Source organism: Cygnus atratus, chromosome 5 (assembly GCF_013377495.2).
Source record: "Cygnus atratus isolate AKBS03 ecotype Queensland, Australia chromosome 5, CAtr_DNAZoo_HiC_assembly, whole genome shotgun sequence".
NCBI lineage: Eukaryota > Metazoa > Chordata > Aves > Anseriformes > Anatidae > Cygnus > Cygnus atratus.
Window position 1 is genome coordinate 1 of NC_066366.1, and position 143,328 is coordinate 143,328.

The 143,328-nt window shown below is 39.5% G+C and overlaps 2 protein-coding genes and 2 long non-coding RNA genes across 4 annotated transcripts; 1 reads left to right on the forward strand and 3 right to left on the reverse strand.

Moving 5' to 3' along the window:
• Positions 1-882: 882 nt before the first annotated feature.
• LOC118249752 (uncharacterized) lies at positions 883-6,400 on the reverse strand. Its single transcript, XR_004779201.2, has 5 exons — positions 6,265-6,400; positions 5,861-6,088; positions 4,194-4,341; positions 2,914-3,001; positions 883-1,043 (listed from the first exon to the last, which is right to left on the reverse strand). It is a non-coding gene; the product is annotated as an uncharacterized LOC118249752 (long non-coding RNA).
• Positions 6,401-7,192: 792 nt separating this feature from the next.
• LOC118249751 (uncharacterized) lies at positions 7,193-30,112 on the forward strand. Its single transcript, XR_004779199.2, has 4 exons — positions 7,193-7,264; positions 10,461-10,551; positions 28,287-28,384; positions 29,033-30,112. It is a non-coding gene; the product is annotated as an uncharacterized LOC118249751 (long non-coding RNA).
• A 12,364-nt stretch (positions 30,113-42,476) lies between these two features.
• LOC118249749 (ovochymase-2) lies at positions 42,477-74,791 on the reverse strand. Its single transcript, XM_050710832.1, has 23 exons — positions 74,710-74,791; positions 72,944-73,054; positions 59,362-59,461; positions 58,557-58,666; positions 57,798-57,889; positions 56,464-56,636; positions 56,182-56,277; positions 55,448-55,599; positions 54,594-54,789; positions 53,351-53,374; positions 51,886-51,976; positions 51,650-51,783; positions 51,070-51,210; positions 49,938-50,068; positions 49,445-49,538; positions 48,626-48,757; positions 48,145-48,225; positions 47,292-47,478; positions 45,758-45,830; positions 44,999-45,194; positions 44,429-44,580; positions 43,926-44,094; positions 42,477-43,496 (listed from the first exon to the last, which is right to left on the reverse strand). Exons 3-23 carry the CDS (start codon positions 59,450-59,452, stop codon positions 43,474-43,476), a joined length of 2,538 nt encoding a protein of 845 aa, XP_050566789.1. The 5' UTR covers positions 59,453-59,461; positions 72,944-73,054; positions 74,710-74,791; the 3' UTR covers positions 42,477-43,473.
• A 5,863-nt stretch (positions 74,792-80,654) lies between these two features.
• Positions 80,655-118,538, reverse strand: FAR1 (fatty acyl-CoA reductase 1). The gene is given in 13 exon segments (XM_035550025.2): positions 80,655-83,595; positions 83,597-83,630; positions 85,719-85,846; positions 87,561-87,690; positions 95,293-95,464; positions 96,961-97,028; positions 97,608-97,726; positions 97,815-97,859; positions 98,877-99,054; positions 100,090-100,269; positions 102,850-103,025; positions 106,141-106,335; positions 118,400-118,538. Coding segments are annotated over 12 exon segments (1,548 nt in total). The 5' UTR covers positions 106,330-106,335; positions 118,400-118,538; the 3' UTR covers positions 80,655-83,466.
• Between the last annotated feature and the right edge of the window lie 24,790 nt (positions 118,539-143,328).

The following is a 143,328-nucleotide window of genomic DNA, read 5'->3' on the forward strand; positions in this document are numbered from 1 at the left end:
CCCTTTCGCCAGCAGGAGGGAGCAGAGAGCGACGCGTCTCTGCAGCGCCTCTTCGCCTACAGCACCGCTCGCTGTTCGGCCACCAGGTGGCACCAGGCGCCGCCGCGCCAGCCTGCTCCGTGCATGGGCAGAAGCAGAACGGCAGGCACAGCTTCCCAGGCCGTCTGCTCGTTAAGGGAAGCGGTGGGAGCCGCGTGGAACACCACACGAAAACGGCAAGAAAAGGCACCCCGCTCCACTGGCGCGGAGGAAGTAACTGCCCATCCTAAATGGCCCTGTGCCGAGCGGCAACGTGAAACTACAGTTCCCAGCGTGCTCTGGAAACCAACATGGCCGACCGGAAGCCCGGCGCCCAAAGACCACAACTCCCGGCATGCTCTGGGGCAAGATGCTCCTAGCCATTGCCCCAGAGCCAAATCTGTGCTTTCTGACCTGCCGCCTACCCCCCGCAGCTTTCCCTACCCCAGCCGCCGATCCCGCAGGACCCAGCCTCCCCAACACCCTTCCCTCCCCCTCACCAGGGACCCCAGTCCCTCCCTCACCTGCTCCTCCGCAGCAGCCGCAACCCAGGTCACGCTCACCAATCACTCCCTCCGAGCCGACCAGCCCCAGCACACCTGGCCCAGGGAGCAAAGACAGCACAGGCCTCCCCCCACCATTGCTGCCCTTACTCCCCCCCCAGCCTGCAGCCTCCCCAGCAGGGTGGCCCCCACACCCAGATCGCTTGTCTGTATCCATCAGCTCCCCCACGGACAACGAACACGGGGCCAACCCCCCCCAGCCCCTGCCCCCTCCACACCCAGGAACCTGCACCCGGCAACACGGCCACTTACAGTGGCCACAAACACAGAGGGCAGCACAAGCCAGAAAGCGAACTTTATTAAACTCTTGCGCAGGACTCCTGGCAGGGAGACTGCGGTGGAACTCCCTGCCCGGACGTTCTCCCCTTCCCCTGGGGGCTGCAGGGCTCAGGCATCGAGCAGGTCTGTCCATCCCTCTCAGCGTTCATCCCATGGGGAACGGTTGCCTCCTGCGGAAATGGGCTGTGATGCACAGAAGGAGGAAGAAAAACAAAGGAAAAGGGCACAAGCGGGACACAAGCAGCAAGAGGGGACCTGGGTGGACGGACAGCCAGCGGGGCAGAGGGACAGAAGAACCACCCAGGGGCACGGAGCAGGACAGGGGTGATTGACAGGATTGGACAGAGAGCCCAACAGAGGCACAACTGTGACAGCCAGGATGACCAAGAGTAATAGCAATTTTACTCTTACTGACATCAGAGAGTGTTGGTTTGGGATGAAATCAGAGTTTTGGTTTTTGGATCAGAGATGACTCTGTTGAACAGTCTCTGCCTTTCCAGTGTGCGAAAGGAAAAGCCACAAGGATAAGCACAGAAGTATGAAGCTATTATTACCGACAGAGATGCTGGAAGTAGGCTTCTCAATATCGCTTTTGGTAGTTGTGGAATAATTGCCTGAAGTAACTAGGCAAATTAAACTAATATTCACATTTTAAAGAAAATGTACAGCATTGAAGAAGCTTTCAGGGTGGAGGGTAGCTGCGCTACCTAAGCATTCCCTAGGCCTCCAACTTTACATGCTATCGCACTAGGGGAGCTTGGTGTGCCGACTCTAAGGAACAGTACAGAGCATAGAGCGGAGTGGAGACATCACGGATAGGCCCTGTGACGAGATGGGGACTCGATGCTCTTGTGCACACCGAGACCGATAAGCTGCACGTTTGCTACCCTGAGCCAACGACCTGTCATGGTTTTGACAAAACGCTGTACTCTACTGAACTTTTGCTCATTATATCATCATTATAATACCAAAACACACCTCCATCCCAAAAGCTCCATGCCTCCAAGGTGCGACCACCCCTCACTGAGCACGCGCTCTGAATTTCTCCTTTAAGCAAAAGCGAGATAACTTTTTACCAATCATAACCAAGATATGCCTGACTAGAGTCACTCAAGCTCCACCTAAAAGGACAGAAAATAGTCATAGAATATCCTGAGCTGGAAGGGACCCATAAGGATCATCAAGTCCAACTCCTGGAACCGCACAGGTCAACCCAAAAATTCAGACCTTGTGACTAAGTGCACAGTCCAAACGCTTCTTGAACTCCTGACAGGCTTGGTGCAGCGACTACCTGCCCTGGGGAGACTGTTCCAGTGCACGACAACCCTCTCAGTGAAAGAGCCTCTTCCTGATGTCTAGCCTGAACCTCTCCTGCCGCAGCTTGACACCATTCCTGCAGGTCCTATCACTGGTCACTAAAGAGAACAGATCAGCGGACAATGTAAATTGGCTTAAGTGAGAGGGGATGTTAGGGAAGATACCATCACGAAGGATACCTTTCTGACTTCCGGGATCAGTCGACAGGGCTGAGCCTCTCTTCCCCCCGCATTGGGATGTCGTGGGGTAAGATTTGAACACTTGGTTGTAGCAGGTGTCTCCATGGAAACTTAGAAATCTCTAGAGCCTTTGTGCCTTTTAACGCATTAATAGCCAGGACGAGTACCTGTGTATTTCATGCGTGCTCGCATGCTTTTGCGGACAGTGAATTTATCTCCAGCAGCCCAAAGAACCTGTGTCCCTGTTGCTGTAATAAACTGCCCTTCATTGCATTGTTCCTAGCTGTGATAGTTCTCATTGAATGCGACTAGATCGAGGACGTGCTATGTTATTGGTGAATCTGTGACCGTCATAGTTCAGTAACCTGAATCCGACCAGACCCGTAACAGTTAGTCAGCTTAACATGACAGTATTTAACGCCCCTATTAACGCCCCTTAACATGACAGTATTTCATAGGGAAAAACAAAGCCTAAGCTTTCTCATCCCTGTGGCCTTGGGAGGCAGGCAGAGAAGGAACCCGAGACTCTTAGTGTCTCCTGAGAATTCGCAGCTTACAGTTACTCCATGTCTTCTGGTCTCACAGGATGAGGCAGAGGTATAATTAATTCCTTCTCCATCTCGCTGGAAAGAGCTTTTCTCCTCTCTGTGACAAAGGAAAAAAAAATGTTATGATCGTGGGAGTCATTATACAAAGCCACACTCAGTGAATTCACTATTACAGTTAAGATCGTTTTTAATCGAAAACACCTTGACAGCAATGTTACCACTGCAAACATAGCGCTGCAAAAAAAATCAACTCAAGATAAAGGAAAGGGCGAGCTAAAAGGACAAATAACGTGACCAAAGGCATCTGCAACAACCATCTGGTAGATGGTTGTCCACAGCCCTCGGATTTCATGGTCGTCCTTTCCTGACAAACGAATCCTGGAAGAACAGAAAAGATACACAACGTGTCCACAAAAACTTCTGGGGAGGCTACTGAAAAGGAAAACAAACAAAAAAAATAGAAACAGCAAGCGGCTAGTACGTCAGTTTTGTTAACATAGTAACATTAAAATACTAGAAATTTCCACGTTCTGTGTAGCCCCAAGGTGGTGCTGGGTACATCCACCGATATTAACGGGGTGGCACAATGTAAGAGATAGATAGTAGACCAGGTACACCTGAGGTGCACAGATTGCATATTCCAGGCAACCAAAAAGGCACAGCTTGGCACCCAGTTTGGATCAGCTTGCATATAGAGTCTGCTGATACATGAGTATATGCAACAAGCAGAGAAGTCTTTTACTCCACAGACTCAGTTTCATTATATATATACATACATATACATATGTATGTATATACATATTTATATAACAACCAAACATTTTAAACTTTATAACCACTTGAGTAACAATCATTAGCTACACCTACACGTAAAGCCAGGACTACACTTAAGCGATTAAGTAAACACGGAGCCTTATCTGTGAAACGCTGAGAATGCCCCATAACCGCTGGGCATCTTATGCACAGCGTACATAGTTTTTGCACAAACGTGCATCTTAATACACAAGAGGAGGGGCGAGGCAGGACAAAGGTTTTAGAGACGCTGTCAAGACCTAGAACAACCACTGGGCAATCGCTCAGACTGTGCAAAGCTCAGCTAAAACCTGCACAATTCCACTGAAGGAAGGAGGCTACCTACTTGTCTGCTTAAAAACAAGCTCACAAAGAACATACTTACAAAATCAAAAATGAAACCATCGTCCAGCAAAACAAACATCTGGAATACAAAGGGCTAAAACTGACAGCTGAGGTTTGATTCTTTAGCGATGTCAAAGGTCTTCAGATCCTACCTGACTTCTTATGGATGGTGGTGTTGCAGCACAGAAATGAGGGGATTGCAGGAAGATCAGAACAGGCCAAACGTGGCGCTGAGCTCCTAAAGGAGCTGGTGGGATAGCACTGATGAGAGTGAGACAGGCTGTCAGCCTTCTGCACGAGCTGAAGAAAAGGAGCGCAAGTGTCGGAAGAAGCTGTTTCTTCTCATACTTCATTTAATACATATCGTCTTTAAATCCGGGGCGTCTTCTTAGGGAACAGATAAAGAGGTAGAGTCAGCGGCTCCAAGGACACTTCAGGATCTTAGTTCGTTTTATAGTTAGCTGCTATCCATAAAACCAAACCAGTTAAAATGGAAAGTTACATTAAAAGTTCTGGATAATAACAGAAGTATGGGATTAAAAAAAAAAACAAACACCACACGCTTGCATGGAAAGGAGGTCAAATTATCTCATTCATTTCCCAATTCCCCTGCAAACTCCTATGCTCAGCTCCTCTTAACTCACTCACCTATCCAAACACAGGGCAGGATGCATCAGTTCTCATCATTCTTGGTAAAAAGACAACATTTTCACGCTTGCTCTCAAATATCATCTCTTTCCAGCACGCTTTCCTGCAAGCTATGCTAATTCCTCCAGGCTTTTTAATATATGCTAGAAACTTCACTGTTTTATCCTAATGACCATCTCGGTGGGAGTCACTGAGCTGCTATCTTTCATTCTGCTGTCTTCACAAATACAAATAAAACAGTACTTCAGCGATGCTCTATGACAAACTAGGCAATATGTTTATTTAGGCAATATAAACGTGTGGATTGTGCTGTCTGCAGTATTTTGTCCCACACGCTCCTGCCCCAGGACAGTTATTTAATCAGCTGGTGAGCCACGTGCCTCGAGCAAGCATCTTGCTGGGTAACCAGCTCTTAGCCTTGAGGGGACACGTGAGAACTTCCAACTTTGTTCCTGGTAATGTTTGAAGTAAAAGCAGTAGGGAAAATCCCTGGAAGAAAGTCCTTCCTTAAGCTGAAGACATGCAGTATCGCAAAACTGCTATGAAATATTACGAAAGGCAGAATGATGGCTCAGTCAGCCCACCCTGACCAAATGTCAGTGACCTCCCAAAGGTCTTCTGTTTGCAGGAGCCAGTTTTTGAGATACGTTTGTGCTGCTACCCTAGTGCATGCTGTGTGTTTCTCAGGCACCTAAAATTCCAGAAATGCAACAGTTCTGGTTAGCCCACCAGTCGTTTCCACACGTCAGTTTCAGTTTCCCAACAGTTCTGGTTTTCCCACCTATTTATTATAGTACCATTCTTTCAAGACAGTCAAAGAAGCAATTTATGTTTTTATTTGGTAGAGAGTGAAATCACTTCGCTATTATGCTGTCACCAAGTCAGCTGAAACTATTACAGAATGATAAATGAGAGAGAAATAATTTGTTCTTTCTTGGATAGCATTTGCTTCAAATACTCCTGCCAGGGCCAGGTTAAGGAATCCACGGATTCCAAGGGGGGAGGCTGCCAAAACAGATTCTGTCTTTCTGATAATTTCTCAATGGAGCATTTCTCCCTTCAGTATTACTGGTGTAAGGACAACGACTTGGATTTCAGAGAAGCAAGGTTTGCAAGGACAGGTAGTATCTTGAGATAGATGAGATTTCAGGGGTACAATCTCAATACCTACCAAAACCTAAATTCCACAATGCTGCTTCTGCAATCTGAGGGACAAACTCTTTGCCACAGACGGGCAGGGATATCGGACCAGGGCAGAGAGGATCGCTTCAGGAGTCAGCAGAAGTGGTAACGAGAGAGCTGCATCCCTCTGTAATAGATTCCTCGGTTTACCCGGTGCGCCACCTTCGCTCGGCAACAAAACCCACAGGGGTCCTAGCGGCGGGGAGCTGCTTCTGCCCTGGTGAACCGCAGAAAAAGGAGAGAACCGGTTGTCAGAACACAGGGAGAGGAAAACCTCCGAGTCGCAGTCCAACGATCAAGCGCAGCGAGGACCCGCGCCCGGCCGCCGCAGCCCCCACCCCTCCCGGCCCGACGCTCCGGGGAGGCACCCCCGAAGGCTCCCGCTCGCCTCACCGCCGGCAACCGCGCTCGCAGCCAGCAGCAACCTGCGCCTCCCGGCGCGCACAGCCCGGCCCCGGCTCGGGGAAAGACCGGCCGCGCGCCGCGGAGCCCACGTGGCCGCCCGGCACCACAGAACTACAGCTCCCAGCATGCCTCGGGACGGAGCAGTCCATCCAACCCAGAGCGGAGTCGGCCAAGCACACACAAACCGCCCCCCCCCCGCCCGCCCTTTCTCCCCTTCTCCCCGCCGCCTCCCACCGCTCCGCCCCGCTCTCCCCCAGCTCCCAAAGCCCCACCGCAGTGCAGACCCGGCAGCACGCCCGGTCCGGTCCGGTCCGGCGCCGCCCCGCCCCGCAGAAGGGCCTTTTCCGCAGAAGCCGCTGACCGCGTGGCGTCCCGACCACCCGCCACTCAAAAATGAGTGTTGTGGGCCTCAGAGTGTGCAAAGAGCATAAGGAGGGCTCCTGAGAGGACAGGGGAAACAAAGGGAAAGCTGCTTACCTCTGAGAAGTCGTCCTCGATCTTAGTGCCACGGACGTTTGTCTCGCACGCTCAGTACACGAGTTAAGGGGTCCCCGTACATTTGAAGGCTTCTTACCTCTGAGAAGTCCCCCTGGGCTTTCTTCCGCCAGACGATGGCTTTCCCAGGGACTCAGCACCATGCCACAGCTGCTCTCCCCACGTGTTTTGTTTTGTTTTTTTTTTTAATTTTAGTTTTAGTTTTGTTGCGTGTTCAAATTACAATACAATCAAAATCACACCCCACCTGTAGATAACCGCATCTGGTTTTCTACAATGCAGCACCAGTGGCTGTTTTTGGTCTGAAAATAACTCTCAGACCAGTGAAAAAAAAAGATTTAGAACAAAACAAGAAAGCAAGTACTTTCGGAGCATAAGCTCAGGTGGGGAGCTACCACCTATCAGAGCTTTCCAGCTGATTCTAATACTTTCTTCTCTCTAATTACAGCCTCTGTACCAGCCTTCCCTTTCGTTTCTGCAGTCAGTCAAGCAGGTGAGCTTCCATCACCATGACACAACTATTAGATTGCAGCATTTTGGGTGGTGCTTCATCAGCCTGCTATATATAGAAGCAAGCTCCCTGAGACTTTTTTTTTTTTTTTTTTTTTTTTTTTTTTTGAAGAGGGGACTGGTCCAGCTTAAGGTACGTTGGTGTCTTTGGGTAGTTTGTTTGTTAAGCTTTAAGAAGGAATGAAGTGCTGAATTTGTTGTCTTATGCTGCTGGAGTACACCTAAGAAAATTAGATGTGGCATTTTGTGCTTAGAATATAGGATGTATCCAGAGGAGTGGATGTCTTCCAGATCAATAGGTTCCTGTTTTTTTTGTCTGTTTGTTTTGTGGCAATCTACTTGCTGAAAGGAGTGGAAACAGTTGTGATAGTCTTGAAAGAAGCCAGAAGGAAAGGTTTGTTAGCAGTTATATTAATCTCCATGCATTTCAGGTGGTGCAGCAGCTACTATCTTGTTTTAATGGAATCTGGACAGGCAACCTCTGAAAAATAGGAATGGGACTTTTAACTATCATAGTTGAGGCTGTAGCATACTTTAAGTGTCTTGGCAATAGAGCGATGCCCGGGTGGGGCACAGAGAGGGTGGTTGGGAAGAACGGAAAAGAGCACGTTAAATGATGTTGGTATGGCAGTTACACTAAGATGATTTTCCCAAATGACTGAACGTGAGTGAGTCTTGAATTAAAAAAAAAAATATTCAAATTAAAAAAATAATAATAATAACGTCAGTTGTTTCTAGCTGCTTTGGAAATGATTATAACTTTTCTTTGCTGTGATTAGTCAAAATGCTCTACTTTGTCCTTCACATACATTTGCATGTCTGACAAAGTTTACTTTCTTTTCTGGTAATAATCTGCAAGCCAATTATGTAGAATACAAGTTCAACAGAACTAGAAACATCAATACACAAGTAAAAAGCTTTTGAGCCGTACAATGCTGCAGCCATTTAAACATGCAAGTGCTCTAAAACAGAGCTGCTCAGGTGAATGAGTTTTTGACATACCAAGTTTGATATCATTGAATGAATTACAGTATAGCTTAAAGTAAGGATATGCATATTGCAGAGGAAAGTGGAAGCAGTCTGTGAGGCAGGGTTCCTGGTGTGAATTCAAATGCTCTTGTCTCTGTACAAGTAATTCATGGTTGACTGTGCTAAATCATTAATAAATTGAAGTTCACATCCTATCCACCACTTTAATCTGTTTCCCATGGGAAATAAAGTTTAGAGATGGAATAACTTATTCTATTTTATAATCACTTTTTATACTGGAGAAGTTCATGCAAATGTTTTCCTTCTTGGGCTTAGGGTTGATGCAGGAAGATCGTGTTACTGGTGACAAGCAAATGAGCTGTACTGGTACGACTGGGGTGAGGTGGGGGATTCGGATGTTCTGAGAAGTTGAGTGGTTTTTCTTTTTCTCCTGTCATCATCTGCTAAGCACGTCGTATGTTTTAAGGTGGTCAAGAAAAATGAAAATGCACAGTATTAATACCTTGAAATGGTGAAATCTGAATGTAGATGACTTCTCTAAGTATGCATCTTGGTGTGTGCACTCATCAGGAGATGTCACTGAGGACCATAGATGGCTATTTTGACTGGAACACTTGTAATTTACAATGCTCTTTTGTGCCTCTGTACCGCTTTTAATCCAGAAAAAAAGTCTCGGACTTGTACTAAGTTACATTCTGAGGATATATTTATATTCTGTTCTGAGGCTTTATCAAACCTGACTCTGGACAGCACTGTAGCAGCGGCAATGTAGAGTTCAAAATACTGGTGAACTTTTTTAGCTGCGTTATGCTGAGCTACCACTGTTGCAGATTCACAGAATGGTTTGAGTTGGAAGGGACCTCAAAGATGATGTAATTCCAGCCCCCCTGCCAGGGACAGGAACACCTCCCACCAGACCAGGATCCTCAAAGCCTCATCCAGCCTGGCCTTAAATACTTTGAGGGATGGGGCATCCACGCCTTCTGGGAAACCTGTTCCAAGTGCCTCAGTGCCCTCTGAGTAAAGAGCTTCTTCCTGATGTGTAATCTAAACTTGCTGTCTTCTGGTTTAAAGTTATTCCCCCTTGTCCTATCGCTATTCCCCTTGGGGAGTTCCTCCCCACCTTTCCTGTAGGCCCCTGTTAGGTACTGAGAGGCTGCTATAAGGTCTCCCCACAGCCTTCTCTTCCGCAGGCTGAACAACCTCAACTCCCTAAATCCTGTCCTTGTAGGAGAGGGGCTCCAGCCCCTTGGTCATCTTTTTGGCCGTTCTCTGGACTCGTTCTAATAGGCCCATGTCCTTCTTGTGCTGGAAGCCCTAGAGCTGAACACAGTGCTCCAGGTGGGGTCTCAAAAGAAGTAAGACCTTGAAATCATTTTCTCCAGGCAGTAAGAAGTTTAAGTTTGCTCACACAGCAGCAGTGCTGCTCACCACAGCTGAATATATTCTCAACCCTGGGTGCTTGTAAGAGGCATGAGTACCTTATGCCAAATTCTAGCCAAAATTCTAACCAAGTGCAGGTGTGAGATTGTGATGCCTGTCCTGGCTTGTGCAGGTAGAAAGGTTAGATGATTAAGTCTAATTCTGTTGTGGCCTACATGGCCCCGCTTTTCCCCACACCTTTTAGACATGTGTGTTCCCAGCAGGGTCTACTGTGAGGAGTAGTTTTCAGTCAGTGGACAAATCATGGCTCACAGTAAAAGCTGTTGTTGACTCACTGGGAGTATATGCATTTTCCTCTTTCTGCAGCAAAAGAACTTATTGAGCTTTTTAGAGAGTTGAAGAGTTTCTTTCTCTATGCCTCTGCTAAACAGATTAACTATGGTTGATGCCATGAGAAAGCGTTTTGAGATTCTCCTGACTACAAGACAGCTGTTGTCCCCTGCCTCCCCTCTTGATGGGTTTCTGCAGCATACAGTGGGCTGCCTATACTTTTGACCGAATGTGGACAGGTGTTCTAGATAAAAGCACCTGTATTTCTTGCTTGCTGAGGAGTGCTGCAGAAACTTCCAAACCTTCATATATACGAATATGCATGGGACTTGTGTATTTTGCCAAGTCAGCTAATGCAATGAAAATATTCCAATTAATGAAAACCATAAGGGGAAATGGAAAACGTGTCCTAACATTTTATTTCCATGTTGATGCATTATAATGATTCCCTTGAAAAGTCTTGTCTTATTCTTTAGGGAAGCCTTATCTGATCTGCATATGATATTCAAAAAGGGCCTGCTGGAAGATCCAAGTCCGGTCTGCACTCGTGAAGCACCTGCTACGCAGGTAAGTTTGCAAAATAAATGTTTCTTTTAGTGGTCCTGCGAGATACAGATTGGAGAGAAAACTGAAAATAACAACCCCATTGCAGTGTCATAAAGTATATTTCTCATCTTCTCTAAGGATGAAACGTCTCAGTGATAAAATGCAAAAAGTTGATAGATGTCAGCTTTGTATGGAAATTGTATAGACTAGGATGTCAATTCCCACATTTATTCAAAGGGAACCTGCATGATGTTTCCATAATGTGATGTCTAGCTCACATATGCTGCGGGGTAGCAGTGACCTTCTTTCTGCTCTGGATTGCTAGTCTGGCTACAGTGGAAGGGCTTAGACAGAGGGTTGGAAGCGAGGGGGGCGCTGCAGCATGTAGTCCTGTGGTAGCCCTGTAGGACTGCACACTTGCTAACAGGATCCTCCACTCTCGTGTGACGTTCTTCCTGTTCCACAGCAAGGCAGACTTCATGTGGGGATTTGAAGGATGGAAGTTGACAGTGTAAAAAGTCAGTGCAAAACATGAGCCTTCAGCAATTAATAGGAATTTGGAATGGGCACCTCATCAAGGTCTTTTTTTTTTTTTAACCTTTTAGGTAGTATAGGCCTGTACTTTTTATATAAACCGGATCTGTTGGCCTTATTAAGGACAAAAGGGTGAAAGAGAAAGCTTGAGAAACTGAGCCAGGTGTTTCTCTCCAATTCCTTGGTGAAATTGCCTCTGCCCTGAGGTAACGGGCTCAAGTACAAGATTTTATTGAAATAATAAACAAGAAAGCAAGAGTGATTCTGTAATGATTAAATGTCCATGTCAGTATATCACTGCAACTTTGCGAGGCTGATGAAGAACAGATCAAATCAACTTCCTATCACAGTGTCAGTAGCTTGCCTAATTCAAATTGCTACTGTAAAAAAAAAAAAAAAAAAAAAAAAACCTCTACATGAAATCTGAAACTCTCTAAAATAGACATTTGTACTGGGTTATGAAGGAGACTGTTGCACTCATCCAAGGAACCTGTTCTCAGTTTCGCTATTTGCACTGACCTGTTTCCATGGTTTTTTTTTTTTTGATAACTTGATAAGTGGAAGAAATTAAGTTCCTGATGATGTCATGTGATATACCCATACCCTACCACAGGGAATGAGTATGTAAAATACATGGGGAGGAAGCAGTCTTTCTGCCGTGAAGAGATGATAAAGGGGTGATACGGAAGCCTTGATCAGCTCCTCCCTTGGCCCTGTTTAGCATCTGGAACAAGGGGGAGCTAAGTGGTGGATCCTGAGGGGAGTTGCAGGTGGGAGTTAGCAAATGAAATGTTAAAGAACCTGATGGGAAGAACTAGGACTGATGTGTCTAGGGAAGATAGCGCTGAATGCAATCTTAACTGCATTAAACCCACATTTCTTCAGTGTTAAAAAATCTGTTGTGAGTTATATATATATATATATTATTATTATTTAATCTTGCTTCATATCAAATCTGCTTCAGATTAGACAGGGAAATAGTACACATCCTTCAGATGAGAATTTCTTAGAGCTCCACGGTGGACCGCTTTTTCAGACTCCACAATGCTAATGCTAACGTGATTCACTTCCTCTGTGTAATGATGTCTGATTTACAGATTCATAACACAGTGAAATAATTGTTCTAGTGATCAGCAGAAAATCCCCTTGGCATGCAGCAAGATAATGCAACAAAGATGCGCTTCGTTGGGTTAAAAACTGGCAGGATAGCTGGGCCCAAAGAATTGTGGTGAATGGAGTCAAATCCAGTTGGAGGCCGGTCACTAGTGGAGTCCCCCAAGGGCTCAGTACTGGGGCCAGTCCTCTTTACTATCTTTATCGATGGTCTGGAGGAGGGGATTGAGTGCACCCTCAGTAAGTTTGCAGATGACACCAAGTTAGGTGTGTGTGTCGATCTGCTCGAGGGTAGGAAGGCTCTGCAGGAGGATCTGGATAGGCTGGACCTATGGGCTGAGGTCAACAGTATGAAGTTCAACAAGGCCAAGTGCCAGGTCTTGCACCTGGGGTGTAACAACCCCAAGCAGAGCTACAGGCTGGGAGATGAATGGTTGGAAAGCTGCCTGGCAGAGAAGGACCTGGGAGTACTGGTTGGTAGTCGGCTGAATATGAGCCAGCAGTGTGCTCAGGTGGTCAAGAAGGCCAACAGTATCCTGGCTTGTATAAGAAGCAGTGTGGCCAGCAGGTCTAGGGAAGTGATTGTCCCCCTGTACTCGGCTCTGGTGAGGCCGCACCTTGAGTACTGTGTTCAGCTTTGGGCCCCTCACTACAGGAAGGACATGGAGGTGCTCAAGAGAGTCCAGAGAAGGGCGATGAAGCTGGTGAGGCATCTGGAGAACAAGTCTTACGAGGAGCGGCTGAGGGAGCTGGGATTGTTCAGCCTGGAGAAGAGGAGGCTCAGGGGCGACCTTATCGCTCTCTATAGGTACCTTAAAGGAGGCTGTAGAGAGGTAGGGGTTGGTCTATTCTCCCACGTGCCCAGTGACAGGACGAGGGGGAATGGGCTAAAGTTGCGCCAGGGGAGGTTTAGGTTGGATATTAGGAAGAACTTCTTTACCAAAAGGGTTGTTAGGCATTGGAATGGGCTGCCCAGGGAAGTGGTTGAGTCACCATCCCTGGAGGTCTTTAAGAGACGTTTAGATGTTGAACTTACTAATATGGTTTAGTGGAGGACTTGTTAGTGTTAGGTTAGAGGTTGGACTAGGTGATCTTGGAGGTCTCTTCCAACCTAGATGATTCTGTGATTCTGTGATAATGGAGAGAGCACGTAAAATCAAATCAGGCTGAAACAGCTTGTAGTAATAGCGATATCTGTACCTTTAAAAATAGAAGTTGTAGTTGAAGGACGCAAGCAGAAAGTCTGTAGGTAGAAATAATATGATTTATTAAGACTTTATTTTATGTGAACAGGCGTAATCACAAAATGCATGTGCCAATATATGTAGATAGATTAATTTTAAAATGAAGTAAAATGATTTCTGAAAGCAAAAAGTGAAAAGCACCACTTTTATTATATTGATTGGCATTTAATTTTTTAAATGCCTAATGTGCATTTTGCTTTTGGATAATTAGTTGTCATTTTCCAAAAGCAATTACATTTTAAATGTTACTACAGTTTTTCAAAGGAAAACTTAGACTTTTGTTCGTGTGATTGAATTGGTATTCAGATCTAAGACTTGCATAAAATGTGTTTTCCTCAGAGGAATATGTATGGCAAACAGTGGTAATACATGGGCAGGGTTTATCTCTCTCTGAAAAAAGAAAAGATAAATAAGAATTTCTGATCAAGCTATCACATGCTTCTGTGCCAGGTACAAAGTGGTTCTTCTGACTAACCTCATACTACCTAAACACATTGTTTCTCCTATACCTGCGGAACTTCCCTCTCTGCTATATGGATGCAAATGGGGTTGCTTCAGTTCTTGTACAGCAGTTTCCCCCATGTGGCTTGAACTTGTGTCCCTCTGCCAATTATGTATTTACTTAAGTTATTCTACTTTCATCCTGGTTTTGTTCCTAGGGAAGATTACTCTTCAGTGCAGGTAACAGTTCAGCTAGAAGTTCTGAGCATAAATGAGGGAAGTTAAAACTATCATAGCAAAATTTAGATAATGATACGTATTTTTGCTGTGTAGAACACCTTGTAGGGATAGCTACTGTACGGTATGCGGGCCCAGTCAAAACACAAGTGAGCTGTTGACCCATTTAGAATTGCAGGGAAATTTCTGAAAATTTGCTCATAATAGCCTCAGAAAGGAACAAAGATGAAGTAGCACCACAAGCTTTGTGTTCCAATGCTTTCCCTTTCTGCAGAAGTAACTAAACCATGACTGCCCACTGAAGAGCACTTGGTGTACTGGTAGCAAGGGAGTGCAGAGTGCTCAAATGCACCCAGCTCCCAGGAATGGGAAAATGCAATGTCAGGGCTGCTACACATGTAAATGCAGCATTCAGTCTATTGTCTCACAAAGTCACGTATGGGAACCATTTTCCACTTGTGGCATCTTTCCTGAAGTCTCATAAGTTGTTCTGTGCCAAAGTGGGATGAAATTAAGACTTCTCTAAGCTGTGTGTGAAATGAGGAGAGAATACCTTCCAGTAAAGACGTTCACTTGCAATGTCAGAAACCCAAGTCAAAGCCACATTCAAGCTGGACTTGAATTTGGCTTTTTTTTTTCTGCTTTTATCTATCCGCTTGGAGTTTTTCCATTTGCTGCAAATTGATATTCACTGGGCCAGAAAGCGCAAGTGCGATTGATAAGAGCACTTAGAGAATACGTGTAGTATGTTCAGTTCCTGCATTCTTAAGGCTCAGAAGATTTCAAGACGGTCCTAATAATCATATGTATTTTAGAGTACTTCAAAAAAGCAGCAGTTAAATAAGAAGGGGCTCTGTCTATTGTATTCTTTTTGCTTATCACAGAAATGGAGCTGAGGGCAGTAGCTTTTACACGTCCTGCTGTGCTGCAGAACGGAACGTGGAAGTTTGCCAGTTAAGATTGTTTTGGTTTTGATGAATAAACTACACAACAAGCATTCAGCCAGGCTGCTGCTGGCTGGACAAAATGCAGTGACATTCTTCATGTCCAGATTTGTTAAGACTTTGTGTTTCTTTCTCATTGGAAAGGTGACAGCATTAGCACAGTACGCAATTGGCAAAGTGCTGAAGGATGAATGGCTGTTTTGTTACCCCTAGATCTTTCTTGGAAGTATGTTCCCTAAGGACCTGGTCATACAGTTGAATCTTTCTTGGGCAGAGTGCAGGGCTTCCTTCTGAAGTGTATGCCTCAAATCTAAAATGAAGCTTCATGCTTAGATTTTGTAGCAAGACTGTTGTTCTCTCCTTCTTTCTTATGACATCTATAAGGGAAGATTACAGGAAAGCAGGCAGACATCTAAACTGTTCTTAATTGCTATTTATACTGCCTTGGCCATGATGATTCTAGCTACATTCCCACTTTATAAATGACATATGTAATTGGGTTAAACAGAATCACACGCAACATTTGTTGGTCGATTACCTCTTAAATTATGTATGTTTTCTAGTTTGGAAATGCAATTTTTCTTCCACACATAAAGCTCTTTTCTAAATATGTACTTAGTATATCTGAATTGATTACTTGTATTTGTACACAGAAGCTAAATTGAATAGAGTTTTTCTATTATGTGTATACGTTTCTATAATCAGGAAGACACCTTTATTTCTGTATGTATGGGGTGTTCTCTGAACAATGGACAAAGAAATCAATGTGTGTGCAATTCTTAGACAAGGAAAATCTGAAAACCAAATGCGTTCAGTCAATACGTTCATATTTATTAAAGTTAATATTATCCTAAGGCTCAATTATTTGAATTTACTAGAATTCCAGTAAGAATGTTTGTCTAGGTAAATGCGTTCTTGCGTGATACCTTTAAACACATGTAATGTGAAATCTCATTTTACAAAAATAACTGATCTCCACCATGAAAACAGAAACTAAAGATGTTAATAGTTTTACATTTGCTCTCTCAACAAAACAAGGTCAAAACTAATCTTACAAAAACATGCATGATATGTATGGTCACTATCTGTTTCACAAACCTTCACTTTGGAAATATCCTTGAAGAAGTTTGTGTAAATGTCTGGTTTCTTTGCTTCTTTAAATTGATGTTCCTCCACTAACACTACTGTGTCTATGCTGATTTGTACAAAATAATTTAGTATTGGATTCTTACTGTAAACAGTACCGTTCACCCTACAGAGAACAGCATTTAAACATGCTCAACGTATTTAATTTTCCCAAATTCAGATTTAGGCATGAGCCATAATAAACAGTAGTATGAACTAAGAAACATTTTTACTTAAACGCTATTTTTTCCATAATATCAATTTATGATATGAGATTACTTGAGTTAGAAATTTCAATGTCTGAGCTTTTGAAGAAATATTATTTTTGTATGTCAGTGCAACCTATCAGTTTACCAGACTCGATGACGTGTCTGCATTACTATATGGGACAGAGGATCCCCAAGAACAGGGAAGCTTGTAAATTGTGTTGTACAAGCAGGATTCTGAAAATAAATAAAATGTAATTTGTTATTACAGGTTGACTCTTTGCTAAGAACAGAAGTGGTACATAGTGCCATAAAAATATAGTTATCAGCATTGTAATTTTCTACTACATAAAATGCTGGAAAAGCTACAGGATGGAGCTGATAACAGATCATGCAAGCATTATGCTAGCTTAGTTTTTTGAGATGCACGGGGAGTTTCTGACATACAGTTTATATTCACATCTATCAATGTGCTGTCTAATGAATGCTTTTGTTTAGGGTCACTCAAAACTGTGCTCCCCTTGGTCTCTTAATGGCTTGCAATAGCAAGTGCATGTCATCTGGAGAAAAATTCCTTCGTGTGTAGTTTGCTCAGAAATTTCTGCACTGTATTTCCGTGTTTTTTTCATTGTTTTCCTCATACCCCTTTTTCCTCAGCAGCTTTGATGAACATAGCAGCGTTCATCCATTTTAGAGGTTGTGAAGAGGAGAATACTGTCTTACGTGTTTGATTGCCAGCTGTTTTAAAACAGTCTTATTGAGTTGTTATGCAGTTTCATTATCTCATTATCTTTCCTCTATAGTGTATTAAGTTTTTATATAGTGTATTAAGTTTTTATGGAGGCAAAAAAGAAAGCACAATTAATTAGTTTTAGCAGTCAAACTCTTTATATTTAAGTGCAAATTAAAATTTATTTAATTGTAGTGCTGTAGGTAGGTCTTGTGTCTTCAAGTCGCAATGTCTTGACAGTTATTTCAGTGAAACCAATATCTGAGTGGTCTAACTTTGATTATTTTTACACAGGGGAAACATGCTTAAGTTGCAAGGAACTACCAACACATTCTTTCTTAATGTAAACCTGAAAAGCCACTATATAAATGTAAAGTATTTGGATTAATTTTCTTTTTATCTTCTCTTGCCTTTGCTGCTGGCTTCCTTTCTGTACCATGTATTTTGCTTCCAGCATGGGTGATATGGTCATTCTACCACAGCTACCAATTTCTCTTGTAGACAGAAGATTGTTGTGCTAAATCTGCCCTGAGTTTACTTCTACCCTGCTGATTGCTTAACCTTTTAATTAGATTTCTATTTTCCTCTTTTTAAAAGCAATCTGTTCTCAGGGACTCCCATACCACTCTTTGCTGGAAGGCTGTGTCATCATCTGACTATATCAAAAATTAAAACTTCTAATTTCTTGTTGCATTTTATTCACAATTGTTCCGTACCTGTCTACATTTGTACCGATAGAAATAAATTTAGGCAAGTAATGATGTTAACTGTCAGCCTTCTCTTTTTTTTTTTTTTTTTTTTAATTGACTAATCAAGTCAGTCATTTTAGGTTCTGCTTCAAAACAAACTTTCAGTTTCTCTCCCCATCTGAGCAGGACTTTATACTTGTTTCAGTTCAGTTTATCTATTTGTAAAGCTATATTCTAGGTGAAATTTCGTAAGTGCTTCAGTCGTACTAATGTTTCCAGTGCTAGTGTAAGGTATCTTCTTCACTGTAGATTGCTACCAGTGCTGTAAAAGTAACAAAGGACATGCAATTTTAAAGGGATACTACCTTTTCAGTTTTTACAGCCACCTCTGTGTTTCTTGGTAACTTTTGATTTTTTAAGTCAATCTCATCCTTAGTCATTTCAGATTGAGTTCCCAATTTGTAAAAAGTTTGGGCATTTTGCCCAGAAGTTGATCTTGCGCAGCGTATATTTGAACTTCATTCCTTTTCTATTTCAGAGTTTTACAGCATGATATATTAATTCTCTCGAAGATTGGCAATACCTCTTACCTGCTCATTGTCTGCAAATCCTGTTAGAAGATTCCTACTTTTTGTTTCAGGACCATGAATGAAAATTTAGAGTCTTACAAATCCAATACTTAAGGTTTTCAATTGTAGCCTGATGTTCCCTTTTGAGCTCTCCTCAGTGCATTTCATCTTGTTTATTTTCTGTTTGATTTCTAATCCGTATCACGTCCAACTTTGTGTGGCATTGTGAAATAGTGGTCTGGACAACTATGGTGTCATTTGTCTGACCTCAACGAAATGCAAGAATTTAAAGCAGATCTTGAAGGAAGAGATAATGAGAGCAGTTAGAGGGTTGTTACAATTGCTGTGGTCTAAGGGTATGTAATTAAAGAAACAAAGAAAAAAGGGTACAAAATGAACCAAAGATAAATTGTCTGAATAATCAAATGGCTGTAAGTATGCCAACTGATTTTTGAAGAAATGCAGCAGATTTAATCTATCTGAACTTCAAAAGTTTTGTGACTCCTCTTTCTAGAAAATCAGTTGTCATTTTGAAGTCTGTGGCTGTGAAACACACAAAGCAAAGAGCTGCTTCTGTCTTCTACTGGGACTCAGGACTCATAGAAGAAGAAAATGACTCTAGTTTCTGGCCTGCTTTTTCTGGGGAGGAAGGGCATGTTACTTACCATTGCCACTGTTGACGCATATAGGGCCCAGAATCGATGGCAGTGGTTTCTGCGTATGATTGTGCTTTCACTATTCCAGAGTGGTTACTGTAAATGCTTTGGGGGTAATAAATATAACAAATAATATTAATAACTAACTTAGTAGATAATGTATTTGTTCAAGGCATTTATTCATTTTCGTGACAGAGAGGATCTTCTTTGTAATGAAAGTAGGAACTCCCGTTTCTCCACATTCGTGCTGTTGTCCTATTCTCTTCTTCTTTCTGTGTTAGCCCTCTTTCTTCTGCTCAAGGAAGCAACGCTTTGCATACCTTATGTTCCAAGAACAAATGAGTGACCTCATTTGAAATGTTCCTATTATTGAGTCATAAGCAAAGAAAAAGTAACTGAGAAAGGACTACAGGAAGCTAACTACTCCCTATTTAGCTGTAGATAAACTATTCCTGGCTGTTTATCTAGTCTGTTTTTCTCAGCTTGCAGTAGAAGACTTCATTTTAGTACATAAGCCAAGTGTCTGCTTCAATTTACACCCATTGGTTGGTGTTGGTGTTTTTTTTTGTTTGTTTGTTTGTTTCATTGTCAAATTAAATAATGGAGAATATTTTATTACCTTCCTCTTTGTGTCAGCATTTTAATAGCTGGTGCCATCCCGTCAGTTGTCTACAGTCTACGCTTTATTGTATTTCCTCTTTTCCCTTGAGTACATTTTCTAGAATTTTGATTATACTTGGTGCTCGTGGATGAATTTTCTTAAATGGGTTCCCATGTCTTTTCAAGTGGGATGTCCCAGTGTTGACCCAGGACTTCAGGTTAGGTTTATCAGTGTTGTGTAGAGCAGAAGAGCTACTGGGGCTGTTTCATAATGCTACTTTTATGCCTTGTCAGAAGAATTACACGTTTCTCAGGGACAATACTGGCTGAAAATAAGTAAATAAAAGATAGCTTGCTTACTGTGTGACTGTCCCAAGTTTTTACAAAGATTTACAAATACCATGCCAGCAAAAATGACTAACATATAATTGCATAGCTCAGATCCTTCAGATTTAGCCAAGACCCTAACCCTGTTGATACATACTATTTACACAGCCCTAGCAATTTGTTACTGATAACGAAACCATAGAGACACACAATATTGTGTCAGAACTCAGTAGGCTGAAGTAAGATTAGTTGGCTCAACATTTCCCTACCTGCCAAATCCTTGCTCAACATTGCTATCACTAATTCATTTACCGGCATTAAAATGCAAAATGTGAACTATCATGATGATATAGCATTAACTTCCCGCTAGCAAATACAAGTAAACACAAGTAAATTTTATTACACGAAAATAAAAAAGCTAATACAGATGTGATGGGAAAGTGAAATACATTGTTTTGCAGAAGGTCTTAACTAAATATTTCTTCTGCTTTCACTCTGTTTACCATCTCATCTCCCTGTTGTGATGGCTGAAGATGTAGTAATAAGTAGAAATTTTCTTGATGGATGGTTTATTAGCAGAAACAAAGGAAAAAAAATCCATTTAAGAAAAGTTAGTACTTTCTAGATAGCATATCAAAGCTTATGAAAATCTTGTACGTACTATCAGAAGTTAAAAGTTATACTGTGAGCAGTTGTAGATTTTCCTTGTAATGTCAAGACTAGGAGCAGTTGTAAATTTTCCTTGTACTGTCAGGTACCATTCTTGCATAAGAGGAGAATTTCTCCAAATTCAAGTTTTATTTTAACAAATTTCATATTTGTACTAACCACACAACTCTTGCAAGTTAGAATTTCTTCCTTTCTGTTTTATCCTTTCACAAATTCTCCTACTTTAGAGAATTCAGTGGTTCACCTGACTGTCAGGTGCATTACAGCTTGTATGGCTCTACGGTTCTTCTGTAGACAATTCCCATCTGTGCTTAGAGGCATTATTATCTTTCCAACAGAAACCAGGGTAAGTGGTAAAGTCAAGGACTGTCAAGAGAAATGTGACAGACAGATGAGTTTCTGCTCAGGAGTTTGCCCCCCTTTTTTTTTCCAGTCAGTTTGAGTGAAAAAAAAAAAAGATCTGAGCAAAAAAACTGGCTGGAGGATTTGGACCCGCAGGAAGCCAGCATATCCCTCTAGAGCTTCTTTGTTAAGCTCTTGGGCCTTATTAAATTTATCCTCTTTACAGAAACAATGGTGTTAATGTGGGGGAACTTAACAGAATTTCTAAGAAATTATATCCACACATTTCACCAAAATGTCTCTGATTGACCTCCATGACCCTTCCAAAAAGTCCCCCATCTGCAGGTTTCCAACTTAAGCAGCAATAACCCTAGATAGAGAGGACTTGCAGGATCGTTTATCTTAGGTGGCTCTCCCCCACCATTTCCTGGAACTGCAGGTGGCACTGGGGACAGAATTCCTTTACAGGGAAAAGATAACAGTAGGTTTTATCCTTTCAAACAATAACTGAGCCTCCAAGAAAGGAACACTTTGCATTTGTAATATAAATCTGGAGAGGGAAAGGAAAGCAATAAATTAAATCCTCCTCTTCTCCAGCAAAGAATACTGCTTTTGTCTTACTGAACATCCTTTAACATTCAGATACGCTGCAGCAGCACTCAGCTATGCCAAACATCTACTCAAAGGGAATTCCTTTTGATTTTCCTTTTTATTCCATACCTCATAAAATGTTCCAAGACAGCAATCATTATCTAAATGATTATTCAGCTGGATAGTCCAGCCATTATCTTAATTGTTCATCCAACCTTGCTCCAGTTCTTCAACCAGTACTGCTTATTTCAAAACTCCGTTTTCAGCTCCTGGGTGGAAATAAAAAGATTTAACCTTGGGGTAGAAACAACGAAGGAAAAATCTTATATGAAGTATTTTAATGGATATTGAAAAGAGTGGAGAGAATAGGGAGGAGCAGACGATGTGGATATTAGTAAACATCTTCAATCAATTTTAACACTGAATGAACAGATACTGGAGGCTGCTGACACGTCTGCATATTATCAAGTTCAGAAACATTCATCTGAGATCTTTAACTGTTGTAGGAAAGGATGTTTCTTTTCTATATGTGTACTCTATATATTTGATTGTGGTTATTGCTGATGGTTTTAAATGCATCTTTTAGGAAAGGATCATCTATTAAAAAGGCTGTAGCACTCCTGGCAACATTTTAGTTGTGAGTTAGCTGCATAGATTAATTAAAAATCCCTCTGCAAGCACATCTGCACAAATTCGTAGAAAATCAAATTTGGAACAAATGAAAATCTAGGCAGAGACTGGACAATCTGCAGAAAGCTGGGACCATTAGGATTAGCTGATTAACAAATGTTGCTACTGTAACTATTTCTTATGAGGAAGTTAGGCATATCGTTGCTCATCATGCACAATATGCCGAAGGTACTACACTCTTTCAAATGTTGCCCTATATGCTGTTCCAGTTTATAGACTGCCTTTGGGAAGGGGCACAGGGGAGGTGACAGCAGCTTGAAGATCTCCTGAGAGTGTAATGTGGTGGGTACAGGACAGAGCTGTAGCCCCAGGCCACTTCGTTCTCACTGGTGAAGTGGACCCAGAAGCAGGGGTGTCTGGAGCAGCCTCACACCAACTGTATGACCCCTTAGGAAGCCGAGAGAGGTCAGGGAATCTGAGGCTGTTTTCTCTTACATCAGGTGATGGTTTACTCTTGAATAAGGAATGCTTGTGGGGAGAATGAAATCAACTCTGCATCCCAATCAAGTCACAGGCTGGGTGCTGAGCCAAGCATGAGGTCTATGACCAAACCACCCTATTAACAAGTGGGACAATTGCCAAGCTACCTTAATTATAATGCTTATGCAATTTTGGCATTGAAGTCTGTGCAAACAGTTTGCAAAATTGCTGTGGAGCACAGAACGTTATTTTGCTTATGTGATTCTATTTCTCTTCCTGGTTTATTTCAAGGATTTAACTGGCCAAAAATTGGGGTGTGATAAGCAAAATAACAGTGGTGACAGTGCAAATGAATCCTACGGGTCCCAGTAACAGGCTTAGAGATGCCATACACGTTGTCCCAGAGGTGTACTCTTACTTTCTCAGAAATTTGTCCAGGCAAAAAAAAAAAAAAAAAGAGAGAGAGAAAAGATTAACTTAATGATGTAACTAATCCTTCAGATTGCTTGGCAGCTCCCAGGAGAGAGTAGTTTTAACTGAGGATTGGAGAGAAATGCCGTTCCCTATACCCAGATCAGCTGTTCCATTGAACTGGACCTATGCGACAAGCCCATTAGGTTTGGGCTGGGAAATGTGCTTGATGCACTGTTGTTACCAAGTAGCATCGCTGTGTGTGGGTGCTAAGTCTAGTGCTTGGCAACTTATCACGCACGTGCTTAGCAGTGGTGATGCACATGTGCAGGCTTGGAAACACTGCGATTTGTGCCTGTATTTCTATCCAAGGTCTGACAAACAAAGAAACAGAACGGTGCAGATAAGTGGTTATGCACCCCAGCACCACAGGAAAACATCAATCTGGAGACAATTTACTCTTTAGTAAAGGAAGATTGCCTCTAAAATGGTGCAGTCTCATTTCTTCACCCCTTTTCCCAACTCACACTTGAGTTTCTGAACAACTCTATAGAAAATGATGACTTGAAAGAGGGTGGCATCTATGCATAACATTTTGTCATTTTCTCTAGTTTTCTGTATGTACTTTTCTAATCGCTGCCAATGCTGTCTTCAAGTCTCTGTTGCTCTATTTTTTGTCTAAGCCTACACAAACTATTTCTATGGTAGGCTTCTGTTCATTTTCCCATTATTTCTCAGCTAAAACTTTCGAATTATTTTGTCTTTAGTTAAAAGAGTTTGCTGCTTCAAATTCACCCTGGGCAGCTTCATTATTTTCCTTTCCAGCTATCTATCCTGTGTCAATTACAGGTCCATTTCTGCTATGTTACCAAAGCAATGATACTCCAGTTTTCTAATATAGTGATAATGACATTTGGCTCATTTTTTTTTTTCATAATTGTGCATGGATTTCAATCTAATATCTGAAATTCATTTGTATTTTAAATGTGGTGAAGTAGAAATGTAGTGATCTTTTAAATGGGTGGGGGACGTGAATACAGGCGCCATTGCCACCCTGTTAACTTTGCATTCTGGAAGAGCTACTGTAAAAACTGCGCAGTACAACTGCCTGATTTTTATTGATAAATGTACCTACTTGGTGGCATTCCTAAGGCACTTGACACCACTGAACCAAACAGTTGACCTTGAAGTAAGAGTACCGCATCTCATTACAGGGAGAATACTGAGAATAAACACCTATCTCATAGATGCCTATTTCTTACATTATTATGTAATCCTTTACATTTCCAGTGCATAAGTAATCATTAGAAGCACATCTGAACCAAAATAACAAATTCAGATATTTTGGAGATACTTAGGTCTGGACCTGAAAACAATATTTGCTTGTAGTAATTACCTCACTGATGAGTTAAACCTGAAGTTCAGCCCTAATTTACGTGAAACATAGAATTTTATTTATTTATTTATTTTTACTCTGGAACCCAAAGTAAGGTCACTGTTGTGACTCCCCTTGTCATTTTCATTGTGAGATGCTGGATGCAGTCGGATGAACCATGCTGACTCATTCCTAGGTCTGTGTGATGTATTGTAATTAAATTCACGTTTTTCTGTAAGAGACATTTATGGTGGCTAACAGGGTAGAGCAAAGCAGCATCTTTGGGAAAGGGGGACTTGGAGAGAGACCCAGACTGTGTTCCACAAGTGCAGAAGCTTTCCCATGAAGAGTAAGACAGAGGCATCCCAGTCATGGAAGATGCAGCTCTTATGGATAGATGTGACTTCCAGCTGCAGGATTTGTAAGCTACGGGATGGGGAGTGGGGCGAGGGAGTTGGAAGTCTGTATGAACTGAGCATTTAAAACATTACATTTTGTTATTATTATTATTATTTAAAAATTCAGAGATTACCTAAAAATGCTGCCAACACCTAATGTAAAGGCTGAGCATTTTTTCCTGTAAGTTATAGCTGTTTCTTCAACCTTCAGAAGGATAGATGAGCTATACTGTAACTCCTGTGCTATCAGTGCTATATTAAGGTAGCACGAAGTTGCAGGTGGCTGCTCTGTTTGCAGTTTGCTTCAGAGATCCTGTCTGGAACAAGCAGTGTTCAAAAGGGAGTTTATCCTAAGTGAAAGGAAAAACAAATTAAGGGAAAAGAGCTGCATCTCAGACCTTGTGACCCTGTTGTGCTGATACATGCCTAAAGCAGGAGAAGTATGGCCTTCAGTTTTCCTTGATGGCTCAAGCAGGTCTGACAATGCCAATTCCTCTCTGTCAGAAATTTCAAAACTTGCTTTGAGAGCATAATAACTTTATCTACAGCCCATGAAACCACAGAGGGGGGTTTGTTTCAAGCTGTTGGAGGTTTGGATTTGTACTAAAATACAAACAGGCCTTTGGTGGTGCATGCTGTTTGTAACGTACTGTGTGTTCTGCTGCTATTTAGTATGTGACAATTTTCAGATAATTGGAAAACACCAGCCAATCTGCAAATTAAATTTCAATGAAGTATGAATTATAACAGGTCCTGCCTGCCTTGCACCTCTTTGCTTCCTCTACAACATCTCTCTGTGAAATGATACATTCCAGCAGTATGTATTACTACTCAGGGCGAAATTTCAGTACTGCCAAACTGAGCTGATTAGGAGACAAGGTCTTTTACTTTTTTTTTTTTTTTTCAGTTCTTGTTTTTTATCTTCACTGAGTTGTATTAGTCACTGAATGCATCTGGCAAGGTCTGTTGTTTAGCTTAATAAAATAGTTTACTAGCATGCATCAGTTTTGTGCTTCATACAAGCTGCTGCTATTAATTTACATCAGGAAACAGTTTTGCTTCACAAATGTAAGATAAGAGAAAGTCATTGCTCAAAGTCATTGCATCCTATGTTGTGATGCAATAACCAACAAAACAGTCATGTTAAGAACTATTTAAGTAATAGTGAGCTCTCTGGAAAATAAGGAATTTCTTTTAAGTATTATTATCCTTTTGATATGAGTGACTAATGGGAGGATGCTTTATTTTGATTAAACGTAGCAAGTGGTGATAGCGCTAGACATCTTTGATGAATTATTATTCAGTCACAAGGACGGGCCGTTTCAAATGTGAGAGGGATACAACAACAGCTGTCTGCTCATGGCTGCAAACCTCTTCTCCAGCCAGACCACCAACCTTAAGGGTGGTTGTCGATTCTCTTGGAGGTGGTTATAGATACATACACTTGTATCTACATGCTCACAATCTTCTGAACGTGTTGAAGCTTTGCCTACCAACAGTCTTTCTGCTGATGGTTCACTGACTCCCTCCTCTCTCTCTTTTTCGCTGCAAATCAGTTTCAAGAAGGCTTAGCTCAGAATTTACCAAAGTTGCTATTATTATTTTAAATGGTCAGCAAGAGATAACTAGCCCATACTGAAAGAATGTCTCACTGAGAAACTTGGAATAATTTAGAGTTTAAGACTACATCCTTACTTGTATCCAGGGGCATTTGCATTTGAATAATGCCAATTAAAAGTGCCCTTAGAAACTGCTGAAATAAGAGTAATTTCTGAGGCCTGCCTTGCTTTCTAATTACAACTTGCTCAGAAGTTATACTTCCATGGCACTCAGCATTAACAGAAGTTAGAAATGGCACACACTTCTGAGATGACTTTCACTAAGTATTTCCTCTGTCTTGCACTGAATTTCTCATGTTTCCATAAGTCTGTGTTTGACTGTTCAGTCAATGGGCTGCCAACATTTCCTCTGGGAATTAATTCTATATAGTGATACATTTTTTTTTGTCAGGTTTTCTGCTATGAAACCAACCACGTCACTATTTTTAACATCATTCAGTAGTTTGTAAAATTCGTTCTCTGATGTTTGAATCCTTAGCTGCTGATGTCACATTTATTCCATTTTATCATTTAATAACTCCTGGCTCCCAACAAACTATTCAAAGGGTAGCAAAAACTACTCTAAACACCAAAGCTTGAGTAGTAGCTTTATTGATGCAGAGGTAGCAGGGAAGGATAACTAGCTGTTTTTCTAGTTGGAGATGCCATGGCATGCCTGAATTTTCCACTTATTAAAATAATGCTGGTAGATCTGAAAGGCATCCCACATGCATAAGAAATTTCTGAAGTCTTATCAAGGCAGGAAAGGGGAAGGGTGTTGTCACCACCAACTCTCATTCTCTGGGAACTGTTACCAGGTGGCAGAGTCCAGGGCAGCCTTTGGTGTGCTCTTTGACCACACCGAGACTGTAGCCCCATAGGGAAGGGAAACAGCTAGGGATGCAGGGACAGCATCAGCTCTCCTTCACTGCTTTCTGAGGAGGCAGCTGGTAGTTGCTCACTAGGAGAAAAATCTGGTTTGAATATTCCCACTTCAGTTAATCAATACTTTTAAGTAAGAAAGTTACGCTCCACTTCTTCAAGAAATGTTCTTCCATTCACATGGCTAAGTTGCTGTAAGTTTCCTAAAAGTAACACTACAAAGACCCACTGAATTCACTTATCGGTGTCTCTTCCGCTGCTGTTTATTTCCAGGCTTCTTCCTTCACCCTTGCAAGTTCAATGGGGCTTTTTTCCGAGGAACTCAGTTTAGGCCCCAGATCCTGCAAGCTGAGATATTTACACAGACTAAGCCCAGAGTCTCTGAGGAGCAACTAGGATTACCAAACTATTAAATTTCAGTAAGATGAGAATTCTCTAGATTCTGTGGATTTTACAGCAGAGTTGCAGACTGACAGGCACTGTCAGCTGGGAGCTAAGCGTGGCTTCTCGTTCCCTGCTACCAGGTAGGTGTTCACTTGCAGCTCCATCCTTTCACAAGTACATGGTTCTCCTGGATGTTTTATTGCCAAGTTCTAGGAAAAAATAAATATGAGTGAGATGTCAGAGAAAAACAGAATATCCTGTTGCTGAAGGATAAAAATGCCCTCAAATTTATTAACTCTAGTGATAATGTCTATTTAAAATGGTATTGAAAAGCAGTCTGCTATGTAACTAAACTATTAAATAAAGGCCCAAACAACATTTGTTTGGTCAACCAAACCAACACCTTTGGTATTACCTCGCTTGCCCACAGTTTAGCTGAGGACCTGGTATTTCACTTTCCTGGACATTGCTTTCTGAGTAAGTGTATGGCAAATTCATAAAGTTCATTAACACCATCTGATGCTCTGCTCTGACCACTGGTTTTGTTGAAGTCACAGCAGAATAAGTTTTTTTTCCAACAGGATGAGCAAACCTATTAAACACGGAATAGAGACTGAACCCAAAACTCGAAACTGATGGTGTTTTCCGAAATGGCCACGTACCAGCTGCAGTGCTGTTGGTATGTGTTCTGCTGTTGATCTGAAGGGAGCGGGATGTGACCTGTGGTACCTTTCATGGCACAAGGCATTGCAAGCATACTACCATTTAGGGATCTACTCATCCTCTAATACGCACCCTGAAAATGCTGCAACACTGTTTATTGTCTTCATTAAGGTTGTGCCCGGTTTATGCTAATTTTGATAGAGGAAAGACCATGTTCTGTATCACTTATGCACGTTTATGCGTAAGGCTATATTTTCAGCATGCATCAGGGCCCTAGGTGCCCCAAGAGGCTCCGATTGCCCTGAGCAGCCGTTGCTGGGGGTGGCACCTGGGCACCCTCTGCCCCTGGCCGGGCCCTGCATTTGCACCCCGGTGTTTGCCCTTCTACCTGAGTCGCACCGTGCCTGTGCTCGGCTAGCTGCACATCCCCGTCCCTGCCTTGGCCCCCGGCTGGACCTAAACCCTGCTCCCCACTGCAGCTGGGTCTGGGGGCCTAAGGGTCCTGGCCAGCCCTGGTTGCTGTCCCAGCCCTGCTTTTCTTGCCCGGTGGGTGCCCTCTGCTGCCCCAGCCCCCCTGCCCCACAGGACACCCCCCCACACACTCCCCCAGGACCCCTGAGGGTTTGCTGGATGCTTATGGGCTTGTTCTGTCTTTTCTCAACAGGTTCACACAGAATGGAAGAATCTGTATTTTGGTACCTGAATAGAAACTGGTCATCTTGGGCTTCTGAGTTTTTTGTTCCCTGTGTTATAAATAACTCTTAATCAGGACATGGCTTACAGAAAAGCAAGGAGTGAGAAGCTGGAAACAGAGCTCTTTTGGCTTCAGCTAGTGCTATTAAAAGCCTGGGTGTTTGGAAATGAACATTTGGACTGTGCATTGTATCATCGTTCTTCCTTGTAGCCAGTCTCTCTCCTCCCCTCTTGGAATAATTTACTTTTTGTTTTGTTTGTTTGTTTTTTTCATCCAGGCCCCTCACTTGAAGCAATGCTGAATCCCACTTTAAAGAACTCACAGGGGTCTCCAAGTGGTGGTGGGGGGGGGGGGCAGCTGCTTGTGAAAGGCACAGAGCCTCCAAGCAGATGTTGCTGCTTCTCCAGCAATATGCATTAATATCAGGAAATGTATTCCCTTCCTGGCTTCCTCCTTACAAGCAACTGTTAGTGAGTAAGATGCCTTTGCTTTGTGTTCTGGTCAGTTTGCTAATCTGAGCTGGTTAGATGACAAACACGTGCAGTACTGCATACAGGAGTAATATAACCCAGCTGGGTATGATGCACTTTTCAGCGAAGCATGGCTCAGTCTGAAACCTTATTTGTCTTGTATTTTAATGCGGTGTCACCAAGATAATTACAAAGCAGATAGTGTCCTGCTTGGCTTGAGGTGAGCGAACATTAACAGTTTTTATTAACCAAACCCAAGAGGTGAATGCTGACAGAATGGAAGCTGAATGGAGTCAATCAACACGCATGGAGAAGATGGGTGTGGCAGTGAGCGACATGCAGCCTGTTGCTGAAGGCCTGGATGAAATCAGCATCATTCAGGGGTTGATACTCTGCAAAAGCTTCATAGACTCTGTACAATATAAGGCGGCTGTGCAGATGGAAGTTGTTTTATATGTACCACATAATAATTTTCTTAGTAAAACAAGCAGCCTCTTGTTGTTCCTTCATGAAATAAAAATGGGCTGGTGCCTGTTTTCCATTTTTGACAACTCATAGTTTATCTGTACGTTCCTTGGAGGTAGTTAGCAGGGAAGATTGATGCAAGTCTCCCTTCTTTCTCATGACATGCTATACTCAAACGATCTTGCCTGAAAGCTTCATCCAGCTAGAGTGTGACAGCTGAAGCTGGAAAATACGATCTTAAAGTGGTTTCATCCCAGTCCAACATCTTAAAAGTGAAACCAGAGCACAGAAGATCTGAAATGACTCTGTGGGTATTGCAGGAAAACGCTGGAGGCCACTGCACTGCTGATGAGGCCCCAGATGACCACAGCAGGGGGGGTCATCAGAGAATACAAACAACCACAGAGGAGACAGTGGAGAAATCCAAGTAACCCAAACCCTCGGGGGGGGGGGGGAATCTGAAATTTTGGATATAGGTCATCTGAGGTCACTCAGTAAACTCGGAGGGTTACTAGGGGGTCAAGTGAAGCCTGACATTTCATCCAGGGGTCATTTGCGGTCACCAATTAGCCTGCGAGGTCATCTGAGGTCACCACTCCTCGATTCTTTCAGTTCTGGCATCATTTGAGGTCACCAATTGGCCCTGGGGTCATCTGAGGGCAGCTCTGCTAAGTTTTTTGGGTTCTGGTGTTATTTGAGGTCACCAATTGTCATCTGAGGTCACCCAATTAACTCATGGGGTTACTAGAGGTCACGTGAGGCCTGAGGTTTTGAGTAACATTTCTGGGTTCTTAACACCGTGTATTTGGCAGGGTGGGGTGGTGCCAGCTGAGCTCCGTGTTGCTGCCCTCTCGCTGCGACCCTCGCACGTCCTGCTTCCATTGGTGTGCATTACACATGGCTTCAGTTTGGGTCGCTGTGTTGTTTTGGCTTCAGTTTGGGTCGCTCCTGAGGTCCCTCTGTCCCAGTGCTGGGCAGGTTTGACAGAGAAGGTCAGCTCTCAACTGATATTTTGAGGGTGTCATCAGTGGTGGGGTTCATCGTCCCCAGGCCCAGTCCGTCTGCGCGCTCCCTCTCTGCCCTTATCTGCTGTGAGCACGGCAGAGGTTGGGGTACCACCCGGGGTGCTCCCCTTGGTACATCTTTGCTGCATTCCCTTTCCTCAACTGGTCTTCAGCTTTTCCGTTGGAAAACAGCACCGCAGCTGGGGCCACACACATCCTCGCCCCCCCCCATGGGCCTTTGCGCTCTGCTGTGCTCCCACAGTTCAGGATTTGTTTGCACACACACATCTTTTTCTTCCAGCTCCTTCCCTCGGTCTCCAATTGACTTGTGGGGACAGGGGTGCCACTGCAGCAGATGGTTTCTAAGCTCCCCTGCTGTGCTGCTCCCCTTCCTGCCTCCACCACCTTGTTAACCAGCCCCAGCCCTGCACCCACACCCCGCACGCTGCTTCTTGCACACCCTTTATGCAGCAGCACTCCAGTGCTTCCTCTCCTGTGCGTGGCTCCCCTTCTCTCACATTACAGTAGTTTGTTGTGCCTTTCTGTCTTTTGTTTTTTCCCCTTTCACGTCATCAAATTGCTTTTGCTTTCTGGCTTGAATTCCCAGCCATTATTTGGCTGACTACTTAAAATGCAAAGATAGTGGTGCTATGCCTGGGGAAAATAGAACAAAACCAACCCGGCTCAGCTGGCTCAGGCAGCTGCTGGCCTTTAGAGAAGCCTTAGTTTTCATTAATCTGCCTGCTCTGCACAAAACATTTCCTCTAAGAAACTGAGCTCACTGGCAAAAGGACAGTCAAGACCCCTTCCCAGCTGCAGTGATCTCTGATGGTGGTCAATTAAAAAACCATTATTGGTATTTTTTTCTTGCAATTCTACGTCAGCTTCAGAAATGTATGGCCTGAAACAGATTAATTTATAAAAATGAGAGTCTCTCTTGACTGTTATACAATGACATAAAACAGACTTGATAGTGGGGATTGTGTCAAACACAAAAGTATAAAAATAAAAATTTATTTTATTCCACTGTTATTTATTAAAAAAAAAAGGTCACAGACATATTCACTGTCTCTGAAGCTGCTCCCATCGATCGCTTTTATTAGACCTTATATGCCATTCATCCAACACTGTTTTAATGCTGTGGTGTTTTCAACTGCATTGTGGGATGACAGCAAATGCCTATCATTTTCTTAAGATACTGAGCGCTGGGGCAAGAAAAGCAGCTAAGATTTAGAACTGATAATTTTAGAAAGGATGATGTTTCCCAACTCTTCTGGACTGCGTAGTCTTCTGTATAAGCGAGCATGCAAATACTCATACAGGTGTCACAGTTTTACTCTAGACAGGAGAAACCATGGCAGTTAGTTGCAATATATGTGATACTGCATACACGCGTCCTGAAAAATCCAACTTAAAATTCAGTTTCATGAGTGGCAGAACCCACGCAGAGCCCATAGGGCACCACGAGTGTTACAGACTGTTCCTCATTTCCCTTGTACAAACTTACCCATCCGTAACCAAGGTCGTATGAGACTGCAGCAGTAGCCACCATTGCTGCTCAGAGACTCACTTTAGTGCTAGATCTCCTCTGTAGCACAGAAGTGAAACCACATTTTTCTACCACAAGAAGAAAACCAAACCCTGCTCCGTGGAGGCCTCCTTATCTTTAGGCAGGATTTAACTGATACTTTGGAGGTGACAGAGATTCCAGTAAAACACTGTGTTAGTGCAGGGACGCAGAGCAAACACAAGTCCTCTTCCCCCTCAAGGTGGCTATGGCTGCAGCAATGAGAAAAAAAGGTCTGGAAAAAAGATTTTGTTTTGTCAGCTCAGAAACCTTTTTTTGGGAGCCTAAAACTTGGAATGCAAGACACAAAACTATTTGTTTTGTTTTAGTCAGCCAAAACATGCTGAGTCTGACTTATTTTTTTAAAGAAATGACTAAGTTGTCAACACTGAGTCAGCCGAGTACTGCAACCGTAACACCTCCCACTTCAATTAGCCACAGCATGTTCATTACTGTCAGCTAAGACACAGCCGGGCATTCAGCCTACAAAGTGTAAATCCCGTAAGGAAGTACTGCTTAAGGTAGTTTAGTGCTGAACTAATTCATTGTAGGTAGTAAATAACTAATGAAGTTATGCAATTATTTATATCACATTTAAAACCACAGTACTCCTAACATATGTGGTCATATCATAGTATACACCAATTGAGTTGCATACACCAATTAATTGGTTCTGGATTCACAATCATTGGGGTAACTTGACTATTTAGATCATTATACTTTATTTGCCCACCCACACCCCTTTATGTGAAACCCTAGTGCACAAATGCAACGTGACATCCCAATTAGAATCCATCAGCTCAAAGAAACGCGGTCTTACTGCTCATCCAATAAATAAATCCTACTTTCCCTATGCATTGTTTCATCCACAGCTTTCCCTAATACCCACCTTCTTCCTGTGCTGTTCTCCAGCTTCTCTCCTTGACATTCAAGCTCCTCCACCCCCTTTTCTCTTCAGACCAGCATGTTTCCTATGGTGGGAGCAGGACTGTGCACTGAGACCACATGGGCTCTGCAGCCCTGAGCCGTGAAGAAAACAGCCCCCAAAGGAACAACCCAGTAGCTGGTGCTGTGCTAGTGAAGGACCTTGGCTGATATCACTGTAAATGCTTAAATAAGGCAGAAAAGGCGTGCAACCGTGTGCCCAAGGGAGCCGAGACCCTTTACAGAAACAAAGGAAGGGATGAGATGAATACGTGAGATTCAGACTGTTATTATGAGACATGATTTCACCTACAGGCCTTCCTCTTGCCTCCCAGCAATGGCTTTCTTTCACAGCACTTCATGCATTTCCAAGGGCCAGCAGCATAAAAGCAATCTAAAAAATATATTTAAGCCTGAAACCAAAGAGCAGCTGTTTCATTAACAACAAGAGAAGTGAAAGGAGAAAGAATTGTAGGACAGAGCTCCCCAAGTGTGCCAATTGACTTGTATTGCCAAACAACTTGTATGTTATATATTTAATGCTATCTTGCAGAAGTTCTTCTAGCATCTGACGCATTTCAGATGTGCAGTAGCTGACATAGGACCTGGCACGTGTGTGCTCTCTTCTCCTTCTTAAGAAGTAAATAACTGGGAAACGGTCCCAGGACATGGACACAGCACTCAGTATTAGACATCTTACAGGACCATCTTGCACTAGCACAGGGAGCTTGAAGAAGCTCAGGTGATGGCAGGAAAGATTTTCCTGCCATCTTCCCTTTCTATTGTGGAAAGATCCAGAAGGAAGAAAGACAATGCCCACTGGGAGTTGCACCACTGTCGTTCTTGTACACCAACAGCTGGACATGCACCCTGAACTCCGATTTATGAAGTGTCAGCTGCACAAGATGAATCCTCTGCATCCTGCAGGTCCTTGGACATCTACATTTCTCCTGTAGAGAACAAATCCCTTCTGTCCATATCAGTGTTTGTCCTTAATCCAAAGACTCTGCAGTTCATCAAAATGCTTACCCCAGCTTTCAATGAGCCTGTACAGGCCAAGTTCCTCAGCTCTCTTGGAACAACGGCCTGAAATCAGAGTGCAAAAAGGTGAGCAAAACAAAAGGGGATTCAGTGTGCTCAGTCCAGCCAGGATTCCTTATGTTAGCTGGGACAAGAGCAAGCAGAAACTCATCGTGTGTGTGTGTGTAGTGACAGTTTAGAGCAGGTATTGGATTCAGTAAGAATGAGTTTAGGGATGACAGCCCTCAGAGCTCATGATTGTGCCATCATTAGACAGCTGGTATGGACACAAAGGCCAAGAATGAGATCAGAGAAATAGCAAGTAGAGTGTTCAGCCACCGACAACTATGTGATATGAGAAGGGATGAGAAAAGATGAAGCTAAATCCTCCAGACAACAGAGCAAGGGAAGGAAGAGGTGCACCAACATTGAGGTTACAAGCAAGGCTTAGAAATGAGAATTTCCATCCTTCTTCTATCAGACACCTGAATTTATCAATAATGCCTCATTCCTCACTCTGCAAATAAACTACCACTAGTTTATATTCTCAGGTCCTCACCCCAAGAATGTCATTACAGAGACCACCACCGGGAGAGCCAGCATTGTGCTGCCAGCTGATTGTTCTAGCGCTTTGTGAGGCAGGCTACGGGAGCCAGCGGCTGCTCGTGGTGTGGAGCCTGCAGAGTCAGCAGGGAGCTTGTACAGCTCCCCACGCAGCCAGAGGCTCGGTGTTGTGCCACGTGTCAATTCCACCCATGGGGAAAATGGCATTGTCCCACGTCAGTTTCAGAAAGCTAAAGGAGGATGCCCTTGTTCCTATCGGTACGATAAGCTACGATACGATGGTGGCATGCAAGGCATGCTTCATCATTTCCATACTTCACTCCTGAGGATGTGCTTCGCTGCCTTTGTCTGGTCCCAGGCTGGCCCCTGCACAGGAACCGCCCCTGGGGAGTCCCTGTGGACCAGCCAAGCCCTTACCCAGCCTCCCCTCTTGCAGCCTCTTCTGCAGGGAGCGGCAGGGGTACAGGACACGAGCAGAGTATGCTGCTGCTGCTGGTCTCACTGGCTGCACTACAGAGGTGCAGCAGCTCTTTTTGCCCCTGTGCTGGGGAACCGCTCTGCTTAACTCCAGCAAAAGGTAAGGAAGGTAGCAGCCTCGGAGAAGCTGCAGAGAACCGTCAGTTTTGGCTGCATCGTGAGGGGTCAAGATGGAGGGCTGTGAGGAAAATGAGGGCAGGGATAGAGCAAGAGAGAGAAGGGTTTGTCCACAGGAAAGCAGATGTTTCAGAGAGAAAGCAACTGAAACTCTTCTTTTTCTCACCAGATAGATGGAGGTCGTACAGGTGGAGGAGACTGCATTGCTCCTAAACTAGGAGGACCAGTACCTTTCAGAGTACAAAATGACCATAGCCAACTCAAGTGTCTGGCTACCAACAATCACACCTAAAGAGATTTCACTATCTGGAAAAAAAAATTAAAAAATTCAAGCAAAGAGCAGCTTTCTGCCCTGCCTCTCTCTTTCTGGTTGTGTCCCGCTTCAGCCTTGAAAGTCAGCTGATGCTTTAAAGACCTTGGCACACAGGGGTAGAATTCAACGGAATAAATCAATTAACAGGTCCACATCTGAGCTACTTGGATTAGACACTCTTTAAAGTTAATGGATAAAGTACAATTCATCATGCACTAAAACAGAGAGCTAAAATATGCCAGGTGAGTCATGCCTAAAAATACCTAATCCTCTCCATTAACTAATAAGGGAAGCCTGGAGTGCCCAGCTCAGCTGTAGATTTCTGAGATACAAGAAGTGAATCCCAGCTCAGGTCACTCTCAGTAGCAGGAATGACCCCTTGATCCAGCTGATTCGACCCTCCTCTTCCAACAAGGTTGAAAGATCAGCCGGGAGAAGCACTTGTGTTGTGCTTCTCTGCCTTCCCCTGGCTGAACCCCAGTTACTCGAGTGCGAAGCCCGGGAACACACAGGGCAAGGCTGAGCTCCGCAGCACAGCTCCTGTCACTGCTCAGGTTTGTTTGAGCAGATCAGAGGACCCAAACCCAGAGATTTTCAGTCCCAATTCTAGCTGCACCTCCACAGAAGCTGGCAAGGCAGGGGAGAGGAGTGGTACTGAGAGAGATGGATGCCTTGCGATTACGTTCTAGGTAGGTGGAGGAGAAAAAGACGGTCCCTCTGTGCCAGGTCAGGAGGGATGAAAGATGAAACTGCTTTGCTGTGGCCTGCGGGGATTGTTACTGGCAGCAGACAGCCATCTCTGGGGCTGGGAATCACATAGCGCTCTTTGAAAGGAAAGCTCTCATAACTGAGAAGAAAAGACTTACCCTCACAGGGCCTGATGGTAGCAGTGGGAAGACTTGCGTAGTTTTGAAAGCTTAATTCACCCATGTTGCTAGCATCGCCTCCAGAGATGCTGGCGGGGGGAGAAGGGGGAGCAGATTCCTTCCATGCGGAGAGAATGGGAAAACCGTTTGGGCAGCACAGCCCTAACCAGGAGCCATACCTGACTTCTGTGTCAATTCCAAACGTAACGGGTTTTCATCAAGTTTTCTTCCCACATTCCTCTAATATCACAGCTTATTTCTCATGATCACTTCTCCTCCGCAACTGCACTGGTGAGCAGTGTCACCTAAGCTGCTTTCTCCATGGGAGACCATGGTCTCCAGGATCAGAATACACTGAGTGCTGCTGGAAAAGTGCTTGGTTCACACTCAGAGTGGCCCAGCTAACTCCTTGTCCTCAGGCCTGAGATGCACGATATCCTTGCTGTGCACCAGGATTTTATCTTGGACTATTATGACCACACCAGATGCCTTAGCTTTCCTTCTCACCGTTCCTAGAAAATTGGCTATGAAGGAATATTTATATGAATATTGACTGCTTGCCTTCCTTTCTGTCCACGTTTCCCTGCTCCCTGTCTCCAGACCATTCCTGTCGCCCAAGATGTGCTCTGTGGAACATCTCCCAGATTACTGCTGAACCCAGAAAGTGCTGATGGCTTGCCAGCAGTCCTCTACTAGCACGCACGAGTGAAGGAATGATGCTCACTGATCAGGCTTGCAAAGCAACAAGAGGTATTTCCACTTTCAAGAACCTGTTTGTACATATACCTAATACAAAGAGTTTAGTCAAAGCTCGCTTTGGAGTTATGAATAACTTGCCAGTGCAAAAACAGATGCTTTTTGTATGGCTACCCCAATGTCTGCTGCGCAGATTCTCAGTAATTAGCCCTACAAATACCATCATTAAACTCTGAACTACTATAAAAAAAATGTGCAACTGAGCATGCTAATAAAAGCACCAAATCATCTTCTTATACTGAATGTTTCTGTACAGATATTCTTTATAACACCTTTGGCACAAATGGGACCTTGCATAATTAAATTTGATTTCACATTCTTACAACTCTAAGCATAACTGGAGATTTCTAATTGGTTACAATAATTCTTTTCAGGAATACGTTCTGTTTAGAATAATCTTGTATTCATCTAGCCAAATGCCACATGTATTTATTATTATTATCTCCTATTGATAGCTTTTTAACTGAGACATTTTGACTGAGATAAATAACTGTATGCCTCCTAACCACAACTCTTTGTGTGGCATTTGCTTTGGGTGGTAAAATAGTATATTAAAAAAAAAAAGGAAAAAATTTTATAGAGATAAGATAATCAGTCTGCATTTTTATCTCTACTTAAAATAATAGAATGGGAAATGATCTTCAATATCTAACATATCCCACCCTCCTCTCCCCCTCCCCACCAGCACTCCTGATATATTGGCTCAGGAGAACTTCTACTCTTTTAAATGAAGCTTCTTCACCCAGTTGTGCTTCCCATCTGCTAGAAGACGGCGGACAAGTATGCTACACTTTTCTCTTCCAGGCTACAAGATGCCTATCTGGCTGACATGCCCATGAGCACTCCTCATGCCACTCAGTGAGAGAGGCAAGTATCCCAAGACCACTAGCATCCATGCCCAAGAAGCCCACCCCTGTATCAGTAAAAGACAGATATTGCAAATGCAACCCTGCTACCTGTGCTCCTGGACCCATGTGGTACCAATTGCAATAGCATTGAGGCAACAAATACCTCTAATTTTTCTGCACAAGTGTCCCCCAGGCTGCAAAAGCCCAGACGTGGTCTGTCACAGAGCATAGTCAAGCAGGATGCAGAGCTTGAACTACGAGTTAAAATGGAAATAGACAAAAAGTGATAAATTCCAGAACAAAACACTGGAACTTATTTACTTCCTACAAAATTAATGAACCTCATGAGCTCACAGGTTGCAAAGCAAATTAAATAAATGTCTTTCCCTTTTAACAGCTAGGTAATTACAGCAAGTGCAATTGACTTTATACTTGTTTTCCCTTTAAGTCAATACAGGTACCAATCTGGTGAAATAACGAAGAGAAATGGCAAGACAAACCCATATCAAAATGAGGTCGACATTAAATGCAGGAGTTGGAAGAGGTCAGGAAGTAGTGCCTATCTTCCTAACTTCCCTGGTTGGTTTCTTGCAGATGCACTGAACATACACATGCTGTTTTAGAGCATCTAGACAACTATTCTAGCACTGGTCTGGGGTGAAAACAAAGCACTACCCTCATATGGCTAAGTGGGGGAAGAACTGTGTGTGAAGTGGCTTAATGTTAATGAAACTGCCTTCACTCTAGCCAGGCTTTACTTGACCTGATCAGCTTGTCATGAGGGTGACACAGGACAGATTAGCCTTGATGTCTACCTCACAAGTGAGGAAAGGCTATAAGGATGCTCTTCCTGAGCAGTCCATCCTGTCAGCTGATCCAAAATTCACATCTGTCAGCTGCTGTGGTCAGCAAACTGCAGGTCCACGGCAGTGCCTGAAAAAGGCCTTGAGAGCACAGAAATGCTCACAGCTGGAAAAGGTGGAGAGGTGGTGAGGAGGGGAAGGCAAGAAGGAAGGACAAAATCTGAGTGCAGGGCAGTCCCATATCAAAATGCACTTTCTCAGGCTCATTCCAGATAACAGGACTCTCTCACTGAGGGCATAACTTCAACTATCTCTTATTGAGGACAGCCTCCCTTCTTATACCATTTGCTCTACAGCAGTACTTTTCCACTAAATGTTCATTGGTCAAAAAACTTTGCCCACCAACTGCAAACACACACAAACTTCCATGTCTTAACAACTGGAGAACAAGCAGTCCGAGATGGCAAGGCATCTCCTGAATAACCCTTCTTTGTTCCTTCTAAACACTTTACATTCCTCCTGGCCTCATCATTAAGAGTCTGATGTTATCACCAACCATGGGGCTTGTCGACCCCCATGGCCACACTCCAACACAACACACAACAGGACTCTGCACTTTCGCTCTTTCCAAACAACCCTAAACATAACCCTAAACGAAATACTAAGCCTAACCCTAATTAGGACCCTAAAAAAAACATGCGTCGCCAGTTTCTCCCATCAAAAAGTGCTCCCAATGGAAACCTTTGGGTGGACCTGAACTACCTTTGGTAGCCTTTATGCAATACGACACACAACAGCACTCTGCGTTTTCTCTTTCCAAACAACCCTAAACGTAATACTAAACCTAATCCTAATTAGGACCCCAACAAACACGTACATTGCCAGTTTCTCCCATCAAAAAGTGCTCGCAACAGAAACCTTTCGGTGGACCTGACCTACCCTGGGGAGCCTTTACGCAAGCCCACACACAACAGGACTCTGAGCTTTCTCTCTTTCTAAACAACCCTAAACGTAACCCTAACCCTAACACTAAGCCTACCCCTAATTAGGACCCTAAAAACATGTGTGTCGCCAGTTTCTCCCATCAAAAAGTGCTCCCAATGGAAATCTTTGGGTGGACCTGAACTACCTTCGGGAGCCTTTATACAACCCCACAGACAACAGGACTCTGCGCTTTATTTCTTTCCAAACAACCCTAAACATAACTCTAACCCTAACACTAAACATAACCCTAATTAGGGCCCTAAAAAACACGAACGTCGCCAGTTTCTCCCTAGCGATCCCGGGGTCTCCACCCCCATCCTGCTGACTCTTTGAACCCTTAATCCCCAGCTCTTCCTGACGTGCTGCTGTGGACTTTACCACCCACAGTTTACCACATGCCTTCACCTAGGATTAGGACAGAGTTGGGGTGTACTGCCAAGCACCTCACTTCACCGTGCTCGGGGTACCCTACACCTAAGGGCCCAAACCCCCGAGACTCTCTTTCGCTCGTCTATCTTTCGCTTCGTCCGTATCTGGCCGCGTCCCTCGCGGGACTACAGAACCGCAGATCGGGACTCCACACTCGCTTCACACTAAAAGTGCATCTCATTCACACTCCACACAAGAGTCTCCCCGAACCCACCCCAAGGCAATATACGGCAAAGTTTGCCTTACCTCGGTCCGTGCACGGACTTCCCGGTCCAGGTTATCAGCAGTAATCCCTGTGCCTGTATCGCGTCTGGGCTGTGCCTGTGATATGTCAGTGCTGGCCTCCCTTCTCCCCAGTGCTTCGCAGAGCTTGTCTTCAGATTAACTGTCTCAGTCCTTTTGCAGCCATACTGAGACAACCCACTACCCCTGACAGGACCGCTGAAATCAGCAGGGGTGCACCTTCCTGTCTGTGGTGGCAAGAACTCTTAGGTAGGCGATAAGATCCCGAATGAGCCAAAAATTGTGAGAAAAATTTCAATAATTTCCTTCAGAGAGGATCTTCGGTGAAGCTCTTTTATTTGCGATTGCAATGACAGGAGTCCTGCCAATTAGGAGTGCATTATTGCAACAAAAAACCCTAAACGTATCCCTAAACCTAACCCTAATTATGACCCTTAAAAATACGTACATAGCCATTTTCTCCCATCAAAAAGTGCTCCCAACGGAAGCCTTTGGGTGGACCTGAACTCCCTTTGGGAGCCTCTACGCAACCCCCCACACAGCAGGACTCTGCACTTTCTCTCTTTCCCCACACAGTTTACAAATCTAATTGGAGCTTGTCATCACATCTTTTTGTGCAAGCAGCCACTTGGGCATTAAACAAATTGCTATTTACAAGCAGACGTGCTCACTTAGAAGCGTGTGGATTACACAGTACCTCTTTGATTATATGGATAGATTAATTGGGACATTTGCAAGTTATTGCATGGTGCCAAAGGTTGTTGGCCTAGAACACCAGAGTTTTCAAACATTTCTATTTGAAGAACAAGCTGTTTGTTAAAATAGCAAATACTAGTTGCTGTTTTCAAAACTTAATGAATATATGAAATGCCCAACAGCTTGAAAAGCTGATGTTACTTTTTAATCAAAACATCAACTTTTCTTCAATCCAGAAAATTGCAACAGAGTTTGCAACCAGCAAGTGGTTTGATTCCAAAGACAATCCGATATCTAATGCTTTGTGAGCACATCTGTTAACTCTGATGACCATTGCTGAAGTCCTGAATACAAGTAATTGGAATCTCAGCCATTTTCATATTCCCTGCAGGCATAGCAACACCACACTACAAATATTGGACAAGTCATCAAGACTTCATTTAGACCTCAGTCTATATTTCCATTGCTAACCAAGATGAACCGACCTAAAATAATATACTTTACATAACTGATGTCAAACAGTCCAGTTAAATACAGACTTCACAAAAGTATAGTGAAAGCTTAAGCTAATGACTCAGATTCTCTTTTCTCTCAATCAATAAAAAAATATTGCAACCATGGAATTAAAGTGAGTGCATGGCTGATGCAAGGGAAACCTTTGATTAAGTATGAAAAGCATACCTCCAGCATCCCAGGTCGTAGAGATTATTGAAAAGTTGTGGGTAGTTGAGATCAGCATTTCCACCCAGCGCAGCCCTGACTTTGTAGAATTCCCTACATCCATAACAACTCATGTAATGTCTAGAAAATATCTTTCAGAGGAATTTTAATCTTAACAAGCCTTGAAAAATCTTGCAGAATACATGAGCTAATACATAGGGCTTCACACTAATGGACAATTCCACTGTGAAGGCAGACCAGAAAGTGGTGGTCGTGCAAGTCATCCTGGCTCACTGCTGATCCTACCTTATATCTCAAAAGCCTGAGTAGTTTTGGAGATGGTTATGCCTTCTCTGCATTTGGTAGCAGCTTTCTACAAGCACAGAAGTTCTTTTGATGCAGTTACATGTAGAAAAATTGTTACAACAATGGGCAATTGATGGAGTAAGCACATTCTAACTCCTCAAAACTGCATGACTTCTTTAAAAAAACGTTGCTTTTAAAAAGTAAAAATAATAGGTAAGAACCAGAAAAAAAATAGTATTTTACACTGTAATTCAGCTTCCTTGCTGGAGCAGCAGGTACCTTTATTACTGGTATGGCTGGCCAGGTTTTTCAGCTGAAAAGAGTATTTTAACACTCAAATTGGTCAGATCAGGCCTATAGGGACCTTCACTTCGGGCATATTAAAATGTCATTTTCACAGCAATTTGATTGACTCACATCACTAATCACTAGACAATGTTCTTCTGCTCCTCACAGATGCACTACTACTGCCACTGCCTAGGTCCTTTCAGAGCCAGAGGTAACACTCTAGTTGATCTTAATAGAAAGATAACTGACTACTCCTTCAGTTGTTTTACACAGGTGCTTATTTCATCTTCATTTTTGTTCTCTCCAGTGCTACATTCAAGGACATGCTTGACATCCAGTATATGGTGACTCATTTTCCCTATTGTTCCTTCTAATACAGACTGACAATGCCAGAAGCATGTGAGTAACTTTTGTATTTCCCAAGAACATACAGGTATGGTCAAAGTCTCTCTTAGATAAATAGGCAGTACAAGAATCAAGCTAAGTATCAGCTACTTTGTAATCTATTCACCAATCACAATCTAATATGCTTCACCAAATGTTGCTTCCAATGACATTTGCACTTTGGAAGTGTTTTACAATGTAGTCCATCAGAACTCCTCTTTTGACAGCTACACCATGAACATAGGAATATCTACAAGAAAGAAAAAAAAAAAAAACACCAGGTAAACTTTGCAAAGACCATCAAAGTCTGTCAGTAAACTCCTCGAAGTGGACTCAGCTGTCATCACGTGTCATTTCACACCACCCTACCTCCTCCAACCCTTAGAAATGAGGCAGCAAAGCAACAATAATAAAAAGCACTGTTCATCAGGAGGGGAAATGCAGTAAAGAGAGGAATAACAATACATCCTGAAGTAGTAAGATTTTCAGAATTGACTATTGATTTAGATTCACCAGCTTCTGGGCACTCAGCTAGTTGTATTTTAAACAGCCTAGATCTCAGAAAGTGCTAGACACCCAAGTATAAAAATGGCACCCTGGAAAAGGCCTCAAAAAGAGCCACTAGCAACAGCAAAAGGATTCATTTAATCAGTTTTTGCTTGCTTGCATTCATACATACCACTAGTATTAACACTCTGCTTGATCCAGTCCACAAAAACAGCAACATTTGTGTATACTCCTGGGTAGCTCTTCCTTCCGCAGCCCAAGCCCCAGCTAGTGATTCCATGAAGGGTATAAAATCCTGAGTCATCTTCTGAAGGACAAACTAATGGGCCACCAGAATCACCCTGCACAAGGACAAAGGAATCTTGTTACAATCCAAAAGCACTCCTTACATTTTTAAAAGATAACTTCAGCTACACAATAGGTTCAAGGCTGCTCATGTGTTTGAGTGTCTCTGTTTTTAAGGGCAGTGACAGAAATAACCTTTCGTCAAGGGATGTACCTTTTTATACAATATGAGTAATTAAAATCCTACTGTTAAGGTGTGTTTCACTGTAAATCACCTACAGCCTGTTTGCAAGAAAACAGCTCCTAGGGAGGTTTCAACACTCCCGTCTTTTCAGAACCCATCTGGCCATACCCCAAGTATTAGAAAGCAAGGTGATGTGTGCAACTTACCGCGCATGAGTCTTTGCCTTCTTCCGGAGGGAATCCAGCGCAGATCATCCTCTGAGTCACTTTACTGGGCAGATTTATGTAATAGGTCTGACATGTGTCAAGCACCAGGATAGGGACTTCCAGCTGATGCAGTTTTTTACTCTTTTCTCTGTCTTGAATAAAAAAAACATTTTAGAAACCAGCAGAGGTTTTAATTAATGATACATTGCCTGCCTCACCTGACATCACAAAGAATGAGAAACATCTCTGGGTCCCTTCAGCTTTTTCTTCCTCCAGAGCAGGACTGCTGTCCACAGTATATCTCTAGTGCTTTATACAGCCTGCTTATTTAAGGCTTCCAGAAAGCAGCTTTACTCTTCTCTTTTTCAAATAATCTAAATCTGTATTATCTGATTGCTTTACTCCTACTCAGATCCGCGCACGTCTAGCTGAGTTTACACAAGCAAAAACTTCTTAACAAATCAGTTCTCCAGGAACCCAAGTATAGATAGAATTAACATTACAACACAGAACAAACCATAAGAGACAGCCACAGCCTGATCAGCCCTCAAAAGGGCAAAGACTACATACCTTCTTCACGTGCTCCCCATCCTGTGACAATGCACACCCTTGAGGGCTGAACCACTTCTTCCTTCGCAGGGATACACACTGGCCGCACATAGTGGTTGAATTCTAAGGGCTCAGCCAGTCGCAGTAAAGCAATATCTGAGTCCATCGTGGTTTTGTTAAAGCTTGGATGTATAATATACTGCTTCACTGATCTTTTCTAGGAAAGCAAGGACATTGACATTTGCTGAGTGACTTGAGAATTTGAGTCTGGTTTTATAAATCTTCAGGACATTTGCACAATGTCTGAGGAGGAAGAAATATTTAAAAGCAGCTGCTGAAGTTACTGGCTTTCTTATATTAAGAAGTAAAGGTTATGCTTCTTGGACATGGATCAGGAAATGTGCAGGAAACTTCATCCACGAAATACAGGAAAAGGGTCTTGGAAAAACATTTGTCCAGTCTGAGCAAAGTGGAAAGCTGTGTCCTCATTATTTCTGGGAACTATTACCGAGCCAACTATTACCAAAATTTAGAAACAATACACTCCTCATTCAGACATCCTCCAGGATACTGAGCTTTACACTTCATTAATGGTGAAGGCACAGGTCTATGTTGATGCAAGTTCTCTGGCAGTCACATAAAAAATATTGTACAAATGCAGATTAAAACCAGCATTCAGGCTGTTAGATTGCTGCATCGTGAACAACTTGATGCATTTACACTAAAAATATATTTTGTAAGATTGATACGCTTTTTGTTATTAAGCAGAACTTATAGTACCTGTCTGTACCCTTCTTGTTCTGTAAGATCATGAAGTCCTGTGACCACCATCCATAGGTCTCTGTACAGTTCCCTGCCAAAAAAAAAAAAAAGATAAGCACGTTCTCAGGCTGGTATAACAGCATTCATAAAACTTGAGAATCTTATAGCCTCCCCCACCCAAAACAAATACTAGTGTCCTACATATTCCTGGACCAACACCACCTGAGGACCACACTACCATACAAATCTATGGAAATCTTCCCATTGACTTCAAGGAAGCATGAAACAATCTCATGATGAGGCCATGGCATATCTCAAACATGTAGTGAACTAACAGAAAGATAGGTTTTATAAAGACTAAGAGTGTCTGCTGCAGGACTCAAGGCCTGCATGGTCAATACCATCCAGGGATGGTGCTGGTCCCTATCTTAATGAGAAAATGGTAACCTATAAATCATAACTACTCATCAGATGATATGAAGAAATGTAACAGATACATTTCATTTCATCCTCTGTTATCTTAACCAAATCCTCTCAACCCCTTGAAAACCTGTCATAACTCCCTGATAAAATCACATTAAGCCATGTACACAAATTCTGATGTGATAGCAATGTGTGACAGAAAAATCCTCCTTATTGTGGCTCTTAGAGCAGTACTTTCAACACAGTACAACAATGCTCCAGACATAAAATCTTGCAAACTAATATTTAGAAACTTAAAAGCCAAAGTCCAAAATTCAAAACAGCATTTTCATTTCAGAGTCCAATAGAAAATATATATGTCTAAGCATCTTTGTCATTCTTGGCTTTTGAAAGCTTCCTCTCATTTTCAAGTAATTGCTACTTTATTTAAAGATCGGTCCAGAACATCTAGTTATCAGCAACCTTGGGAGGATTTTTATAAAATATTTTAATGACCCAAGACCAAAGGTATGTGAAGTTTAAATTAATCTACTTGTGATTCATTTGAAATTGGAAAACAGCCAGGTAGTTCAGCCTATGAGATGAATAATTAAAGTACATTTTTAAAATACTTTATAAGAGTCTGAAAGTCTCACAGACTGCCCTTTTGGCTTCTGTCAATAAAACCAGAAAGACATCCATGTAATCCGATTTAACAGATCAATAGCTTCCTAATAAGGGAATGGCACCAACTCTGTGCACAAAATCTTCCTTTACGTCCTCTTAGTCTATATAAATTTAGCAATTCTAAAACTTTTTGATAGGTTGATTCTACCTAGAGGAAATCATGCTCTGCAAATGACCCAGAGAGAAACTGCCTGAGATTAAGCGATGGATGACAAGATAACAATATCTTGTCATCTCTTCTGTAAACTGATCTGAAAGAAAACCAAGCCTACAGAATGAGGCTGCTGCCTAAGTAGCCACTGTAATGCTAATACATGTGTGTAGAGAAAAAGAATCCTGACTGAGTTGCAAGTACGTAGTAACCAAAACCATGCCAGCCTCCCTTGGCAGGACCACCACACTGCAGAGATGCACTGTGCAATTGCAGACATTCACAACAGAGGGTTCATCCCAGTGTACTTACTTAGAATTAAAGCAATGAGCAGCTGTGACAACCCATTCTTTGGAAAGGACAGCTCCTCCACAGATATGCTCATTTGAAATTTGTATGCTGACCTGCCAAGGCCATGAGTATGGTACTGCTTCTTCACCTCCAATTATCCTACTGAAGATGAACCTGGGCTGATTTGAAGGCACTCCACAAATATCATCTGAAACAGAAAAGACTCAAGAAGTATTTAGAAGTTAAGATTGGTAAAGAGCAGCCCATTTAAGAGCTACCCCTCAACTTCTCAGGCTCCCCTCCCAACACCTTTTTTGCTACATCTTTCAAATTTTCTCATTACAAATCATCTGCATGTTTAGAGATACCACGAGGAGATCTTTGCAAAAAACTGAGTTCACCAAGGTGAAAGCAACTGCTTATGAAAGGATTCTTAGATCCTATGCCACTTCAAAGGTTTTAGCCTCAGACCTACAACGAATATGGACACATTCCATTCTCCATAAACTGCTAGAGGTTAAAAAAAAAAAAAAGGAAGTTTTAGAACTCTGGTTATTAGTTTCAAAAACCCTGTACACCTTGCAATTATTTTCCAAGAAGCAGGGTGTAAAACTGACTGACAGGCTGTAAAAATGTCAGTGTATTGCTCTAAGTGACTTAAGAAAATGAAGGAAATAAGCAAAAAATACCTTCTATTATTCAAAAGCTAAAACATAGAAAGGTTACTATTCATCTTTTTATTTCCTCAACACATCTTAATGAAAAATCTTGGGACAACTCAGACTGCAGCCATTAAATATTTGGAGAAAACATCATTTAAGTCCTAGAGGTACTCCACATTCCCATGAAGAAAACATACCTCAGGTTGACATACCTGTTGTAACCTGTATTTCTTCTACAGTCATATCCATATCTTCAAAAACTTCTTCACTAGTTGAATTCAAAGTATCTAAATCTAGCAAATGAAAATAGCAAATGTGTTAGTGGGTTGTCTTGAATGATACTTTTATTTCTAAATTATTTTTATTTCCCTATTATCATTTCTGTAGAAGGAATAGATTTCTACAGCAGGGGCCTGTGTTATTACATCTTCACATGGTACTAAAGTACCATTCAAAATGTACCAAAATACTTTTACACAAAACAAAACCCTGAGGTTTGGGGCAGATCCATTGTTTCTCTTTACCTGCTCAATAAGTCCTTTGTTCAATGTCTCAATAGGTTCATAATATTTTTCACTGAAACTATGTATTATGCGAAAATCTCCTAGAACAAAATCATTCTGAATATCCAGATTCAGCACAGAGTCCTTTGTGCTGCCCCAATGAGGCAGTCTCCCAAGTTACTTCTATTACCTGTTACATGTACAAAAGAGATTGTAGCTTTGAATCCTTCAAAGGTCTCTGTTTCATCAGAGTGAAAGACAACAAGCATCAGAGCAGAGGAGCTTAAAACAGGTGCTGGTAGGTCAAATCCACAAGACTTAGCTAAAGATCAGAAAGCAAAGGTTCACAGCAGATTAGAAGGTAGTTTTTCATCCTTATCTCTTTCAACAGTCTGTGCATTCCAGCTGCTACGTAGGAAGGTGTTGCGCAAGATAATATTGCAACACTCATGCTCTTAGGTTGCCATTACATACAGAACACACTGGAAAATTGGTTTCCTTATTGCTGTTTCAGCACTAATATCTGCCAGTGCTAATCTAAGCAACAGCATCAATTAATGTTGAAAAGATTTGATTGGCACAGGTCTTCCTTTCTTTTGATATAAGCCAGGGGAATCTCCAGCAGGGTGGTAAGAATAACATGAATGCACATCTGGAGTGAAGAAAAACTGGACTCTGAAACCTGTGGGTTGCTTTCTGTTCCTGATCTGACCAACATAATTACTATAAAAACAAATTATTGTCTTAAATTCTTCTCTTCATTTACATGAATTCAGATTGCATTCCACATAGAACTTAAATACACCAAATAGTTATTAGAGGTCTTTGCCTCAACAAGTGGAACAGAAGAACCAATACATGTAAGTATTTTCAAGGTACTCAGACTGGTACCTACAACATCACCTGAGATTCTAATGTTGAACTTGATTTTACGGTGTAAAACAGGGCTACTGAAATTCATAGGACTAATAGTTCATCCCCAAAATATGTTGAAAATCAAAAGCCAAACCAATTTCCTCTTCTTTTCCCACATCTTCATACACAGTCACAGCATCATAAGAGCAATCTTCACTCTCTTCTACTTCAAAAGATTTGTATGTAAGCTTTACGTTAAAAAAAAAAAAAAAAAACTTGTTAAATTCACAAATTAAAATTCAATTATCTACAATAATGTCTTTAATAGTCTCAAAGATTCTTTTAGGGTCTGGTTTCTGTGGCATTCAGACCTCTCACAAGTGACACGTCATATTAAATTTGATAGAAAAATGTGTCAAAATAAAATGACACATGATAAACCAGAAAATCCTATTTTACTATTAACCTAAAGGAGAAATCAAAACCTTTCTGGCTTTTGGGATGGAAAGCAATTTCTTTTAACTGTATCCAGCAGCATTATTCAAGCTTATGTTGCTAGATCTTGTTTGTCCTTAGCTGCACATTTTCGTGTCAACTAAATGCTACCCACTTCCATTCTGTAGACACAAGAAGCACTCATATTATACCTTGATTACATGGTCCTCTGGCGCACAAATAATCCATTGACAGTCTGCCAGATTACTGTACTGTTCTGGATAGTGCATACTTTGTAACACTCCTTCTTCAAAAAGGACAGCTATGGACTCACAGCCAGAATCTGGAAATCCAGAGAAAAACAAAAATGGAGGCACCTCTTAAATCATTTGCAAAAAAATAAAAATAAAAATCGGAAAACCTCTCATGGCGCTTTCACACAATTGAGAAAGAAAACAGAAAAAGAGCAGCAAGCTAAATTTTTCTGCATGAAAAACATGCAAAGAAAATTTTTCATCTGTTCCCAGGTGGAACAGATTCAACCATGACAATAGCACTCCCCCTTTGCTACAGGCAGTGCACTGCAGACTGAGGTGCTTGTGTGCACTGCTCTCTGTGGGGAGAGAGGGACACAGGCATGTCAGAAGAACATTTGCTAGCTTTAGAAATGAAAGTGGAGATATAAAACACAACCATTGGACGTGTCTTCCCAATCCTTGCTACGCAGTGGCAAGGCCCCTCAGAGGGGATTTCTCCCTATACACTCCACAAAGGAGCCCTTACGCTACACAAAGGAAAGAAACTGGTTGGAAAAATTGTAGAAACAGAAACAGGTGTCTGTCTTTAATGGGATTGTCTAGACTCAGTAGATGGCCCTTGCACCTGCTCCCTAGCAACGGTAAACTGCTCTACACAGCAAACCTGAAAGCATTTTTTCACTACATATACCTAAGCATTAGCTGCCTCCCTCAGGGCCCCTACAGGAAAGCATGCTTGGAACTAGCAAAGCACCTTTCATCTGGAAATTTGCCACATTTTAAACTAGTTTTACTAAGTTTTAGAATATTCTGGAAGTAGGGAAGGAAATGAACTCTTACATGAAGTGGATGGAGAAGAGGCAAAGTAACATGAGGGCTTTTCTTAACAGCATCTATCCTCTCTCTTTCTGACATCCCAGTTTTTCCACAATGTCACACAGCTGCCTAAGCACACTTACCTCGTTCACTACACCATCCACTTTGAAAAAGTCAAAGGAACTCCCTCTGATTTATGTTCTCCTCCAGTTTATTTTTTCAGGGCACCACCCAAGAGCACAGACAGGTATATTACTAGACTTAGACTTACTAGGAAGTATATCTGGTGTAAGAGCTTTGTACATCAAAGAAAAACCAGTTCCATAATCCTTGCTGTCAGAAACAAACTTCAGCCTTATACTATTGGAGCCAATCAAAATAGGTAATGGAAGATCTCCTCCACAGAATTTCCCTGAAACAAGATATCTGAGAGTAATCACAGTTCAAAGTCTTTAGTCACTTGAGAAAACTTTGATGTACCATTTTTTGTACCTGGCTATAAAGAACTATAGATGAAAAGGAAATTGCCTATCCAATCCCCTCTATTCACTATTAATCCATTAGCCCAAATAAAAGAAAATAAAAATATTAAAAATAGAATTAAAATATTAAAAATTGAAAATCCTTGACACCATCAATTCACATGCTGACACAGCTCCCTAACAGGTATTCTTCCATTCTTTTCCTCTCACAACCTCTCATCGTTTAGTTTAGATCACGTCACAATGTGTTCGTTATGAAAACACAAGTAAAACATCATCAACTGCAATGTCCTCTCTAGGTTTAATTGCCTTTAGAATGAAAGGATATGCTAACAGATTATTTCAAAGAACAAGGGGACAGCAACTCACCAATAAGTCTGTTGTCTTTTGAATAGACTGATAAAGAATCATAGTCACAAAATGTTTCTGGCTCTATATCAAAGTGGGAAAAACGAAGCAATATATAATTTCCTTCCGGTACAAGTAGAGTCCATACACACAATCTGGAATGATAGATTTGTTCCTGTTGACAAAACTACAACGAAAAACAACCACACAGGTACCAGGAAGAGTTTCTGGACAAGGTTTCTGTATTGTCTACTCACTGGTGGTTTTGATAGAACTGTTTGAGACTTCCAGGAAAATGTAGTTCTCCTTCACTGTTTGGGAGCTTGCCATCTTGAACACCACAAAATGCTGCATTGCAGAGTAAAAACAAAATAGGAAGAATACATTTGCAATCATCTGAGAATATTGTGAGACTCAAGACTGCTCAGCAGTACCTTGTTACTGATGGCAGACTGTTGCTGGGTCTTTCCTGTCTTCTCTCTTTTATTTAAAATTACAGCAAGCCATTTTTAAAGCACAGAATTTGGAGGCAAAAACCAAGCACTGCTGGAGCCCTATCATATTTTACTGTAAAAATGGCAGTGTCTGCTTTTTACCTTGAATAAACTATTTGCTAAATTAAGATTTTGGTAAAAGTATTTTTCAGGTACAAAAAATACATATCATAAGACATTCATTGCTGTCCATTTATAATAATGTTCTTAGCTATATTACAGCAGGATACTTCTGTAACAGTACAACATGGTATTGGAAGAAGCAAAAGCTTTTCTGTTGAGATAGCTACTGCTAGAAACTACAACTACTTACAAAAATTGCCTCCTCTTGCCTTTCTTTCTCCTTGCCAAGGTAAGCTAGTAAGACATTTATCAACAATTTGCAGGAAAAAAAAATAATGAGTCATGTACTTTAAAGATTATCTTACCTAAATTGTCCTAGGAAGACCAGTAAAAATTTTCAGAAAGACACAGACAGCACTTAGACACCCAATGCTCATTGGTCTAAACAAGTCTATTGCAAACTGACTGCATGCCTAAGCACATTTGTCATCTGAGAAATTTCTAGATAGTAAAAACTGAAATTCTAAGATCTAGTTCACAGGAGTTACTATTATCCTTATGTGAAGTTGTATCTAGTTGAACTGTGCCCAAAAAGAACATAAACATGACAGAATCAAAACAAAACTTCAATTGTAAAACAAATTATATTCATATATGCTGGTTTTAGTTATTTTTGGTTTTGATTTTTTTTTTTTTACATTTCATTCACAGAAATGGACATCAGATAAGTAGATTCATCATAAACTGCTCAGAAGTACTATCAATGTATCTCATACTTCCTGTTTAGAATCTATATTGTTATACAGAATCAACCTCACTAACTGGATTTCTTGCATTGCTTGAGGCTCTGTTCTATATTTTTCCCATTAATCCTATTTACATTTCAATAAAAATATTGCTTTTCATATGTAGCTGTCTTCAGGGAAATTCCCTTTTGAAGTCACCAGCACGTAAGTAGTATCCTACATAAGTTTTTTTTTTTTTTTTTTACTGACCCAGAAGAAAAAAGTGTTTTTAAAGTATGCATTTATGCATTTTAAAGTGCATTGATGAGTCATGCTATAAATATGTTTCCTCCTTCACGGATTATATATCAGACTATTCAGGGAGAAGGCTAGTTATGCTCTAACATAGATAAAAGATTCTGAAAAAATATTGTACTCACGTGTAGAACTTTTCATTTTCAGGTCTAATAAGGGAGGAAGGGGGTGAAAAAAAGAATATATTACTGTAGTTTTGTATTCACAACATACACACTATTTTTAACAGTGTGAAATAGTAAGTTTATACAGCTAGCACTGACGCAAATTTGAATGCTTCCTGGGGACATAGCGCCTACAGTAAACTAGGCTTGGAACTAAAATAAAATTGCAAGTTCAGGCAATGCTAATTTCAGAATAAACAATTCTAGAGCAACCACTGCTAGAATTAACCACACATTGATAGGCCACTGCTCAATCTGAGCAGCACTCTCTCTGTACTTATGGGTTGAGTAGATATGATACATTTCAGGGAAGGATAGCAGAATCCAACTGCTTCCATCACATCAGGGACACAGAGACATTGAACCTGACAGCAGTTACAGTCCAGATTCTTTGCACCAGTGGAACAGTGTAAAAGAGTGGCAAGTGAAGCTAGGAAATTGTTATTTTTTTCCTCACCATTTTTTTTAAACCATTGACTAACAAAACCTCTCAAAACACACCTCCTCAGTTTTCCAATTCTCCACATACATTTTAATACAATCTCCTTTATCTTTTAAAGAACATAGCTCAAAATGGAAGAAAATATTAATTCAGACTCTTAATGCTCTGAGTGAAGTTAACACCTAGACATAATGTTATTTATATCTCCAGCTGCATGACTTTGGAAGTGATTGATAACTTTCATGCTGCTCTGCTGTACAGAGGACATGTAGCCTTTTGGGCAGAGTAAGCAGAAATGCTTCTGAGACCACGACTTTTGCCCATACAGTCAAATGCCCAATAAACACATTTTAGCAGAGGAAAATGATAAGCAACTTCAAAGAGGTGCATATGGAATTTCAGACATTTTCAACTGGTTAAATTTCCACTTAAAACCAAAAATACCAGGCTAACTGGCTAGCTGGATAAAAGGACCATCCTTAAAGGTAATATACAAATAAGTAATAATAAATAAATAAATACATATATCATCCAGTTAGAAGACAAAGTGGAAGAGAAACAATCGTTTACAATAATCTCAATTTGGTTTTGGCAATTACCAATCAGAACCATCTACTTAAAGGCATTGTGAAAATCTATGATACTTTGACAGGAATAATGGGATAATATTAGTACTGTATCTTGAAAAAGATAAATGAAATGTTGTTATGAGACAGAAGAGTTGTCACAAGTGAGAGAGAAATTACTGTGGAGACTTAATACCAGCACTCATATTTTCTTGAATCCAGGAAAGCACCGCACTGAGGTCTGTGAATATTCCTGGTGATCCTCTTTCATAATATTTCTTCTTCTCATTACCTATCCAGCCACGAGCACATCCCATCCCCCAGGAGATCACACCAGCGAGAATCCAGGCACCGTGCTTACGTCGGCACAAAAGAGGGCCCCCTGAGTCTCCCTGTAAGAACCCCCAGAACCCACAGCTTACAAAAGTGCATGCATACCAACCACTGAGCAAGCCTGTAAGAGTTTATTGAGTTGCCTTTTTTTTTATCACAGTAATAAACCTGCCACAAAACAGAATAGTCATTTAAAAAAAAAAAGGCAAAAAAAGAAAAAAAGACATCATATTTAGTCAGGATTTTGAGAGGGGGAGAGATTAATTCACTCTGAAATGCACATCTGCTGTGTTTCAGCATGAAAAAGGGAGTGAAGAGCTTTTCTTTTTCTTTTTTTCTAATTTTACATGACAAGCAACAATCAATTTTATCTCACTTCCTTCCAAGGCAAAACTTTCTAACTTCCTCCATACTATGTTAGCAGCATTCACTAATCAATGTTTATCAAGTTTTCTAAAGTTAGAAAGCTCTATGCATTACTGCACTGGGATACACTGTGAAATTGCTGTCAGACACTTATCATGCAATTCGCACAATAATTAAAATAGTCATATAATTAATTGCATTCCTCCATACAGAACTTTTCCAAGAATTCACACATCAAAATAAATATACCCCAAATATCACAATGTGCAGTGTATTTATTCACTTAGGTGCACAGAGCCTTGAGCTTCAGAGAAATACTTGTAAGTAGACAAGGCCCTCTGTTCAGCTGACCTGACAGGCATCTTTTCCTCCATCTGGAAATCCAGCACACATTATAGTGTCCCCTTGGATAGGTTTCTTTAAAGATGACAAAGCTCTTGAACATTCCTTCCTATTCAGAATTGGTAGATTGACTTCATATAAAACTTGAGGGAGTACTCCATCTTAAACAAGAAAAAAATGTTCATAAGAAATGCTGAGAGATGAACTTAATGTCACTGCTAATACACAAAGAAAAACACATTGGAAACTTGCTCTGGGCCATTTTATGTTTACAAGCATGTTTTGATAAACATCCAGTTTTGCATACATAAGCAATTTTACTTGAATAAACTTCAAAGTGTCTCCAACATGAAATACGGGTCTGTGTACTCTAGTGATCCATCTTGAGGTAATTCACAAGTAGACATAAAAGCTAGCAAAGATCCCATTTTGAGATTACAATTCTTATGACCAGTTTATCATTTCTTCTGGGCTGTCTATAGCCTATGCAAAGAAGCTCTTAGCTTCAGAAATAAGCTAACACTGCATGTTGGGACAGACATACTTCTCAAGTAAATATCTGAAACCAAACAATATGGTAAGAGAATGTTTGCTCATCTGAAAATAACTACCTGCTACACAGATACAAAGTTGCTATACAAGTCCTTGCCCATTGGCAAGAGAAGGATGAACAAAGGAAGCAAAGACTGACACAGCCAGTGTCAATGAAACTAGAATGTCTAAGAACAATTCCAGTGACTTACTCTCATTTAAACGTCCCCAGCCGCAAGTAGTACAGATATATCCTGCTTCAAACTTTTCACCTGGATCAGGAAGACATGCTGGCAAAACTGATGAACCTGCCACATATGGACATGAAGTTTCTTGATAAATATTTGAAAAAGGAACAACAAAAAAGTACTTTATTTTTCATCTAGTTCTTTAAAACTAATTATTTTTGTGGTGTCTGAAATATTAATCAGGCATTTGACAATTTATCCTTGCTTTTTCTTCTTCACATTTCCCATATTTAACTATGGTCTTACTGAAGCTGAAGGCTCCATCTAGCTTCAGAAGGGCAACGTCGTAGTTCATCGGCCTTCTGGGGTCAAAGTTTGGATGCTTAATGACATATTTAACGGGGAGTGTCTGCTCTCCACTCTCCCAGATCCTCAAATCATGCTCTCCTGCAGTGACATTCAAATACTCGAGTATGTTCCTGCAGAAGAGCAAAATAAAAATTCAACTATAGAATCTTCAAAACGAAAGTAAAAATGTAGTTATTTTTAAACAGAGAAGTTATTACTACTGATACTTAATACCTTTCATCTTCAGATTTTAAAGCATTTAAGATCTACAGTCAATATGCATGCCCTACAGTAGAAATTGAGAGATAAAACAACCGAGAGAAATACATTTTGCTACATTCCTGATTGTGTTTAAGAGGTTCGCTAAAGAACCAGCTCCTATTCTTGTGCTTAAAAATGTTTGATCACACTGCATTTTCAGAGGATGGAAAATTCGAGTATAGGGAAGTACAAAAAAAAAATAATACCACTTTTCTAGCATTCTCTGTTTATGTCTTAAAACGTAGTGAATCCTGCTTCGGGGTTCCTAGTACCAAATCAAAATGTACAGCAAGGAAACAAACAAACAAAAAAACAATCATGATGAACTTGCTATTCTGCTTCAGATTTATTCACCAACTTGATGAATTACTTTTGTGTCAGGAGGCTTTATGCTGATTCAGGTACTGCCAGTCCTTCTGTAATTAATAAAAACTCTCCAGTTATTATTGGCTAATTTAACCAAGATGTGGTCATATACTATTTCTGATACAGATCAAATGTAAAATTCTAAGTGATCTGTTAGTACAAAGATTCAGTATTAACTGCCAGGGAATTAGAATGTAGAATCTCAGAATCTCTGTGAAGCCACAACAGAATCAGGACTGAAACCTTGTGTTTTGTTTTTGTTTTTCAACTAATGCTGAATGTCATTAATGTCATCAGCATGCAAGAAATCAGTACTGTGTCCATTCACCATTTAATTGCACCTATGGTGCTAGATGCTACCTGTGAAAAAAAAATATTGCAATCACCTGATAATTATAATTAGGTTATATCTATACTAGATTTTTACCTACTCTTCCAAAATCAGTCTTCATCTCACTGTGTAAGGCTATCTTATTCTTAGTTTTGAAACATTCAAAGGTGGTTTTTTTTTTCCTCCTTTCTTGTTAAAACATGGAAAATATTGGTTACACATGAAAGAGCAGTACCTGGAAGTAATCTCCAAAGAAAGATGCTAAAGCACACACACTTTCATAATCAATGTTTTTCTGCACCTGCAATCTGCTCCTGAAATATCACATCCATACCTGTCTAAGATACAGTGAGCTGCTGTGACCACCCACTGAGCAGAAACAATGGTGCCTCCACAGAAATGCTTCTGCCTTCGTTTCAAGGAAACCTGTGTCACATAAAGAAGACTTTGCAGATTCACATAGCTAAGGTACATGCTGCACTTCAAGCAAAGATGCTTTCACAGTACTCCTACTTTCCTTGAGACTAAGAGATGCTAAACCTTGCTGTTTTCGTTGTCTATGACTTGACATCCAGATAAAAGCATCATACATAAATGCCAATTCACTGACTTATTCAACATGCTGTAAAGGCTACTGGCTAGTCGATAACTTTTCCTTTGTAGGTCACTGGGAGCACTGCAGAGCCCTTGACATCTATTCCAAAACCTTTATTCAGTTTGTAAGCTTAAATCACCAAGCACCATGAGGTACCCTATCTTCCGAAGTGCAAATCCATGATGCCTGACAATGGTTATGGGTGTTGGGGTATCCCATTTCTGAGCAGTTTCGCCCATGCATCTTTACATAGACTAATCTAAAGATGCTCTTTCAGAATTAATGATAAACAATATGCAAAGGTTTCTTAGAGAGCAGGACAGATTCATGTCCTCTCAGCCTGCTTCACTGCTTTTCACAAATGCAGGGTGGAGCTCAACAATATGTCATTAAGTGTCAATAAGCACAAAGTATACCAGTTTTCTTTTGTCATTTCTATGAATATGAAGAAAGCAAGGACTTTGTTCTGAAGATAAAACCTCATTTGCTTGTGCAAACCTGCCATGGATGTGAGCCTTGTTTCACCTGGCTCCCCCCAACAATCCGAGTGAAAAGGTTAAGGTAACTCCACGGATTTGTCTCATGAACTTTCTGCCCACACTTAGGATCTGAGGGATAGAAGGAGAAAAAGAAGGAATGATTTATTTTGGGTTGATGCTTTTCTACTTTTTAGCAGCATGAAGTTGGAAGGCATAGCCTAGCACAGAGGCACTAATGTACAATGTGTACATTTTGTACACAAATGTACAATTGTACACTAATGTACATTTGTGTACAATTACACAAATTAGTAAATCTTAATGAAGGAAATGGAACAACTGCAATCATTAATTGTGCCAAAAAGAAGTATGCTCTGGATTGTAAGATATAAGACAATGGAAGAGAAGACTCACTGTATTTTGTTTGCAGCCCATGGGTAACATGCTAAACCAGGACCTTCATTAACTTACTGCTAATTTGAGAGTATTTAATTTTATTTACTTAGTTATAAATCACATTTATTTAATTTTATTCATTCTGAATCATCAAGGAATCTGACAAAAGTTGCATAAGAATTACTTATTAAAAGTTAACTTTCAGTTACAGACTTGGATCTGGACAAAAGCAAACAATCAAAACCAGACAAGTTAGTCTAATGCTACCTTGTGCCTAGATCTACAAGCTCTCAGGGTTAAAACCCCACTGGGTGAAACTAACGCAGCTTCTTTATTTCAGCATTAACTCCTTTGCTTTTCACTGCGTATGAACAAAAGCTTTAGTACTTAGAAAACTCTTAAAGTTAGATGTGAAATTTTGATCCTACCTTTCTGAAGAACGAATGGTACAGCATGAAACTCTGTAATACAAACTATCCCCATCAGGAATAACGGCAGCTTACCAGGGGCAATGTGCATCTTGAGGTGCTAAGTGATGAAGTGAAAACAAGAAGAGTTTTTATAGAGAAAAAGAAGCCCAACTATTACACCGCAGGAGAACAACAATTAATTGAAGTAGAAGTTACTCATTAATCTAGACATAGGGCACTTAACTGGACAAATAAGTTTTCCAGATTTACCAGAGCATGATTCTTTTATAATTCAATACTGGTATTTGCTGTAAAATAGTAGCTGAAATCCCCCCAGAACTTGTTTTTTTCAAGCAAAATGACAGAACCAGAAGTTACCATTGCACGCTCTTCTATCAACACTTACCCAGGCTAATTTGCACACAGAACACACCTGAATAAAATATCAGTTGCTATTTGCACTGACGATTTCTACAGCTCTTGAACAGGCAATACTTTGTATTTCCTGTATATTTTATATTTAGCCAGTTTCAAAGACCTCAGAAACATACCAAGAGATTTTCACTTTGTTGACAGTATGCTGTGTTGTATGAGACAAAGATAGCTCCCTGTGTCAAAGCATCATTTTTCCAAAGGACTGGTGTTTACATCCCATTTTTAAAAGCAATCAAGGAGGACAGGGCTCAGCTTTTTAAAAATATTTCAGCTTTACTGCAGTCAGCAGCACCAGTCACTTTGATGACTAAGCTCCATTTTTAAAAGCAATTTAAGTGTGAGTCTCTTAGAAGAATATTTGAATCCTAAATAAAGGACACATTAGGAGCTAAATTAAGAGATTTCACAAAACAGAAACCGTAAGTTAAATTACCCTGTGAATTCATCACTTAAAACTTGTGTCTCATCAGTTTTAGCAGGTACTGCCTTAGAAATGACTGAATGAAGTGGTAATTACCATCAAAATATTATCCAAACAATCCTAAATCCATACGAAATATATAAGCACCAAGACAGACATTAAAGACATCGAGAGAATCAGCAGAACTAACTCTAGATGACAGAAGCAATAAGTTTCATTTGTACCAGAAAGGGAAAAGGATATTTATACCTTGGAACAAATAAATATTTATACAAGACAGCAAAAAGGATAGTTTTTTTTTTTCCCTTGGTTTAACTGGTTGAGATCCTCAGCTTTCCCTGTCTTTGTAAAACATAATTCAGTATTTCCACCTTAAACTATCCCACAAGAAACATAATTTTTACATGGGAGATGCATTAAACTTTGAAGACAGAGAGATACGAGGTGAACAATACATGCATGCTAATATGAGCTTCAATTTTGAACAGTTTCATAGACATAACCTATTAAAAATCTATTTTTTCCAAGATGCCAACAGGAAAAAGCAAAATATATCTGCTTTTAAAATAATTTGCAACAGTAATGAAACAGCTTCTCTTTTTGTGGTTATCATCCCAATGGAGAAGATTTACGTTTTTTGACTCTGCTGTTTCCCAAAGAAAACTATCTTATACCCAACCCTTCAGCCCCAGTCTACTGAATGTGTTCTATTATTTGACCAAGGATTTCACAATGCCTCCTACCCCCAAATCCTGCACCAGTAAACATCCCAATAATCATTTATGTATTTATTCAGTTCTAGGGTTTTGTTGTTCTTCTCCTCTGCCTGTCAGAGGAAACAGAAACAAGCTTTTACCCTGACTATGCAATTTCATAACAAGCAACTGAATACAAACCCTGTCATGGAAACTGTTGCTTCTTCTGTTATCAATATACAGAACTTCTTAAGATTGCAGTTTTTCTACTGGTTATGCAGCAACCCCTAATTTTGCAACTTCTGAAACCTGCATCACCAACATCGTTCCAAACAGACAGGACGAGCTGTAATCAAAAACTTTGAAGGCTGCTTTCTATCATTAATTCCTTTGTGACAAAACAAAAGTCCCAATCCCCAAAATCAGTTCTGTGTACTGTTGAGCTCTCTGGTTATCCACCACAATGACATCTCTTGGAATGATGCCATCCAACAGGATGATATAAAAAAAAGAAGAAAATCTCAGCATTTTTAAGTGACACTGTGCAAACATTACCTGTCACATTACCGATGAGAAATAGAAACATCCAGCTCACTGGCAAACAGAGAAACAATCAGCTCATTTCAAATTTATGACAGTGAGGCAACACTTACTACGCAGCAGCCAAAAAGGTCAGAAAGAAAAAGCACAGAATGGCATGTTCTGTACAACCTGCCCTTCGTCTGGGATGACAAAACAGGAGTGCAGCCTTTCTCGTCTAACTATTCTTTGTTTTCCTTTTTCACTACTGATTTATCTTTCTCCTTCTGAAGCCGCTATCTTTATACTGTGTGCACAGACAGAGGCACCAATGACTTTATCTACTTTTCTCACTGGCTAGCTGCTGTTGCTCCTAAAACTTGCAGCTTTGGCAGGCAGCACCACCAGCATCGTTCCTGAAAGAAAGGCAAAGGTCAGATCTCAGACTTCATCTCCATCCACGCGTGTGCTCTGAATCCCAGTGCAGAGCTAGCTACATATCCCGTTAGCATCCTGTATCTTCATAGTAAGACCAGTCAAAGCCACTAAATCACCTGTTTTCCAAAATTACTGTGTGCTTGAAATCTAGATTTGATCCCCATTTTAGCAGGTAGATCCAGTCCCTAGCCACAGAGTAACAGCACAAATCAATAACATTCCGTCTGTCCTGTCTCTTCTTTTGCTGTACATTTGATTTACAAACATTTTATTCTCCATAGGATACAGCTTAATGCTGTAGAAATGTATATAGCTACTTCTTCCTATGAGGTTATTAAACAAAAAAAGTACAAATAAGTTTAAGACTGGAAGAAGGCAAAGAATATAGATAACATTCGTCGTCAGAACCTTCCAGAATGGTTGCTCAGTTCTTCTGGTCTGGGGGGGTGGTTGGGGCTGGTAGGAGGGAATGCAGGCTGCTGTTCAGTTAAGGTCAGTGGACCACTGACACGACCAGACTGAAAAATGTAAATACATAAATAAATTTCAGAAATTATTCTATTCTGACTAGAAACGTTGTTTCATGTTTTTCCATCCATCCAATAGGAAAGGTGGAAAATAACAGTGACAACGTGAAGTTTAAGAGAAGAAGAGATAAGGAGTGAAGGATGGAGGAGGATGAGGATGGTAACATAAGCAGCAAATGCTGGTTAGTAATTAACCTCTTAGAAGATCACTACAAAAGAGATATTCAAATAGGAGATTTGTTTTGTTTTGTTTTGAAAACACTGGCTTGTGCTTTTAAGGGTCACCGGTCATCTGAACTGTTTGCAAGGTCACGGCTTGAAAACTGGAAAACTTGTTCGATAAAATGAACAATTCTGTATTTTGAAAATGATATGGTTTAAATATTAAACTTCATAAAAGTTATAATTAGTGTATTACATTTATGAATCCAGTAGTTCTTAACTGAAAACAGAACCAAATATTTTAATTAAGGTTCAATAGGAAATAAATGTATCTCAGCTTTCCAAACTCATTTTTCAGCAATTTTAGCCTACTGTAATTCCAATTACTTGATTCAAATCATGCTTCAGTCGGATGTAAGAAAATCAAGTTTAACTCTCATTATTCCATTATTGCCTAACATTTTCCCAAAGTAAAAGTAATTTAGATGCATATAAAAGACACTGCATGTAACCAGCACAAAAACAGTGACTTCATTTTTAATGTGCATAAAAACAAACCACACACAAACCCACACGCGAATGGTTAACTTTTTGTTCACTTTTTTCAGACAAAACCTTCATCTTACTTCAGAGAGCAATGTATTGAAAAGCTGAAGGAGTTCCCTCCTTGAAATCATCCACTCCTAGAGTCAAAACGTTCAGTAATTCATCTACTCACAAACATCTTTTCTCCTCTGCCTCCACAAATTACGTCTCATCTCAGAGCAGAACCATGCTATTCTGCCATATTATTATACCTTCAGCTTGGATTTACATGGCTGGGATTCGTGTACTTTTAGACCAGCAGAGGTCATTCAATAAATTTGTTTGACCTCCTGCATACTACAAACCACAGAGTTTCACCTCAACATTCCCACATCAATCCTGCAGCTCCTAGTTCAGCTATTTTATGATTTATGATTATAGCTAAGCTTGGCAAACATTGCTGAAAAGATCTACAAACTAAAATTTTGCTAAATAATGCTCATAATGCTATCAACTCATTTTCCAGAAAGATTCATACCCATGTTTTTTTAGTCAGAACATTTTTAGGAAGCCAGATTTTGACTGAAAATTAAGCAAAGAAATATTTATAAAAAATGGCCAGAGATAAAAGTGTTCAGCAAGGACCATCCTGACCATTCTGAATCTATTAACAAAAACAGTGCTGATGATAGATTGCTACTCTACGAAGGACAAACTGTTAAAAACACACAAGGCAAATTCTTCACAAGTGATAAGTATGTTTCCATTGTGCTTGTAGGTTCACAGTTGCTTTAAACCAACCCAAGTTCAGGTTGCTACCAAAAAGACAGCTGTGCCAATCTCCAAAAAAAGCCCCTGTTGCTACTACTCCCCTTGTGGTAGCCCCAGTTCTGGTCAGGCTGTGAGGAGAGCTGAATACTCTTCTTTTTTAATGTAGCTGGATTTGATTTTATAGCTGGATTGGCTTCTTGATTAAAGCTGTTACTCAAAAATTGAATGCTTGTGCCAACGCAAAGGAGGAGGAATGAATGCATGCATTAAACAGATCAGTTCATTCTTTTTGATTGCAACCTCCACTTTTGATTGCAACCACCATATTAAGAATACCTAAACCAACCATGAAACTGAAGCCAGACTGGACTTTAGACATGATATTGTCCTAAAACCAGACTTAGAGTTTTCAGTTCTGTTCTAAGCTTTGCCACAACCTCCTACCTGGTTCTGGTTAGCAAACACATCTGAGCTGAACATTCTGCGATATTTAACTCTCAACTACCACACTCTGGGAACTAAAAAGTTCTTTTTCTTAGAGCATGAAGATCCCTGAAAGGACAAAGCATCCTAATACATTTTTAGCACCATAACAAAAGTTAAAGGGCACGGTCACCCTGTATCTCCATAGCTCCAACACGATAGTTGCTACCACCCCTGCACAGCTTACATCCACTCCTCATCCTCCCAAGTATTAGTCAGCCCAATATATCAAATTCCCTTAGATACAGACTACTTTCTAAGACTTTGCGTTCATCATTTCCTCCCCCGCTACCACTGTGCTCCCATTACAGCCTTAAGCACAACTGAAAGGGCCAGTGTTCTTGCCTCACAGAGAGGCATTTAGTTATGTTTTATTGCTTCTAATTAACTAAGGCAAGGACTCAGAGGGAGCAGTAAAACAAGAAAGGTTGGCTTTTGATAGTGTCTTTACTTTAACTTGCTACACCCTTCTAAATTCTTAAGTTGACCTGTCAAGGCACAAAACAAAGCTCACAATAGCAAGAATGTTCAAAAGAGTACTTGGTAGAATAAAAACCCACAGAAGAAGTGACCCAAAACTTTATTTCTCCGGAACATTTAGTCTTTATTTCAAACTTCTGGATATGTATCAAAATCTATTTGTGTTTCCTGTGCAAAGAAAAAGTGCAACTTCAAAAGAAAATGCATTAAGCTTTTTTCCATTATGCAAAGCAAAGCGGAATAGTTGCTATACTAGCCAAAAGTGACTGGAAACCAAAAGAAACAACACCTGCTAGCATTTTCCCACTTTTCACAGTAGCTCTGTTATTCCTGCTCTCAGAATTCAGCAGTATATGAGTATTGCAGATGTACACTCAGTTACTTGTATCTATAATGGATAATGCTGTGAAATACATTTTCCCTCTGTAGCTAAGCCTTCTAACTGATGATGATTTTACCCTTCAGAGTAAACAAGATCAAAACCAATCAAGGTGAATGATGTCAACAAACGCAAAAATACTGCAGACTATAAAAAGCATAACATGTTAAGAAAGAGGCCATAGCTTTCCTTGGATAAAGTCCAGCCTTAGACCTAGAGCATAACTGATTAATTGGTAAAGGACAAATGAAGAAAGAGAAAGGGAACAAAATTTGGCTTAGCTTAAGTATTTGGCCAGAGTATCTCAAAATGCTTCGTAAGAGAAGATCAATACTACCCTTTTTTAGCTAAGGAAAGACTGCGGTATGTACTAAGGAAATCAGTGCTGGTCAGAAGTACCCTCGTTGCTTAGCTCCCAGACATATAGCATCCCCTCAGGAAAGTATTGTTACTAATGAAATACGTAGTCCAAGAACAGTGGAAGTTCCTCAGTGTAAACCTAAAACAAATGTAGGAACACTAAAGCATTAGTTTCATGCAACTGTACTACCACATGCTGAGCTAACATACTAGTTTTTACTGTGTTTTTTTTTGTTGTTTGGTTTGTTCTTTGCTCCTCTGCAGGCATCTAGAACTTACACTTAGCACCCTCTCACATCCAGAAGAACAAAGCCTGAAACGCAACGAACCTGAGCTCATGAGGCCTTGTACCACAGTTATTATGAGCACAAAGGGCACGGGGCATCTCCCCACTCAGCAGGCATCTCAACTACAAGAGATAAATGGTTGACACTGAAGAAACAGGCCCTCCATTCCCACCAGCTGTCTCAGTCTGCAGTTTTGCACACATACAACAGAACAAGACCTAGAAGGAGAACATCTCTCATTAAATTGATGCATGACAGACACATCATCCAAAATAAAGCCAACAAATAACTTGATTTTCAGAGAACATAGTGAACACACATTCTAATGTCTGATTTTAACACTTGGGAAAAGGAGTTACAGCACTACAGTGCTAAGAAATATGCTCAAAATACATGACTGCTCCATCTCAGTCAAACAGCAATTAGATAAATTCTTGCATATTCTTTCTGAAACATACTAAAGACAAATGTGTAGCACATTAGTGTGGATATGCTGCCAGTGTGATGTCTGTACTTCACATCACATCAACATGAGGACATAAAAGGACCACACTCCATGTTCCCATTAAGTCCAACATACTAAGTCTAAAACTCAGTATCATTGTGCAGCTGATTTCAGTGAGGGTATCACTGCTTTACCAGTGCAGAGGTGAAACCAAGTCCAAATGGTATGGTATTAGAGATGAAAGATTTGTCAAAGTAGCTTAAAATTCCAGGAGCAAGAAATCCTAAAGTAATCCATGTATTTGCTCCTGGGCAGTTGATGAAACAGCTTCCACTATTGCAGAAAAGTAGCACATAACCATGCTCTACATGCTCTTGACCATGCTTGGTCTCTGTGGCTTAATAGCTTATTTTCAGGACCCAGTATGCAATGCAGTCAGCACAGAAAGAAGCAGAGAGCAGGGTAACAGCCTGCAGCTACTGGTTTAGACCAAGAGGTCCAGTAAGAAAAGAAGAGAAAGGCGGAAGAAGCACGCCCAGAAAACTTTGTGCCAAAACTGTAGAAAGCTGTAGAAAGGCAGATTTTAAAATTTTAGGGGTAATTCTCAGACTGAAATCAGAGGAGGACAGTTGTTTTGTTTGTTGTTGTTTTGGGGGGGTGCAGTAGGGTGGTTTTTTTTTTTTTTGGTGAAAGATGACAGAAATTATAGTCCCTACATTTAAATAGGGAAATGGAGACAGAAAAGCCAGAGAAGAAATCTTTAACAAAGCCAGTAGACAGTTCTGTTTTTATCTCACACTATCATAGTAACACAGGAATACAGGAAGTACAAGGAAGGTCAGCCCAAGCCCACAGAACAGGCAATTTAGTAGAGATGTGAAAAGTTAATAAGAACAATGATAAGACAAAATATAAAATTGTTTATTTATGATTTAAACACAGCCCCTTTCAGAAGCATCTGCACTCATATTTATTGCTCTAGCTTCCACACGTTAACACATACACAGTAATCTCTATTGAAACTGAAGTAGGAAGTGGTGTGTTCTGGCTTCAACTCTGCCATAAGGTGGCAGAGCAACACCATTTCTGTCACAGGTGTAGTTGAGCTACATCTGACAGCCTGATAGTTGCTGCAAACATGCAGCTATGAAAGTATCCATAGAAAAAAGTTGTTTCCCTCCTGTACTGCTATTGGTTGTGCAAGACCAACCTCATTTAAATCCAGTGAAATAGCTGAAGTCATGTCAGACTGATGAGAAGTCTTGTTCATAATCCTAACAGACTTTCAAAGAGTCAGTTCTAAACTGTTTCCATAACAGTAGAGAGAATTTAAAGAAAACCAAGAAGCCTAAAATGCTATCAAAAGGAAAATTACTACAAATAACAGTGACACAATCAACACAGCTCTTCCTACATGATTTTTGTATGGCTTTGCCAGTTTTATATCTTACCCCTGCTGACTGCAAGTGACAGTCATTTCTGAATCATTTCTCCCCTTGACAAGTCTAAGCAGGATTCATCCTAGCATGTGGATAATCCTGGCCTGTGGATATGCACTGATACAGCATTGTCTAAGTTTCCTGGAATTGTTTAAATTTTAGCTACCTTAAAATTTCCTAACTGGATTAACATGCTTACTTTCCCACTTCTGTAACTAGCCCTCTGCCACCAAGAAGCAAAGAAGTGGCAAGCTGCTTCTACCACTACAATCACCTGCAGTATTTTCGTATTTTTCAGTATTTTCTGCCACAGGGCACTCACTGCTTAGGTATTATCCACCAGCAATGGAACTACTAGTTCCCCCTTTTACTGAAACATGTTGCACATGCTGTGCTGCAGTACATACCACACAGGAGGATTAAAGAGGGGAAGTACAAAACCCTTCTAATGAAGCCAAGGAGACAGATTCCCTGTCTCTGCAGTAGTACACGTAGCTACGAGTACAAAAAAGGAAATCAGAAGTCTGTGTTACAGGATATTAAGTGTTTTGGATATGTAAACACAACAACTGAGGTCTTTGCAAAAAGAATTGTGGAGAGATGAGGCAAGAAGAACCAGGAGCAAGAACTGTCCCTGCTTTTAAAACAGGCAGAGCTGAGACTTCAGGTCTGTTACACACTGGGTGTTTTAATAAATGTCCTAATGAATTCAATACAAACAGCGGTCTTTCTTTGGAAAGAGGAGCTTAGGGAACACTAGAAGAAGCATTTGAGTACGCCGAGGCTGCTGAACAGCCAGTAAATACAGAGAGCTTCCATCAAATACTCTGGGTGCAATATGAAAGAGCTAAATACTGCAGCTACTAAAGTGTTTTGTACACCAGAAGTGTGATCATGCATGCTGTGAAGAGATGACATGGATGTACAGCCATTCCATCTCAACCCCGCTTCGGAGGGGGTGAATTTCAGCTGTCTCAGCAAGATTTGAGAGATGCCAGAGTCTGAGGGTTTAAATTACTGCCATCATATCTGCAATGACAGGCCAGAACAAGCTCCAAGCAGCACATGGCAACAAAATGATCACAGGAGATTCTTAATAGCTTAAGAAAATTAACTTTAAAGGAGTTCCTTTAAAGGAGTTCCAGTGGTGATATGAGACCTTAGTATGATAAAAACTGAACCACATCACTGGTTGATTCTGTTAAAGCACTACAGTCAAAAACTGAAGGCCTTTAATGAACATCACGACGCTACAAAAACCACACTATATTCAAAGTGGCATTTGCCTTTAATCAGCAGATGTGATATTCCACACAATCAGCAATAGTTTAAGCAGCAAAATTCTTTCTACACAGAACAACTGAAATATAGGCCACCTAAGGTTTAATGTCAACTCTGTCTTCAACTTACAATATTTCTGGAATAATGCTATGTGCCAGTATGAGACCAGTTTGTACATTTATTACAAGCTCAAAATGATGTGAATTCAACCAATACAGAAGCAGTTTTCAGTTAGAATAAGCAACTTTTATTCTTAAGTTGATCTTAAGGAAGAAGAGGACAGGAGATAGAACAAAAACACCCACAAATTCTGTACATGCTTGACTTACACTTCATTGCCATAGGGGTCTGCCACACATTTGTGAGCAGCACCATGCTGATCATACAAAATCTCTGGCCAATTCTACAAAAAAAACTAGACAAATACTAACTCCCTACAGATAAACAGCTGAAAAACACTGAGTGGCAGTGTTTCTTTTACAACTTTGTACACAATGCAACCCTTTTCATGTAGGAAAGTGCCATGTCAAGCCCATAGAACACTGCAGCTCACAAATACTGCAGAATACTGTAGTTTTGTGCCACTACGTGCTAGGTTACATTGAATTACAGTACATCACTTGCTGCACTGTTCCTTGCCCTAATGCAATATGCATAGGGTTAGATCACTAATTCATGATTCATGAACTTTCTGCCTTCTTCAGAACAGAGGTCAGAGGTAAGCTATAGCTTTTGTTATTTTCTCATTCAACAAAATGTGTATATATATGTATGTATATATATATATATATATATCACTCCAACTGTGTGTGTACATGTGGGAATGGATGAACAGAAATGGGATAGGCTAGATAAATCTGTAACCTAAGTATAGCAAATTTCAGTGAGGCACATCTTAAGCTCCAGAGTAAGCAAAAATGAAAAAGTTTCCTGACACTGAAATCAGATGGAGTTGAAAACAGAAGATGTACCAGGGCTGTGGGCTAAACATCAGAAGACAGCCAATGGAATCACTGCCATTGACATTCAAGTAGATATTACAAATAGGCAACCCCATCAGGTTAGCAGATTTTGCATGCTTTTCTCCACCAAAACAAACAGAGCCATTTTCTTCCCACGCTGTTTTGACTATTTTAGAGTTCTTCCATGCACCTAATATATTCTTTGGAGTCCTGAACTGTTGCCATGTGCAAGAAAGCAAACCAAAAGGTTTCTGTAGTTTCAGCCCCTCATCTCACCTTGCCAGAAGGATTCCAGATTTAAGACCATGAAGAGTAATAATTCAACTAGCGTCCAGCATTTTCATTGTTACAGGCAGTAAAGAATCATGCAAGGAACTACTGGTTACTTAACAGGTGTGTTCACCAAGTCATTTCTAAACCCAAGATAAATCAGTGTGTTTGACACTGCTGTGCCACAAAGCCTATCCTATGGACTGGATGTAACACTGAGAACAAGAAACTTCCAGTTACATTCCAGTTTTCTGCCCTTTCACAGACCTTCACTTGTGAGCCGTGTTTAGCCTAGATTCTTCTGCTTCCTAGAAAAAAAAAGCTTGAAATGCACAAAGCAACTGCTTAAACTTCACAAATGTGGAAAAACATTGAGAACAGGATCTAGAAACACTTCAGCTTAAAGACTTCTTAAAATTGAGATTTTTTTTTTAGTTACCCTCATTCATTCCTCACATACTCATGTTGAAATATCCAGTTTCCTGTACAAAACCCTATTATTAAAGGATATATTTAAATACAGCCAGAATTTCATCTCTCAGAATTAATTTTGCATGAGTGGCCACTGCAAAGGTTAGAATAGCACAATGGCTAAATTAACTTAGAATCAGAGAGAAGAAAAAAACATCAATTCGGAAACACTGTAACATCACTCTTATGTTGCACATCATTTTATACACATTGACCATTTGATCACCCGGAAGTGTCAATATCCTAAACTCTCCAAGCTCAGAGGCTAACTATCTTGACTTCTTATCAGAACAATCAAGCCCACAGAAAGCTCCATTTTGTCACAGCTGGAATACTTTGTGTACACAAACTCCCAGCAAGCACTGCAGTCTTCACTAACAAGAAGTTCTCTGCAGTAGCTCATGATTCCTTAAGTCACAGAAGATACTTGTGGACTCAATGTTTGCTAGGCAAAGTCATCTGTTGCATTGTGGCTTTAATCAGCCATCAGCCTCAAACAGCATTTGAGCTGTGTTGTTTGCATGCTTAGTCATTTCTCCTCCCCCCCTCTATTGGGAAAGTTACCTTTAATCAGAACAATCCTCTTCCCCAAAAAGATGTTTAGTGTGCGCATGTGCATGCGCACAAAACCTTGGAAAGAGTTGGCTTTGCCATGTAAAGTATCCGTGATGCAAAATCTGTTTCAAACTTCTCGGAAGACCCTACTCCCTCTTTTGGTTCATGATCCCACAGTTGAGATCAGTGGCAGCAAAATCAGGCCTGCCCAAGTTCCACCCTGAAGGCAGGCAGCAGACCTGGAGTTTACTACAGAAACAGTTTTGTAACAACAGGGGCTTGGAGCAACCTCACAAAAATATAAGCAACTTGGAGCCAGACATCTGAATTTCTCACCTCTGCAGAGCAGGACATTCACAGCCATGCCAGCTGTTAAGAGTGTAAGTATTACCATGTAACAAGAGACGAACAGGTATATGAAACAAAAAAATAAATACCTGTCTCAAGGTATTCAACACCAGGGAATTCTGTTACACCAAGGAAGTCAGACAACAGTCTTAACACAGCATTACTACTGCAGTGGCTGATATTTGTCAGAACACACATTTTCAAAACAGAGCACACAGTAATTGCCGTTGACATGCACTCAGTCTATTTATCACTGCTTACCTAACAGTTTGCAGTGCAACAACAGTCCATTGTATGATCCCTGTTTTAAAACCTCCTCCTTTAGCATGCTGTCTCAATTCAAATGAATTGCCAGTCCACGAACTCACTGAAGCAACAGCATCTGCAATATTACTGGTGTATCAGCACTTTCGCTCAGCTTCTGCTTAGATGTATATTTAAATTGCTCTAAAAATTAATCCTAGAATACAGCTTCTACAGAGCTGTAGGAAAAAATAAAACAAACAATAGACACACACAAGGTGTGCATGTGCAGTTACAAGCTCCCAGGTTGTTTTCATTAACTGGCAGCAGGAAAGTGTCTTTCATGGACTGCAGCTGAACTTGCTACTCTTCTCTCACCTTTCCATTTATTGCTACCTGCTTAAGCATGTAGCAAGTGTTTTTAAAATTGATAGCCTCCATGCAGGTTTACTGACTATTCATCAAACATTCAAACCCAATGGTAAATAAACTAGGGCCTACGTATCTTAACGCTGTCAAAAAAAGTAGTTCTTATTACTTGCAGCTTTTAATATTTCCAGGCTCTATTAATACTTTCTTATTCAAAATTCAATTGTTTTGGAGCAGAACTTATCAACATTACATGCATCACTGTCTCTATATGCAATAGCTAATAATGCATCATAAAAATACGATACTGGTCTAAACTGCATGGTACATTTAATATACCTATAATGATAAACCTCTTAGTTCTGTAAAGCAGTGAAAACCCTCTCATACACCTTGCACTGCAAACATTTAAGACTTTGCTAGAGATCAACACTGAAAAGCCATTCATATATGTAGTATACACATGCTTAGAGTTGAGACAAAAATAAGGAAGTCATGTATTTTAGAGGATGATTTTTATTTGGAAATATTTAAGTTTGGGCTAGTATTTCAGTCACTAATGACATGGAAGTTGTTTAATTGAATTAAAGTTAGAGCTTTCTGCCAAAATCACAATACAGCAGGTATTGTCCATACAGTGCTAAACTTCAATTTATTTGAAAAAAATACTGACTGTATAGATGACTTATTGCAGTACTTTTAAAAACCCTATAAGGGCAGACATGCATCACTTACAGTCTTCTGAAGCAAGACTCCTTCCTAAAGAAGTTAACTGCCAAGTAAGAGAGATCTGGGATCTGTTTCTTACAGTTTCCAACAACTAATCTTCATAGTCATTCTTTTATTCTAAAGGAAAAAAAGGTGAAAGAACAGGGATGTCAGAAAATCTACTGTGATATTACAGCGTGAGTTCATAAAGACAATTATTACATTGCTTCCTTAGAACAAGGAACAGTGCTCTTCTGGTATGCTTATTAATGCACACAGTCCAAACTGATTCAGCAGTTAAATCTAAGCAGAGTGTACCAATTAACACCACATCTCTTCAGGTTACTTTAGCTCCAAGCAATCCCAGCCAGTGCCCAGAAGTCTGTTGATCAAAACCTACTGTACAATCCAAATTTCAATTACAGCCTTTTAAAGTTTTATTTTCCAACAAATATTTTATTTTGGCAGAACAGAATTAAAAAGTCCAAGAAGAGTCATCCAACAGCAATTTTATTAATGAACTATGATCAGCTCCTGCATGGGTAAAATCAGTGTTCGAAATAACTTAGTAAGAGTATTTACTCTCAAAACAAATCTCATGTTGTCCACCCTGAAAGAACAACAGTAGAAATATTTAAGAGCTGATTCATCATTCAGCTTCCATTTTAACTTGCATTTTCCACTTCTCCTTTGGACAAGTGAAGATATTACCACATGCTATACAAGTTGTATTAAACCACTTCTATAAAATAACACTTTTTCTAACCACTTCCCAATTTTTTCTTTTAAGCTCCTGTGCTTCTTACTTTCAAAAAGTGGCATGGCAGAAGGCTTTAGAGGAGTCTTGGAAAGTAATTTCTGCAATAAGGGTAAAAGGCTTCTTTCCCCTCCTTTGCTTTACATCAACATACTGGAGATACCGGGTGACAATATGTGCTTCCCTCACTTCAGTTCTGATGCCCGCAGTAAACTAACAGTTAAACAAATCTATTAACATTTTAACATCTATTAATTGTGTATGCTTCAAAGGCCTTCTTTAGAAGATTACTGGCAGACATGCTTAAGAATATTTAATTCTACATCACAGCATCAAGTCAGCAGCCCAGAAGTTTCAAGTAATGCTGTGCCCAGGCCAACTTCGTGTTTTCTCCTCAGACCAGAGGGTGATCCTCCATACAACACAGAGAAAGGACACCAGACTAGTGCAGTTTTGATACAAGCCAGGTATCCAATAGTTCACACAAGTTACCACAGGCATTGTATAATTAGCCTTCTAGTAAAGCAGCTAGGTTTTGAAAACAATGTTTGTTTCCTCCCTTATTTCCAAAAATAGTCCCTGATAGAACAGCAAAACAGAAGCCCTGAATAAAAACAGAGCAGAGAAAAACTAGCCATATATGTTGTTCTTTATATGCATATGCATGAATAGAGATGAGACATGCACACATTTCACATTTTGTGAATTTCTTAAATTACTATACTATGTATGCAAATTAGTATTAGTTTTTGCATTGTAATTAACACAGGTGAATAATACTTCAAAGAAACAAGACAACTCAAATCTGCTCTAAATCAAGTTCTGCCAAAGACTATTTTCTGCCAAAGACTATTTCCAAGGAGCATAAATAGAAGAGCAGTAATCCATAAGGCTTGACGACAGAAACTATATGTACTGCATGTATAGTTAGTCACATAAAACCTAACAATTAAGAAATAGCACATTACACATCTGGACGAAAAGTCAAAAAGTCATTTTTCAGTATAAAACATTTCACATTAAAAAAATGTTTTACCTTACAGACAGCTGACTGTGCACAAGAAATCACATCAGTATTTTTCTGGTGAACTACATCTCCACAGCCAGTCAAACTAAGGACGTTGAAGCACTGAACTGATAAAGGACTATGTAAAGGTCTATTTGCAGTCTATTTATTAGGACAGTTGAGAAGCTCTACAAAACCCAAAATCCATTAAAAAATTTGAATGCCAGCTAACACAATATAAATTGCAACAGAAAAAATTGCTGTCATATCAAAAGAGCTACGCTTGCCAAAAGGCCTGCATTTGAGGACAAATGCTTTAATTAAATGCAGTGAAGTGGAGGAAGCAAACAGTCATTCTGGAAGCAACTATTTACAAGCCAGCATGGAGGGGCGTGTCCATTATGTGAAAAAGATAAAGAGGCAGATCAGCACGGAGTTCACTGTCAGTCAGTTCAACCAAGCTGCTATACAGAAGAACATCTCAGCCTTTTTCTGTTCTCTCCTTGTACAGAAATAACACTCATTTGTGCTTCTGCCTTACCTGAAAGCCTGTGTCCATCTCCAGACCAGCTTCCTATGGAACCTTATGAAACTGCTGATGAAGACAGTAAGCAAAAGCTTCTAAAAGTGATTGAGATGATGCAGCAGCAAACAACCTTGAAAATCACGGAATGAAAGGAATGGGAAGCAAACTGTACAGAAAGACTAAACAGATACTTTCAGTTGAAAGCAGTGGCAGCCCATTCTTTCACCAGGACTGGAAGCTCAGGTGGGCTTCTTGTTCCATATCAGAGCCCCAGGCAGTTAATTACATGCAATGCCTGTGTCTTTTTACAAAAACAGATGCTAAGTACCTGTTCTAAACCATCCCACCTGGGTTTTTTTTTTTCACCTGGGCAATCTGCCATAACACAGGAGCCATCCAATGCTTTCATTGGTGGGAAGAAGAATTAAGAGAGATGTACTGAAAGATTTCATGCTTTAAATATTATAATCAAGATGCAAGTCATCATCCTCACTTATGTTTTAACAGGTCTTGGAGCAAAACATTCAAATGCAAAAACATTCACAGGTGGTAACACCACCTCAGGAGTTAGAAAGGGTATTACTTTAATTATACAGTGAGTGACACTGGCTTTCCACTTTGCATGGCTATTCTAGGTGGTTTTTTTTTCCTGCTCTCCCCACCACAGGTGACTGAAAGAGATGGCCTTTTCAGGCAAGCTATCTTACCATGACATTGCATATCCAGCTTCATATCCAGTTTACTCTAACAGATGTAAGACATAAAAAGGTTAATTACTAAATCTGGATGCCAAGCACCTGTGAAGCTACCATGAGTGAAGGGAGCATCTGTTTCAGATTCCCCATTCAGCTTAATATGCCAGCTAAAGTGATCACTGCTGGCGCACAGGGTAATAACTTCTGATATTTCCAGAAAAGAAAAACAAAAAGCACAAAATCTGAGTCTACAACAGAATGATTAAAATGAGAAGATTGTTTTTTCTTCTAGAATTAAGTGTAAAGTGTCAAGGACTGATTTCTACCCCACCCCCCAATACTTACTTTCTGGTGTTGGGTTTGTAAGGAAAAAAACTAACAAAGTAACAGTAAAGTTCTAGTTGAAAAGAAAGTTGATAGGTATTTTGATAGGTATTGGCACCATGTTTAAAGAGAAGCACCAACTGCTTCCATGTTTTGCAGCTCTGAATTTTTCCAGTATTTCTCTTCTATGAAGTTGGGTTAATGAGCTAAAAATAGTTTAGACATAGCTAGTTAGTATTTCCTACTAGTGGTTTAACTCTCTCTCCATTCTAATAGCGGAGACTGATCTAAAAGTGGTATCACTTAACATTTGTAAAAGTGAAGTGTTCTTTGCCTCTCTAACCAAAGGTTTTTATAAAGAAAGCCTTCATGGAATACCGTTGGAAAGACTATAAAATATTTTCAGCAGCCTACTATTCTAATTTCACGTTATTTCATACTCTTTGAATGTGTATATATAGATGCTAAGCACCTGTTGGTTCTGAAATGCAGAAACTACATGGCACACAAAACAGCACTGAAGTAACTAATTCATCCAGAAACTGACTTACTAGCCTAAGAGCAGCACATTCCTATTAAAAATGAATAGGCTTGGTTTTAAATTGGAGTCAAAGAGTGGAAGTTACATTGCATGTTTTTCTTTCCAAATCAAATATTTAACAGAGGAAAAACACAGGTGTCACTGATAAGGAAAGATTAGTTGTAGCTTAAAACCACACACATGGATTGAAAAGTAGAGGGATCTGCTCTGCTAAGTGACCATACAAGTGTATAATTTAGACTGATATTTGTTATCACAGAGGAACTAGAAGTCTTTTGTTTGTTTTCCAAGAGTCAGAATTTAATATTCTTTCTTAAAGAAACAAACCAGCCAATTTCCCCATGTGTTCAGTGCCTGGAATTAATGAAGTGTTTACAATCAAAAGCATAAAATTTTTTCATCTCAATAGGCCTAGCACTATGGCTAGGGTCACTCAACTGAGTGGGTGGCAAGAGCATAGGAACCAATGGTAGAACTTGAGTGGGGGAAGGAACCAAACAAGCCAAAAAAGCACCCCCTCAGAAATGGGAGAGTAAAAATCCAAACACAGAAGCAACCTATGGGATTGTCATTCGTACAGTATGATATAGAGACAAGTGATGATTGTGAGTCCTAAGCTATATACTGTTAAATAGTTGATTACAGACAAGTGCTCTGACAACAAACAATGTAGTGGGAAATGATTTTATGAGTCCTTCAACATAGCATTAGAAGAGAGGTCTTTTACTTGCAGTTTTGGAAAACATCACATTAACAGTCAGAATAGCATATGTTGTTGATTCACAGTTTACTCTGTGAAGGCTCATCAGATTCAGGAGGATTGTGCTGTTCTGGCCAATATTAGACTTGAATTCTTTTCCTAGTTACTATGCACAAAACTCTGAAAGTATGTGTTGTGTGCTTTATGCAACAAAAAGCATCTCTGATGAAAATTGGGAGGGCCTGTGTGAAATTGAAAAGGTAAGATGGATTTGAAAGATACAGGCAAAAAAAAGCTAGACTAACAACTGAATAATTATACTTACCTATTAATTTACAATTTAAAAATTAAGTGTGTTGAACAAGATGTTCTTGAAAGAACAAAGCAAGGAAGTGTCCAGTACAGCAAATAGATCTGGAAGTGTCCATTCTTCCTGCTAAGGACTTACAGTAGATACCAAGATGTCTTGTTCTAGCCTACGCAATTTGTTCAAGATTAGTTAGCTCCTTGAAGTACATGACATTTTTTAAAGCCCATTTGAAAAGATATTGCATAGGACTGGTCAACATGTGTTTGAGGAACACACTGCTGCCTTTTATGTCATGTAAATAAACTTGCAAGAAAGTTTCTATGCCATAAATTGCAAAGATCTCAGCTTCCACAGACTCTGCAGGCTTCCATGCACTGTAAGCAATATTGTAAACAGGAATCTCCTTAGCTGCTGTACCTTAACTTGGGATGACTACTGTCCTAGGAGAGTATATTAAGTGAGAACCTACTGGATGACAGACTTACTCAAACTAAGAGTTAACTTCTGCTCTGATTTATCTTCTTGGACAAGAAGCTTTATATACAATGCAAATTACGATCCACGTAACAGTGTCAATACAGCTACAATGCCACATACCTATTAAAATGAGAACAAATACTGACAGTTGAATGATGGGAACAGTCTTAATACTATTTCCTTTCACTTCCAAAGGATATATTTCTCTCCACCCTGCAGTATGACTGCTTTTGAGAAGACCCTGTTTATTTTAAGCATTTGCCTTATGATTCTGAATCTAAGAAAATACCTATAATAGAGGAAATCATGCCTCCTAACTTCAGATACTTGAATTCCACCTTAGTTATGTGTCTAAAACAGTAACTATTTGTGTCTCTAGACATCCAGTTCTGAGATAATTTCATCAGAAATGAAGGAACAGATGAAATATGGAACTTCATAAGGATAAAAATTTTCAAGTACATGACACTGTCTTGAATCTGGATTAAGGGTAACATGCTACTTAAAGTTACAGTGGCTAAGCATTAAATAATTTGCACTGAAGTGCAACTAGTAAATCAGACTTTTGTCAACAAAAAACAAGCGTACAACTACTTTCTGACCCTTCTGGTAAGAGGCTGAACTGCTGTTTCTACAGTACAGATAGAACTGTCCCATATGTCCTTTGTATGCCATACCTTATGAGCCAAGAGCAATTGAAGATTTAATCCTTTTCCTACATCCAGAAAAGGTTAATCAAGCAGTGGTTTTTAACTTTTCACTTCCTCAAAGAACCTTATGGAAAGTTGATAATGATTCAGGATAAAAGTTCATGCTTTAATTTTCCTTGTGTCCATAAAAAACAATTAATAGGTCTTGCTTCTACACCAGGATATTTTTTTTTTTTTTGGAAGTGATTGTAACTACAGAATTACCATCCTGAAAAAAATAAAAACCAGATTGAAATTAAAGGCTTGTGGTAATAATCGCTATACTTGCGATTAATGAATATAGCTGAATTAAGAGCACGCACATACAGAAAAGCCATTCAAAGCTGTCACTGTTCAATATTCCAGAAAAGCCAATTGTATAATTACTATCAGTGAGTCATAGTGGTTGCAAAGCAAAGAAAGCCAAAGTATGTATCAACTATGCACTGAAGCTCCAAGACAGCATTAGGGAAGACAAATATCTAAAAAGCAGCACAGGGTTAAGTTTAGGTCAAGATGACAGAAGTAGCTCAGTTTGGTTAAGTCATTTTGGTTAAGTAGCCTTTAACTTGCAATCATCTCCAGACAGAAAGGAAGACAAAGGTGTCTGAAGAAATTCTGAAGAATGCTCTAGAAAAAGAAAGCAAGAAAACCTAGAATTTAAAGTAAAGAGTGAGACCTGCCGACTTTAGTGTTTAAGTTTACAGTTATAGTATATATTAAAAATTGGGGTAGGCAATTCATATTAGCTCCTTTGGAGCCGTTTTAAAACTTCTGTGGATTTATTCAAATACACAATGAATGCCTCCAAACAAATCTCACGTATGTCAGCACGGAGTTGGACAAACAGCAAAACACATTTTAATGCAACCCACATTTTTCCTGAGTAGCCCTTCTCCGGTTACTGTTTCACTTCTTTTTGTCTGCTCAGCAGACTGTGAAATACGTTAAAAAAAAAGTATTATGAACAGTTATGCTTCCCAGCACTGTACAGAATACTTCTCAGATTCAAGTTACCACTATCAGCCTGTACATCGTTTTTGAAAATACATTATGTAATACTGTACTACACAGAAAGGGCAAAATATTTAACAGCACAAAACATGAGGGATAGCACCTTAAGGTTGTTATCCATTAAGTTTGAGGATTCTGAGAAATTAACATTTTAAACAGAAGCCAAACAGACTAAGCCACAGCATTTAGTTAATAACAATGGTACTTTCCTCTGCCTCACCACAAAATGTAGATGCTACAACAGCTGTGGTTGCTTGCAGTTGTTGAAATGGTAATCCACAAGCTACTGCTAAACTACAGTTCTCTTTTAACTCAATGTGAAAAAGCACTTACCTATTTAAGCAAAATTGAAATTGATATTACAAGTGAGATGACAGTAACAGTAAGGAGAAAACTACCTGAAGTTCAAGAAGTTTCCATGACCATGCACCACGTGTTTCGTTATCACCTCATGAAGATTTAATTTTTTACCTTTTGATTATTTTTGGGTTGATTTGGGGGGATGCTGGGAGAGAAAGGAGGTGTTGTTGGATTGCTTTTTTGATTTTTAAATGCAATTTTAGCCATTAACTTCATTTTCCAAGTCTCTTGTAAGGGAAAGAACATGTTCATATATATGTATATTAAGACAGAATTTATACATTTCAGATATTTTCCACAAATTACACTAAAACCATGCAAAAATACAACAAACACTAATAACACTTATGGGATTTGTTTATTTTTGGTTTACAAACAAAGGCACCCAATATTTGTTTGTCTTATAAAAGCTCACAGATTTAGCATTTGTTTCCAAACTGTGTTCCTATAGCAGAAAAACATTACAGGAAAAAGCAGTTTTTCCCTGGTCCCAAATTTAAATACCAGTAACTGTTAAGTGACCATGTTGTTTCTTGTTTCAACTGCTTCTCTTATTTAACCAATTAGAATACCTTCTGTAACTTGCTAGTCAGTATAGTGAATCAAACTTTCTCTATCAAAATAAAGTTCGAAGTCTGTTTCTGACCAACATCCATTACGTGCAAATACTTAAGAAATGCAATAAAACAGGGTCCTGATATGGAAATAAAACATTATCTTCAGATAGAAATTTCACACACTGACCACAAAAAACAACAGATGTAATAAGTGTGACACTGAATCTACTGTCAATTAAATAGAATGACTGATGAGTTTAAGATACCAATAGTCAACAGATAACCACAACCTCCAAAGAGAAAGGTGGGTTTCTAAACTGCCAAGCGTTTAAAGAGTAGAGGTTAAGTGTCCTTACATTTGAAGCAATCCTTTTCTTCAGTTACATATTCAACAGAATAGATTCCTAAGTAGCATGGATCAGAAATAATCAATTAATTGGCTTCACAATTCCCAGTATTAACAAATCAACATTAAAAGTATCACATGTAATGGTGATAAAGAACAAAAATTCTAAGTCAACTGCTTCACAGAAATAATTTTCAGAATATGATGCATGTCTTTTTGCAAACTTCAGTCACATGCCAACACGGGAAGAGGGATATCATTGGATTGTAGGCACCTCTGAAAAAAAGTCTGCAGTGCAGGAATGCTTAAGCATACTTTTCAAATCTAGTAAGATGCTTGGGGAGGTAACTAAAAATGTAACATACCTAATGTATTTGTTAAAGTATAACATCTTCAGTCACAGAAGCCATAATTTATTTTCAGCCACAGTCAGGTCTCTCACACAAGGTGTGGTCCTAGACCATTTCAGGCTTTCCACCGCTAGCTTATATATATATATATATATATATATATATATATATATATATATATACACACACATACACACACATACATACATACACACACACACACAGGTCATTTTAAAAAGGAATTACAGCTTAACTACTTACTACAGAATACTTAGCTTCAACAAGGAAGCCATTATCTTTTCAAAATGATATACACCTGCATGAAAGGTGTTCTCTTTAAAGTAAGTTTCCACAAGAATAGCAAAATAAGTTCTTTACATACTTAATTCAAATAGGACAAAAAACTACCAAGGGCAAGTATAATGTAGCTCTTGAGTAATTAAGTCATTATTTGCCTTTCCAAGCAGATTCAAGAACGTATTCACATACAGTATAAATAGATTTTAATAAACAAACACTGGGCAAGGGTGCTGGTCAGTGCATCAGTTAGAGGAACACAGTGTTCTCAAATAGAATTCTGTGCAACCAGAGTTTCAAGGAATCTTTATGTATTGCCTTAAACAGGGACTCAAGCTTTTCTTACAACTAGTTATTTGTCTGAGTTTTACCTACCAAAACAAATTACACAGAAAAAACAGTTTAGATTTCTTCAGATTTAAACCTAATAATTTAAGTAATAGATGAAAAAACTGTTAACATATTTGAAATTTTGAAGCAAGATGCCTCTTGCTCTGCTTGCCCAGTGAAACAAAAGGGTTTTATTGGGGCAGAGATGAGAGTGTGCTTATGCAATGGTCTATCCATGCATCAAATTTCATAGCTCAGAGTTTTTAAAAAGCTATAAATTCATGAAGTATTTGCTAACGTTACTTAGAATTTAAGAACAGGTATCTCTCTAATGAAAGCCCACAGTTTGTCCAACTACAGTTACCAGTACTATAAGTATCAACTAGGCATAATAAATACTTCTTACATACATTTACCTTTTAAAGTCAGAAATGTAACAATCAAGTGCTGGCTCTGTATTCCCAACAAAAATCATCAAAAAAGGATAGTTAATGAATATTTCCCCCCTCATAGTAATGTTCCCTTTCATCTTTTTCAATGATAGGATCAGTTCTGCTTTTGGAAAAGCGAATTGCTCATGCTGACAAACCAAATAGAATGGGGCCAATTTTGAGCACAGAACTGAATCACTGAGTGCATTCTGAAAACCAGACTAGGACAAAAGGCTTTTCCATAATGAAGAAGGGAGACTTTTTTTTTCCTTTTAAAAGCAAAGTAGTCACCATTATGACCCTACTTTGAGAAGTGAAGAAGCGGCAGAAGTAAAGACAAACTATAGAAGTCCTCCACTAGTTTTTCCAGGAGATCCACCAGCATTTATACACTTCTGAAACTCAAAATCCTTTGCAGTTTTAGGATTTCAAATAAATAGGTCAATAAACTAGCAATTACTATGACAATATTTACCTTCCTCAATGTGGTGTAAAAATTAAAAGAAAAAAATAAGGTATGTTAAGGCAGATTTCAATCAAACATGTTCCAAATTGCACAGTTATGTTGGTCAGTGGTCTAAAACATTCTCTCCCCTAGGTCAATGAATTCAAGTTATTTAAATGCTTGTCTAACACCAATTCAGGACCGGCACTTGACCAGTTTGATTTTCTATGTCTTCTGGAAGATATATAACTAATAGTACATATACCATACCATATATTTTGTACTCCAATTTAAGATGAAATTATGCTTTTACAAAATGTGAGATGACTACGTTACAGGCTTTGTGTAGTTAAACCACCATATGCATAGAAGTCCCTAATGCTCAATTCTCTTCTTCAGTATCTCATAGTACTGGAGGCTCTGAAGTACGAGAGGAACTTGTAACACAGACTAACCACAAAGTACCAGATATTTCTTGCCATTTGTGATCTTGCAATAAAGATACGCCAGATCAGGATCACAAGAACTTGTATTGAATCCATAGCGTATATTCCTTAACCTAAGTGGGGAAAAGAAAAAAACATTAAAAGCCAAGGTACCAGGAACTACAGGGAAAAGAACATTAAAATAATTTCTAATGTAGAATTTAACTTGTTCATCTATTAATCTCAAGATACTTTATTAAAGTGGTATTAAGTTAGTGCATTAAGTAAGCTAGTAAGTTGAAGAACAAGCAGAGAAGGCCTTTTTGATTGTTCACTGCTCAAAGAGAAACATGAAAATTCAGGAATAGAACCAGCCTTGTAGCTAACTACATATACAACTGCTTCATAGTTGCTTGGTAAAGCCTTTGAATGCCAAGGTCACACACATTGGACTCACCTCAAGACAGGCCACTCACCCGAAAATCAGGGCTAATTTCACCCTAGCTCCCTTCCAAGCATTTAAAGTTATGTATTTGTAGAAACATCTATTACTGCTGACAAAAAAGTTTAAGATTCTTCCAGCCACAAAGTTCATAGTCCTCCATGGCAATTATAAAATCCCTTCCTTCTCAGAGAACTTCCTTCCTTAATCCTTTAAGGATTAGGAAAAAGGAAGTGGGGAAAAGGAAGTGCTGTTTTAGGGTATCTGTGATTTTTAGCAATCTTCTCATGTAAAAATGGAAGCTCCAAGATGACTTGAAACCAGAATTTGCTCAGATTTATTAAAAAGAACATGACATCTTTGGTTCAGTAACCATAACAATTTGTATTTGAAAGGCAGCTCTTTTAAGAAAATACTCACTGGCCTTATGTTGCTGTACAGACATACGGGGTGTTATTACAGCCAGGCCCTCCATTACATAGGATGACCAGATTGCCATTCCAATATAAGACTATTTCTCATGTTATTTTGGCACGATCCTTTGTACAAAGAATGTCACTTGTGTTCAGCGCATTTCTGAACTGCATCTAAGTCCAAAACTAGAAGGGGACACCTCTTCAGCTATGCCCACCATTATCAAGGAGTATCATCTTTAAAGAGTATATTTGAGATTTTAAATTTATTCATCTTTTTTACTTTTTTGAAAAGAGCCACATCATAAGAGAATTCAGGAAAAATGTAGTCAAAGTAAACATACAAGGACATTCACTTAGTCCTCTAGATCCCTCACTTTTTTCAGTCTTTTTTTCTATCAGCATTAATTCTGTCAGTCAAGTCCTAGTCGAGATTCAGAATTAATCTCTGAAAATCCAGAAAACCTTCATTCCCATTAAAAATTGCCTGCAAATGTGTAATTCAGGCTTACAACACATATAGCTGAAACCCATAATTTCTCACATACTCAGATTACTTTGTTGCTATACCATGTGTATATTACAAGCACATATTACAGCTGTGCCTCTGAATATGCTATTGTAAGGTTAACACTGGCAAGTTTGGCCAAAATTCTCACTGAGATTGTGCCATGCTAGTCTCTTTTGAAGATGACTTAGACCACTTTCCCTCACGTTGTCAGCATAACAGATAAGCAATATTGCAGAACAAAAATTGTTTTTTTCATTCTTTAAAGAGAAAAATCAAAAAGACTATTAACTGTCTTTATGAATCGCCCAAGAATAAAACAAATGGAACTATGCCAGTGAAGCTCTGAATAACTACAACGCATTCAAATTGGAGGAGTTAAGCCACAGATAAGAGGCTAAGAGACTTCATCTTACAGCACCAAGATCAAAGTTTCCTGCACTGAGGTGGAAAGTCCATGCCTGTTTCCAGTCATCTTCCCAACAGAAAGAATTGTTGTATTAAACCACCATAGTTGAACAAACCATTCTGACCCTGTATTACTGTGTACCTTTTTGATGTTCCAAAAAGGATACACAAGTAACATCAGAAACCTGGATTCCAGTATACACTAGTGATCAGAGCTATAGCCATAAACCCAGACATACTAGGATTACTTAATACAGAGAACAAAGCAAGATCTACAAATGAAAGAAGAAAGATGGCATCTGACTAAAGCATTAGAAAACGCTTTAGACAACATGCCTGGAATAGAAGAACTCTGGTGGAACTAAACAATTGCTATAAAGAACAGTAAATTATAAAATAGAAAAGCAAAACTTGACAAGGACAGAGAAACAAAAGTAAGATGTACACTTACTTATTCAAGTGTTTCCGAGCTGCAGGGAGGCCAGACATTTCTTCATTCAGCACATATTTCTTTGTTCCCATGCAGTAGTTTTCCATGTATTCTGCCCAATGTAGTTGTCGAACATCAAAATTAAAAGTCTGCATAAAATAAAAGCTTTCACTATTAACTGCCAAGAAAGTCAATCATTTCTGATAAAGATGTAAAGAAAATAACTACCTTATCAGATTAATTTTGTTGCAATGACAAATTTTTTGTCCTTTATCGTAAGAAGGATTCACATTTAGATCCATCTGTGACCCAACCACCAGCTTCTCACACAATCAATCTCCTGCAAATTTCAACCACTCCATGCCTTGTTTTTCCTCTTCAGTAATATTCTTCCCTCAGCTTCCAAGTGCGCTAGTTTCACATTTCATCTCTCCGTAAAGAACTCTACTCTAGAAGAAATGATTTTCTGTTGTTTCCTTTCCAGCCAGGAAATAATTCTCACATGCTATAGAAAAAGCACACTGCTCTGTACCAAGTTCACAGGTAGAGATGCAGTTCTTTTAACTGTGCTTATAGTTGTACCACTATGTTTTAAAAAGAGTCATAAGAGTATCTACTGCGGAAGTTACTGCAGTAACTTCACAACTTCAGTTTCTCACCAATGTCCATTACCTCCATCTCAAACAATACTACAGTACAGCAGCCAGTTAAGTCTCAAAGACAATAAAACCTCTAGCTCACAGTTTCTGAACTAAATACTTAAACATTGATCTGTAAGAACCTGCCTAATAGGACTGTTCTATGAAACTGCAAGCTAATACAACAGCTTGTTTACTGTTACTGCAAGTTTCACTCCTCTGTTGTTCCCAATCCCTCCTAGGTTGGATGTTCCCACCAGATGTCTTGCAGTGCTCAGAGTGATCAGCTTTGACATGTTAAAAGAGCAGAAAAAGTAATCCACTGAGCAGAGATGGGAAATTTGATGCTTAACTACTAAGAATACTGTATTTAACAACATTTGAACAAGCTGATAGTGAAATGTCACCAAACAGGACAAGTCAGAAATTGACTACAGCTTATGCTATAAAATGTAGTTAGCAACAATAAATACACAGTTCCACTGTGTTTCAGAAAATAACATACCTAACTCTGGAAAAACTATCAAAATCTGGGAGGGGAAGGGATGGAACAGCAGGAAGAATAAGATATTTCTTATGAGACAGTTTCAGTTCACTCTTACTCAGGTCCTCTATTCAACAACAGTTTTTGTTCTTCCTCAACCACCTTCAGGACTTTTGTCATCCTGCTTCTAGGTACACTTCCCCACTGCATGGGGCAATTTTAGTTCACAATGAGTGAGAGAATTTGAGGACATGTAGCTGTATTGCCAAAGCATGAAAAGCATACACAGAAACTGTCGCTAGTTTGAAACACAAAAAGCAAACAAAAAAGCCCCTCAAAACTTATCTCCTTTTCCTCAGGTAAAAGGAGATATTGGTCAAGAAATAAAGCCTTGTTTTACTCATGATGCAGGTAAAACCAGTAACAGCTTGGCTACTTGGCTGACATATAGGACAACACCTGATCATGTATGATCAAGCCACCCTAACAACCAACTTTTGTATACAGCCTCCTTTAAGGGGTCCTATCCTTCCTCATCTCTGATCAGATCACTGATCCAGCTTACAACACAGCCCTGTACAGACACCTTGGTATATTCAAATGGCTGTGGCAGGACTATCCAGAATTGAGTTAGTATCACGCTTAGTTCCACATTGCAGTAAGCAGCATTACTGATTCATGTCATCTTAGAACAGTAAGTTTGTATTTCACTTTCAGTCTCCGTATCACACGGCTACTTACCTTTTTGTCTTCAGGGGTTAGCTGATTCATTAGCATAGTCATATTTTCAGTATTCCAGATCCAAGAATTGCTCGTAAAATATTCTAACAACATCATGGCCTTATGAAGACGTGATATTGTTTTCATCATCCTACAGTCCAAGGATGAGAATGTACAGGTTACAGTGGTAAGTATTAGTTCAAACAAAGTAAAACAAGAAGATGATTAGTTTTATAACCCCGCACCTCTACTTCAACATAACCCATCCTACTCTATATCCAAACCATGAAAAAAGTTATTAATACACAGAAGTATCCTATCAGTCTAAAGTGAGATGTTACTGGACTTTAGCTGTCCAATCTTGATATGAAAGCAGAACTTACTGGACAGCTTTTTTTTTTTTTTAATTCTACTTCCCCATGGAACAGTAAGTTTCCTCTCTAAAAAGAGCGGCCAACAGAAGACAGCATTTTACCATCCTTTCTTTGTAATTTAGGACAGTGATACTTAACACTTTTCACTTCAGCATAACTGAAGCATCTAGCTTGTACTGAACAATTTAACTTGATGAACAGTGTTTAAAATAGAGTTACACAGTGCAGAACACAGCAAGGGAGTAAGTTTCCCTAACCTTCTGGCACACTGTGCAAGGCCACATCTCTAAGAAAAGAAAACCCATTTATTATGGTCTGTAAGAGACCAAGGCTTAGAACCACCAGAAATATAGCTTTGCCCCATTGTCCCTACTGTTACTGCAGCAAAGAGCAGGATTCTATTCAATGGGCAGATAAACCATAGATCCTGCTAGTTGGGTGATCAGTGCCAGGCTACTTCAAAATATGCAGAAATACCTTCCGTTATCCTTTATTACGCAGGGGTGACAACTCTGTAAAAATATCACTTCGAGTACAGAGAAATTATTAGAAGGATCAATTTGGGCAAGTTTCCCTTTGATCAGAATACCTGAAGTAGACCCAAAAAATATTAGCTATCCACTCTTAGATGAAAGAATTTCCTTGTTGTAAAGGTAGGAACGTTGCAAGTGTTACAGAGCTACAGATGATCACTCAGCTTCAGTAAGTACTAGGTAGTACTTACATGAAATGCTACTTACATTTCTGCTTACAGGGGCTTGAGCTATTTCCATCTCACAGAATTGCCTTCAATTTGATCCTCACAGCAGGGCACAACGGTCATTTTAAGCAGAGCAGAGGGGCACATAGGAAAAGCAAAGAAAGCAGAACAACCCAGCAGTAACAGGAAATGGCTTTCTGAAGCTAAGTTTTGTTCAATAAAATACATAGCAGGCAATATAACTCCCTGATTTTTCTCTGAAAGTTGCCTTGGTACATTCATACTTGTAGGGGAGTACAGCACAATCCCAGAAACTCTTCCATTACAACATATTGACTAACATTAATGACTGCTATCTCACTATCTAAGGGAATAGTGAAATTGCCTCTAAGTCTCATGAAACGGAGTATTACAAATGGCCAGGACCACTGAAAAAGCAAACTGTATTTGAAGTACAAAAAATATGAACACTTCCTTAAAACCTTCCACAGGAGCATACTTAAAGAACTGTATTCCAATTTTAGACCATCAGTTAATTTCATTTGAAAGCATCTAGGAATGTCTACTAACACCCATTTATAGTTTCTCCCAGCTGGGCAAGTTGGCTATATGGGAGCTGAGTTGGAGTTCCTCTGATTCAAAAAATAATTAAGAATATAGACTGTGTCCAATACATATCCTGTGCTAACAAGGCTGAACTAAACATCCAGAAAAAAAGGAATGATCCTCCAGCAACTGTCTTAACAGATATAAGTCCAAAAAAGTCAGAAAAAGATAAACTCAGAAGCAAAGAGCTCACTGGTCAGAAGAGCCAGAAAGACAACTTAGTAAAATGCCCTGAATAGCAATAATGCAAAATAGGACATGGCAGCTACATGCTTAGACTCTTCTGTGGATGCCTGTCCACTGACAGTCTTAAGTTTATTTAATGTAGTTGAACTTACTGTGCCTCTCCAGTTTGTTATGCTAAACTGGAAGAATAGCTGGATTCTAGTTAGAGTGCCTAGACTGCTTCAGTACAAGAAAACTTGCGTCCCTGCAAAAAACTAAGTGGTATAAATGAAAATCTGAGTAAGTGTAGATTTGGAGCTTGCTACCAGCCCCGACACTATTTTTAGTTCTTTTTCTAAGAAGAGTCTCTAACCTTTGCAGAGAATCCTGCTGTCTCTACTTATGGGTATGGTTTTAGAACACAGATAAGCTGATTTAAAAAAACAAAAAAAACAAAAACCACGCAACCCAAGTGACTAGAGACAATTCCTTTACTTCAGCTGCAGATTCTGTCTCACATTGTATTCAGTGACTGGCAACAGAACCAGCTAATTGAGTTCATCATCAGAAAACAGTGTTGTTTGTTTTTCTTTTCTTTTTTTTTTTTAGGATTAGCTTCTCATTATATCAACCAAAACAATCAAATGTCTCTACATTCTCTTAACTGCTAGATCTGACACAAAGGAAGTGAACATGTGGCTAAGGGATAGCAGCTTCCTCAGTGACAACTTGGTAACCTGCACTAAATCAACATGAAACTATGTTTCCCTCTCCCACCCACTTGGCAAAAGAAAAGGAATTATGGTGACAACCTCTTACATTCAGAGATGTCAGCAATAAGTGTCATTTACTGGACACTTATTCTGGCAGACTAAGTTTTGTTAGAGAGATTTTCTGACTTCAATAGCACCACATTCCTCCTACAAATGGGAATACAGATGACAAAGGAGAATGTGAAAAGTATGTAATGAAGCTTTCTCTCTCAGCCTGAAATTGATATATACGCTTGATAGCAGTTAGCTACAATTCTTTAATATCAAAACTATATATAACCAGTCAGTATAATATCAAACACTGCATCACACCTTCATAAGCTTAGGACAGAAAAATCAGACCTGCTGATCATAAGGAGCTGAACACTAGCTGCAGTCAGCCAGTGTGACAATATGCAAGGCTTTCACCTACACTAGGTATAATTTTGCCTCTACTAGCTAGCCCTTATTGTCCATTAGCACAAAATACACACAAAACACAACCGATCAAGAAGCACATCACAGAAATTGAGTTTTAAGCAACAGTTAAACAAATCAAGTATCCATAAATTAGGTGGGCATGTTTCTGTAGCAGACAAAAAGTAACCTGGCTTAAGGTTATCACCACATTTTCAAGTCTTACACCATCTATTGTTTCTAGGATGAAAAGTTCTGAAGCCAATACAAGATATCCTTCAGAGGACCTGTGTTGTTAATAAACAAGTCTCTGTATAAGCATTAGAGACAGTCGGAAAAAAAAATTAAAAGATTCCTCCTAAGGTATATGATACAAGTATTCACATTTGTAAAACGGTAAGTTTTATTTAGCTGTAAGTTTTGAAGTGTAAGACAAGAGGAATTCTTTGTTTCTAGCAGCTCTGTTGTTCCTGTAAGTGCAGAACTTTTTTTCAAAGTATTTGCAAGGGGAAAAACCACAGTCATCTACTCAATGAAAGCACACTGTTCACTCATTTCTGGTTCGTACGACAGAGACTATGTCAAGGGTGCTTCGTGTTAAGCTTTAAGAAGCTTTAACTGAAGCAATCTCTTCATGCCTCCCTGCACTCATCAGCTCTACCTCCTCTTTAGCTTTCTAAGAAGCAGTAACAGAAAATGAATTGCTGGAGAAACACGTGAATTACAGCTTCGATATTTCATGCTACTTTCTGTTACAGAATCACAGAATGGTTGAGGTTGGAAGGGACTTCTGAAGATCATCTGGTCCAACCCCCCTGCCAAGCAGGATCACCTAGAGCACATCGTGCAGGATGGCACCCAGGTAGGTTTTGAATATCTCCAGAGAAGGAGACTCCGCAACCTCTCTGGGCAACCTGTTCCAGTGCTCTGTCACCCTCACAGTAAAGAATGCCCTGTCATATTCAGGTAGGTACTCCCTGTGCTTGTTCTTCCAGAGTAATTGGAAAGACCTGCTGGGTGTATATTTTCAATGGCTTTAAGATTTCAAACGTACTGAGCTGCTTTTGAGAAGAGATGGTTCTGCTGTGATAAGTCCTGTGCAAAGTTACAGGCAAGAACTATGCCTTATATTAGACAATTAATAAGCTTTGCTATGCAACTAAGTACATATAGCAAGCTACTGACAACACTGCCAAACTTGTACAGTGAGAATTATCACCACTATTTATATAGAGGCACAATACTACAAAGTCTACTTAAGTAGTTTAAAATATTAAATCCTCATTATGTCATTCGATCCTTATTGTACTTATTCCATCTACAATGTTCGGAATAATTACATACATTATTTCTTCCTTCATTTTCCTTAACTCTTACTCAGAGAATTGTTAATTTCAACAATGTTTCACTAGATGCAAAAGCAATGAAAAATAAGTTCTCCATCTCACTAAAAGCTTTATCTGCTTCCACGAGTACAGCGTACCAGAACAATTTCTTATTGCATAAAGATTTCAATAGGTTACATTTCCAAAAAATCCAAACCCTTCAATAGAGGGGACTTACTTTGTGTGTGTTTTTTATAATTATAAGCATATTCCTTTAGTTCTAAAGGGTTATAAAACCAATTAGTTCTATTTGCTAAGAGTTTCTCATATAGTGACGGTATAATATCCTGACAGTATGACAATAGTGCAATTCAACCTACGCAGCAATTTCACTGATTAGTTTTTCCTACATTATACGTGTAAGGAATTCGTGTCACTAAGGGATTTGAAGGGTTAACATTGAGGCCCAGGTTTAGGTGATAAGAGAAAGGGATTTTTAGAGAAAAACGCTGACTACTGCATGGGATGTGCAGTAGTTTCTGACATCTGGTCAAGAGACTACCAAATAAGGAGGAAGGGAGAGCTGAAGGACGATTGAAAGGCAAAGTCTGGAAGACCATGAGCCTTCAGCACGAACAACCCCCGAGAGACCACCAAAGACTGATACGCAGGTGCCCCTGGGAGGGCTTCGGATTCCGGAAATCAATTATAATAACCCTGCCTCTTCTAGAAGTAGTAATGAATATGTATTAGCCTAGGAGCATAAAAATCAGCTGTCTTACATAACACATGTGCGTCTTGGTGGAACAGACTCCCAGTGCACCCAGCACTGTTTGCCTGCCTCTATTCGTTTAATAAATTGTAAACTTTGATTGCAATCCTATTTGGGACTCAGTCATTTATAACATATGCAATAAAGAGCCTAGAAATGTATTCAGATTCAACAGAGTGCAGACTGTAGACCACATGAAGTCAAGTTAGCACAATATTCAGATTTGCTTGTGCTGATTTCATCGTTTTTTTTTTTACTAGACCAGTGAAGTTTTTCTTGCTAAATTGTGGTGCAGACAGGTCACATTTTAGATTAAGCTAGCCCTTCACTCAGAAGAGCATTATAACGAGCTTAAAAGTCTGCAATTATGTTTCCAAGGCTTTAGAAGTTTCCTAGTGCATGCTACTTGGTAATTAAAACCAGAGGTAAACCAGACAGAATGACAACAGCAACAGTAGTACACCCCTATATTAGTGCCATCTCCAGCCTATCAGTTAAAGTAGGTTTCAAAGTACTTTGAGCCAGACAATTAGAAAAAAGCAGAAGAATAAAGATCTGGCTCAATTTTCTGCTATTATTAAATAATGCATGAAACCCATTAGGATTTAAAACTGCATGTCTCCTTTGCACCTCTATCAGAGTTCCCTTCTATTACTCTTTTAAAGAAAAGCTCTTTTTAAAAAGGCTTAGAATTAAAGAAAAGAATCCCTATGTAATGAAAGCTACATTACTGTAAGCGTGCTGGGCATCAAACTTAAAAAGTTTTAATTCCAAGTAACTGAATGAAGTGTGCTACAGTTTGCTACCTTAGCAACTGAATAATCACTTTTTGATTTAGTTGAACCTCCCATCTTTCCTCCAAACCTGAAATCTTGTGCATGACAGGAAACCTATCCAGCTGCTACTACATAAAACTAATTAGGAATACTCATAATTTATACTTCACAGGCCAGAAGATACATGTTTAATGTCACCTCTTGTACTAGTACAGACTATGACTTAAATTCTGTATTTGAACACTAAATAGGAACTCCAGAAAAAGCAAAAAACAAGATTCAATGTTTCATGCCTTTAAGAGTGTTCTAAACAATGTGTTTATTTATAGCCTTGTTTTACTCCCATAGGTCAAATACTTAAAAGACTGGACTTCCACAGCCTGACATGACTCTGGCAGCATTATTTCCTGTTTGGAAGACAGCAGGTTGATATTTGTAGTGTAATTATTTTTAGCAAGTGATGGAATCCTGACATATCAGGGAATTTCAATCAGTTTTTATTAAGAACATTTTATATTGCATAAGAACCTAAAAAGCTAGGAATTCATGCTTAATACCTTCCTTTGATACACAGAGCTTAAATCTTTTCAATGTGGAGATAACTGCACAGGCACAGCTGTCTGTCCCTACTGTTGCTGTGAGTGCTATGCTATTGAGTAGGCTTGGAACAATGGAACCCAAGGCAGTTTAGAAGTTTTTGCCTACAAACTACTTACATTGCTTCCTTTTCTTGATCCAGTGCTAAGTATTAAATAATTTTCCCCTCCTTGTAAGATAGACCTAGACTACAGGACAATGAAAGAATACTCACTTGTATTAATACACTGTCACCATAGTGGAGATTTTAGAGTCTGATGACGAATACTTTTGAAAACATAATACATGCAATGAGTTAAGATCATATGGCTTGGCAAATCTGAAACAAATTGCAGTGTCATCTTATATTCTTTCTACGTAATCTAGTTTGGCCTCTTTAGCAGAATTATGCAATTTTTACCACTTCAGAAGTTAGCCAGCTAGTAGTGTAATTATTATAAACTGAATGGAATGTTGAGATGATACAAAGTACACCAGATCAAGCCGTATCATCTACAGGAATAACCCGCAGTTATTTACTCTGCCTCCCTTCCATTTTCAGTTTATAATAGCAACAACAATCTTAATGCCAACCACTTCCCTGAGTTTAATGACTGACTAGGATTCTGACCTGAGACACATCTTGGACAACATTGGTGAGTCAGACATTAATCTCTTAGAAATGCAGTCAATGGATTGTTATTGCTTATAGTTAGTAAGTCTAGATAGTACCCATGCCGTGTTGTCTTCATCTCCACCACCTTATCAAAATATTTTTAGCCCTGTCCTTCTTACCATGGCTTATGACCTGTCAATCTGAGCAAAACATCGTGAAAAAACGCAGGCAATATATGGGAGACTGTGGTCCGACAGTGATGCAAAAGGGGGTTTGAACAAAGACTCATGCTAGGGTGCCTTACTGCACTGCTTAACGGATTTGTCGTGTAATTCAAATATAGGTGCTTTACTGTAGGAAAAAATAAGGATCAACATTTTAATTATTTATTATTCAAGAATGAACATAATTTTATAGATCTTGTATTCTGTTTACCTTGAATACTCAACCCCCCAAACAAAATATCCAACAAAAAACATCCTCATTTTTGCTAGAAAGTTTAAACTCACTTTGAATTCAATGACCTACTCTCAGAGAGAAAAAAAAAGAAATAGAAAAGGTGAGTTTTAGTCACACAACATTCAGGGGAAGAAGAAATCGATATACACCACAGTGTAAGCATAGCTTTGTTTAAAAGTAAGAGTAACAGAAAAGACAGAGCTAGTCACCATTACCTTGGGCTTCTTCCAGTAATCCTGAGGTAGATATCATACAGGAATGCTGGGGCCTTATGGCTTACAGCAATCCAGTAATGATATAAAAGGTGATTGGAAGTTAGATTAACATTGGGCCGTCTGAAGGCCTGTTCGAGAGGATTCCTCTTGAAAGTAGAAATTACATGGTATTCTGAGAAAGAAAAGTTGCGTAACAGCTTTGATAGTAACCATGTAAAGTTCAATGGTTTTCAAAGTACATTACAGCGTACAATATTTACTTTAGTATGCTATTTAAGTAACCATCCTAACTCTTCTAATAACCACAAAAACTAAAACAGTTATAAGCTTTAAACCTAAGATACTGTTAAACTGGTTCTTATTATATCAACGTTTTTTATACCTTTATCTTCAGAATATTTTACTGTAGCTTTACTGTAGCTTCTCTTTCTGGTCCTCTTCCCTACCTTCAGTTGATTTTGAGAATTCACAGCAATTTCAGTTTATATAGCATGTAAAGCTATTTAAATATCCATCTGTATTTCATGAAGGCTATTCTAATCTTTTAAATGAAGAACACTTTAAAAAGTAGGCTGAGGACTTTGCAAGCATCTGAAGTGCATTTCAAGTTACATTTAACAAATTATCCATATTTAAGCTTTTTAAAAAAAACATTGTTAGGATTGGACTCGAGGTCAAACTCTCGTTCAGAATTAAAAATTCTGTACACATGTATCAAAATTCACATTATCTTTGTAGTCATCTCTTGTAACTTCATTCCATTGCTTACAGGAAGTCTTTAAATACCCCAATTAGAATCGCAATATAAACGAAGCCAGCAACTTTCCAACTTCAGCTGAAGTGATAAGGCTTATAAATACAGATACATAAAACAGCAAAAGCAAGTAAAAGGGTGAAGAAAGTCGTCAAGAGAAATAATATGGATTTAAGTATTTGAGACAAAGAAAAATAATGATCTTAACTAAGAAATTATTTCTAAAAAATGTAGAGCTAATTAACAGGTTTACCATACCAGCCAGCTTGCATTGTTTATTATTATAAAAGTCTATTACAGAGCTCTTAAGATGTGGGTTATGTTTTAGTCAGGATATCTAAGATAAAAATAGGTGGCCATACCTTCTTAGAGATTACTTTTCCCTCAGCATGAATAAAGTAAGTCTCATGTAACCATCTAAAGATTAAGAGCCACCTCAACCAACAATTAACTGAAGCTAGACATAACAGAAAAGCTTCAAGTGCAAAACTTATCATACACTCTCAATTATGCAGCTGTATAAGGTAATCCCAATTTTGAGCTGTTTACCCATATATTTACAGGAAGGTTGGCATTAAACCTAACATTAGTACTACTCCTCTCAGCAATGCTTTTCTCTGCACACTACCCACACTCTACAGATTAAGTTGTTGAAGCATCAAGCAGAAAAATCAGTTCTGCCATACTTTAAAAAAATTGAATTAAAAAAACAAGAACAAAATGGAACAATATCTTTACAAGGAGAGAAAATTAACAGAAGAGAATGAAAAAGCATGATGCACTGCAAAATTGAGTTATGGCTGTTACACTAATTTCAACTATAAAAATAAAATTTGACCTACAGAGTATAGCCTGTGCTTTTATTACTAATCTTATTTTTCTATTAAAGCTCATAAAAAAGAAATATGGCATACCAACTTCACTCCAGTGGAAAGGGTTGGTACCACCTGTTGTACAGTTATATACCATGATATTTCTTGGTCTGGAGGGGAAAAAGACCAAAGAGCACATCAGAAGACCAAAAAACACACAGAACACACCAAAACCCATATCTAACGTTATCTTTACCCTCACCATTATTTACATAAAGCAAAAGTTGTCAGCCTCACATTAGGTTTTTTGCTTCCTGAATCCTTCCAGTGTTTTAATCCATCTTTAACTACTGTATATATGATAGTTTATAATTACAAACTATGTATATATATAAAACTGTGTGTATATATACACATACATAAATGACAAAAAATGTATATTTTTTCCCCAGAGAAGGCTTTGCTTACATTATTGTAAGTCATACTGATTGCACTGAGGCCCAGGAAAAAAGAAATCAGGTATAGCTTATACAATAGTATCATAGGTGATGTCTTCCTCTTCATCATCAGATGTTGGCCATTATCCTAAGTTACACTCTGGTGGACTAATGCTGTTAAAACCTTAGAACCCTTTTGTCCTAGACGAACAGCAGGACACTGATTAGAAGTTCAATAGAACACTGATTTATCAAAATGCACAGTACAATCACTTCAAAGTACTCAGTACTTTCTATCATCACCTGCTGTACCTATTAACTCCAGAATACCAGGCTGCAGCCAGTGTCATATTGACAACAACATCTACTGGAACAAGATCTGCTACTGCACCATTGGTAGCTCTCATTGTTCGAAGAATTCCTTTTCCTGCCTTAAAAGAGAAAAAAGACAAGACCCACCAGTAAAACACATGAAGCTTTGCTGCCTCCAAAAGGAAGAATCATTTTTTCATTACTTACAGCAATGAAGAGGCCACTAGGTCCATTGAAGTTATCAATCCATCCCTATCACAAACAGGTAGGAAGGAAAGGTTTTAGTTAGTGTAGCAAAGTCAACAGTTTAGTGAAAATTTGACAAGTTACCACAGGAGAGCGATACTAATTTCCATGTGTCTAAATGAAGTTCTTCCATAGTAACTTATTATATCATCAGATTTTGCTACAACTCAGACACGAGATCCATCTGTAGTTTCATTGGCCCCTCCAAATGAGTAGCTAGCTTGCTTATTTCTTAGTTAATAAACCCCAAAGTATTTCCTACATAAATACATTGTTGAAAATATTTCACTAGCTTACATCAACTCAGTTTAACAGTCAATAGCAAAACTCCTTATCTGTCTTGTTTTTTTTTAATTTTCACATAGACATTTTCACTCAACTTCAATGCCAATGTTTAAACATTATATATTTAATTAAAATTTATATACTTACTGTCTGACATATATGTACATTGCACCTACTCAAAAAGGCATGTGATGTTAGTGTATTTTTAAGTGCTTAAGAAATATTCAGCGTTGAACTGGAAAAGCTGTTTCAGCACTATCTCCCATACTGGAAGAAGCATATAGCATATATACTATATATCAATATAACAGAGTACATAAAGCTTCTGCCATCTCCTGCCTTGACTAAAACAAGTGGAGTCCAAATATTTTTACGTCCTGCAGACCCCAGTTTCCTTAATGATACTATTCAGCTATTGACACACCAAAGCATCTTGAAGAGGGAAAATAGATGAAGTTACCTTTCTTACTTCAAGATTCTGTATAACTATTTTGTGTGTAAAATAGTATCTCCCATTGGGACAGAAATGTACTGTTCTATACTTAGAAGTAATTTATCCCCCTAAGCTTCCCACATATGAATATTGTATTTGGTATCTTTTGTATGAGTTGTTACGCAGAAGCGGTCAAGCCATATCTTTAAGTTTAAAAGATTTTCCTCTATGAAGGTCACTACATACACAAGCTGTCAATATGTGCTACAGTTTACAGGCATTAGTCATGCGAGAACTCAACTTACAGGAAAAGGCTCCTTCCAACTAGCACCAACAATAGATGGCCTTATAATGGCTGTGTTTAATTTTGCACCTTCTTGCTGCACTACATATTCGGCTAAGGCTTTTGTATAAGTGTAAGTGTTAGGCCTATCGCCAATCAGTTTAGGTGTAATATCATTCACTAGGCCATCATCCATCCACCTACGAAAACAAAATAAGAGGTAAGTGTAAGTTACTGCATACTATTTTACTGGGAAAGCAAAGAAAAAAGGATAACCAGATAAATCAAAAATAACTCTGCAATTAAAATACAATCTTTTATTCAAAACACCACCCAGGAAACCAAACACATAGAAGTATCATCATTACCTCAGTTCATTTTTAATGCTAGTGCTATTACATCTATAATAAGTAGTAAAGTGTCTTCCTTACCTTGATAATTATGAAACTAAAAATGATTACCTTACAAGAGATAAGATTTTGTATGACATGGAAGAAGGATAGACTGATTTAGAGATAAGATTATTATTATTAATTACATTACATGACTTATCTCATACTTGTCCCATTTCACTTAGGGCTTGACAGCTACTAAATAAGACTACTAGATAAGATCTCAGGACAGCAAATGTACACAGACAATACAGAACAAGTAACTTTCCCCTAGTAATATTCAATTTAAGAGTAAAAATCTATAGAACACAGGTATTCAGAAAGCACCAACATTAAAGACCTAACAGAACTGCTTGTACATTTTTGTTTCTGATCAGTTAAATAATAGTATTTCAGTATATCAGACTCATCTTGCAATGGCCTTCGGTGGAGGTAGAGAAGGTTGCTGCTAAAGGTGAGCTGCTATCTTAGCTCTGTTCTTCACAGTAACAGCACCAGTACATTTGGAACAGTGCAGCTTTCTTCTGTCTGTTTTTAATAGCTCCTGATCTAGCTCCTCATAGAGCTGAAGAGCCACCAGTCTCAGCATACAGGAGGCTTCAGGAATAGCCTGGAGCATCTCCCTCTTTCAGCACTGTTCCACACCTAGCTCAGCTTAAAAAGCAACCGTGAAACCTTAGCCTATTTCCCTTACAGGAAAGGGTAGCATCAGCCATATGTTAGACTAACAGAACACCATAAGCCAGTTTCTTCATCTTTGTTTCTTAATCATTGTTTGGTACTTCATTACTAGGAAGCAAGTGGTTACAGATTACTGAAGTAACTTGATAAAACAACACATACTCAAGAGAATCCATCAGTTTCTTGGGATCAACAGGAGGCGGATAAACAATTTCCTCAATGTGTTTTCGATTGCAATATGCATACGCAGTCGAAACATGTATGAATACTTCTAGATTCGTCATTTGGTGTGCCAATGAGAGGAGCTGTTTTGTGGAAAGCACATTTAACTGAACAGCATCTCTGTTGATTAAACAGAAACTTGATTAGTAGAAAGCAAAACAAAACAGCAAGCAAAAAGAAATAACTGGTCAATCCCCTAATTCTTTCCTAAGTGCTTCAGTGGTGGGTGTATATACAGTAATTCTAACATTCTGGACCCCTTCCTCCACCCCCCAAAAACACTATGGACAGTAGTATCCTAACCTTCTACTCATAACATGACACATTCCACCTAGAAATTTCTGTGTTCAGGATAATTTTCCTAAGTTTCAACTTGTTCTTATTGGCATCCTCATGCTCCGTTACTAAACAAAGTCAGCATACCTTTGATATGCTCAAGCTAAATTCTAATCCAGTAAGTGTTTCCTAAAATGTGATGGAACAACTGCAAAAAGGACACCTAGCTGCCAAAGGATACAGATGCCAGTCAATTTTAACAGCAGCTTTGAGCTTCCTAGGTCAAGACCTCAGAATGAAGGTTTAGGGGGCTAGTAAGCTGATCTTCATGTAGGATAGCACAAGACTCAATAGTACAACAGGATTACAGGAAGGAAGAAAAAGTGAAGGAGGAAAAAAAAAAAAAAATCAAGATCCACACTTTCATCCCTCCAACCTGACTGCTTCTCATTAAAATAGAGTCCTTAAGTACACTGTAGGAGGCAAGGTGTATCTCTACATTTTGCACTGTATCAGAATACAGCTTATGGACCAACTGCTATGATGATTTGTATGTATTTCAGACCTTCTCTCCAGCCTCTAAAAACTTATTAGAAGCACTAGCCTTGTTTACAATTTACAAATCAACTAAGTTTCAAGAATACTGCTAAATAAAACTTCATCAAAATTTTTGCATTGGTGTTACAGTTTAAGGCTTCTTTATCACACATTATTACTAAAACATTAGGTGGGCAATGGACAAGGAACCCTTGTCCCAAAGCAATTAAGTCTAGAAAGTGTTACCTCTGAAAAAGTTACTTTATCTAAAATAAGGGGTTTTTAAGTCTTCAGTGCTTCTTTCGAAGAGGTCAAAGGAAAGAAGTTCATAATCATAGCTGTAAGCATCATTTTAAGATATAGAAACACACAGCCAATACAAATCAGGAAGGGCTCCAAAATAAGCCAAAAGTATTTTGCTTTCTTGGCTTTATTCCTATCACTGACCCTGAGCTAAATACTTCGAACTTTACATCAATTAATCCCATTAATAAATACGTGAAGACTGCTGTAAGTGATATTCAGATTTGTAAGGTTCCTCTAAAAAAAAAAAAAAAGCCATTCTAGCACATCTGCTATGTGCTCCGGCCTCAAATCCTTCCTAAGGAACTAATTTTCTATTTTGCTAAACAGTCTACTAGGCCCTCCAGGAAATTGTAAACTGCCAGAAGCTTACTGTATCAAGACCTTTCCACCAGTTTTTCCTATCGCATTGAAGTCCCTCTAGACTTTTAACAGGTTGGCAGTTCTCTAGCATTGAAGGTCCATGAGATCGCGATAAATATGGGCTACCTTATGTCATTTCAGTATACAGTACAGTACTCTCAGAGAGGTAATGCCAACATTTTAAAAACTCACTATTTCTCAACTCAGATTTTCTTTACATTCATAAAAATTGGAGTTATTTTTCAAAGTCATTTCTCCAAATTGTTTATTAATTCTAGTGGTTCAACACTAAATCAGGTCATTTTTTCTAAAAAGCAAGTATCTTTTCTTGCTTTTAGGAATCCTTTTTTGTTTATTTCCTTAATAAACTTTGTACAAGGTGGAAGTTATTCATTTTTTAGTTTTAAGCTTTCTCCCTCTGCACCTAATTCTCCTTACACCCTCCAATGCAAACTTGCATTCTTCTTACTGGAGGACTTTCTGAAGGCTGAGCAACATTTAATTCACTGTTTGTTCATCAAGTAAAGAAAGTAAGTACTAGAGCTTCCACCCCATCCCAGTTTTGGGGAAAAGTCATCCTCTGAACACATACATTTGCTTTCTAACAAGGCGAGTTAAAGGAATAGTTTGTGTTCTCTTACACAAAAAAAGCTCCGATCTGAGTAGTGAGCACAGTACATACAGCTACACATTATTTATACCTTCTCCAGCCATCCCAGAAATCAGAGCAACACATGATGTTAGGAAGACCTGGAAAAGCAACATGTTCTCAAGTCTCTCTCAACAGCTTCCCTTCAAAAAGGGCTTTGAAATTCACATACAGGAATTTAGTAAAAACACTAAGGGGCCTATAACACATTACAAAAATCATTTATTTTGCTTCTAAGCACCAAGAATAGATGTCTTTTTGCCTAAAGCTTTAAAAAGATGTGTTTTTTTTTCCCATGTCAAATAGTGTATTCTAACTGCTGGCAAAGCAGGTTTAAATAATGTATCTTCTGTCTTTCTATGAAAAGCAAATGAACACCCAATAGCAAGTTTTAGGTAGGGAGAAAAGGTTAATATCATAGGGGAAATCATTAAATTGACCAGACACACAAAAACCAAATGAGATTAGTAATCAGCCTGAATATTTGCAAGATTTTGCAGACACCTGATTTACCCCTTCCCTCTGAATACCATCAGCTTACCAAACTAGATAGTACAGTATTTTAAACTCACCTTAGCGTTTCATTAAATCTGACTGTAGCAGCACAATGAAATATAATATTAATGCAGTCTATAAGTTTTTGTTTGATTGGGCTACTAAGGTCCAGTTCAGGCTGTGTAAGTTCACTTGTAATTACTATTATTTTTTCTTTGAAGTCAGGCTGCTCCTCTCTCAACCTGTCAAAGAGCTGTCAAAAAAAACAGGACTAAAAATTCAAACTAATAGCCAGTGAAGATAAAAGGCACATGTTTTATAAGTGAAGATAAAAGACATTTTCTGCCCATATACAACTATATTGCCTTATTTGTCAAAATCAGTAGTTCAGTAGTGTTAAGATAGTGTTTTAGGTGTCCTACAATATGTTACTGACTTACCATGAACATATTCAGTGAAGAAGTTGCTTGTATGCATTTTATCCCAAGCGGTGAAAACAGAAGCATTGCATGTGTTGCACAGAAAAGCAGTGAGATTTCAATGTATACTTCTAAAAAATTTTTCTAATGCTCGTGCCTATCCTTAAGGTAGGATCTCTCAATGTCAGAAGAAGCTATCTATTAGACACCCAAAATTAATGCAATTTTCAGTAGCAGTCTAAATACCGTTATCTTTTCTATCAACAGGGGAAAGACAACAGCTTAGCCAGTTTCCAAGGTAGATGGTGTCTATTCAGATTCTTGCAAACCTGCACAAGTCATTCTACTTCTTAGATTTAGAAAGCTTTCATCAAACTTGAAAAAAATCCAACCATTTAAGAAAATCCTTGACTTGTGCCAGTTCTGGGGAACTTCCAGATTAAAATACACAGCAAAACATCTGTTTCTCTGGCCAGTTAAGAAAGAAAAAGCCAGCATTAAAGGCTGCTTACTGTATTAGAACATCTGAGCAAATCTTACTCATTTAAGAAAACCTTACCCACAACTGTGTTAACTGCATTCATCATATACCCTCTTAAGTGGATTCTAATCATGCAACTTAACACACTGGTACTCAACATGCAAGTTTTCCTGAGCAAAATACTACGGGACTGAAATAAAACACCTATTTTTTTTTCCTTTTTAAACCAGAGCAAACCCTCCTTAATTGCACGTGCCAATATTTTATAGTGGTAACACTGCAGTGAGAATATGGGACATACCCAGTGGTACAAGTCTTAGACTGATCTCCCAAGTATGAGATTTCACCTTAAAGGACAAAGTTGCCAAGGCAGCACTTAAAGCCTGTGATTTTTAGTTCACATGTTACAGCAAACAGTGCTTACTTACCGGTTGGAAGCCTTTTGTCATTTTTAAAATAAAAATGTTTTTACTCAGAAGAACATTGCCTGACTCTAGCATACTGAAACCACTGCCCTTTAACCATACTAAGATGTGTGACATGAATTATAATAGAAAGCAGTCCCACTGATAAGCATTTAAAACACACAGAACCAGTATGGTGTTTTTAATCTGTATGTTCTGCTCCTTTTCACATCAGTGGCCATACATTCTTATCGCATTACTCATACTAGCACTAACACCAGTACAAAAGGGAAGTAAGAACAAACAGCTAGAGCACATGCAACACATGACAAATTAACATAGGAATTAGATATCTAAAGTCCAACAGAAACAGAAACCTCAATTTTTTTGGGCTATTTGCAGATCAGTTCATCTTAACTATTGCATTCACCCATTTAGACTAGACTCTTCAAGAAAGAGAATGCCCAAGCATCTGTAGGACCAATTAATGGGCCCATCTAAATTGAAAAAAATTAATGGCAAGGCCCTTGCAAAAGACAAATCAAGACAACAGGTCCCATTAAAAATGTTCGGTGTCTTTTGGAGGCATCCCAGTTAATCTATACGCTTTCAAACCTATTTTGCCTAACCACGAGATAAAGACAGAACATCTGGTTTTAGCTATCCCCATAGATAGTTAGGAAACAGCATCCACTTACACTCTTACTCTAGGGACTAAGATGTAGGACTATCTCAAGCACTAGTTCTTTGTAACTGGACATCAGATTTGTTCCAGCAATAAATGCTCACCCGGATTCAAAAAAACACATCAGATTGTTCTATCTGAGCACAAGTTAGTATAAGCTATAAGCGGAAGATTTGGACTGAAATGTAAAAGCCTCTTACAAGAGATGAGCTTCCCAAAAGCTACATACAGGGGCTTGAACTTCAGCGAGGCTTAAGTCAGCCCAGACTAACACTACTCTCCCCTCTACCTGAATACTATCCACTTTTTACTTGGGTAATAGTGTATACAAAGGATGGACTGAGAAGCTTTTCCTTTCTCCTTTTGGAGTTTAGTTTGAAATTTTGTTTCGGAGAGTAAAAACCTGATGACTTCACGTACAGAATTTAAAACTGGATTTTAAGACAGAACCCCCATTCTGCTGCATTTTATGACATGGTACTGAACTGCAAGCAGATGCTTTTGGGCAATGAGCTAGAGTTTTGACAAGGTTATTGAGAAGAGTTTATTAGTGACAAAGCTATCTTCTCATCTGCTATAATCTTAACCAGTCAGAGATGTAAGGAAATTCAGAGTCCTGCTTTAAATAACTTACCTTCTCCTGTCCTAAATGCAGTCATACTCTTACCGAGTTCCTTTAAGCACACACTTTGAACAGACCATACTGCATCTGAACACATTTCCTAAGCCTGAAATATTAAACTGCCAACCCTGCCATCCCATAAGAGAGGAAGGCATAAATAGGAATAAACAAACTGTTTTAGCAAAGTTTATGCTAGAGATCACTCCCCTTCCCATTATAAATGGGACACACTATATTGGAGAGAGGCAATACTGATAGACAGTTCAAGCTATTTAAACACCCTGTTGAAAACATCTCCTTGCATACTGGTAGATCCAAAAGCACATTCAAAAGAAGTGAAGCACTAAACCTCATCTTACAGAAAAGAAAATAAGGCACATGGAGAAAAAGTGACCTGAGACCCTCCGAAGAAGGGTCTTAATCTAGTCTTACAAGTCCCAGTCCACACTACCTTTTGCACTTGATTACACATTCTCTTAACAAGTTTTAACTCAGGTATTTGACTTCTCAATCCCACATTACAGCTGAACACCCTCCTTCTAAATTAAATACAGAATAATTTTCCTTTACTGAACTTGCTAGAGAATAACAGTTTGAAAAACTATCACAAACACTGCAAGATCTTAGGTTTAGGATTTCTGTTAGAACAAAAAAAGTAATAATATTTTGCTTTAGGCAAACCAAAGTTGTTTCCATTTCATTACGTGAACAAAATACAGAATGACAAAAATGCACTTTGTGAGCACATGATACATACCTTACAGCTGGTTATTTCCTGTATTCGTGCTTCAGGCGTCTGCCCTGATTTGTGTCTTACCAATACATACACCGCTTGTACTTTAGGACAAGATCTGAGCAGCTTTTCCAGAAGCACTTTTCCCATGAAACCTGTAGCTCCTGTCAGGAGGACATTCTTTCCTTCGTAGTATTCAGGTATGGAAACCATTATGACCTTAAGAGAAGTTAAAAAAGCAAAAATATATTAATGAACCTCTAGGAGCTCAGATTTGCAGAAGATACATAAACTGCACAGATGCAAACACTGAACTTCATACCTGAAAGAAGCTTTTACTTGACTTTTTTTTAACCTATAACCAGTGCCTAATGTCTTTTTTTTCCCACCACAGTCTAAAGAGTCCCACAGGGTCAGTACAGTCATTCCAGATCTTATTGTAAACTGTCTCAATAATTTCTTTAAGGAATTGGACATCCACCCCATTTAAGTAGCTCAATTTTTAGCCTATTTTTATCTGTGCGCATGGTCCTTTAAGACTAAGTGGCTGTTCCATGTAAACAAAAGGTCATATCATTAAAATATAATCACAAGTAGATACTTCAAATATGTTGACACTGGCCCTGGCATTTTTGCCTGAGTGAGCCAAGTCCCCTGTCAGTATTAGGCTGAGCCTTTCTACAAATGATGCTATGTCACAGAGAAGGTAGTTAGTTGTTAGTTGCTTGTCGTAAGATCTGTTGTTTTTCCTACTGATTACAAAAAACACATTTCCACAGATGATACAAGGTTCTAATCTTTTCATCAATAGAAAACTTATCCAAAAAAAGTATTAGAATTCTCATGCAGAATGAAGATTTAAATATGCCTTCTAATGAAGCAAAGAGAAAGGAATCGTTACTCAAATTTAGCACAGAGCTCAAGTGGTGTAGGTTTTTTTTTTTTTTTTTTTTGCTTCAGTTACTATAAAATTCTTATTTCTCTCCCCTCTCTCAGTCAACTGCTTGGGGACCATAAGGATAAATATAATGCTCTCTCTCACATGACCTTAATGACCTTTAGAATTCAATCTGCGCCTCAGGCCAACTTCAGTCCATTCTGTACAGTCCAATACACTAATGTCTTCACCAGAACGTTAAAACAACTTTTACTGTACAAGACGACAGAACATGGCTATAGTTCCATGATGGTATATTAATCTTTCTAATTAGACTGTCATAAAAAATAACAAGCTGATATAGTAGAATTAGAGGGTGGTGAGGCACTGGAACAGGTTGCCCAGAGAAGTGTTCAAGACCAGGTTGGATGAGGCCCTGGGCAACCTGATCTAGTGGGTGGCAGCCTTGTCCATGGCAGGAGGGTTGAAACTAGATGACCTTTTAGGTCCCTTCCAACCTAAGCCATTCTACAAACTCTATAAAGAATATTTGTGGTCCCCCATAGCAGATCTACGAAACACTACCAGAATGGACAGACTACATAAAAAACATGGTTTAAAAACAAACAAAAAAGTCCCCCTAAACAAAGGGGGAGATTGTTTCTTAAGCAAAAAAGAATTTCAGTACTGAATACCTGAAGAGGATGATAGCCTTTTTTCACCTACCACCCAAGACTACAGGGATGCAACTTCTAAAGTGTTTTTTGTTGTTGTTTTGTTTTTTTGGTTTTTTTTTTGTTTTTTGGCAGGGTATTGCAAGCAGGAACTTACCATGGAATATACATGAGATGCTGTATGTTAGGAATAAAGAACTGCAGGCTTAATTTGCATTTTTGCCCAGAAAAAGTATACATGTAGTTTTGGAATACTTTTCTACATGTCAGGTACCTTCTATATTAGAGCCCTTGTGTTGTGCTTTTCATGTGCTCATACCATGACAATGCTTCTGAACGTGCTCTAAGCACTTGCCAGAAGTGAGTTATCACCTGCACAAGCTTCAGTATCAGGAATTTGGATACAAAGTCTTGTGCTTTGTTGTCCAATGTGCCAACACTTTGACTCCCTTCATTAATAAGAATAGCTCTTGCAATTATTGCTGAATCGCAATAAAGTGAGATACAGTAGCAGGTTCAGAACTGAACAAGTACTGCTATTTTCTACTGGCCACAGCACATCGCACCATTATTTCACCTGCCCTTTGTTTAAGAGAAGTTTAGTATTACTTCTGACACAATGCCATATCCCCAGTTTGCTAACCTGTTTGCATGGCCAGAGACAATCTTTAAGTAAGCACAGGAACCTCACTACAACCCCCAGCACACAGGCTACAGTCCAATGTTTGTTTGTTTTGTAAAAGAACTGAAAAAGAGTAATACTGCTGGTATTGAAATAAGTGTATTGCTATGGTCCAACTTTCAGCTAGCTAGCTGAAAAATCTGACAATATTTAGGGTCATGTGGTATAAAGAAAACTAAAAGCCAGAACAATCATAAAAGTTTCCTGCCTCGGTTATTTCTGACTATGCTCCTGTGAGCATGGGGCTGGTATCAGATCCAAAATATCAGTACTATTCTCCTGAAATTTTTACAGAGAACCAAACCTATACATCATCCAGCTATGATTACATATGAAGAAATTTATTCACTAGACAAAAAACAAACATGTATAAATACTCATATCCACTCTTAAGAGGCAGGAACACCTACATTTGCTGTCTTTATTTTGCTGTCTTTTTTTTTTTTTTTAAAAGGATTCTTAACTGAACTATTTCCTTTGAGAAAGTCTCAATAGCATCTCCCTTTATCCTGTTCTCCAACAATTACAGCCTTTGGTAGTCTTTATTAATAGCAATTTTCCACACTATCTTCTTCTACTTTATTCCTCCAGAAGTTTCCAACTACAAAAAATATTTACCTTTTCATAAGCATCCATTGCTGTCAAAGTTACAGTAATAAATACTGGGATTGTGAATGAATTGCCTGGAAGCACTACAGTTGAATTAAGGATAAAAAAGCACCCACAGAATCTGGAGGTGAATGAAGAAAAACTAATAAAGCAGCAGCCTATGCTATGCCCTACCAAAAAGAAAAGGGAGTCATCTCAACTGCAGGAAAGGGAAAGAATGGTCCCATTCTCCACCCACCCTTCCCTGCCTTCTCTGAGAAGAAAGCAAAACACACCAGTTAGCACAGTATTGCTGGCAACTCCTAACTTCGAATTCAGAAGAGGCTTTTCATTACAGGTATGATACATTAGTTGTGTTACCTTTTAACATTCTTTTTGCTTAAGTTGTTTAAAGGTGTTGGGAAACACCTGTGAATCATAACATAGAAATTAGGAAGGACTCCTCTAAAAAGGTGAGGTCGCCCATAGCCCAGCTGACATGCCTCTACACCAACACACCCAGCATGGGAAACAAGCAAGAGGAGTTGGAAGCCATGGTGCAATTAGAAAACTAGGATTTAATTGCTATCACAGAAATGTGGTGGGACAAATCACACAACTAGAACATTGGAACAGAGGGCTACAAGCTTTACAGGAGAGACAGGCAGGGAAGGAAGGTGGGGGTGTTGCCCTCTATGTTAAGAAATGGATAGATTGTGAACAGTTCCCTGTAATGAACAGCCAAGAGCAGGTTGAGAGCCTGTGGGTAAAAATTAAGGACCAGACCAACAAAGGGCCTCTTGTGGTTGGGGTCTACTTACAGGCTGCCCAATCAAGAGGAGCCTGTTGATGAGACTTCTTGCTCCAGCTACAAGAAGGATCACACTCAAAGGCTCTCATCCTCCTGGGGGATTGCAACCACCTGGATGTTTGCTGGAAAAGCCATGTGGCAGGAAGTAAGCAATCTTGAAGACTCCTTGAGTCCACTGAGGACAACTTCCTCTCCCAGGTATTAGACAAACCAACCAGAGGAGAAGCATTACTGGACCTGGTGCTCACCAGTGCAGAAGAGCTCAATAAGAGGTTAAGATTGGAAGAAGACTAGGTTGCAGTGACCACACTCTAGCTGAGTTTGTGATCTTGAGGGATATGAGCCTGGCTAAGAGCAAAATCAGGACCGTGACCTTCAGAAGAACCACCTTGCAGCTGCTCAGAGAATTAGTGGATGAGATCCCATGGGACACAGTCCTTAGAGACAGAGGATCTGACTGGAGCTGGCAACTCTTTAAGGATATTTTCCCTGGAGTGCAAGAGCTCTCTATTCCCATATGTAATAAATCAAACAGGGAAGGTAGGAAACCAGTATGGTTGAATAAGGATCTGCTGGTCAAACTTCAGCAAAAGAAGGAAATGCACAAATAGTGGGAACATGGCCACGTGCCCTGGGAAGAGTGCAGAAACGCTGTCCAGATGTGCAGGGATGGGATCAGAAAAGTGCCAAGGCACTGACAGAACTAAACTTGGCAAGGGATACAAAGAATAACAAGAAGCCATCCTATGAAAGGAAATTACTGAAGAACTACATGATACCTATGCTTTAAAAAAATAGTTAAGAAATTGGTATTTCCCAGAGTAAATTTAGTTTGACTTTTAATACACAACAGGCTGAAGCAGGTCCAGAAAGGATACCTACCTTGCAAGGCAATGAAGCAAAATCAAATTTAGCATTTAAGGTTCAAGTGTCTGCAATCTTTTAATCTAGTTTTAGAGTACAATTTGTTGCATGCTTGCAAAAGCTGAATTGCATCTATTAACCAGCAATTTTTATTAACCAGCAATACATATTTTCACCAATTATCCAATGACTTATTAATAGCTCCTTCACATGGCGACAGATAGTTCTACCAAATACAACACTGTCTAATGCACACTTTGGAATGCCTGAATTCCTATAATGTAGCTACTTTTTGAGCTAATAACAACAGCTAGGGGGGGAAACAATCTAAAAGATGAAAGGATTAGCAAGAGTTCTCTTAAGAGCTCTTGACATAGAACAGGGATGATCAAAATTACCAGATGACTTATGGGGATAAACTGCATTTGGAAGAGGAAGCTTCTGCTAAACTGCTACAGAGAAACTGACACTAGTGTACTTCCAAATCCACAGGCTGAGGTCTAATCCAACGGTGACTCTTGGAAGATACTGTTCATTGGATGGGTGTTGTGCTTTAAAGACATCAAGGGCTCCTAAGCACTTCAGAAAAACAAGCATACAAAAAGCCACCTCCCAGATCCTAGCCATCTGGTAAAAAAGAAAATCTCCTGTCTGAGGCTGGGCAAGAGCTATTATGGAGCAAACAATGGCAGCTCTGTTTGCTTTCAGAGCTACTGCTGCAATATTTAACTCGTTGCTTCAAACAGAGGTCTCTATGGCTCTCAAAACAAGGACGAGTCTGTCTGTAGACGAGAAAAAGAACAATTCTCAGATTTTCCAAACACAAATCAAGATACTTAAAAATTTGCCTTCTAATTGCCAAGAGAGCCTGTTGGAGTTCCAGCAAATGTTTAAATGCTAAATCCAGCAACTAGGAGTGTGCACTGATGTCCTTGAGAATAAATGGCCTGTTTTCTAAATTATCACTGACAAGCATTAGGTCAGCAACATGCTCCTTCCCAATTCAATCATACTGAGATTATCCAGTCACAGGAAACTGTAAGTGTCCATACCCAACCTCTCAAGGATCAGCAACAAACCACAAAGTTCTACAAAACAGAGCCTGATAAACTCACTTCCCCCTTTCCCTAACAGCTTGAACCCAGTCCTAGCAGCAGTGCAACAGAAAAAGGTCTAAAGATAAGGTGGAAGAAATATTTCATTTATGTGTATTCAGGAGATGTAATCCACCTAGACGTCAAATCTGAATGCAACAAGTATTTTCAAGAATTGTACACATGTGCACCCACATCACAGATAAATCATTACAGAAGGTAAAGCCTGTCACGTAGGCCTTCAGCTGTCATATTGGAAGAACACTGGTGCAAGCCAGAATAAAATCTAAGAACTGGATAGATTCAGGCAGCAAAGGAAGTAATATTTAACTCATCTAAACAAAGTTACTGCCAGAAAGACAAGCTTGGGTCGTATCATGTCTCATTTCATCTGGTGCCCTGTTTCCACAAACGTAAATCAATAAATGCTATCAGCAAAATGTCTACATTTTCAACAACCACAAGGGTCAGTGATCTGCCCTATTTGGGCAATACCTACCCAGCATATCACCAAAGAAGGATAGTTTGTTTGTCTTCAAGGTCCAAGGTTATACCCATTGAGAAACCTTATCTGTGAAAGATACCTGTTTTGGAAGATGAGTAGAGACTGAAATGGTGGAACAGTATTTCCTATTGTAAACTGCTTTTGGTGTAAGTTAACCTCAAAACGTATCTACTCCAAACTTGACAGTCATGTGGAAGATTTGGGATTCTTCCCACAACTAGAGAAAGACATTTATCCGTTTTTTAGACTATCATTAACATTCTTATCTCCTCTCTGCAAGGTCATTTTCTTTACTAGCTGTAAGCCACAGTCCCCTGCAGGATAAACCTGCCAAGAAAATTTATCATGTTTCCAGGAGCTGGAAAACATATTGCCAGGTCTGGAAGCTAATTAGAAGAACTACATTTTGAAGAGCTATCAAAACAGGTTTGCTAATTTAATACTAGCTAGCTGGTCTTTCGTTTATGCCTGGCAGTATGCTAGACAGTAAGTGTCTCATGCTTCCCCAAATCTATACATGGCAAACATGTGGCTGACACTCACTGGGTATATTAGATTTTCTAAATAATAAATGCTTCGAACTAGCTATATTCTTCAATCTTGAATTTGTTCACAGACCAGCCTGCTACCAATGAAGATATCTGTCTACTTTAAATCATTTAAGTATTGAAACAAGACACCAGTTAGAGCAACTAATATAGTCAGGCCAAAGTTTACATGACTAAGCATATAGATGTATGCCCTGCAAATCGAGTGGGCTTGATTTTAAAAAAAATTCTCTTGCCCATAGAAACACATTAGATACTAGAAGTTTTTCCTGGACTACACACTCCACAAGTTATTCTCCTCCTGGATAAAATACTATCCTTTGCAGTGCATACATTCAAGTTAAGAAGCGTTATTAAACTGCTTTAGTTTAGGCTTAAGTAATGCTGCATATGAATTATTTAATTACACCACAGCATTCTGATACAGAAATCTAAATTTATATCAGAAGCTGAAGTAGTTCCGTGAACTCCTTTAAGACCCTGACAAAAAAAAAGTACAGTATTCACTCAACTGCTTTAGTAAGACAGTGAACTCGAACCAACTAACCCTATAATTTATTAGCAGAATTTGAAGTAATATTCAGTTTCCCTTTCAACCCAACCCACAAACTATTTGATTTGCAGTTCAAAAACACTCTTGTGAAAACAAGACTCTTAAAAAGCCAGAGCTGTGCCTGAAGCCATGGGGTCTTTAAGCTCCTCTAATCTTTCTGTCTTACTGCAGGGAAGGTAAACTCAAGTGGCCTGCACTGAGATATCTCAGCAGAACTTTGTCATTACACAAATTTGATGCATGTAGTTATACAACTAATTCCTATCTGCATGTTCGCACACCTTTCACCCATAATTCTGATCTTACTACAAGTTTGCGTTCACTTATGCCTCTATTCAGGGATTCTGTACCAGTTAACATGGAAATGACTCTTGACTAGTAAGCATTGTGTTCCACAGAGTACTAGAGACCCATGGTCTGCTGTAATTATACTTCCTTTGCAGTAAGGGCACTGAAAAGGAATTAAAATAAAAGTTCTTTTAAGAGCTAGTTTAATTCAATTAAGTAAAAGGTTTTTATTATCCCTTTATAATAAGTCACGTTTGTAACCGTGATGTTTTTCTAAACTGTTTACTGTTTGAACTTAGTCTTCAAGCACACGTTGAAAGAAAATATCTTTTGACATAATTAACCTCATTTCTCCAAGTTGCACAGAAGGCAAAGGCATAAATCAGCCCAGGAAAAAAAAAAAAGCTATTATAATAAAGCACATACCGCATAAGAGAAAGAACATTCACTGTATTTCATCTCCAGCTCACATGCAACTGTGCTTAGGACTTATACCACAAGAACTTCCAAACCTGTTTTAGGAAGCAAGAGCCAGGCTTCAATCAAGATTAACCAAACAGGACCATAGGCCCAGATCATTTTATCTAAGTTAATTAGAAATCAATATTACAAGTCTTGGTTGCACTTTTGGTTATGAAAGCATTACAAGAAAGTCTTACTGTGTATCAAGATAGTTGCATAAATCACTGCTCTACTGCTAACCCTGAAAGATTAAAACCTGCCTGAGGAACTGCCTGCAACATAGATGGACAAAGTAACACTGTCTCACAGTTGCCTATGACTGAAAATGCTGAAGCTGCAAGATGGCTCAATGCTTATTCATTGCATCAAGAAAACAAGCCAAAGGCATCAATTAAAACTTCATATAAGAGTATTCTGAGAACTGGTCCAGGTATCCACTAGGAAAAGCCTGAACAGCAACTGGATTATTGCTCCAGTTGTTACTGTGATACTGTCATTTTGCAGTGGCAGGGAAGATTCTTTGAAATAGTTTAGAAAACAGAAAATGAGAAGAGGGAAGGAAGAAACAAAACCAAAGCAACAACAACTGAAACGGGTTCACCAACACATCTAGTTTCATAGCTAAGAGACAAAGCTAGGTAATTAAAACCCAGGTTCACGTTCCTCACGTTGATCAGCCAGGACAGAGACAACAGCTCAAACTACATCCTCTATGACATGCTGTTAAAAACATCAGAAGGCCAAAGTGAGCCATTTGAGCTAGTCTTTTAGCAGTATTTCCTTGAACTGTGTGATTAATTTTATTAAAATATTCTGACTGCAAATTCTGTGTTATCTAAAAAAGCCTTATCGTTCCTTTAAAATTACACATTTATCACAGAATGGGAAGATGTGAGTCACATTTTACAACAGACATTATACAATGGATCTGAAGTTCTAGGAATCACCACTTCCAGGCTCCTTCCATACTTTCTACAATTTAAAGAAAATCCTAAGCGATCGGTCTTTGTGATCCTCCGAGTTCTCCCAACTGAAATAGTTTCAGGTATTTTAAGAGAGATTTAAAGGTACAAAAATACCGTAATTCCTCATTTGACAGGTACATGTGAATGTTTAGTACTAATTCCCTACACTTCCACAAGAAAATCCTCAGATGCCCTTGATGCTTCACCAAACCCTGGCTTCTAATGCCTTTGTAGTAAAGGACACGCCTAGTAAACACCTAGTAAACACACTCACTGCTGATGAGCAGACTGTAGAACAGCTGTTAAAAAAAAAAAAGAGGCAAGTTAAGACTTCCAGGAATTACAGCCATTAAACTTACAGCAGAGTCCTCCATAACCATGAACTTAATTCTTTAAAATTAAACAAGCCATTTTCAAAATTTTTCATACAAGTATATTGCCATCAAGCAATATAACATTTCAACATGAGGTAATTCAATAGCTTTCCAGTGCAAATCGATGAAGATCCTTTCTTTTCCCATCACATTCCTGCAGATGTGTCTAAGAATACTTCTAGAACCTAAAAATAACCCATTAACAACCATTCTAGTAGGTTGTATCTGAAGCCTAATCATATATTTATTTATTAAAAAAATAATTTACCTTTCTTTTTCTCAAAACTTGTAGAATAAAACCCTATCAGAAAATTAAGACCTTTTTCTGCAGCTTTTGTCTTGAAAAAATAGCTCACACACATAAATAGTTAAAGCAAATGCTACTAACATATTGCCTACCTGTCCTGTTCATACAACAAACACAAGTGAACATCAATTAAACGACACACAGAGCCCCTATCCCTGTTCTCAGAAGAACTGAGATTTTCTGATTCCAATTCCATAGCTGTTATTGATTATGTAGATGATATAGGCTCCATATGTTACTTGGATCTATCCATTACGCCCATTTTGTAAATTTGTAGAAATTCCTGTGCAAACATCAAGCTAAGCAAAGACACAGAAAGGTTGGCATGATGTAGTTTGTGTATAGGTAACACCAAAGGCTGCTTATCAAAACCTACTAGACACAGTCTTTCTAACCACACCCCAAGGAAAAACACAACAGGACACCCAAATGGAGTCACATTCTTTGAAAAGGTTTCAGAAAAGCTCAACAAAGGCGAGGAGGAAGTTTTATAAGAGAAAGCCTCACAAGAAACCCCATGTTGGACATACTCAGAAAGATAAGAAGGAAAAAAAAAAAAGTATCAATTTGATTCAGAAAGACAGTGCTGGCTAGGACTGCTTGCAACTTCCACACTTTCAAAGTGTTGAGGCTAAATAAAACCTAGCTGGAAGACTGCATTACAGCCAGATTGCTGCAAGGCTCAAAATTAGCAACTGGGAAAAACAGTATGGATGTACATGATAGCACTGACCATGTCCAGCCATTAAAGTACTACATGAGATAAGCCATCCATCCATCTACAGAGTACTAAAGTAGCAAATTCAAGTTTTGATTTTACTGGTTCCTTTTCAAAAGGTTTGCATTTTAAAATTCCACAGCCGCTCTGCTTCCTACAGACAAGAGGCATGTTTTACCAAACACAAACCTTCCTCGGACACTGAATATTTTGGGACACACACAAAAAGAAAACTAACATGTTATTTCAGGTGAGAAGCTAGCCAAACCTGAGCTCCCTGCAATGATACAGCTGTGCCTTTGACTACATCTAGCATGTTCTCTAGCACTTGGTAGCTTCAGAGGAGCTTTAGTTCAGCTTGTCAGGAGCTAAGAGGTTCTACGGATAGACACTTCCATCTCCTCTATTTCCAGGAGATATGTTAGTACATGTATTTCAAGACATGTATGACTCCAACTTTTAAAGGTATTGTCAGGAAACACACTAGAGAACTGACACTTAGTGATACTCTCTGCTCACACCTAGCCAGCAGACATCCTGTACACTTGCAAAAAAAATCCGAGGAACACCAAGTACTGGATGAAGAGAAAACATTCACTGTTACCAGAGTCACAGTTCTGCCTCATTCCTAACTTATTTTCAAGTATCAGCTAGGAGCTGAGAAGGAGGGAGAATTAAGATGGTTTGTACCACTGTAATTATTGGAAAGAAAAGAGTATTTAGCAGACATACACCTCTACATTAATCAGTCACACAAAATGGAAAACAACTGCATATGGTGCATTTACTGTTGAAACTATTGTCTCTAGTAAACTTCATTAGACCTGCAGCCCTGCATAAGGTAATTAAACCCAGTACTCACAGTAAAAGGTTACAGATCTGCATTTGCATATTGCTTTTACAGTTTGTTCTAGCTGTTGCAGAACTATACAGCCAATCTTTCATATCCAGTTTTAAGAGTTTTTGGGTGGGGAAAGCGCATTTTTTTAAATGATTTATATTTGAGTAGGTGGTACAAAACAGAGTAGAAAAACTGAATATATGAGATCTTAGAAATATACTCCTAATATATAACCTGCAAGTTGTTAAAGTATTGGTACCTCAGTTATGAGGTGTATATAAGATATCACAAATTGGAGGAGATGAGGGCAGGGACATTTCAAGCTTGCTTGTACAGACTGATGCCCTAGCCAGTAAAACTCCTACGTGCTCCAATTCTGTTTTAATTACTACTAAAACAGTTATAAAAATATCAAAAGCTTCCAATTGCTAGAGCTCTGAAGTAGATTAATTGAAATTAAAGGTTTCTACCTCCCTGGGACTCAGGCTGGCTTCAATTCCAAGTCTGCTACCAGTCAGTGTGCCGCTGCAGTTGGCCACCCATCAGCCCCACTGCCCGGCCCAACGCGACTCTTTCTCCACGCGGGCCCCGAGGCCCTCCCAGGCTCCCCAACCGGTCATAGGCCGCCGCGACTTCCGATCTCTTCCTCAAGAGCGGGACTGCCGTTTGCGGAACGAGGCCGTTTCCCTTCTCCTCCCTGTCCCCCGTGCCGGGCCGAGAAGCTCGTGGCTTCCCCCCGCACGGCCACCCCCGGCGACGTTTCCGAGAAGGGGGAACCGCCGGGCCGAGATCAGGCCCGGCTGCAGGTGGAGCGGCGGCCGCGGGCCTCGACCACGCGAGAACGCGACAGCACCAGGACGGGATCCCACCCCGCTTATAAGCATCAAACCGAGCTCCCCGGCCCGCAGGGCCCCCCTCCGCAAGGCCCCCCCGCCGCCAGCCCCCGGAAGCTCACGACGACGGCGGCCGACTCCCCCACCGCCTCGCCTCGCAGGAGCGGCGCCGGCCGGGGCGGCGCGGCGCGGCGCGGCGCGGCGCGGCACGGCGCGGCGCAGCCTAGCCTAGCCTAGCCTAGCCTAGCCTAGCCTAGCCTAGCCTAGCCTGGCCCCCGCCTCTCCGCGGCTGCCGCTACCTGCTGCGGGCGGCGACCCCCGCCGAGCCCCGCGCGCTGCTCCCTGGACGCGCGCCCCCGCGCCAGCCGCCGTTCCCCTGCGCTATGAACAGCCCCGCGCAGCGGTCCTAAAAGAGCCGCTCCCGTTGGCCGTTGCGCACGCGGCTCGCGCCCGCCCATTGGCTCCCGGCCCCGCCGCTCCTAGGGACGAAGACGCCGGGGGTTGGCGGCCGGGCGGGAGCCACACCCAGCGCCCCTGGGGAGGCCTCCGCCATGCCGGCTCCGTGAAGCGGGCCCGAGGCCTGCGCCGCTCGCTCGTTCCGCCCCTGCAGTGCGCTCGTGTGTGTGAAATTGCTGGGGGCTGGAGCAGTGAGGCGCTAGGCCGGCTTCGGTTGTAACTGGCTGAATTGACGCTTGAGAAACGTTCGGCAGCTTGCGCCTGCCAGCCAGCCAAATGCCCCTGGACCCTGTGCCCTGCTCTAATTACCGGCCTATTGCCCATACACATCGCACCTCTGCTACAAAACCCATTGTGCTACATTACCCCACGTTTGTTACCAAATATCGCCAGGCCACGCGGGGCAATGTGCCGTTGTGTCATGCCCTGTCACCGTACGCCATTCGTTTCACAACTACGCATTGCACAGGCGGACATGCATCAGATTAAAAAAAAAATCAAGTGTTCAAAAGTTAGGAAATAGCCAATATGAGCTTGCCCAACTGGTATTAGCTCACATTACAGTGCATATAAATTATTATATGAGAACTGCTGTAAACATTGACTTTGCTTGCGCAACTGCATTTTACTTTTTCGGAACAGTTTCTGCCTGATCCAGGCCATGAGAATAGGAGGTGTGCTCATGTAATCAGCAGCTATTCAATTTATGTTTTCCTCATTGTTAGATGAGTCTCCCATGATTTATTTATTACATAGCAGTTAAACCATACTCTGGATATGAAAACGTTAATCTCTTAACAGAGTACTTAGAATCACACAACGCTGGACTTTATCAGAACATCTAGTGGGCAGTTTTTCAAAGACGTTATTCCTCAGGTAATACCTGCTTATTAAAGCTGAAACATTATCCGATCATCTGCTACAGAGGAGAACCAGGAAACTCAGGCAGTGCACAGGTCTGAGTTCAAATCTCCCACGATCCTGCTGAAAGATTTTACTACTTCGCTATAGCTATTATGGCACCGATGTTTCGCTTTCTTGTTCTGGTGAAATCCTGACATATTGTAGTCTTTCTGACTATAGGAATGAATGCCTATGTGAAATAGGCATTTCAGATTCCCCTGTACGGTGGAGCCCATATCAGCTCAGAGATACAGCTGCAGAATTACTTCCAGTGCATATGTACTCTTCGGAAAGATTATTTAAAAAAGAAAAAAAAAAAAGTCCACATCCTATCGGGCACATACAAATTATTACAGTGGTTCAATTTGGGTGCATTTTTCAGAAGTCACTTTGTAAAATGTGTGTATGACATCAGCTGGAAGTAAATGGCAGGTATTAGCAGTATTTCAACAAGGGTAAAGCAGTCTATTTTGTCCAGTCTCATTTTCTCATTTGAGAACAGCTAAAAAATGGTGGGGTTTTAAACTTTCTATATAATAAATGCCGTATAATCTAATGATTGTCATAGCTCGTTAATGATATGTTATAATGCAATGACAATACCTTAGCTGATGCACTCAATATGAATTGTAGTCTATAATAATAATAATAAAGCAATTTTGGCATCAGAACTTTAAATCAAATTTCTTGGCAGAATAGGGGAAAACCAGAAAAATACATGTAGAAGTTATCAAGCATGTAATCGATAGGCTGAAAGTCACAGGTTTTCTTCGCATTCATGGGTTCTGTGGGTTCCATACTTCTGACAAGATCACCACGTCATCAGCACACATCACGTGTGTGCAGCACCACGAGGTGACTTAGTTGCAACACAGCAGAGCACAACATCACAACGCTACCTTCAATGCCATCAGATCGTTACAAGTATAAGAACAGCCAAAGCACAGCATTATCCATTTGCACTGATAATTGGTGAGTTCTGTTCAGTGAACTCAAAATATCAACATGTTTCAATGTAGTAACATTTGTCTGACTCAGTCTCTTACTGCACTAGGACAAAATGTCTCAACAAAGCAAAGCATCGCAGTGATATGGAGTGAGTTCACAATGCTGTAAAACTTTTTCAGCTTCTCAAGAGCCTTAGAAATTTTAGGGATACTGTGAGATCCAATGATCTGATTTTTTTTTCCAGAAAATCCTTTCAAAGTCACAATTAATTTATCCTTCCTGAATTATTTATGAGCAGGAAAACATCACAGTGACATGGTATCACAATGCATTTGCACTTTAATGCAGTAACATACGGCTGCTTCTCAAAGAACCTACCCAACTGGTTATACTAGGTAGCAATGCGAAATCTTCATCAGAGGAAAAAAATGAGAAGGCACATAAACATGCTCTAGTTTGGGAATGCTGAATAAATTACTAAAAAAAAAAAAAAAAAAGGACAAACAAACAAAAACCAACACATAGGTTTGCATTAGTTTAAATAACAAAGGTGTTTGAAAGCCTGTTACCCAGCACAAAAATGTAGTGTGACACAGGGTTATATAAATCTCCAGGTGAACAAACACGAGAGCCTCCAAAGGCAAACCTTGGTTTGTTACCTGTGAGAGTATGAAACAAATGCCACCATAGTCACAATCAGGGGTAAGAGAAAGAGAGACTGAGACCCAGTTCATGTCTTTATATCCATTCAGGTTTCTGACCCCTACCTACAAGTTATTTCATTCACAAGAATCTTCTAGGGACTGACTTAGTTGCATCTCTCCAATTTTAAACGAGCCCAAGAGTTGTAAAAATGTTGTGCATTTTACTGACCTTTAAATCTTTACTTTTACACCCTGCTTCTCATACTAGGTGCCCCAGTCTCCCTGCTTTGGAAACTGAGAAAAGTGCCACCAGCAGAAGTGAGAAAGGACAAGTACCAAAATCATGAGGTATCACTAGAAATGACAGCCATGCCACAGGAACAGGCTGTTCATATAAAAACTTTGTTTCTCTGTGCATAACTTCATCACTATATACCTCAGAAACTACTGTTTTTAGGCAAACAACAGTCATGTGTTTTTGTTTTTTTTTCTTCTTTTTTCAATAGGCTGTGGACATACTATAAAGGGTGTTTTTTTCTGCATAAAATAAGGCATGTATTTACCACAAGTTAGCTACTTGTGAGAGCCAAATGGATGCTCACTTCTGTTTGGTGAGCTTCTATATGGTAAATGCAACCATTTAGTTCAAGGATTAGCCATCATCAAATTTTACTTTCCATGCTGCCAGAAGTATGCACACAAGCAGTTTCCGTACAGCAAACTTACATGGTAGTAGCACTTCATTTGTGCTTGTGATGATATGATACTTAAATTCGGCTAACAGCTGTATGTATAGGTGTTTATAAAGAGTGTATTTGTGATGTTATGAGCATTAACAGATCTTACCCTTAAGCTGCAGTGCATTCCAGTCCTGGAATGCACTGCAGAATTTATGCTAGAATTTACAAACTTGCTTCTGTGGTTCATTGTGATATGGGATTTTGCAAAAGCACAAATCCAGGGCTTTGTATGAGGTACAGGATACTGTAATTAATACAGGTAAAACTAATTGTTTTCTAATTTGAGATACTATGGTTGAAAGCAAAGGGCCTGACCAAAAGTAGTTAAACCAGTTTAGGAAAAGTCCAGGAAATTATTTTCATCTGTGTATTAAAACTAGTCACAGTACTAAAAGCTTTCTTTGGCTTCAAACCAGAGCAAACCTCTCATGAGAAGAAACTGTTACAATTTTACTCTCCCAGGGTGTAATGCTGGTTTTCGTCAAGTGCTGCTTTTGTCTTTTACAAATGAATTAACTGATTGAATATACTTACTTAGCATTCTGGGTGTTTTTTAAATTTAATCCTGAATATGTTTAACACATACTAGGTGTAGAGGTACAAACTGGATGGGTTACTTTCTATATTGCTTGGAGTTGAACACACTCTGCTATCTTCTGTATATTTTCTGTGCTAATGTACAGCTCATGTTTTCCACGCTGTAAGTTTTCCATGCTAATGTGCTAGTTCTTCATTTTTCAGTAGCAACTCTTAGAATTACAATGTGTATTTGGTACAGATTATGCAACCACTAAATCACAGAATGGAAGGGACCTCTGGAGATCATCTAGTCCATGCCCTGCTCAAAGAAGGGCCAATTACAGCAGGTTCATCAGGGCCATGTCCAACTGGGTTTTGAGAATCCAAGGATGAAGACTCTACACCCTCCCTGGGCAACCTGTACTGGTGTTTGACCACCTCCACAGTTAAAAAAAAAAAAGAAAAAAAGAAGAAAAAAAAAGCTTTTTGTTTGGTTTAAATGGAATTCCCTGTGTTCCAGTTTGTGCCTGTTGCGTCTCATTCTGTCAGTGGACATCAGTGAGAAGAGTCTGGCTCCACCTTGACATTGATACACAATCTTCTTCACAACATACACACATTGCACATTGATAAAATGCCTCCTGAGCCTTCTCTTCTCCAGGCTGAACAGGTGCAGCTCTCTCAGCCTCTCCACATATGACAGATGCTCCAGTCACTTGACTACCTTCATGGCCCTTTGCTGGACTCATTCCAGTGTGTCCATTTCTCTCTTGCACTGTGACCCCAGAAGTGTCTCACTAGTGTTGAGTAGAGGGGAAGGATCAACTCCCTTGACCTGCTGGCAATGCCCTTACTATTGCAGTCCCGGCTGTTGGCCTTCTTTGTTGTGGGGGCACATTGCTGGCTCATGGTCAGCTTGCTGTCCACCAGGATCCCCAGGGCCTTTTCTGCAAAGCTGCTTTCCACCCAGTTGATGCTATCTATATGGGTGTATGGGGTTCTTTCCCAGGAGCAGGACTTTGCATTTCCATTTGTTGACCTTCATAAGGTCCTTTCTGGACCATTTCTCCAGCCTGCCGCGGTTCCTCTGAATGGCAGCACACCTATCTGGTTTATCATCCACTTTTCCCAATTTAGTATCATCTGCAAAACTACACTATTAAGGAAAACCACACTGTATAATCCTTCTCACAAATCTAGCTTTCTTGCTTGCATCACTCCTGCTACAAGATGACTCCAGATTTTCCTTCCTCTGATGGTTATGAACCTCATTCTAGTTTCCAAACAAAATATATCATGGGCACTTTATGCCCCTTATTTCTTCAAGTGTATACACATTTATTTTACCTTAAATATCTCTTCATGCTAATTAATATTCATTCTCTGTTGAATTTATAAAGAATAATGATATTCTACAGCAGTCTCTTTTGCTAGGCTAAATAGGTTGTTTTAGTCTTTTCTCATGAAAGATCTCTACATCCCTAGTCATTCTTGTAGTGCTTCTCAGCTCTTTTCCTCATTTCATCTTTCTTTAGTGTGAGCCTAGCAACCATAATTATGTACAGCAATAAAAGCAATATTTAACTCGCCCCTACTGGAAACTTTTCTCCTAGGTTTTATCTGTCTTTCTCGTGGTTGCATGAAATTACATATAGGTACACATGTAATTCTCCTTCTGTGTCATTCTCCAGTGAACAAGTCTCTAGCATGTAGCAGTTTCATAACAGTTTCGGTCCACTGCCTAACATCCAGTACTATCAAATTTCATTCAATTTTCTCTTGCCTCAGTCTTCAGGAGTACCTGGATATTCCCAAAATGTACTCTGATATTGTACACTTCAGCTGTTTCAGCTTTCTGATTCCATACATATTATTAACTATATCATCCCTTTTTGTATTGAAGCCATTAATAACGACATTATATATTGTACTGCCAAAACAGACTTTAAAGGAATTCAACAAGTAATTTCTACTTCCACTTGTGTATTTAGCACTGGTGATTATTTTCTACTGGATGTTGTCATCATTAGATGTGATTTCTTCGCTTAAAATCAGTCTGCAACGGCGTGTTTCTTTTGCATTAAGCTCGTTCAAAAAGACTAGATTCACTAGAAAAATTTTCACAGAAAAATACTGGCCTTTCACACTTTGTCTTTCATTGGGCCATACTCTGCCTTTTAGGCCTTAAGCTGCTCAGCTATCAGCTATGGCTGATTCTTATCTTTTCCTGCATGACTACACACAAATGTCACTTCTCTTTTTGCATTCTTGGTGCTTCACTTAAAAGCAGCAAAAGTACCTGTCCTGAGACAGGTATGATCAAAAGTATGAAACTTAATTTCCAAATAAATTTATTTTTTTCTTTGGAAATTAAGTTTCAGAAAATTGGAAATTAAATCTCAGAAAATCTCCTTATTTTGAAAAAACTGACTAAAACACTTCTTACCTTTACTGGTGCCATGCTACGTTCTGTCAACTCAATATTAGTGATATTTGTGTTTGATATTTTCTCTCTTCTTTTCTATTGAAATTTTCTGATGTAATTGCATTTTGGAATGGCTGATATCTACAAGAAGTGCTATAGGGTGAACCTTTAAGAGGAAGGATGATCCTTTAAGAGGAAGGACAGAGGCTTAGTTATGGCCATGTGAGGCTTAGGTCATCACACCATTTAAGAATGTGGCTATACAGATAATAGGACTAAAATATAACAGTCCAGTAAAGAACAGGTTGTTGAAAGGTACCAGATATTACGGATGTGAAAGTTACTGCTCAGTTAGGAACAGCAGACTGGCTGAAAAAAGCTGTAAGACAGGCAGTGTAGTTATGAACATAGGATCAAAGGAAGTCTAATGGGCTCTAGTGCCCAGCTATTGGAGGCACTGAGTCAGAAGTGTCCCTTTGTATAATGATTGTATTCCATTTTTAACACAGTTTTAGTTTTTCTTTTAACTTCCTTTTAATTGTCCTTTAATTTCCATCCTAAGTGTATTTATCAATGTACACCTTCGTTTCTCTGCCATCACTTGCCTTTTGATTCAATCATTCCATGTGTAGAGAACAATTATTTCCCATTTCAGCTTTCATCTTATTGGGCTAGAATAGCCACATTCTGTAAACTTTCTTTTGTATAGAGAATCTCCTTCTTAATCATTCTGGGAGCCCTTCTTCACTTCTTTTCCAGATTCAATTCATAATTGTATATAGTATTCCAGAAGAAGTTTCACTGAGATCTTACAAAACAAAAATATTTTCATGCCTCTGCAGAAAACGGATCCCTTGATGAAAGATTAGCCTTATATTTGTTTTTCTAATAACTACCTCATGTCAGCAGTTCACAAAAATTGTGACTTTGTTAAGTGTGTTCTCATTTCCTCTTCTGTTATTTAAAACTGTTGAGGCTCTAGCACATAGCGTTTTTGGTTCTCAAGCACATTTCTATAAACATTTCTATATAAATGAAATTTCTTCCCCTTCATATTTCTCTAGGCTATAGGCTCTTTTAATGTCAATTCAAATTGGTAATCATTAATTATTTGTGTTGATGATGTTTTTTCATTTTATCACTGAATTACACTAGTGTGTGTCCACACATCAACATTGCCTGCTGCCATTTCCTTTTGTCAGCTTATTTCATGCTTCACTTTCACTCATTTTAGCTATTAGTTTTCCATATATGATTGCTGAAATATGCTTATTTCTTTTGCTTAATAATTTCATAAGATATTCTTAGATTTGCTACCTTTGAGTTCATGTTCTATTCCCCCCTCTATTTACATTTTAGCTGTATTTTTCTTGCATAAGCTTCCAATTTGTTCTCAAGGACTGACTACACATACCAAGATCTAGTTCACATAAACAAGGACAATCTCAATCTTTGTTATTACAATGTCAAGGACAATCTTCTCTATCTTTGTAGTTACATAAAATTACACAAGCTTTTGTCTTATGATTACTTCATAATTTTTGCTGTTGTTCTAGTATGCAGTTAATAATATCCTTTGTTACAAACAGCACATCTTCTCTCAACGGTGTTCCCTCCATAGCTATTTCTTTTTAGCTTAGTGACCGTTTCTGATTTTGTAACATCAAAATAATTCATATATTTCCCTGTCTAGTCTGGTAAAAGTAAGACATTTCATGCTTTCAGCCATGACATAAGGTGGCATGTCTTCATCAGTAATATAATCACTGCTTCAGAAGCTTGCAGTTTGTTGGTGTTTATTGGATCTTTTATCCTCTGTTTGATAATGTTGTATTATATTCATTGCCACTTGACATGACAGGAAGATCAGAAGACTGAAGCAAGCTGTGCTAAAGCCCCTCTTCATCAAAGGAATATGCAGAGGTGAGAAAAACTAGCCTGTCAAATACAGGGCACTTTTCTGTTGCCTTTGGTTTCTGTCCCCACAGTGCCCAGGTTCTCAAGAACAGATTTCAGTAGGGTAGTGGAAGAACTGGGACAGAGCTGTTTCTGCCTTGACTATCCACTGAGAGGGATGGATGAAGTGAAGTTCTGAATATGAAGTTACACCTAGTAGTGGTAAGTTACATCAATGTCATGGCCGGCACAGTTACCTAAGTATCTCCTGTGAAATTGCCTGTGGATCCCTGTAGCAGAAAAATGCTGAATGGAAAGAGGCATCTGCAGCAGAGGAGGAAGAGAACAGAGAGTTGGGTAAGCCAGAGAGAACAGAAAAGTTCCCTAAAGAAAGGTGGATCCGTTATTTTTTGTAGCCTGCACTGAATGAAAAGTGAGTCAAAAAACTCCTGCTTGCTCAGGTGACTCCAAGGGATAGTTAGTGGGTAAGGCCTATACGTTCAGAAAAGATACATACCAGATTTCTGGGCATCAATTTGCTTATACCATGTGACTGCCTATCCAAATTGAGCTGCAGGGATAGCACAGAGAACTACGGTCTTGTCATCAGGTCAGCAATGTATATCAGTTCTCTACAGCTCAGAGCTATTTGCTGTTAGTCCACCAGAAGCCCATACTTTCTGCCCTAGAGACACTTTATCTAAAAAGCTCTACAGTTATCTTAGTTGCAATCAGGTGCACTGGCACAGGGAGTTGCTGTTGCTGATTGGGTTGGGGAGATAGTTAAAGACAAAGCCCTCACAGAGTTCATCTGTGGGATTTGGAATTGGATCCCCAGAGCAATGCTGGAAGGCACATTTTCCTGTGTAGTGACCATAGTACTGAGGGTGCAGAAGAGCAGAGGAGCTGCCAGCTTGGTGGAGTGCTCCCATCTGCAGATCTCTTCAAGCTCTCTTTCATAGCCGCATCTCTGCTGTGCAGCCCCAAGGGCTAGTTATCATTCTTGGTCTTCATGAATACTGCCTTTGTTCATTCAAACTTAATGCAACAGTCCGTTCAACCCTGAAAGCTGTTGCAAGGCTAGCAACCCTCTGGTACTGCCATGGGGTAATCCTGCTATGCAAGAAACATGTGGCTTTCTCTTGACACAGATTCACAAGGAGTATCATCTTCTTAAGGCTCCAGGTTGTACCTGTCTGAATTTTTCTGAACAAGAAAATTGTTCTGAACAAGAAAATTATTTTCTGAACAGGACAATAATAAAAGAAAGAAGAGAATGGCATAATTAAGAGAATGGCTATAGGAAGTAGGGCACGTAAAAGAAAGAAAAGAATTGCAAACATGAAGATGTGTGAATGGATGGGGAAGAGCTGAAGACTGGCCATCAAAAGCAAATGGAGATGTTGACACAATACTTGAATCTTGAATGGATTTGTGCATATTTCATGAAAGCAGCATTACAATGCACACTCATGACTTGCAATGTGCCTATTTGGTGACTGCATTAGTATATCAGTGTTTCCAAAAAACAATATTTTTAGGTATACAAGCATAGGCTTTATAAATGTGTATCTGCATTTTTATGTCAGTGCTTCATCAGCAACACAAGACCAAACAAGTGAGGATGGCTAGTATGAGAGCACATCAAAGAAGTTAAAAAGTTACCTTTTAAAATTAGACAGCTGAGTTGTCACATATGATTAGCCTACTCTAACTTACTGACTGGGCAAATACGGGCCCTCTTGAATATAAAACTGGAAAAGATGTATGCAATTATACTATTTACAAAGTTAAAAATGAACATGATATAAAGAAAATCCATCCAGGAAGATTTTATCACATTCTGTTCCCAGGGCAAAATTTATTTTGACTTACACTGCTTCCAGCAGACATTTTTTTTTTCTCTTGTGCTTCCAGAAATTTCAGGAAAGGTCTTTGAAACATAGAGTGATTAATTCATTTGAGCTTGGATGTCACCGTAATTACAAGTCACAGTTTAATCAATCATCTTCATATATGATAAAGTTTAAACTATACTTTATGAAAAATAAAGAATTAGATCGATGCAATTTAAAAACATATAATTAAAAATCTATATTCTTTCTATTAAAAATCTACATTTAAAATCTGTATTTTTATATATAGGTTTTTGCCATTATGCATATAATAATATCTATCAACAAATAAAATATGCAGATAGTAATTTTGAAATAATTATCTGTCTGGTCCTTTACTACTATTACTAGTTCCTGTGCCATTTTAACTCTGTCAGAACACTTGAACACAAGACAACTTGAAGATTCCATTGTGTATGAAACTAATATATCGAGTGAAATTTATCTGTACACTGAACTCTCAGAAATGTTAATCATCAAAGTCAGCTTGGAGTTTGTCTCCAAACTGCTTCGCATGCCGAGGCTAAAACTTCTGTGATGTAAGTACTGTGCATGACTGTGATGTGCTTTCTGTTTTGCAATGTGTTTGAGCCCTTTACTTGGATGCATGGTTGTACTTCCACTACCAAAAGGGTCACAGAGAGTACAGAGCTCACTAAACTGTTCCAGGTAGATTTTATGCACATCTTGGGTTCTGATGCTGAAATCTTAATTACATTGAGGGAACAAGTCCAGCTACCTACTTTTTATGGAGTAGATGAATATAATGATGTCAAATGGGTGACCTCATTGTGGTGACGAGGGAAGTGGAGGGGCAGGCACTGATGTCTTCTTGCTGGTGACCAGCTACAGGACTTGAGGGAATGGCATACAGCTGCGACAGGGGAAGTTCAGATTGGATATCAGGAGAAGGTTCTTCATCATGGTCGGACACTAGAACAGAATCTCCAGATAGGTGGTCATAGCACCAAGCCTACTGGAGCTTAAGCAGCATTTAGATGATGGTCTCAGACATATGGTTTAAATTTTAGGTAATTCTGTGTGGAGCCAGGCATTGGACACGATGATCCTTGCAGGTCCCTTCCAACTTGCAATGTTCTTTGGTTTTATGAAAATAGTTTGATGCCTAGTCAACACAGAGCAAAAATTTTCCCCATCCTTGGATCTTCACCTTTGTCTTTTTAGCTGTTTAAGACATTTAATAAACTCTTGTCCCATAGACTGGTTTGATGAGCTCTCATCTGACCAACTGAGCTGGATAAATTGTTTCAAATATTCCTGCTATTTCAGTTGAGACTACAGGGTTACATCTTCTTTGTAGATCTTTGCCAGAACATAGCAGGACTCCTCTGGTCAAAACACATCTTTGGCTTAACAGAAATGAGTAAGTGCACAGTCTGAGGTAGCAAGATTTATTTATGCTAGAAATTCATTTTGGAAAATGAGTGGCTGAACATTAGTGATGTGAAGTGCCATTGACTTTCTTTCCTGTAATGTAGTCATGCCCCCTAGCAAAGATTTGTCATTCTTCATCAAGGTTTTCAGGCTGGCAAAATACATAGAGCCCTGGATAAATCACAAGAACAGCTACAGACTCATGACAAAACAAAACTTCAGTGGGTAAATGAGAGCAATATCCTTGCTGGAGATTCCATTTTGTCAGAGATATTAAAGTATGGACAAATGCAAATCCTACCTTAGGAAACCATGTCATGATGAAACAAATGTTATGTTGAAAAGCAATTCCTGTTGCTACTGTGAAATAGTTGCTCTGCTATCATCCCTGGCCAGAGTCTGGAAACTATCTCCAAATGATATAGCATGCAGCAGATATAGCAGTACAAAGACAAAAGGATCAGTCTGGGATACGTTTATCTTCTGGCTCTTAGCCATGGTCCTGGTACCCATTCTGAGGTTTTTGACTTTCTTCCCACCTGCTTGAGACTGACTCTAGAATCCTATGTGGGTCATTAAGTGGTATGACCCGGAATGTGATTAGAAATTAAAATTTAGAAAAATAGCAGTAGTGGTAGGAGATCACATTCACAGAAACTGTGGAACTTCCTGCAATTAATTAATTTAATCACCCACAGCCACAAGTCAGCAACAGAAAAAAAAAAAAAAGAAAAAAAAAAAAGTAGAAAAGACAGAGAGAGCCCACAAGCACTAAGTGTAAGAATAGTATATTACACTGATTTGCAGCCATTGCCACAATGCCATATACAGTGTCCAGCTTATTTATGGCATGTAAACACCAATGAAAGACAGATGTTGAATATCAAAGAGAGCACCATCCTGCCTTTTGTTTCTTTTATTCCATTTCCTTAAGTGTCTGCTACTGGTCTTACTTTGGATAACATTGAGAAAAGTATTGGCTCAGTTTGGCAGTTATTATCTTTGTTAATGTCCACAGAGCAAATTTACAGCTATTGAGCAATGTAATCTAAGTTTATGGTGCACAGCTGTGAGATGCCACCGATGCTGAGACAGCTCTGTTAAGATAATTTCTCATCAAGTAATGAACTATATGAATTCTAACACCAGAAAGTGCTTTGCTCAGAAAAATTGCAGTCAGTTGAGCATACTAGAGAGCCTCATGTTAACATTTGCCATATTAGACCATACTTTTATATTCTTGGCAACACAGTAAACTTAAACTTTCCCAAGGCATTGTTGTAACACTTGCTGCCATGAAATGATTCTATTTAAGACACTAGAATTTACATTCTATGCTTTGATTTTTGATTGCAGCTCTAATATTGCTATAACATCTCTGCAATCTGAAAGGACTTAACTCTTAAAGCAGGGTTATCAGGTCTTCAGGTTCCCAAGGATGCAGCCTTTTCTTGCTGAAGACTTTGTAGAAATCTTGACTAAGGAGAACTGAAGGATATTGGCCATTTGTCAAAGGTTTCTAGTTGTACTATCATTCAGTCCTCAGCACAGAGCAGGATGTTCAGAAATCCCAAACAGTCTAACAAACACACATAAGTCATGGCATTTCCCAGAAGATTTGGATTTAATTTGCATATACTGTAACAATGGTTTGCAAATGCACAGCAAATCCAGCAACCTCAGGGTGTGTTGGAATTACAGAAAATGCCTTGTTTGCCCATGAAGCATATGTAAAGATGGTCTACTGCAGCCTGAATGTGTCAGACTCACTGTTTAAGTGCTAAACTTATGCACATATACTTCTGTGCAGGCAGAGACAGAATCCCTACCCTAAGAATATCAGTCTAAATGCAACATTCATCAACTCTGGAGGACGCAGAAATAATTCTGAGCTGGGATCTCATCTAGTAGATATCTAAGGGTCCAGTAATCTGGTTATTAAGGCACCTCCATTCAGGTGTTGGCAGACATGACTTCAGTCCCCACTGCCCAATTAGTATTCTTAGTGTTAATTCTTTCTCCCAAGGTCCATGAGAAAGACCTTGACAGCAGGCTACAATATAGCTTGTGTGTGAATCTTCAATAATCTCTTGCTCACTGTTCCACTTTATATAATAAATTCTTCAGAACAGAGATGTGGATAAGAAGCAGTATGTGGGTTAGAAAATAGATCCCTCCTCCTAGCCAGGATCCTCTTAAGGGGGAAAACAGATCCCACTCCCCTTAGGAGAGAAGCAACTGTCTATCTCTTGGGTTGTAAATTACACTTATCCCTGTTCTTGGCAGGACTGACTAGCAGGATTAGACTTGAGTGCATTGCTTAGATAACCTGGGTTTCCAATCAGGATCTGAAGCAATCAGATGCCTAAAAATCAAACACCTTTGCAAACTTTATTCAGACTAATTTGGTGCTTTGAGGCTCAACTGTAGAAGAAATCAAACTGAGCATTTTTCTTCCGTGAGACATTTTAATAGCTCTTCTTACTTCATGATGGCCTAGGATGCCCAGTCTTTGGCCATAGTCTGGGTGTGACTTTCAGGGTATAGCTGGAGTTTAAATCTTACTTTTTTCTTCTGCTTAATGCAGGGCAGGATTTTGCCAAAATTACTATTGCATAAAATACTGTTTTATACTGTAAGTTTATTCTATCCAGGCTTGGTTTCCCTAAAATCATATCAATTGCATTTAGCTTAACTGTTTCCACTAGCTAAACATTCTTTGGTATTTCATGGGAATGAAAATTGTTCTAAAGTTCCACGAACTTTGCCTAAACTACAGTAATCTATTTGGTAGAAAGAATTGGAGATAAATCAAGCCTCCATATTGTTACAGAGGCTAACTTTTTCTTTCATTTCCTCCAATATTCCCATTCTCGTCCTCACATTCCTGTATCTTCTTCTTCTCTTATTAGACAGGATGCTACAATCTCTTAGAATCTCTTCAAATCATAAAAACATGGAAAAAAAATTGTCTGGAAGGGGCTTCATCTGGTCCAACCCCTGACTCAAAGCAGAGCCAACTCTTGACCAACTTCAAAATGAAATCTGACTGCTCTTTCTGCAACCCCCAGTCTTTCCATTACTCTAATATATACTGATTTCAACTCTATTGCTTCTATAAATGCCTATGCATGAGAAAGGAGACATAATTGTTTTGGAATTAACCTAGACACACTATAAGCACAGAGCTTGAGTGTTTCATTTTGTTCTTTGCATTAGTGTGTAGGTGGTAAGTTCTGCTGTGCGCCTATGAACAAAGAATCATGTACAATCACAGCACTGCAGGGCTCTGTAATTTCCAAACCCTAAATTACAATGTAGGTAAGTGCATCCAGCAGTAATTTAGGACAAAATACACTATAGAGATCTTGAAATTAAGCCTCAATTCAAGTATTACAAAACAAGAAATTTCACAAAAAAGGTTACCTTGAAAGGAAAATCAAACTGTATCAAGACAGGGCAATGGAGCTCTGGCACTCGCTGGTGATACCAGGCAGAAATCAAGGGAGTGGCAGATAGAGACGTTTTAGGGCTTGTGATCTCAGATTAAATTTCATGTAATAGCTTGAAATGTCTCTGCTTGTCTGTTACATCACTCAAAGGGGAAGATAAAGAATGCAGACAGTTCCCAAAGCATAGCAGCAGCGCTGACCCATTGTGTTTTTTACTGGGATCAGATGCTTGTAAGTGAATTAGACTAGTAGCCAGATCAGTACCTACTTCTTCCCCTTAGAAATGTCATTAAATGGAGCTGTGCGTCCAGCTGAAGATGCAGTGATGTGCTCCTCTTGTATTCCTCTTGCACTCAGAGGCCTTTTTCCATCCTGAGGCCCCATGCAGTCAGATAGAGTTGTCTGATCAAGGACTGACAGCACTCCACAGGAGGCAGAGCACAAAGAACCCTAAGCAAATTCCCAGCAGGCTAACATGCCCCAGAAGGAAGCAGAGTGGAGATATTATCCCAGGCTATAGTATATTATACACGACAGGGCAAACTGGAAAAGCCCTGTCTCTGACTGGCCAGCTAATTAATTTGAGTGCAGTGCCATGAGGATGCAATGATACTGCTTCCATTTCTGAGGTTACTGCAGCCAGATGGGTTATGTGATATCTCAACAGTCTGCAATAGACACACATATAGTCAATGTATAAGGGAGACTAGCCTGATTATCTCCCTTAATAATTTTTTGATTGCGGCAGTGTTAAGTAATTAGGAGTTGTGCTCTGGAAAAGGTTGCATATTCTCTTAAAGGTGACTTAATCTAGAAAAATTCAGATGACAGAGTTAGCTGCTTAGTCATAATGGAACTAAGAAACAGTGCTAGGCTTTCCTTGCTGATCAAACATGCTGCCTTCTGGACACACAGGAGATTTGGCTGATTAACAGTCTTTCTCTGTCTAGATTGATGGGATCGTCTTTGCATGCACAAACATAGATGTAAGCTCTAGCTCTATCCTGATTCCACAACAAGGTGTGACTTGACTATACATCACCCCTTCTTTCTTTTCTCATGCCTGGGTTTGCAGGAGAATAAAATTAGGGGTTGTGCATTAGCAAGACTCTGCAGCATTCTAAAGAAGGTTCACTATCTTTGTGGTCAGGGGACAAGGACTCTAAGGTCCACTGCAATGCATATCTTCAATAGAATCATAGAGTCACAGAATCACTGCACCAAGCCTGTCTGAATTTAAGAAGCGTTTGGACTGTGCACTTAGTCACATGGTCTAACTTTTTGGGTAGACCTGTGTGGTGCCAGGAGTTGGACTAGATGATCCTTATGGGTCCTTTCCAACTCAGGATATTCTATGATTCTATAAGTTGAAAACATGCTTTTATTCTTCCCTTGCCTGTACCTATGGAATCATCCTCTCAGTGGTGTAATGTAACACAAAGGACTTCGAGTTTCTGTTACAAGGCTTCAGCTGTTTAAGGTTGAGAAAAAGTTGGATTTTAGTTTTAGTTTGGCTTTCACATGTCGTATGCAACACACAGTTTCACCCATCATCTCTTTCTTCTACCTCTTTAATCTTCTTTTGGGGCAGCTCAGAGTTATTCTTTGCCTCAGCTATCATGGTATTTCTTCATGAGTGTTCTTTGTTTCCCTCCAGTCAAAGATGCAATGGCTGTTTTATTTTAATCTTACTTTCAGGCAGGTCAATCCTGCTTACAATTTATGCCTGGGACCATGTTCTAATTCTTCAACAAATGTATTTTGTTTGGGGGTTCTGCAAGGATTTATCCTATATCAGGACATACATTTCACATGGACTGCTATGCTTGTTCTAGATGCAATAACCCTTTTTGTTAGTGCACTGGTGCACTAGTGGCTAGCTTTGTATCCTGCAATTCTCAGTGTAGACAAGGCTACCATATTTCATTTGTTCAGCCCTATCCTTTAGTAGAGGGTCAGCCTCACTTTGAAAAATTATGAAAAATTATTTGAAAAATTTATGAATTACCCAAATTACCAACCCACACAGCTTCATTTACTGCACTTTTTGGAGGAATCTTGCCATGCACATTAGTATCCTCTGTTGTTTCCTGAGCTGCTATCTTCAGCTTCTCCAGGATTAAGGATTTGTGTCTTTCTGTTTGAAATTCAGATTTTCTCACATACTTTCTTTCAGTATGTGCCACAAGCTGATTATTGCAGACACGCTCCTCTAGTTCTTCAGACACATTTACCATACCCTGGAGCATTGTCCAGAATACTTTATTGTTTATAGATCCACTTCATTTGCAGCTCCTGAACCATTTTTGCTGGTAGTTTCCTTGTGACAGGCAATATAGTGCTTCTGGGATTCAGGGTCTGTCTTTCTTATTCCCCAGTTAGGGTATTTCTACTGCCTAGACAGTGGTGGAAGACTTGTTCTCAGTTACAATTGAAAGTTATCAAATCCCAGCTGAATTCTGAGGAGTTCGTCTTTCAAGCAATAAAATATTTATGTGGTCCCATTGACATTTAAAACATATTAAAGAAGCATTTATACTGGTCTTCCCATTAGTTAAAGCTTATGTTTACAAAACTCACATTTGGATCATATTTAATCTGATAGCTTCTTTTAATACTTTCAAAACGATGGCTCACTTGTGTGAAATGAGTATGACAACAGAAAATGCCGTGTTTTGAAAATGATTATGATCGTAATAATTTGATTTGAAAATACTTGAGTGTTGTTAAAATGCTTCAGATGTCTGATCATGTTAAATAAAGCACTTCTCCCTTGAAACAGAGGATATTATTCTTAGAGTGCCACACTCCAGGTAAATATTATAGTCTTGGGTAAAACTAGTAGGTTTTTGTAGAAATTTCTCATAAAACACAAAAAAGGTTCATCATTGCTGACCAGAGTTCTTTAGAAGTAATATTTTTTTAATAGCAATTCTTCCAAAAATGGCTCAAAACCACATTTGATCTAATTTTCTTGTAAAATCCATGAAGCTTTTCATTAGCAAAAGTTAGAAAAATGTTATGGGCCAATATATATTTTCTTGCTCATGGCTATCTGCTGAAATTGTCATAGCCCACACCTGAGAGAAGTTAAAGCCAATGCTAAGTGAAAGGAAGAAAATTTCCCCTTCACAGAGAAATTCCCTGTGTTGCCATGTACAACGGGACAAGACACATGCAACTTTGGCATGGAGTATCTTGAGGAGGACAATTGATAAAGGAAGCTCTAAACAATAAAGGAGCTTAGAAAGTTGTTGGAACTCATTATTTTCTTAGATATTCAAGTTGTTGCATGAAAAAGAGGTAGGTTATTGGTTCACAGAATGTTTTCTCTTTCCTAAAGTTGTTTGAATCCTCCTGTGATGGAAGAAATGAAACAGTTAGGGAGGACTCTCTCTTTTTTTTTTTTTTCCTGGCATATTTAAAATGTAAGAAAATAAGAGCACGTTGACTAATTCTGCCAGGAGGAAAAAAATTATCAAAACTGGTTCAGAAAGGATACTGCATGTCATATCCAAAACCATGTTCCAGAGTCCAAACGGAGGAGAACAGAGAAAGCCACCTGAAAATTTGGAACTCCGCTGAGTAAGATTTGCTTATTACATGCCAGAACTTAGCACCAACCTTTCTAATACCTGGAAACCTATTTTCTTCTTAAGAGCTAAGGGCGTAATTTCATAACTCAAGTGATGGTTGCATGTGACATTTCGGTTCCCGCTGGAGACTGTAGAACAAAACAATTCTTGTTCACCTTAGCATTCAGGTTTTCTTTCAGAAGCAGTGCAAGTTTGATGATTTAGGGTACAACTACATCAGCACTTTAACTCAAATCAGGCATGCACTTACAAAACAAATCTCCTGATCCTCTCTCTTTATCATGCCTTTGTTCATACAGTGGAGAACCTGAAACTAGAAATTTACTCTGGGAGACCTCCTAATGTGCCCCAACAGATAACTGGTTATTCAGTCCACAGCACTACAGTTAGTCTGGAGTAGCCCCCTACCAAGACACGTATAAAGTGAAATCAGGCCCCCAGAATCAACTGTTTTACTCTACAGATCCATTACTACTGTGCTACACCACTCGCTGATACAAACAAATCTGCAGTCAGAGATGTGTTTGTGATTTTATGTACGTATAATCACAGTTGTCATCTCTACTCATTAAATAGTACATGTGAGAAAAAGTGTGACATTCGTTTTTAGTGTGTTGGTTTGAATATATTGCAAACATTGGTTTCATTGTAGGTAAGATCAATTTCATTGTGGGTATCTATACAAAAAGGATGAAATATTTCTCCTAGGCATAAGAAAAAAGAACTTAGGGAAACTGGTGTTACAAAAAGAATGGCACATAAACAGGACTGTAAATTGTATTCTATTAATTCATCCATTCTGCATAAAAGTGGATAGTATGGACTGAGTGTAGCTCCAGTGAGACTCCATATTCTAGATATGGATAATTATGTAGGAGTTTTAAAATATCAGGTTGCTGTAATGTTTTAATGGATCTCTTTCCAATGATTTTGTACCATAGTTAGAAAAGCAGAACTGATCCAGTTGCTGTGCAGATGGGCTGCACTTCGCAAGCTTGAGACAAGACCACATGTTAAGGAGAGTGCATTTCATTCTAGAGGCCAGGACATACAAGTTTGTAAATATTTGTCCTGGTATAGTATGTTTGTTTCCTTGGCTCAATAAAATTCATAAAGAAATGAGGTTACTACTTCAGTTTTACTGATAGTGAAATTAAGGCACAGCAAAGTGAATTGGCTTGCTAAAGGCTAAACAGCCTGCCAAGGTTAAGAATAAAATGTGGCTTCCTAAGTCCACAGTTGCTGTTCTTTCTAAGCCAAACTGTCTTCAACTCGTCCCAACATACAGGCAAAAAATATTGCAGCATTAGGTTTATCCAATAGCTTCAGCAAATGTAGCCATGACTACTGAAAAGCTGAATACATAGAAAAGCTGGTGCTGAAAGTCCTACAACCTTGGAGAGAAGATGCATGTAGAAAAAAGAGCTATGCATTGCATACCGATGAATCTTCCCAGACACAGTGGGTGCTGTGCATTGTCTTGTGCCACGTAGTTCCCTGCAGATGTCATAATGCACCTGCTATTGAAATATGGTCTATATTTTCAGTCATATTTCTTCTGATGCACAACCAGGATCGTGAGGACATAGCTTGCTTTACAAAGTTTCTCTAACTTCTCTTATATTTGGGGTTAACACAGGGCCAGCATTAGCCCAGATTATATTACAGGAGCTCTGTGAGCAAAATGGATGCATCTACAGTGATAGCTATAAACTTTAATTTTTTTAATCATACCTGCCCCTAAAATTATACAAGGCTAAGATTAATGTGAAACGTAGTCATTTAACTGAATGTTTTTGTCACACTGAATTTATGTGTGCTGAGTGCACATCCAAGCATTTTAATACTATGACTTTAAATCAAAGGACTCTTCTGTGGACGTGCTGCAGCATCTGAGTTAGTTCTGCTCTGTGTGTCCAAAACTGGCACTGCATGTCCTCTCACACAGGACATGTATCCTTCTTTTGTTGGTCTTAGTGGGAAAGGTGATTCTTTCTGAAAGCATTTGCTTTCCTCCAGTAAATGGTGAGAGTGCTAGGCAGTTTTTTGTCCAGAGAGGAAAGAAGTAGCTGGAATGTCAGTTTTCTTTAATTCATTTAGCTCTATCCAATGTATTATGGATAAGAAGTTATATACAGCTACCTACATAAAGGTCTACATCAAGTCATATCCATGAATGTGCCAGTCACAAGTGTACAAGGTGGATTGTTATTAATGACAAAACTCAATACTAATAGCAATGAATGATTCCCTGTACTATGTACAGAAAAATAGAAAATTGAATCCAATGAAATGGCCACCTGAATATCTGTCTGAGTCATGCTAAATACTGAGCACTAACCTTATCTTTCTCCAGGAAATTATTAACCACATTCTTAGTAGGGAGAAAAGAAATGCCTTTCCATTCACAAAGATGACTCAGAAAATGTCTCTGCATGTCATAACACATGTTCATACAACTACTAACAGGGTTTATAGGTTTCAGCTCCTTCTTTCCCACTGTCTAAATCAACTCGTTAGCCTAACAGCAGTTAACTGTAAGAAAATTTCCACTGTTATCGTGAACCACACCGCCTTTACCTAGACAAATGTATGTATTTTGTACAATTTGATTTTGTACAACTAAGACAAGAAGAAGCTAAGTGAACAACTCTATCATGAAATCTACACATTAATGCATTATACCCTTAGATGGGCAGCCAAAGAGATGCAAAGACTCTCTTTTTACTGCAATTTAAACATTTAAGTCATTAATTCACCTTTGTTCATCTGGTTTATAAGCTTTATACTTGCCTGAAACCTATGCTCTCTTTCCTATTTAGGGAAGTGGATTAGAGCTCTTCTGCTTTAAGATGGGTTCTGACGTATCAATTTTGATGCTGGGTGCAGATGCAGCTGTACACTGTCTCTTAGTGTTGTTTCACTATCACCTCTACTATGTCTCTTCCTACTTGTTCCCTCTGCACACATTCTAAGTGCTAGGTTAGAATTATGGGATTGACAGTTAACACTTTCACGTCATGAAGTCTGTGTGATTCTCTACTGTAGGTAAAAGGACAGAGAGGACAGAAGGCATGAGGAGAGAGAAAACCACGGGGTAAAACAGAAACGAACATTAGAGAAGCCATAATGTTGGGCAAGTTCCAGCCTGGGACACAAGTACAGCTAGGCCACTAGATACCATGGGATAATATTCTGAGGAGTGTTTTAGAAATGAATCTGGGAAGCATCATGGTGAGAAAGTGGCATCAGCGTTTCAGTCATACAAGTGGTTTTTGCCATCATAGTCATTTATGTACAGAAGACCGTGGAAAGTATTTCTGAAAGATGATAAATGAAATTATTGTCATGGAGGATACAGCAACAGACTGATGTAATGCTAAAGGCATTACTGGTAAAAATAGTCCAGTGTGTACCCCTCACAGTTGTGGTTTAACCCGGCAGGCAGCTAAGCACCACACAGCCATTTGCTTACTCCCTGACTCCCCCCCACACCCCTCCCAGGTGGGATGGGGGAGAGAGTCAGGAAAAAAAGGTAAAACTCATGGGTTGAGATAAAGATGATGTAGTAGGACAGAAAAGGAATGGAAAAAATATAATTATGATTAAAAAAACATACAAAACAAGTGACGGACAATGCAATTTTCACCACCTGCTGACTGATGCGCAGCCAGCCCCTGAGCAGCAGCACCCCTCTGGTCAATCCCCCCAGTTTTATTGTTCAGCATGGTGCCATATAGTTTGGGACATCTCTCTGACCAGCTGGGGTCAACTGTCCTGGCTCTGTCCCCTCCTGGCTCCTTGTGCAGCCTCCTCGTGGGCAGGGCAGTACCAGAAGCTGAAACAGCCTTGGCTCTGTGCGAGCTCTGCTCTGCAGCAGCTGAAACATCAGTGCATTATCAGCATTATTCTCATCCTGAATGCACAACACAGCACCATACCAGCTACTAGGAAGAAAATTACCTCTATCCCAGCTGTAACCAGGATACTCATTCTTGACAAAGTTTTCAAAAAAGTGATTCTTGGTTAATTAAACATGTAAACCTGCAAATAAAACCATGAGAGGTGGAAATACTCTAATAGATGTGTACCTTCCATTTGCACTTTCTTTTTGAATGAGACATTTAGTATAACAGCTGCTGTTACATCAATTCACTACTGGAGCAAATATTAATATTCAAGCATGGACTATGAAATTCTATGTGCACCAATTTTCTGATGTGTTTGAATCCTGAAGGGTGAAAAAGAATTGTATATGTTGAGCTAAGGAGATGTCTGTCATGTTCATAAGAAGCATACACTTTTTAATGTACCACTAACTTTGCTTGGGACTTTTCTGGAAATGCTTTTGCCATGTTGGTATGTTTAAATGATTTAGCATTTTAAATTATTGCAGGCAGAAAAACTTAGAGCAAGGCATTCTGTTTTAAAAGTGGCTAGTGGAGCAGATCCTAGAGAAATAAAATGAAGTTACTCCTTATAAAAGATTTTACGGGGAAAAAAACACAATACTGGAACCACAGTGAGAACATATTATTGAACAATCTCTCTGTATGGCTTTAATCACTAGCTGTGTCACACTAAAGCTAGAAAAGCAGTTGTTGAAGTCATCCCTGTCATGAAACAATGCTTCATATGGAATTTTCTAGAATCTCTCATGTTGCAGTCTCCAAGATTCAGTTTTCTTTTCTTTTCTAACTGGGGTTAGCATGAACTAGAGTTTCAGTTGCTCTTTTTCAGTGTATTCAGATGTTAAAGGTAAAAGTCACAGCAAATGCCAGTTTCAGACAGTTCAGAGCTCTGATCTTAGAGCTATCTGTTAATGAATACAAAACTTGTTTTCTTGTACTGATTATGTTATGTTATTATGTTATTGACTGTGAAAATATGCATATTGTCTGTACTACACCTGCAACTTTCTGTATTTCTGGTTGTGTGCAGAATCTTGCAGCCATTATTCTCTCAGAGTGGCTGTAATTTATTGCTAGCAACATGATCTCTCATAGAAATTGTTTTGTTTTTAATACTTTTTACTTATTTCAAAATGAATCATGCTAGTCCCAGAATTCTCTGAATTTCTAACATTCAGGATTGATTCTTTACATGTGGGAACACTGACTGCCAAAAAAAGAAGTTGGCATCCTGATCCTCATCTTGAACAACTGGGTAATCTACCTTGAACTGGAAGAGCTTGTATGAGAAGAGACTTCATCTCAAGTAAAGGAAGGGAAGGGATAAAGAATGGCATGTTGCAATAGATTTTATGCTAATGTGAGCCTATAAAGAAAGGGACAAGAGCAACCCTACATAGCTGTCATTACATGGGAGAAAGGGCATAAAAAAAGTATTTAGGATGAATGTTAAGTTATTACAAAAAGTAGGCAATGCTACTCACTTCCTAAGAGTAAACCTAAACTTCAGACTTGTCAGAAAGAGAGTGCTGGCCTCCTGAACCTTCCTTTGCATTCTTTTTAACCAAAATGTTCCTGTGTGCCACAGCTGCATGTGGCAGAACAAACAGGAAGCAAATGATGGGATCAAGGAAGCCACCTCAGTTAGAGATATCTGGGAAGGAACATGCAAGAGTAAGATGAGCTGCTTGTTGAAAATAAAAAAAGAACCCCAAAAAAGAATGTACGGCATTTATAAATGATGTAAAAGACTTCCTTCCTGCTCAAAGACAACATTCATTGTCAGAAATTACTGAGACATATGAATCACCTCTATCTGCTGCTATAATATTTGCACCAGTGTGAAAGAGAACGCTGAGCAGAAATATGCTGGTACAGACCCACAAAAACCACACAGTCAACAGTGGAGTGCACTCTTGGAAGAAAGTATTGGCTTCACTCTAAAATGCCAAAGTGTGACCCCTGGGTCCTGGACTAGTTTGCAACTCTCAAAGATCACGCTTGGACAGACAGTAGTGGTGGTAATTGTGAGGGAGCAATTCCAGCACAAGAGCACAGCTGCAGACATAGAGAGTGGAATGTGGATGTGTTGCACAGCTGTACAAGAATGGGTTGCCTGGTACTGCTGAGAGGATATCTAGTTCTCCTACTTCCTCCTGAAAAATAGGGCTTCTCAACTGGAAGGCCCTTGCTATGCTCTTACACTATGCTTACTCTCTGCTACAAAGCAGGTTCTAGTCATAATTCCTCCACAGAAAAGCTTCTAGGAAGCCCACTTATGCAAAGTGGAAATCAATAGCTGTGTTTTTTATTTAAAAGACTAAGTGTTAAATCACCTTCACGCAAACTTGCAGAACAATTTTCAAGGATTTGAGGAAAACGAATTGTCCTTTTGACTTGTTTTCCAGTTTGTAATGCTGAAATATTACCTGTCTGGAGCTGGTATTA

Coding starts and splice junctions, on each gene's coding strand:
- LOC118249749 (XM_050710832.1), bottom strand. CDS start 59,452: ATGCACATTGCCCCTGGTAAGCTGCCGTTATTCCTGATGGGGATAGTT. Junction 57,890..58,556: donor AAGGCTCACATCCATGGCAG/GTTTGCACAAGC, acceptor TATGTGACACAG/GTTTCCTTGAAACGAAGGCA. Junction 51,977..53,350: donor GAAAATGAAAAGTTCTACAC/GTGAGTACAATA, acceptor TCTGCAATGCAG/CATTTTGTGGTGTTCAAGAT.